At 38.1% G+C, this 135585-nt stretch overlaps 1 protein-coding gene and 1 pseudogene across 4 annotated transcripts; one reads left to right on the top strand and one right to left on the bottom strand.

Moving 5' to 3' along the window:
• Window positions 1-15168: 15168 nt before the first annotated feature.
• Window positions 15169-70421, bottom strand: Suco (SUN domain containing ossification factor). 4 transcript variants are annotated; one of them, XM_028759503.1, is made up of 24 exons: window positions 70187-70421; window positions 58510-58621; window positions 57008-57118; window positions 54467-54621; window positions 53352-53489; window positions 52816-52966; window positions 49825-49948; window positions 48922-49046; window positions 48398-48465; window positions 44573-44680; window positions 43807-43912; window positions 42117-42137; window positions 41854-41909; window positions 41293-41384; window positions 40577-40642; window positions 34937-35005; window positions 33892-33982; window positions 30227-31384; window positions 29632-29719; window positions 26099-26203; window positions 25033-25187; window positions 24508-24599; window positions 18733-18788; window positions 15169-17124 (listed from the first exon to the last, which is right to left on the bottom strand). In XM_028759503.1, exons 1-24 carry the CDS (start codon window positions 70246-70248, stop codon window positions 16681-16683), a joined length of 3753 nt encoding a protein of 1250 aa, XP_028615336.1. In that variant the 5' UTR covers window positions 70249-70421; the 3' UTR covers window positions 15169-16680. The 4 variants fall into 4 exon arrangements, with proteins under 4 accessions (XP_028615336.1, XP_028615326.1, XP_028615350.1 ...); XM_028759493.1 differs by having other exon boundaries at window positions 48922-49058; XM_028759517.1 differs by lacking the exon at window positions 42117-42137.
• LOC114614526 lies at window positions 70346-80095 on the top strand (annotated as a pseudogene).
• The last annotated feature ends 55490 nt before the right edge of the window (window positions 80096-135585 follow it).

Here is a 135585-nt window from a genome sequence, read left to right on the forward strand (position 1 = left end):
GAGAAGGAGAGAGAGAGAGAAAGAGAGAGAGAGAGAAAGGATCTCTGGTAAGTTCCTCAGAAAGTTGGCTCCATTAAAATGGGGTGGTTGTTCCTAAACAGGAGACCCCAGTAGCATAGCAGAGCTCTCCAAAGGAGGAGGGTTCACCTCCACTGACACCTAGTCCTACCTAATATTCCCCTGAGATTTAATGTGCAAGTATGGAACTCTTAATGAGGCTTTGCTTGCTTGACTCCCACCATGCTTTCTGGGTCCCTAGAATACAGCTTTTAATTTAGAGGCACTTTAAAATGCCTGAAATTGTAGTTCATCACCAGATATACTTTCTGTATCACTGAAACCTGAGTTTCCTCCATTTGTGAGGACAAGCCTGATCTGAAGGCCTTTCTTGCCATGTGGCTGCCTCCCTCCAGTGTTCACCCACCCACAAGCAGGGAAGACTCCAGCCCTTTAACCAAGGCACAGCATTGGACCCTCATGGATTATTATAATTAGATATTTTAATGCTGTATGCCATTTCCTGGGTGATTTGTGCTAACCATTTAGTCTATCCTAGCCAACTATGGTTGAGGGTGAGTGCTACAAACTACACATGGATCAACCTCTGCAAAGCCAAAATGCTCACTTAGTCATCTCACTAGCTATTCCTCAGCCCCGTGTGCCACTATGGAAATATAATGGAATGCAAAACAGCCTATCCTTAAGGAATTTATTCAGAAAACCATTACTGAATGTTGTGGTAATTATTTAAAATTAGCCTCTGGCTCAAGCGGACTATCTAAGCTGCAGCGGCTCTGCCTAGCCCAGCCACCATGTTTCTCCATCTGAGGCCACCTGCACGCTGCAGCTAGAACCAGTCCGCCAGAAACACCAGCCCTGCCACCCTCTACATGCCAGCATGAGAAATGGCTCTGCCAATCTTCCATGCTGTCTCGCCAAGGCAGGGCATTGCCCAGACCATCCCGCCATCCATGCCGGCCCAGTAAGAGAATGAGACTCTAATTCTTATAGATTAATCAAAAGCTTTATATGTTTGATAATGATTAATAACAAGATGCCCATACAAAGAGAGTTGTATCCCAATTAGCTAACCTAATTATAAGTTTATAAGTTGTTCCCCATGAGTGCTCTCCATACCTGTGTGGTTCTCCATCCTCCTACATCTCTGCCCTCTCTAGCTCCTCCTCTTCCTTTTTTCTCTTCTCCTCCTTACTCCTCCTCTTCCTCTTCCTCTCCTAACTCCTCCCACCTTAGCTCCTCCTACAACTGAAGTTTTATCTGAAGCTCCTTGATCATAAAATAGTTACAAAGATCATGGGCAGTCAAGACATCACACATTTCTGAAGTTTGTGTCCAACCATGTGCTCCATGCTTGAAATGTACAAGAAGAGCTGCTTGGCTTTTCCTTCCCAGCATATGACAAACATGGGACAACAGTCCCTGAGGAGACAAGAAGGCAGCCGCCAGAGGCTAAGTCTCATGGTTCTGTCATTGACCATTGAGTGCTTCTAAGATGTGCTCTACATCAGCCACTAGATGAGGCAAAAGGACAAACCTTTGGATTCAGGTCTTCCACAGCATTAAAGCTGGGAAGTAACCATGTGCCAGTAACTATTATTGTAAGACTAACTTAGAGTGAAAAAAAAAAAACAACACTCTAAGAAACCACCAGGCTAGTGTTAGGTTAGAGAGAAAAGAGCATATTTGTACTGAAGCCTGGAGGAATGGACAAAGTTGGGAGCTAACGAAACATTTCATGGAGGAGTTCACATGTGAGATGGTGCTTTTAAAACATAATCTCACCAGGTGTGGTGGACATGTCTTTAATCCTAGCACATGGAAAGCAAAGGACCTCTGAGTTTGAGGCCAGCCTGGTCTACGTAGCAAGTTTGAGGACAGCTAGGATCACATAGAGAGACCCTGTTTCCAAAACAGAAAATCATCATCTCTAATTGTTTAAACAACAACCACCACCACCACAACAAAAGCCTTTGACTCAATACATTGAAAAGACCATAGGAAGAAGAAGAAAAAAAAAAAACTTGAACAGAAGTTGTAAATCTGGTAAGTGATATTTGAGTAACCTTGCCAGCCTGGCTTGGCCTGCTCACTTGACTACCCTGTACTCCCTGCAACCCCTCTCTTCCAAGGAAAGGTACATAAAGATACCTTTTGGCCATTGATTCTTTCCCAGCCACTCTTTCAGGCCACAGACTTCCAGGCAGCTAGGCAATTGTAGCCTGAGGGAACTGCTGTCCTAGAACGGAGTTCAACCAACTCTGGCCACTTTCTTTTAGGGGGGCTCAAAGTAGCTTAAAAGTCAAGGTTTCCAGAGGTGAGAGAGATCAAAGGCATATCTTCCCACAGCACTCTGTGGTCTAGTTCAAAAGCTCAAGTGTTCCAGCATACAGTGGAACATGTGCGCACCCCACAAAACAACAGAAATTCAGCTTCATCTTGTTCCATGGAGTGGCAACACACAAGGCCACAGAGCCTCAGCCTCCAGTCTTCTAGAAAACGTAGCTAGTCTCCAGGTATCTCAGACTATTAGAAAGGCTTAACTTGTGGACATACAGGCAGCCAGAGTCAGACCAAGCCACACTGCACAGGCAGACACTGAACAAAGATAGAGCTGTACAGGGAGACGTTTTTTATACTTTCCTGTTGTGGTAAAAATGCATCCTGTTTGTCAAAGTATAAGTGCACATGATGAAGTCCCAATGTTTAGATGAACTGGCCACATGCTTAACATGTTTGTGTGCATGGTATATATATGATCATGCATTTGCTATCTCACAACCAGGTAACAGTACCGTAGGGTCCACTGATACACTAGAAGTAAGACAAGATTTCACTCTCCTGAAGAACCTTCCCTAAAATGAGGGTCATACACAATGGCTGTCAAGCTGGTTTCCCAAATCACCAAATGTGCAGTGTTGAAACAATAGAAGGAAGAACTTTCCTTTAGGGAGACAAGAAAGAAGAAAACAATTCAGCAGTTTCTCTCCAAGTTAAGTGGCTACCTTCCTGCCCATGTTTAGAAAGATGTCCTTCACATCAACAAAGACAGAAAAGGAAATTCAGATGCCTTTAAGTTACTCTCACTTAAATAGAATGTAAGCATTAACTTTTAAAAGTTACATCCATGGGAAATGTGTAGGAACAGACACTTGGAAGCAAGAAGAGAGGTCACCGGTTCTGCACTGGCAAAATGGAGGCTGAAGACAGAACACATTTCAGTGGATGGGACAGTCAAGCTACCGTGCAAAGGAAGAGTAGGAGGCAGTTAAGCCTTGGGGGAAAGGAGGGTCATTTAAAGTAGACAAAGAGCATGACAGAGCTGAAAGGAATGTTCTGCTATTCACACTGGAACCCAGCCATCCTTAATTTCTCTATGGTATTTGGTGTCATATGACACTGTAATTTTGTTTGCTGTCTCCCTAAGTAGAATATAAGCTCTCTGATGGCAAAGACTTTGTTTTATTCTATGCTGTATCTACACACCTAGGACACTGCCTGTCACATAGGAAGAATCCGTAATCACTTGCAAGAATACGTACACATGAAGAGTGACTGAACCTGGGTGAGTAGGGGAGGTAGCTGCCACAGGTCACCAGGGCTTTGTGTGCTGTATCGTGTGTCGGCGTAACTTTTAGCATGGAAAGCAGTGTTTATAAGCTGGCAACCCCTGTGTCAGTCATGGGGGTGTTTTGTTTGACCAATATCATGTTTCCAAACGAAAATATTTTATATAAAGACTAGATTGATGAGTTTCCCTTAAAATTTCATAGGATGCCATACTATGGAGCTGGTAGCCTTGAAGGTAAAGTCCTGGGATGAGATACCAGTGTCTCATGAATATAGTCTGTGCTCTCCAGGTCACCGTAGTCTGCCTTAGACCGGATCGTCTTGCTTCAGGTTGTCCTTATACACACACCACTTTCTCATTTCTAGTGGACAAAGAGAGCTTACAACTTCAGGCCTGGATTTAGAATGTGAGGTTGAAAATTCCACCATAATTACAAGTCTCTGAAGTTATCTCCTGATGAGCCATGCCTCCAGTATTTATGGAATCTAAAGGGTTCCTGTGCAACCGACAAGACTGCAAGACAAGCCCTTACCCATATACACTATCTGTATGCCTCTGTGCACATTTTTTCATACAAATGAGGATCAATCATAATAGCAGTGACTACAGAGATTATTAAAATTCACATTAGATCATGAATGGAAGTAGCCTTGAAGCCAGACCAAGTAGGGTCAATAAATCATAAATGCTCCACGATTACCGTTCTTTTATGTGATTCTCATTACTGTGGCTGCTGAAGTTTATAGGATTCAGGGAGAAAAAATGATAAAGACAGAAGATTCAGCGAGATTAGGTTTGAGAAAAGTGTTCTTCATATGGTATGTTTCTATATTTCACAGTCAGGTTCCAGGCAAGTGGCTACTCACCCCATTGGTATCCTGTACTAAGATGCCTCTACTAAATCATAATTTATGATTTGTGTCTCTACCAAATCATAATTTATTAACCCACAATTTATTTAAAACTATGTATGGAACACTGACACAACATGTAGTGTTCTCTATGCTGGAGATGTGGCAATAAATAAAGATACTCAGACCTTTCATGAAGCTTCCAATTTAGTGTTAGGGAACAGACAGAAAGGGAAATTACAAATGTAGAGTTTTGGTCCAAGGTGCTAGGTGTGCTGGGGAAACAAAAACGATGGTGGAAGTGAGCATGACTGGAGGGAAGCAGGCTGTAATTGTCAGGAGGTAAGCTGAGGAAGGCTCTCCCTGTTACACGAGGAAGAGAGGTGTGTCTGAGTAGAGAGAAAGCATCAGTTGTCCATCCTGAGGAGCCAAGACACAAAAGGCTGTGTCTTCTAGTGTCATATATAGGTCCCCGTCCACACAGTATGTTTCTCCCCATAACTCACTAAGGCAAACGTCATTATACTTATCCTTACTCATTTGTATTGTTGTCTTATGAAACCAGGTCTCACTGTGTAGCTAAGACCGGCCTGGGTCTTACATTTGAAACCCAATCTGGCATCAAACTTCTGAGTCTATGGTATCCACCTCTCAGTGTTGAGAGGTGTATATAACCCTGTCGGGGACTGATTCACTCTCTTATCCTATTGTGCTAAAACTTCATAGAGATTGTCTTGGGACATGGAAAGACAGTGTATTCATAAGCTTAAAGTAGGATAAAAAAGGATCAATCCCAAAACCTCACTGGCTTACCACAGTAACCGTGTAGTTTTGTTCCTACAAGGTCTACTGTAGGTAAACTACAGGGTCTTCATTGGGGTACCCTGAATAGCTGAGGGCCCACTATTTACATTGCTAGTTCCTGCAGAGAGAAGACAAGATAGAAGTACAGGTGATTTGCTTTTAAATGCTTCTACAAATCCAGAAGGTATCCCTTCTCCTTGTGATTCACTAGCTAGAGCAAGGGAAGGGCAAGTGTGTGTGTGAGCAACCTATGTGCCGAGAATTAAAATGCAGTACATGTTGATACATAGTTTAACATGGGCCACATACTGATAAGTAGAGTGGACGGGTAGATAATAACTAATCAATAAAGAGATTGATAAGTAGGTAGGTAAGTAGGTAGGTGGGAGGATGGATGGATGTACAGACAGACAGACAGACAGGCAGGCAGGCAGATGTATTCAAGAAACAGGGATTTATAAATAGCAACAACTTATCATTCAAGTAACCACATCTCAAAAATATTTGAAAACAAAAATGCCATGGAGTACCAAGCGTGTACAGATAATTTTCCTTTATGTTATCCCCAAACATTAGAATAGAATTCACACAGCATTTACATCGTACTGATATTACAAGTGACTGTAAGTATGAGGTGAGGCATAGGCTACCTGCAAACAATATGCTATTTTATATAAAGGTGTTAAGGATGCCAGGGGCCTTAGAACCAATTCTGTATGCATTCATTTCAGAAAGCCTCCTGCTGTACAGTACTTATAGGGCTCTTGGGAGCTGGGCTGTCACCCATTAATGACTTTCAGTATCTCACATCTTCTTCAAGGATGAGAGAGATGATATGGGTCCCTTTCCTCTGACTAGTGATTAGAGCCTAATTCTTATAGTTTGTTTGCTTTTCCAGCTGTGGGCTATAAAGGAAGGCTCTGACCACAGTACCATCTAAGGCTGCTCACTCCTGACTCATACCACAGGAGGATACAGTCCACATTATCTTTCAATAATTGTTCTAAAGAAAGCAACCTATAGAGATAAGTGATTTCTTTGTAGGAAACTCTTAATGAAATGTTAAAAACAGGAGCAAGTAACTGATAGAAGGTTTAAAACCAACATTGTATAAACATGGAAATGCCATAAACAAAGTGTCCAGTGACCTCTTGATATGAATCTTGAGCTTCTGGGTAAACTGTAATTGGTCATTCCAGATGTCTATGGTCAAAAGTTTAAGAAACCAAAGTTCACGTTCCAGGAAGCAGCTGGACTCTCCCAAGGCCTGCCTTTTGTCATGACCCTCTAGTTCCACTTTCAAAAGCTCTTTCAATATTATTTTTATCTCTTTTTTTTCTTGTCCTTTTCACAGCCTTTCTAAAAGGAAAGCCCTGAAGTGCATGGGACAGCATGGTATGAGTCAGGAACGGTGACCTACACTATCACCACCTATCCTGCTGACAAACATGTCCAGATAGTTCACATACTGAGCTAGCCTCTTGAATATATTCTAGATGAAACCTTACACCACCACTTTCTAAATCAGCACGATTCCTAACTACATTCTAAATGCTTAGCTTCATACCCAAAGGCAAGCTCAGCGCTTATTCCTCATCAAAGAAGTTTCTCTTTGCAGCAGACAGAGGCCATTATAGAAAACCACACTGGTCCGATCCCGAGAACAACTGATCCTGGAGCCCAAGCTCAGGGAGCATCACAGAAGAGGGGAAAGAATGCTTGTAAGAGCCAGCAGACCAGGAAGTCTGCTAAGATCATATCTCTTGGGAATGACAGGGGAACCATACCTATGACACCTCAACAATACGGCTGTTATCATCAAAGGAAGAAATCTCACAGGACCCGACCCTTAGTCAAAGAACTGTATCAAGTAATGATAGCCAAGAGAAGAATAATTAGTTGTGTTCAGGGATGAATCCCCTAATTGACTACCCAATTCCAAAAGGTCTGTCCTTAAATCACATACATACAAGCAACACTAAACAGATTCAACAGTTTATATTTATATATTTATACATATATGTAACGACAAAGAAAAGGATGCCATAAATATGAAAGGGAGTGAGTGAGGGGTGTAAGGTATATTTTCTGGGTTCGGGAGAAGGGGAGGGGAAAATGATATTATATTTTAATTTTAAAAAGTAAAAATAAATAGGTTTTTAAAGTTCCAATATCCAAAAAAATTAATGTATTTTTAAAAGTTCTTGAAACTCCAGGAAGACTCTTAAGTATGAATCCTTATAGTATCAAAAAGAACATTTTGCATTCCCAAGGTACAATAGCACAAAGGACAGTTCCATCCCTAAAGAGGATAAATCAAAAAAAAAAAAAAAAGGAAGGTTTGTTATTGGGTAGCATTCTCAGATTTTTTTTCGTATCAAAACTAAACATTCTTCTGACAACAAAAATGCCAATTCCACATAAGAGCTTTCTGGTAGGGGTTTATTGGCAGTTTAGTTGGGTGCTTTTCAATTACGCTGCCCAAAAGAACAGGGAAGGGCTAGAGGCAGTGTGTTTGTTATATTTGGCTGTTAACTGGATCTGGAATGAATTAAAAGGAAAGCTACCAGGGATTCTGTGATTCTTCATTTCTTAATTAGATTATGTGAAGTAGAAAGACCCATCCTAAATGTGAGTGACACCTTCCAGTGACAAATTGGATAGAAGCGAAATAGAAGATTGCTTTTTGCCTGCCTGCCTTCTCTCATTCTGGCAAGTTCATCTTTGCTGTTACTGCCACTGCTGCACTTCCTCCCAGCAGCTTCCCAGAAACCCCCTAAGGGTTTAGGATGATATTTGGACTACTGACATGTCCAGCCTCATGGACTACGCATCTATAGATAGGTTCTTGGCTTCTCCAGCATTAAGTCAGCCATTGTTGGACTACCCAGATCGTATCTGGTAAGGCAATCTAATAAATGACACTTTAATACATAGCTACTCTATTGGTTCTGTCCCCCCAGGGGAGCCTGACTGATACAGCAGTACTAGATCCTCGGAGCTGGACAGGAATAAGCTGATGGGCAAGATGTGTGTCACCAGTATCTTCCAGAAATGAAGTTTTTCTCAGAAAAATCTAGCTTGAGCTTCCTCCCAAAACTCAACAGTGTGCATGCTAATCTTATGTGCATCTTTATCAAATGCATGCCAGACCCAGAAGCCTGTCTTGCCACAGCACCAGGTAGAACTTCCTTGTTTTCTTCACCCTGCCCTCCCATTCCACTCTACAGATTTCTTCAACTCAACCAAAAGGAGAACCAATGGTCAAGAGACGCTGTGAGCCCTGCCATCCAGGTTCTAATCCATCTCAGCCCTGTCAAGGGAAGAGAGTAGCTCAATAAAATGGTATTTACCTTTTATCTAGATAGGACTGGATGCTCTACATGGTAGTTTTGAGACTGTTGTATAGCTTATGGTACCCATAACAACAGAGTTCTAACCATACATTAATACAGAAATACAGGCAGAACTAGTCCCAAGAGGCCAATGACTGCATTTCTAGCTCTTCTTGCTAAACATGCTAATTAAATTTATAACTTCACAAGAAACAGCAGACAAGATCTTTTCTACAGGTCCATACTTTCCTATGGATCACTTAAAGAGATCAGTTTATCATTTCTTCTAGAAAACTCCAAAGTATCCTTTTATGAAAGTTAGGGTTTAATTCTTTAACACTTATGGAGGTAAGTGGTTTCTGACAGGTAGCATCAGTGCGGCATTTCCCCAAAATATCTATAAAACTACAAATATAAAAATTTTATATATATATATATATATGTGTGTGTGTGTGTGTGTGTGTGTATATATATATATATGTGGGAGACATTTATACCCAAACCACAAATATAATTTTTATATGTGTGTACATATATATGCACCATTTCCCAAAAATAGCTATAAAATGACAAATATAAAAACTATACATAGTTTATATATCAACTATAAATATAAAAACCAAATATACATATATACTTATTTTATATATATACATGTATATACACATATAGTTTATAAAAGAACTATGAATATAAAAACTATATACATATATATACACATACACAGTTTATAAAACCAAAACAACAAATATAAAAACTATATACACCATTTCTATATACAGTTTATATATGTACATATATAGTTTATATAAAAACTACATATAAATATAGACATATATAGTTTATATATAAACTATAAACATAAAAACTATACATATCATTTGTAGTTTTAGAAATATTTTTGAGAAATGCTGTAGCCACACACACACACACATACACACACACACACACAGAGTTTGAGTTATGGGCGTAAGTAGTTTCTGACCAAGCATAATACAGAAGTAGTTATATATATTATACATATACAGATAGCTTTTATGTATATATAAATGTGTTTTGGGTCTAAAATGTCCCCCACAGGCTCATGTATTTAAAACCCTGGCCTCATGTGATAGTGCTGTTTAGAGAAACTGTAGAACCTTTATGACACAGATTCTGGCTAATGGAAATGGGTCACTAGGGGTGATCTTTGAGGAATATACCCTGAGAGATTCTGGTCCCACACTGTTTCCTGGTTCACAGCTGCTCTGTAAACAAGTCTTTGTCACATCCTTTCTGTGCTATAGAACTTCTCTGTGAAACTATGAGCCAAAACAAATTCTTCTTTCCCCAAGTTGCCTCTTTGGTCATATTAACAATAAAAATAACATACAAAAGCATTTTATTTTGGCTTACAGCTCAAGGCACAGTCCATCATGGTTGGGAAGTCAAAGCTAGCCAGAGCTTAAAGCAGCTGGTCACACTGCATCCATAGGGAAGAAGAGGAGAACAACAGATGTCTGCACTCAGCCCATTTTCTCCTTTTTAAATGGTTCAAGATCCTTCCTAAGGAGCAGCTCTTTTTACCTCATTTAACCTAGGATAATCCCCCAGAGAGTCCTGTCTTCCAGGATTCTAGATCTGATTCTAGATCTCATTAAGGTGAAAATGAAATTGAGATTAAGCATCACAACATACATATTATATATGTCATTGTATATGTTGATATATATACACATGTGTACATACATGTGTGTGTGTAGATATGGATATATAACTCTGAATTAATAAACTGTCAGAATCCAAAGACAGACAGACAGACAGACACACACACACACACACACACACACACATTTATGGAGAGAGAGAGAGGAGGAAATGCAAGATGGAGTCCTACTGCCATCTAGGTGAATAGGAACCATGAAACAAGATTATGTAAGGAAAGAACAAAGATTAAAATGTACCTTGTGAATCATGCATTATATGCCTCAGTGCTCAGACAGAATACTAGTCAGGAGATAGAATAGGCATCTTTGTCATGCAGGCTGCTTTTTGGGATTTTTCAAATACATTAGACAGAGCATGTCCCAGGAGATAAGTGGACATGAAGTACACGAGATACTGCATTCTGTAATATAAAGCCCCTACAGTTAATATAGACAAAAGCAGAGAAAGGAAGCCTGCAGTAATTCCTGAATAATCAAACTGAAAACAATTACATGTCCCATTGGTTCAGAGACATCAGTTAGCAAAGGCAGTAAAATAAAGACATGACTAGCTCGAAGGAAAATGGTAGGCAAGAATAGTGGCTAAGGCCTGAGAGCTAAACTAAGGCACAATCTTAAGAGAGACACATTGTAAACAGTGAAGCGAAGTGCCAAACACAATGAAAACATCCACAAGACCCAGTTCTGGACACACCTTCTCTTACACAGTGGAAATGAGAGATATATCTAACAACCCACAGAGAAAGAGCACAGTAAAGATGCAGATGCAAATGATGACCAGCGCAGCACCACAGTAAACTGCCATGGGCACAGCATGGAAGCGTTTATACAAATAGGAAGATAGATGATGGAAGCATTTCAGAGCCCGTAGCACAGACAGTTAAGAAGGTTGACCACAGTCCCTCCCACTGAATAGAATTTAGTAAGGTAAGTTGTTCAAAATGTTTAAAGCAAACCTCTTCCTTTTCCCCCTACTATTAAAAATTATGGTAAAAGATACTAGGCAGAGAAACAGAAAGACCTTCCAAGTCTCCTTAGCCTGAGGTAATGTCACTGGCTTCAGCACTGAAGTAAGAATACAAATAACATTTCATTCCACATCTGAGGTGTTCCAACAGGTGTGCTGTCTCTGTCATTTTTTTTTTTTTTGCCTAAGTTTTTGAGACCGTGTGTTCCAGACAGTCTAAGACAACAGACAAAGGCCAACAGGCTCTACCAGACATTACATAAGTGACAGTAGATTTCATGTGTTAACTTTCAGATTTGTTATGAAAAAAATATAGCTTACCCTAGCCAACTAATAGAGCCAATATATAATAACAGATTCAAAAGCAAAGTTGATTCCTCCAAATAATATGGAGGATTTAGTACAGAACAACCTATTATTAAATAATTCATTTCACAAGACAAATCACAGAAAAAGTGCTAATTCATTTGTTGCTGAAAATACTTTAATAAAATTTACTATTTTGTACTCCAAAATAAAAAAATAAAAACTTTCAGCAAAATAACTACTACGAAGATGTTTATTGCTTTGCTTTCTGATAGGGTCTCTATATAGTCCAGACTCACCTCACAGCAATTCTCTATCAGCCTACCAAGTGCTACAATTCTAGCATGAGCCACAACGGCCAAATCACAGCATCTATCTAGAACTAATCACTATTATTAATTATATCCATTGTATAATTTCTAACTTATGTAAAGGAAAATTATGCCTGTTAGCACCCTACCTGCTTAGTACTATTATTTAGGGAGTTCTGATAAATTCTAAATAAAGGCAAAAGGAATAGGAAATGAGATGTGGGTCAACTTCCTAGAAAAGCATCAACTGAGAAAAAAAATGGAATCCAGTAAGGTAAAATGATAAAATGTTTAAATAAAACATGTCTTTTATCATATTATCAGAAAGTTATTAGAAAATAGAAGTACTTCATTCATAATAGCAACAATACATAAAAGTACGAGAATTGCAAGTTACAGCAATCCTAAGAGAATTATTTTAATATTAAACATTTTGAATAAACATTTCACTACATATTGATTTTTACATTTTAATTAAAACAAAAGTCCAAAGGGAAGTCTTAGGAATTTGACAAAAGTAATTTCCTAATATAAATATATTTGTTGGATCTACAGACTATCACAAACATTTTTAGTTATAGTTACACACCAGTCATTAAGACAGTGAGCACAGGAGAATACATTCTGAGTCACACGGGCTTGAGGGGGTGGTTCAGCAGTTAAGAGCACTTGCAGCTCTGTCAGAGGACCTCTGTCAGGTTTGGTTCCAGCTCACACACTGCATGGCTCACAACTGCCTGTAACTCCAGCACCAGAGGATCCAATGCCTCTTCTGACCTTTGCATACTCTCATACAGTGTCTCACACACACACTCACTCTGACACACAAACACACACACACATGCAAAGTAAATCTTAAAACCAAAACAAAACCCAATAGATCCTATTCCTCATAAGAGAATGATCAAAACAAAACAGAAACCTAGGTGGGATTTTCTGTGCAAAGAACCATTTGGTACCTGAGACACACCACACTGGTCACACACCAGGTTGTGTCCAGATGTAGCTACTATAGAAGTACAATCATGGATACCATGAAAGCTAAAGAAATGGGTCTAGGCTGCATAAACCCAAGTTGTAGAGAAAGGTGGTTATAAATACTAACTAAGGCCATATGACCAGTTGTAGAAATGAGGCTTAAAATAGATTATTTCTGGTGTATTTTGTTAAGAATGTGTTGCAATAGATATTTCTTTCCTCAATTTATCATGTGATATAACATCAATTAGGAGAATATCAATGATTATCATTATCTAAGTTTTGAGATACTAAAAGAATTCAAGGGACACTGCTACCTAGTCTAAATTTATAATGCATTTATAGTTTTATGAGGACTAGTTATATCATGTTAGGTGTAATTATGAGTTGGTTAAATATATGTCAATGTCTGCAACTGTATTTGGGGTAGTTCTATCATGTTTAGCTGTAATAACGACCTAGTTATTGTTTTAATTTGGAAACTGATAATCATGACAAAAAGAGTTGACAAGGAGTGAACTTATGATAGCTTTTCTTTGTTGTCAACTTGACAACATCTGGAATTAACTATAACCCACAAAGGAAGGGGCACGTCTGTGAGGGATTTTTTTTTTTTTTTGTTGTTTAATCTGAAGTGGGAAAACTCAATTCTAATCTGGATCTTTAAGGTGGGAAGACACATTTTTAAACTAGATCATTTGTGCTAGGAAGACCTATCTCTAATTTGGGTCATGCCTTCTGCTGGAAACCTATGTCAGGGCATGGAAGAAGAAAGCTTTTGGTCTTTGCCTGTTTGCTTTTGTCTCACTAGCAAGTCATTCCTTCACTGGCATTAGAGCCTACTTCTTCAGGATTCCAGTGTATACTGAAGAGCAGTTAAGATATCCAGCTTTGTGGACTGAAGAACTGCTAGATTCTTGGACCTTTTGTTCATAGGCAGCCATTGTTAGATTAGCTGGTCTTTAGCCTGTAAGTCATTCTAAGAAATCCCCAAAATGCAGAGATTCATTTGGTTAACTTCTGTTACTCTAGAGAACCCTGACTAATATAGTCATATAAGGATGTAAGGTAAATATCTTTATTCTAGGAAAGTACAGAAATTTATTCAAGGTGGAAGGGTCATGATGTCCTAACATGTTCATCTACCAAATATCTTATATATGCACATACTCCTATATACCTATAATATATACTAGACATATGTGTGTATATATATACATGTATGTATATATGTATTTATGTATGTGTGTATATATATATATGTAAACATATATAAATAAACTAAAAATATTAACAACTGGTAAATACAGGTAATGGTGCATAAGTGTTCAACTTTTCCGTAATTCTGAATCTCTTCAGATTACCAGTTGAATAAAAGCATGTTTTATGTTTGTCTGTGTTCAAATTGGACATACATCTAAAACTAAAAATGTCAACATAAGGCACAAGTACAGTAACTTGAAATACAGAATTGAAAATGGATGTTGCTGGGATGAATTTATGGTGGACAGTGAAAGTTGAGGGAGAAAATATATCTGTGTACAGTCTTTATAGAAACTATTTAATTGCTCAAATCATATGCATATATAAACCTCCACAGATACATTAAGAATACAAAGAACTGACTTTGCTTGAGTTAAGTAAGTTTTATTTCATTCTGGCTGAATATCTTTCTTAACACTACAAATAAAATAAGGCTGGCTACCATGGACTGTTGAAAATCTTTAAGTCTTACATACAGGTTTGAGTATGTCTTACCTGAAACACCTGGGAAAAGTGTTTGAAGATTTTTGGATTCTGTTAATAATATTTGTTGGGTAGGCACCCTTAGTTCCAAAATCTAAAATCCAAAAATGCTATCCTCTAAAAATCCAAATCCTCTAAAAATTTGAGCAGTAATTCAAAAGTTTAGGATTTTACAGCCCTTGGGTTTTGATCATTACTTTTTAAAAACAAAAATCTGCTCCTGGCAAGAATCTTCACTCATTAGAGGTTTGAATTTTTGTTGCTTAGTTTTTTCCCCCTCTTACATGTAGTTATAATCTGGAAGAGAAATAAAACTCAAGACTAAAGCTACAACTCTCTAGGTAGATATACATTTTACTAACTGTTAGGTCTGTCTGTCTAAAGTCTGCAAAGGTTACTGACTACTAGTGAACATAACGCTCAGGTGAGAGAGCAGACAGTGGCTGCCTGACATGTGAGCAATGCTGACATACTCAGCCTGAAAGATGCCAAAAAAAAACAAAACACAAAACACCCTTACATTAGAAATTAGTAATACATTTTTGCAATCTTTGAAAGGACAGAAGAGCCAGTAATTAATAAAGACAAGTGTTCAGATTTATTTGGAAATTCACAGTTTCTAATGGTACTACAGCTCTGTAGTTACATATTTAAAACCCTCTTTTCACAACACACAGTGACTTCCCACTCTAGCTCTGCCCACATCTGGACTTCTCAAGGGCCTGCTGGACCATCAGGCCATATTGCTCTGAATGACTAATTGTGCAGACTGGAAGGGGGGAAATTCATTTCCTAAAACATACTGTTAACCTAAAGCAGCAACTTAAACAAAAAGGCCTTAAATAAATCACATTACAAACAATACCAAAAAAGGTATTAGACAAATTTAAAAACAATTATTAACAAAAGTGCTCAATAAGTTATAACTTAAATTTTACAACATAAAATGGTCAATTCTCTCTCAAAAACACATATCACTTTCACTCATCCCTGGACAATCACACATCAAGAAATCAATTTACTCAGACAGACACTGCCAATTACTTAAGGGGGAAAAACAAATGAAGACAGACGCTGACACCACATGTATACATATCTGCACATTGTAGCCAATAAAAGCAAACATGAAGGAATCATAATCCTACTAGACTTTGCCAATTAGACTGAATCAGGCCTGACAAGCTCACTGGCTGGTTCTGTGACTATGTACAAAGGCAGTGACTGGACCATGGAAAACCTGGTCTCGGTGACGTGAAAATTTGGAGGATTAGTGTTTACTGTGAACATTTAGAGCAATGTAAAGAAATTATCACAAATAGTAAAGTGTGTTTAAAGGTGAATTTATAATAAATTTGTTTCAAATACCTGTCATTTCCAAGAAAATATCTTACATTTTACTGAGTTGATAACTCGGGGGGTGGGGGTGGGGGATTAGCCCAATCCAACTAAATTAAATGAGACCAAGGGTGAAATCATCACCTTTTATCTGAAAGGCCTTTATAAAACTTCAGCAAGTGTTTGTTTCCAGTGAGACTCCTGAGTGGCTCTACGCTGGAAGTCTTTAGGATCTTTATGCAGATGACCCACACTGCTGAGCTTCGGGCATAGACCACCTTAAAACTTTGTAGTGTTTGCAGCTTCAAAAATCTAATAAAGTTACAAAACAAATCAAATGACAGAAAAAGTTCTCCCTCCTCTTCCAGTGGCATTATAAATAGACAAAAGGCACATAAATATGGGAAGGTGCAAGAAACAGGAACCAAGCTGAAGGAGGGGTTTAGGCTTTCATTCCTATCCACCCAAGGAACTGGGCTTCCAAATTACTTCTGTCCCAGTAATTATCTGTGAAAACACATCTCTATAAAATGTCTATCATCATCCTTATAGGACGAGATCAGCCGTGTAAAACTGTACTTCATCAGCCAAGATTGACACAATCCTGTCTACTTTTTCAAAAGGAAAAAAAAAAACCATAATTTCTGAATACTTTCCCCAGTATTTTATCCCTCCCCATGAACCCTTCAAATACCACAGGCTGTTCTTCAAAGAACAACAAAAAAGTTCTCAGTATAAATGGTCAGCTCCTTTTAGATACGTCCCGAGACTGCTGTAACCCCAAATGCTCCCACGGTGATCTCCTTGTTTCCTTTGATTATGTCATGCAGGCTCGGCAATGACCCCGACTTAGTCTGTATAAGAGCTTTTATTAACTTTCCTTGGTCTTGGACTTTAGATCGCCTTCGTTTTAAAGCCCTCTTCTCAGTTTTTGTCTTTTGGGTCTGTCCATTGCACAGACTTGTACAAGCTGAAATGCCACAAAAATAGGACTCTTCTGACTGTGATGAAGTTTCTGAGCTTCCCTCAGATGGAGGGCCTTTGTAAGAAGAGTGATAAACTTCTCCCATATTAGAAAAATCTCTCTGGTTCGTAAAGGGCTTTCTTCCTTTTATATCTCCATTTGCTATAGGTTGCAATGGATCTGCAGGCTTTATTGTCTCAATTTTTTCAGTTTTGTACTTGCAACGTTTCTTCTATAACAGAAATAAAAACAGAGAAATTACTCATTAGATATGAGATATATGAGGAAAGTAGCATTGTTTATGAGAAGTAAAACTAGTGCTTGTTTTCTCTCTCTCTCTCTCTCTCTCTCTCTCTCTCTCTCTCTCTCTCTCTCTCTCTCTCTCACACACACACACACACACACACACACACACACACACACACACGTTTCTGTGAATAGATAGTACCTCTGACAGCCCCCTTTGTAAATGGCTACTCAACTCAACAGCAACTTGTACACAGAGTTTAGGTAGAGACAGCTAATATCTGAATACCTCTATGTGTCAGATGTTATACTGTTTACTTTCATATATGTTAACCCTGACAAGTTTGCCCTTGGCTCCTACATGGAAAAAAAAAATCAAACTTCAGAGACTTGGCTCACTGCCTAAATTACAAAATAGTAAATATTGAAGTTAGGATTAAATCCAATGCTACTTTGCACTAATCTGAAATTTTACTACAGACAATTATTGTTAATCAAAGTAAATATTATATAATCTGAGAGGTAAAAAAGAAAATCAGACTTTATAGCGGGGGGGTCGGGGGGAGAATCCTAGGAAGATACAAAGCAGTGCTTATTATCTAATGGGACGTCTAAGTACAGCCTCTGTTTGTGTCCTCATTTTTTAAATGGAGCTATTACCACTGCTAGGTTACAGAGAGGATTATATAGACAGTGCTTGCACTGTGCCCGGCATGCATGAGCAGCTCGTAAATAATGACTATCATCCAAGGATCAGCACAGTTTTTTTCTTTAAAAGGTCGGATAATATTTAAGGCTTTGCAGGCCTCATGAGTTTCTCTTTAATGAATTCTTAGTTTTATTTTGTAAACCTTTAAAAATAGGAATATATTCTTGGTTCCTATTTCATACAAAATCACCACTGAAAATGAACGTATGGGACCTAAGAATACAATTCAGTTAGTAAAAGGCTTGTACCATAGGCATGAAGGCCCAGGTTTGACCCTGAGTACTGCATAAAACTGGATGGGGGATATCTGCCTACAATCCTAGTACCTATACTCAGAAGGTGCAAACAGAGGCTCAAAGTCTTCCTCAGGATGCAGCAAGTTTAGGCATCCTGGCATACATAAGACTTTATCTCAAACAAACAAAAACAAGAGGGGGGGTGGGGAGAAAATCAACACTCTGGTTGGATATGATGGCTCCCATCTATTATCCCAGCCCTTGGAAGATTGAGGCAGGAGGACTTCAGAGAGTTTGATGTCAGTCTGGGCTGCATACTGTAGTTCAGGCAAGCCTAAGCTACAGTGTATGTGCGACCTTGTCTCAAAAAAAGAAACACAAAAAGCAGGGCCAACAAGATGGCTTAGCAGGAAAAGACACTTGACGCTCAGAACTCACAGGGTAGAGTAGTAACTCCTACAAGTTACCCTTTTGGCAGTGACACATTAAATAAATGTAAAAATACCAACAACCACCCAAAACAACTAAAAAGAAAAACAAAAAATTAAAATAAACAAAATGCTAAGGAATAAACATTAACATTTCAATATTTGTTTTTCAATTATGACCATATAGTTTATAATAGGCTTGAAAAGAAAAAGAATATTACCTTTTTCTCTGGAGAGAACTTGAGGGGTTCTACGATGTACAAATCATTTGGATCTACTATAGGTTAAAAAAAAAGGGTGTAAAATGAAAAGTGGATTATGCTATGACTAAACACGCTAATAACAACATTAGTGATTATTAGTGAAATGGATGACAGGTATCAGGATAACTATTATTTCTACACTGAAAATTAGTAAGCCAGAATGGTGGGCTCTGAACTTGAATTTGGTCAAAGGTATTTGAAGATTGGTTATCAATTCTGAAGACAATGAACATTTACATAGTATATTTCCATTTTACATTTTGAATGAACAATTATCAATTGATACAGGAAGGGTCGTTCTCTGGGACCAGATTCATTCCCCATCTGATGAGAAAAATGGTATTATTGGGCAAACCAACACTAAGCCTACAGGTAATCCAAAAGATGAATGCTGTCAGACAGGCACATTATGATGTGTTGGAATCATAGATGTCGGTTAGAAGAGTATAAAGTGGGATTTAGGAATGGTTTTTTCCTAATCTTTTATAGCTCTGATTAAAACTATTAACTCTAAAATACAGAAATAGTTTGAACATGGTACATGTGACACAAACTCAGGAAAAACATTATGAGCTGATGAGGATCTATATAATCAGATCTATAGATTCACCTCTAAGTTTTAAAAACTCAGTTACTCAAAAGTACATTCAGAGCTCCTACCTTTCCCTCCAATGACAAGCACAGATCTCTAAACAGAGCTATTGAACTTCAGCCCTATACAACTTGTTAAAACAACTCGTATTCTGACACCGACTAATTTGTCATAAAGCGATACATACCAGAAACATATTGATAACATGACTCCAACAATTACAACTTATATTATTATTCTGATCTCAAACATGGGCAATAAAGACACTATATTTAAGTGTGTTTAAATATTAAAAAGCTAGAAAATATCTCAAGAAATACAAAACAAGACTTTAACAAAACACAAAGGTCTCCTAGGAACAAAAAAACGTGGTAAGTAAAATATAAAACTCAATAGATAAATTTAAGAACAGATTAGATATAGCTGTAGACTCTGTGGCTTAGGAAAAAACAAGCACTGAAAACTATATAAGGAAGCAAAAGCGGATTGGATTAACAGCATATGCTGCTCCTCCGGAGGGCTGAGTCTGCTTTATAGCACCCATGCCAGGCAGCTCAGAGATCACAGCTCCAGGGATGAGCTGGCTTCCAAAGGCACTTGCATTTGCATTCACACAACCACACACACAATTTTAAAAGAAAAATATAGAAACTTTACAAGATAAAGAGGACACAAGACAATAAATTAATACATTTATGAAATTTGAGACTTAAGAGATGGAGGAATCAAGATAGGTCATGTATCTAGGGGAAATTATCAGCTACAATTTCCCATTACTTAAAAGATACCTATCTAGAGATCTAAAGAGTTCACTAAATCTAACACAGGAATAAAGAAAAGTAAAAATAGTAGTTTAAGGAGCTGGTATGGTAGCATACACCTCTAATCCCAGCAAAGGCAGGTAGATCTCTGAATCATGAGACCAGCCTGATCTATACAGTGACACAGTGAGTTCTAGGACAGCCAGGGCCACAGAGAGAACTTGTCTCCAAAAAAAGAAGAAGAAAAACGGAATTCAGAGGTTTAGAGATATAATGACGAATGAAAGATCTTAGGAAAAAAGATTTAAGACATACCAAATAACTCAGTAAATATGTAGACAAATTTAAAGAAGCAATAAATATAATACCTTGATTTAGAATTAAGCAAAAAAAAAAAAAAACAACTACAATTGAGGCAACACAACATAAAAATGAATATAAAAAAACCATGTAAATTAAACAGGATAAGCAAAGGCTTTAATAAGATCATGGTACGCCGGGTGGTGGTGGCACACACCTTTAATCCCAGCACTTGGGAGGCAGAGGCAGGCGGATTTCTGAGTTCGAGGCTCAGCCTGGTCTACAGAGTGAGTTCCAGGACAGCCAGGGCTACACAGAGAAACCCTGTCTCGAAAAACCAAAAAAAAAAAAATCATTGTATTGTTTCTGAAAGAGGCAACAATGCCTCTTTAGATGAGTAAGTAATTGGTCTTTAAGTGACCAATAAAGACCAATGACTGTATATAACTCTCAGTCTAAGCATTGTAATAGGGAAATGAATATACCCTTCATCTAAACAAAAAGCCTCGAACTACACAATGAAGAAGGAGAGCACAGCAGACTGCTGTTACATCAAATGCAAAACTCTGCAAAAGTTCACATGACGGGCTAAGTGTTAATACACTCTACCATTTAAGGGAAAATGGGTAATTTTTGGAATTGCAATTAAACATTACCAGAAACCTTCATTCCTACAACTTATACTAAAGACTCTAAATTACTGTGACCAAGAAAACTCTATACCCATGTAGTTTTACTAATTCAAAAGAAAGCCCATGATCCATAGCTATGGTATATCTCAGTAGGATAAAACACAAACTTAACAAGAAAAACAAAAACAGAAACAAAACAAACAAAAAACAGGAGTGACATCTGAAACTGTAAGATGTAAACTTCTTAAAGTTTTGTTTTTTGAGGGGGAAAAATCAGATATAATTCTTATCTTGCTTATGGATTTTTCAAAAGAGAAGAAATAGACTTTCATAAATAAGCAAAATTGAGTGAATGCTATGTCCACAGACCTGCCTTGCAAAAAAATAGTAATTCAAAAAGAGATAAGAAAAAACAATTTTTTTCTTATCCTTAACTTGTTAACAGATAAGTATATTCAAATTAATATCCACATGGTTTTCTATGTGTGTATAAGCGATGTATGTATATGTATAAACAGAATAAATGATAGCAATATTGCACGTGTTGGGCAGGATTTAATATTAATTACTTTGTTGCTATAACCAAGCCTGGGGAAAGGTACGGCTTTATTTGAAAGTGGAGGTAGGTTCGTTGTTAATGTAAATGGTAAACAAGCAATAATTAGACTAACTCTATAAAGAATTATGCTGGATATGCTAACAAAAAATCAGATAAAATAATTATAATCAAAAAGAGTAAAAATAAGTAATATAGAGGACAAAAACAAACAAATAAAAAATTAACAAATAAAAAATAATAATATTGCAATATTCTAACTATATCAAAACAATTTTTAAAATCAGTAGTCTATTAAGGAGACTACAGTCAATCAGGTAATGAGATCCAACTATATATCACCTAAAAAAAAATTCATTTAAATGCAAAAGAAAGAACAGGTACACTCATTTGAGACAGAGGAGACTTTAAGACATGGAACAAAATGACATAATGACGACTGGACTACAATACTCCGAGAAAACGTAAGGATCCTAAATTCATATGCATTTAACATATTTAACAACAGGGCAATACAGTATGTAGAGATATGGTCAAGTGATTTTTTTTTCCTACAAGGATGCTTAGACTATTCTCAATGAGAAACAGATAATCTAGTCAAATTGTGCAGAGATAAATGGACTCTTATGTCATATACAAAAATTAACTCCAAATACAGTACAGATCTAAACCTATAAAACTAGGAGAAAAAAAAAAACATAAGTTTTAGGACTCTAGACTTCACAAAGACTTCCTAGATAGGACACAGAAAGTACAGACAACAAAACAAAATGGATAGTGAAAATGCTATATGCAGAAAGGAAGATCTGTCAATCATGCATTATATTTACTTTTATATGCTAGTGCATGCATATGTGTATTTATATGTACATGTATGTATCTATATGTATGTATGTACACTCACAAGTACACATGCACGCACGTGCACACACACACACACACAATGAATTAGAGAAATGCAAATCAAAGTCATAGTAGGTTATTCCACAGATATTAAAATAGCTATAATTAGAAGGAAAAGCATAAACTAACATACATGCGGATATGGGAACAATGGAACACTGTTGCTAGACTTGTAAAGCAGTACAGTAATGTGGAAAATATGGAGATTATACAAAGAGAAAAACAATACTGTTACATGACCTAGCTATCCCATTTTCGTTTATACGTGCAGAAAGACAGAGAGGGGACACTACTTAAATCTCATCAAAAGACGAACAGAAGGCTGATGAGATGGCTCATTGGGAAAAAGATACCTACTACCTTTTTTTTAATTTTAAGTTGTTGCTTAAAAAAAGAAAACAATCTAACATGGTTCCTTCCTTCTAAGTTAAGAACTGAAAATACCAACAAGATGGGAAATTTAAGGCAGACCAAGAACACTGCTCCAAGAAGCTCTTTAATTTTAAAAGGAAGGAAGGAAGGGAGGGAGGGAGGGAAGGAGGATAGAATCAGGACTGAAGTCAATTTCTTCCTACCTACTGTCCCCACCTATTGTTCTCAGCTTTCTTTAAAAGCAAGGTTAAGTCAAGATCACATCATTGTCTAAAACAGAAGCAATTCTATTATGGGGGGCGGCAGGGAGCCTATTCTATTTGCCTTTAAAGAGTTATAGAAAAAATAATAAAATATGTTAGTTCACTTAATTTAAAATAAGAGAACTGATCAACATATCTCACAACTGTATGAATATACCTCAAAGAAGAAATGCATATATACCAATCAGAATGACTACAAGACCCAAATTACTAAAATGTTTACTAGGATGTGGAACACCTGACGAAGCTGGGGGGGGGGGGACCGGGGGGCAGGGGGGAGGGAAAGCACCCAAAGAGGAAGGAGGCCATTCACAGAAAACCAGGTGCTGGTATTCGCTAAGGCTGCCATACATGCTATGACCCAGCACGCCCACTTCCACTCCTGTTGGCAGATGCACGCATATCTTATAGACATGTAATAGTCCACAGGCAAATGTGTTAATGTGCAGCATTTGTACAGTGGAATACTGTACTAGAATTCGGGTCAATGGCATGGTGACTCAAAATAATTAGATGTTAAAATACTGCCTACACTAGGAGAGGAAAACACAAAACAGTTTTTGAGGTGCTAGACTGCATTCTACTTTTTAATTAGGATGTGAGTTACAGACATATTTAGTTTATAAAAATTCTCTAAGCTTAGTAAAGGCACATGGAGTGAAAGCTCATATTAGCGAGACTCAGGAAAGACTATTTGAAGGACATAATAACAGAAATATGTGGCTTAATTACTAAAATCCTAAGGAAAGGGAAAACAGCTAGTTATATAGAAAGCACCCTTAAATGAAATATATAATTATTTTACTACTGCTAAAAGAATATTTTTTTAAGTTTCTTAATAAGCACTAATTACAAAGGAAGTAAAATAGGAAAATAGTCACTTAGCATACATCTGCTTATACAAATGTTAACATGTCTTGAATGGAACCCAATTATAAACTCTGGGGCTATGAAAGTGCCTCGAAAGTCCTAAACTAGAGATAAAAAAGGGTCCTACCTGCACAAGAAGAGGAGGCAGAAAAGCACAGGATGCTATGAGAGCACATTGAGCATTCAGGTTTCCATAGCTGCTGAACTTTCTCAAACATCCCTTTCTAAAAAGAAATACTTCTAAACAGGAGCATGTGCAAACAACACTACTCATTGCTAAGTAACACTACGTCCCCCTCCCCACCCTTTGGGCTTTCAAAGGAACGAAGAGCTTTAAAGCATGAAAATGATAAAGTGGCTTTGACTAGCACAAACACAAAGATAACTGATTCATTTTTTGGTTGCAGATGAAAACACAGCATGTACATTATACTTATTCGAGAAGCCAGTTTGTACACATAGGTCATATCCATAAAAAATCTACCTTCTTTGCCAGTAAACTGCAGAGATTTGGATCTGATGAGGGGAAATGATGTTCTTCTTTTCAAATTCATGTCATCATAGGAAGAGAAACACCTAATATGTTAAGAAAACAACAACACACAGGAGTGAGTATATGGGATCTAACTTACTGTGTAGCCTATTTAAATGGAGGATTTGAGACCTGCATAACATACAGAACAAGCCTAAATTAGCACAATTACTGCTAATATAAAACAAATCTTCTCCAAAGATCTTATCTTACAATGGTACTTCTCTTCCACCTTTGAATGCCACATTTGAACATCTTTCTCAACCAAAATAATTGAAAGGTTTGATGCATATTCCTCTTGATTATTCAATAGCACTATCTCCATGTATAGTTACCATCTTGCTATAAAGATGTTTTTAATATTTTGGTTTCATGTCCCTTTATCTGCTCAGCATTTCTTTGAGAAAAACAAAACAAAATAAAACAAAACAGTGGTAAAAAAAAGAAGAAAACTGTGAAGTATAAAGTTAACCTCACCTTTTAGGGCTTGGATACTGATTACTTTTAGGAAGTTTTGAAATGTAATCTCCATCGAATTGAGAAGTATTTCGACAACGTTGCATACAGAGCATCAGTCCCAAGACAACACATAAAACCAACGACATGACAAGGTAACTCTGACGATCTGAAACCTAAAAGATAAACATAATTACAAACTACTTTAAAGAATAGACAGTGGGACCTAAAATTCAAACAAGTGATTTTAAACAAAGTGCTCCAAAACCATAATAAATACAGAGCATGCTGCTTGAAAACAAACTATAGACATTTGTTCTTTTCCTGTTCTCTCCCCATCTAATTCTTTCCTGAAAGATAAAAGCCGTACAGTGAGCACATTTATGCCTTAGACTTGAGCTCACCACTGAACATTCATTCTGTTGATGTCTAGTCTGTCTTTCCATCTGCACTCTCTCCCTTAGGGATAGTATACTAACACATATCCTTTCTAACTATATACAAACTGAACTATTCAGTTATCAAACCCCTCAGACTCAACCTTAATTTCTTATCCTCACATACCTGATAGCTCATTAAGGCTTATCTTTCTACCTCTTTAAATATATACGTAATTTAACATCCTACTGTTTTCTACTTCTAAAATCTTAGTTAACTTCACGCAAGTTACTGCAACTGCCCCTCTCCTAAGAAGTTCCCTTCTTGTTTCTGCTCTTGTTCTTAAACAGATAATTCTCAGCAGGGTAGCAAATGAGGAATTTCTCAACATGCTAAACATCATTGAAATGATCCAAATAATTTCTTTGCTTAGTAATTTCCAATGACTTGCAATGTTCAGAATAAAAATCAAATTATATTGCTTTTTCCAAAAGACCTGACAGAATTAACATAATACCTGCCTTATAGGGTGGCCAAATCATGAAAGCCAAGCTTTTAATAAAATAATGCATTTTGGTGTTTTAAGAAAGTTCTACATAAGTAACAGTTTTGTTTGGTTTGAGCTTTGAACTATCATGTTCATATTTACAAGCTTGGCCTTCTGACAACCTTCCTAGGAGGACTGTCTTACAGGTAGTTGAACAATTACCTCCCGTTTTAATTCTGCTACAGTTGCTGACAAGTTTGAAACAAGCTGTGTCATGTTGGTCAGCTGTGCCTGGAGCAAGTGGATGGCTTCAGTTTGCCGCTGGTCCTATAACAAAAGATCACTTTTCTTTATATTACATCTGCATATTAACTAAATTATAAATTTAAGTAAAACATGTAATTTGGAAAAACCACTAAGTTCTTTCAAAATGTATTTTTTCAAAGATCTTAATAGAGAAATACAAACCTTGATTAAAAGTTTAAAAAAAAAATACATAGGAGTCTGGGATTGTGCTCAATCTTCCCCTCAGAAGGAACTATTCTGCCACTTCCTGCCAGAATGTAGAATGTCATGCTAATAGAACCTAATGAACAGCTTTTCAACTTACTATTGAACTAGTCTATCACTAGATACATACATGCTACTCTGACTGTTTTTAAAGCAAAACATTTGCCAGTAGAAAGACATGCTGAATTTTTTAAGTTAGTTTCTAGATATGAGATTTTAATATAAAAAATTATAATCTTTCCTTTCATAGCAAAATAAAATGGAATGCAGGAAGTCATACCTATGTCATCTAATTGATACTACACTACTACCAATAAAAAGAAGGCCACCAAAGTCACCTTCATTGGGTATTAAGTAAATATAGTACTAAAATTTGAGTCTATTAATAAATCTAAGAAGGAAGGAAGAAAAAAAAGGCAAGAAGAAGTTTATGAATTTGAAAACTCTAACTTAAGACCTGATAGAAACTACATAATCCTTTATTATTCTAGATCTAAGCGTTTCAAGCCTCAGTTGTGTGTGTTTCTCTAGAGTTTCTCACCTCCTGGTCTCTGGTACTTTCTAGATGGTCCCCCCATCTCCAACCCCCTAGGCTACATAATTTCATTCATTCTCCTGTCCCTCTGAGCTTCTCTTCAGCCCTCCCCCTCATACCTGATCTTATTCCCCTTTTCCCTTCCCTTTCCTCTCTCCCAGCCAGGGACCTCCCTCCCTTTGCCTCCTGTGATTATTTCTTCCCCCTTCTAGTGGGATTAAAGCATCCTCTCTTGGGCCTTCCGTCTTGTTTAGCTTCTTTGGGTCTGTGGAGTATAACATAGTACCTGTATTTTATAGCTAATATCTACTTTAAAGTGAGTACATATCATGCATGTCCTTTTGGGTCTGGGTTACTTCACTCAGGATGATATTTTCTAGTTCCATCCATTTGCCTGCAAAATTCATGATGTCCTTGTTCTTAATAGCTGAATAGTATACCATTGTGTAAATGAACTACATTTTCTGTATCCATTCTTGAGGGACATCTGGGTTGTTTCCAGCTTCTGGCTATTACGAATAAGACTGCTGTGAACATAGTGATATGGTGGAGCATCTTTTGGGTATATGCTCAAGAGTGGTAGGTATAGCTGGGTGTTCAGGTAGAACTATTCCCAGTTTTCTGAGCTACCACCAGATTGATTTTCAGAGTGGTTGTACCAGTTTGCAATCTCACCAGCATGGCAGAGTTTTAACTAGTAGTTTTCCACCGTATTAGAGAAGAAATAGAAACCATTTTTGCACTTTATTGTGGTGCCCTTTATTGAACTTCTTTTCATCCTTTCACCTTGCTGTCCTTCTACATAGATTGGCTTAATAGTTTTCTGCAAATGGGTGAAAATATACGGTCCAAGACTTTCTGCGTGTGGTTCATTTCACTTGAAGTATATCCTGTAATACTCTTGTTAATTATAGAAAAGAATGGCTTTATTTCGTTTCTTCCATCTGTTTCTATTTATTTATTGCTTGTCCAGATGTAGAGAATGATAACAGTATGACTAGTGATAAGTTCACTCCTCTGTCTTAATGAAAAAATTTTTCCAGTATTACACTTTTAAATATGACGTGTGTGCTGTTACAGTCAAGAAATATTTTGAGCTTTAATCTGATAGCTCCTTTATTTTCTCTATGCTTTATCTATAGTATCTGTATCTTATGTCTCAAAGACCTATACAAGTACTTTTCATGGTCTTGTAATCTGAACAAAAATAAATGTATTGATTAAAAGTGTCAGCTAGTTTAAGCTTGTCTTTAGTTGTTTGTAACTATCACAGGCAAATTAGTGTTGTATGTAAGTTGACTTTCAAAGAAAGTGATTCAATAAGTCATTAACTTAGTATTTTTAAAAGGTGAACTATATTAGAAAGAAGCAAAGGTTTTCAGTAATAAACTCCATTGTTCGTTTTATTCACCCTCAAGTGGAGGGATGGGGTTACTAAGCCAAAATTTCTGACCCAGAACTGTTTCTGTCTAAAAGAACTGCAGGGACAAAAATAGAGACTTTAGATAGGGGTCTAGCATGACTGACCTCTGAGAGGCTCTACCAGCAGCTGACTGACACAGATGCAGATACTTACATCCAACCATTGAACTGAAATCGTGGACCACTATGGTTGAATAAGGGGAAGGATTTAAGAAGCTGAAGAGGAGGCCAATCTCATAGGAAGACCAGCAGTCTCAACTAACTCAGACTCCAGGGAGCTACCAGACACTGAGCCACCAACCAGGCAGCATACAAAGAATGGTCCAAGGCCCCAGGCACATAAACAGCAGATGACTGCCCGGTCTAGCTTCAGTGGGAGAAGATGCACCTAATCCACGAATAGGGGTAGGGGGTACAGGGGGGAGAGCAAGAAGGGAGATCTAGTTTGGGGGCACCCTCTTGAAGGCAAAGTAGAGGAGAAGTGGAATGAGGAACTGTAGAAGGGGGGACTGGGAGGAGAGCAAAGGCTGGAATGTAAATAAATAATTTTTTTAAAAATCCAGTAACATCAAATTTCACACAAAGTGTCCAAACGGAGGTCCTGTAAGGGAATAATGACAGGCTGACAGAGGTTTTTTTAAATTATGTTGGAGTAGGAAGATACAGGTCGGCCATAGAAGTGACACCAGGGAAATGACAAGCTAGTTATGTTGTCAAAACACTAGGAAATGTATAGGCTAGCACTCTTTTCTGATGAGAAAACTAGAGAAAATTACCAATAATTACACAGAAATAGCAACTGTAGACATACTTCTGTAACTACAGAGAGAATATTTGTATTCCACAAAAGAATACATGTATACTCATGCATAAAAATACTTACATAGTTACCATAAACTAAATATTAAATATTCACATAAAACCAACCACCAGTCTATTTAAAATGTATGAAATGGGCATACGTGATACTGGAGAAGCTACATTTCAGCCACAGTACAGTCTAAAAAAATGTAACCTTAAATTACATTATCTAAGTAATACACTTCATTAAAAAAGAATTTTGTTGTAGTCCTCATTAACAAAATCAGAAATAAGAAGTAAAATAAAATTGATTTTTATTATCTAAAACAATCTATGATATAATTAAAATCAGAGTATCCTAACAATGGCTGAAATGACTTATTACCCTCTTACACACTGTACATGCACATTAATTACAATACACTCCACAAAATTGAGTATCGTGCTGCAGTGTGAAAAGTACATATACAATAAAGAAGAAACCAACCTGTTCTTCTGCTATCCGTGAAGTATTCTGAAGCTTAACGATTGTCTTATTGAAAGCCTTTTGCATTTCTTCCATTTGTTTTCGGTACCTACAAAGTAAGAATTACTTTAAATCCACTTTCTCATTCATTATGTACTGGAAAATAATTCTGATTTTAAGATTGGACAATCTGCTTTTTCTTAAAATGATCTATTCAGGACTGTGCAATGTAGTAACACATACAAAAGGTATAGCCAAATAGTTCCTGGACATCAAGAGAAATGAAGCTGAACATGTTAGCACAGGCCTACACTGCCAGTTAAGATGCTCACAAGGTCACGTTAAGCACAAGAGCTCAAGATTAATCTTAGCAACATGGTAAGAACACAAAGACTATAAAGGAGAAAACGAGACAACAGAAAATTTATTAGCCCAATAATTGCATGTCACTAAGTATTTACAAAAACAGAAAAGATTAACAATTCTGGGAAGCTTTGAACATCATTTAAATGGCTTTCCCTCTTTTTCAGTTAAAATTGGCTTCTTACATCATCACAATGTCTTTGTAGATCATACTCAGCTGCTAAATTTACGGTGTAAAATGAGTTGTACCTACCTTTGACTAAGTTCCTCCAGATAGCGACCACTGAGAGACATGTTAACTTCTAAGGCTTTAATACGATTATTAAGTCTCATAAATACTGACTCCTTCTGATTTGATCCATGCACAAGATTTCCATTACCGTATCCCAGATCTGTAGAATTTTGTAATTCAGCATAGAAATCTGTAGCTGTCCTCTGTAAGCCTCTTAAAAGGGCATCTTCTGGAGACTGTTCATCCTCTTTCACTTCAGGCAACGAAGGATCCATAACTGGAGTCACTGTATGCTTTAGTGTATCAGCTATACTAGGTTTGCTTTCCACACCTTCATTCTCTGGCACAGTGGCTGTGTTTATAGGTGGTGGTACTATTGTTTCAGGGAGCTTGGTGACAACTTCTGTGGAGAATATGTCTTCTTTCAGAGTATTGTCCATTACCTCATTAACTTTACTTGTTTCATAAATAACAGAGAGCTTCTCAACAGAACTCAAACTCTCAGGCTTTTTTTCCGTTTCATCATCGAATTCAACAGAACTCTCTTGGGGCATCACTTGTGATGACATATGTCCTCCCTCAGATTTAACAGACTCAGATCCTTCTACTCTAGACAGTGAATTGATTTCTGGAGTAACATCTAAGAGAAGAGACTGAGAAAGAGTTTGAGGGTAGCTTGGTTCAAGTTCAATTGTATCCACTGTGTGATTCGTCAAATGACCCTGGTGCACACTACTTAAATCATCCAGAACAACAGTTTCAGCTTCTCTTTCCATGTTCTCATTATCCACATCTCCACTGGGAGGCTGCAGTACTGAGACCTCTACTGATTCTACAGGAAGTAGTAATGATGGCTGAGGTGACTCATCATGTTTTCCTTTACTCACAGTCCTGCTGCGTTGTCGATAAAGAGCAACTCTAACTGAGCACCATTTATAGATATACTCCGAAAAACTAGAAATACAACAAATTGAAGTCAGTTCACTACAAAGTATTTGTGTCTCAGACTCAAACCAGGATGACGACTCATCCTCCTGTTCTCCGCTGCCCAAAAGGGTCACTGTAGATGGACTCGCTTCCTCTTCTTCCTCTTGAACCAGTTGTACAATCGGACTCTCTTTTAGAGGATCTGAGGTTGATGGTTTTGTATCATGTGTATGGACTTCCTTGATTACATATCTAGAAATACATATACATGATTACATATCACTTAAGGTAGAAATCTAATGTTAAAATAAGCTTAAGGAAAATGTATTAGACACAACGTAAAGATTGGGATTACAGAAGAAATGCTGAGTACAAAGCTATACACAAATATGTTTGATCAGTTTTCCCTATAGAACATTTTTCCATTTTATATAGAGAGTACTTAAGTCAGAAATGGCAGCACAAAGTCCACTTACCAAGTAGCCAACCAAATAGCTGAAACCACTGTATTTTACATCAAATTTGTGAATACTTCTCTCGCCTGTATATACATTGTACCTTTGTTTCCATAACATTTACTAACTCATTGCAAGTCTTACCATCACTCTTTCAGATTAGAAATTAAGGATAACCAAGAGCTTGAACTAGAACCCAGGATTCCTAGTATCATCTGCAGAAGGCAGCTAAAGTTCTAAAGCATATTTCTATAGATGCTGTGAGGAATTCCTACACAGCAGACTATCTACTTTTAAGGAAATACAACTTATCATCATCTGAGCTAGTTTTCTTATTAAAAGACAAATGCCTGACCACTTTAATAAAACGTACTGACGCATAATAAACCTGTCTGTCTCACCACTGGCTCTAGAGAAGATCTGTGTGGTAGGGCCTAGATTGGGGTGGAGTAGCAGAAACCGGGTTATAAATTACAATGTCTGTGGTTCTGTCTGAGATAAAGACAATTTCTGAATACAACCTCAAAGGACAAAGAAAAACCTGAATGAAAAACTCAGGTAATATGAATACCAAAATTGAACCATCTTTACATGCAAAATTTCCTTTAAAATTACTACCAGAAAATGTTTACAAGTAGAGACGTCTGCTACAATGACAAAAGCAAAGTCAAAGAGCATCTAAGCAGATTTTCATTTTTGCTGAAAAACAAAACAAAAGCCAATTAAGTCATGCATCTCTTAACAGAAAGCTATCTATAGTCACATAGATCAATTTAGAACCTAATTATTTTTCTTACATATTCTAGTGGCATGTCAACTATTAGTTACAGAACAAACTGACAGTAAATAGGATCAATGTATGAAGAAAGGAAGGAGAAGATAAAAATCTGGTAAATATGACGTTACATACTGTTATACATACTCTAGTCTGTTACAGTTAAAATACACTTAGGAAAAGAAAGTAACAGCTTTCTATAAATTTAGTAATTTTGAATATGGAGTCCTGCATTTTTGTTATCTTACCAAATGATTGCTATATAATCATTTTAAAAACTTACAAGTAAATAAATGAAGAAACTTTAAGTAAAAATTGTTAATGATTTTGGCAATGTGGTGGCATGTACCTGTAAATCCAGTACTTGGGAGAACGAGACAGGAAGATTGTAAGTTTAGGGCTAGACTAGGGAGATTCTGTCTCAAAGAAGTCCTCTTTCAAAATATTCACATTTGCATGTGTACATGTCTATGTGTGTATAAATAAAATTAGCTTGCTTAGTTTGCTTTTTAAAAATAAACAACTATGTTAACTGAAGCAGCCTAGTTATAAAAATCAAAAATAGTAATATAGTAATTACACATCAAGATAATTAGAAACACTAAGAATGTCTTTATCACTAATACATATTTTAAGTCCTTTTAAGAATCAGTAACATATATGCTATATTCCTCACTCTAACCACCCAATAAATATTACTTTCAGAATATAAATATCTCACTCTACTTTTGAACACAAAATTACTTTTTAATTAGTATGCTAGTTGGGAATTACAGTTTAAAGCAAACTTACTGTAATTTTGATTTCCTACTATTGTAAAATAGTTCAAATTCAAATATCCTCTCTATCAGAAGGTCATCAGAGACAAAAAAGATTTTAAAATTTTACACAATAACCATAGCACATCAGCCAAATCACTGAGTTTACTGTCTATTATAGATAACATATATCTATGATATAAATGCCTTTGGTAAGAAAACACTCACAAAATGAAGATACTTTATGTTATTTTATCTATATACAAAACACTGCCCAATGTGTGCTAATACAAAAAAAAAATCTATAGAAATCAGTTTGAGAACGGGAACAAGTTAGATTGCTGTGTGACAAACACAACTCAAGAACCACTGCACTAGGTATTTTGGGTACCCTCTGTGGCTTTCTAGGAACTTTATATATACATATGCAATGCTTTCAAACCTAAACTCAGTAAGAATTCTCTGAAATCTGACCTCAAACCTAGAGTAATCACTCTCTATAGGGAAATATTTTTCTTTAGAAAAGATTCAATGTGTGACAGTAATATATAAAAAAAACAAATGGCTGGTCTGGAATAGTGTGTTTTTAATACACATATACACAAAAGAGAAGAAGCAACTGAAAGGTATCCAGAGCAGCTGTAGGAATGTCTGTCCTTTGATTTGGGCTCTCATAAAGATGACTATATACAGATGGCAAGCTCTTTTCTTCCAATTTCTAATACACTCTGCTCTGTTTTAACAGAAATCTATTGTCGCAGCATAACTTACTCAGGTGATGGAACAGGAGTTGAAACACGAGTTGACTCAGGCATTTTAGGTTCAGTTGTGGCAGTGGCATTCTCAGATATACTTTTATTTCCTATTTTAAGAAAGATGCCCACATTGAGTTCAATGTTTAAAACCTGTACCATAAAGTATTTTACTATAACAAATAAAGAGTTTTAGTCTCTCAGGGCAGAAGGAAAAGGTCAAATACATTTGCTCATGAGGAGATTTTTTTCTTTTAAATCTAAGTTCTCTTAGAAAGACATGACTGCACATGATCACAACTATAAAGAATGAACATTATTCCTTATTTGGTATTATAAATTTTGCATAATATTACATGATTAATATGCTTCTAGACCAAAGTTATTGGAAAATGAGGAAGTAAAATAAATAACTCTGAAGCTTATACTTGGCTTAGTGGTTTTCAAAAACTAAAAGGCATCATTTGTTACTCTTTACTAATTGATATTTGCCATTCTCTAAAGAAAATAAAATGGCCTAATATATTGATATATCTGCTATACAAAAGGAAAGCTAATATAAAGCACCACTAGGACTTCAAATTCTCAATAAAAAGATAAGGGCATAGAATCATTACTGTCATGGCTAGGAAGAATCAAATATCTCAGTAGGGCAAGCGGGAGCACCTGGTCCCACCCAGATACTAACAAGACTAAGATAGGAGCACTGTTAAGTTCAAGGCCAGCATGGCAACTTCATGAGACCTTGAATGAAAATAAAAAAGAGCACTTATATAGCATATATGATATCCTGGGCTGAATCAATTCTAACAGGGCGGGTGAGGCATCTGGAGGGACAAGGATCAATTCATGAAATTTATGTAGATGAAGTTCTTTCATTTAAAAAAAAGTGTGAAATTCAATAAACAATAGCTAATACAAGATTGCTAAGTTATTTTCAATGGTCTCTTCATTTCTAAATGAAAAGTCTATTTTGTTAGGTTTTTTTCTCCCTTTTTCTAACTTAAAGGTTCCATCTATTTTAAAGACCAGCTATTTTAAAGACCCATAAAATGATTAGGTACCTTCTGTCAAGTCTTCAGTTTTTGCTCCCAGAATATTAGCAGCAATATTCACCATATTTAGAATGGCATCTAAAACAAAATTCAATCAGAAAACAATACCAATATACCTAAAGAGTCTCATTAAAATAATTAATGTAATTTTTAAAAGACCCATATAAAGGTCTTTTAGCCATTTTCTTTTGACTAGATATCTTTTATTTCCTATCAAAGTCTAATATAGGATATAGATTTTAGCCAGAGTAAGTTGAAATTCTAAAGTTCAGAGGGAATTTTGAATAGTTCTTTTTTTTTTTAAATAAAACTTCCTCCTACCTTTTACTAAATACTGTCTTTAACACATTACAAAATTCAATTATAGTTCAACATATAGCCTGGATTAGAATATGGAGGACATAAAATGATCAAAATTCGCATTTCAAATTTTTTTAAGAAGGTTCTATAGTTTAAAACAAAAAAAAATCAACTTATATTAGACAAAATAATTTTCTAAGTGAGTGGTTATAGATAAAAATAAAGTGGGGAGACTGGTATCCAAGGAAAAGTAGAAAAATTCTACTATTAATTAATTATATAGCATTATATTGTCATATAATATCTATCAGTCACATAAATTGGTAACACACATAATTAAATTTCCCTGATGATGTTTAAAACTAATTAGGCAAACATTAGTGTGGGTTATATAACGCCCAGTATCTTTTTGTGGTTAAGAGATTTTTAAAAGTCAAAGTCAAAACTGGGGTTAATAGGTAGAACAATTTGCAACTTGGTTGTTTTGAGTTTTCTGTTTGTTTTTGTTTGCTTGTTTTTTGCACCCAGTGGAGACATTTAACTAACAAAGGCACAAGCCTCCATTTCTATATAAAGACATCTCTGAATACATAAGAATCACAGAACGGCAGAAATCCATGAGAAATTGGTGATAGGAGTTGAGGGGGATATCCTAGTAATATATCATAATTTCAGAGAATTTCCTCAGTCTACCTTGAACTGTCATTTGACATCAATTTTTCATTATCACATATTTGTATTAAAGCACAAAGAATGGGCAGAGGCTGTACTGTAGGCCTCCCAAGTTCCTGTCTTAGTCTCCAGATAGAACTGTCTCATAGATTTTGCATGATACTTTCAATGAAAAAACAAAGATGTAAAATGCAAAGCTCTAAAGCATGGTCACACAGACCCAATTCTGTAAATGTGTATGTAGGGTAGGGGAAAATTTCACTGTTTGAAAGAGGATTCCAAGTACAGTAATTTTGAAATGCACATAACTGTGGCTTTATCTGAATATGAAAATTTCAGTACTTCGTTTAGAGTCATCAGAATAACACAAAAGCTGCCACTTTCAAACGTCTTGCCCTTAGATGTGTCAATCTGATGAACAGAAAAGTACAGCCCTGGATTTTTTCTCAGGCTAAGACGGTTCACCTGAGGTAATGACAGGAACAGTAACAGCAATCACTTCACAAACCTGCAAATCAGGAATGGAAACTGCTTCTTTATAAGCCTACTCTGAACGCCAATAATACTACTGGACATGAGCTTCTGCTTATACTACCGTCTAAATAAAGTTCAGGCAAAGCTGCTGCGTTACAAAACTCAAAACTTTTAATCTATAGTTTATATTCTCTTGTATTCAAAGTAAACTTGTACTTAAGATTTCCGATTTAAGTCATCATTATTCAATTAGTCAAAACCTATGTTAATCTGAATAAAGAACTTGTCTTTTGTGTTATTTGAAACTTAATTTTATCACTAACTCCACAGTAAGAAGACATAATATTCTATATCTTAAAATCCTATTTGTCATCATTTTAGGTGATGGTTTGGTAACAAAAGCAAAATTTGGAAGATTTCTATTTTCTTAGTTCATCTAATGAAAAGAAACAATTTCCTTAAGTTCATAGAAGATAATTTGTTTCTTTTTGGTCTTTTGAGACAAAGCAACTTTGTGAACAGTCTATTCTGACTGTTCTACATTCACAGAATCCCTTTAGAATGGGTAAATAGTAATGTCAAACACAACTCCACACTGGATTAAGTATTCCCTCATTTCTCTGAGTGGAGAAAGTTATTCATCTCACATTAATCCTTTGGAAAGAAAGACTCCTAGGGACCAAACATCTTTACATTATGGTTGAATCTTTCAGTACACCAATGGCACTTTGGCTACAGAAAACAAAAGTTGTCTAGGATGCAGAGATGGAGAAGTTTTTGTCTATTTTTCAATATGCCAAGATAAACCAACCAAAATACCACTCCTTCTATGTGCTCTCAGTTCCCTCTGGATAATCATTTCTACTTTCTATTTGTAGGACCACATGCTACACATATATTATTTTCCTAAAAATATGTTGATTTAAAAACTGCATTTGTCTTAAACATGTATCTAAAAGAAAAGACAAGCTTATAAGAATATCAAAGTAGATAGCCATCTGAAAATTCCACAAGACAAAATCCAAGTGAAGTAGAAGTGATAGGGAGAATTCCTATTGATGAAAAAGATTTACATGTTTTAGTTCAAGAAAGCAAGCAGGAGTTAGAAGACTGAATAGGCATGCATACATGCTGCTGTAAGACAGCTCTATCTCCTTTGGTGATAGTTAAATTACCTAGGAACAAGCATGTCTAGATATATAGTATTTAAGCATGTATGTATGTATGTATGTATGTACATACGTACGTATGTATGTATGTATGTATGTATCCATTCTGGTGATGTATACTTCCTGTGAATACTAACTATAGGTTAAGCTATAAAACTCAAAAAAAAACTATTCTATAAAGCTACATAACTCTAACACCTGACATGAAAGCCAAAATGCTTTAAAATATACTTTTTGAGCACTAACAGGTCCAAAAGTAGAAAATTTTAAATATGACCTCATATGATAGATTATAAATCAAAATTCAGGCACATTAAAAATACTGTATATAATTATCTTCAAGCATGCAAAGTCAGTAAGTAAAAAATTAAATTAAAAAATACCTTCAAGCTATGTGTATAAATTATGAAATAAGACTTTCATGTTTAAACTTGTATCTCATCCTCAAGATGTCTCACTATGCATATGCAAATATTCTGAAATATAAACTGTCAAATATTTCTGGCTCCAATAATATCAATTAAAAGATACTAAATACGCTCTCAATAGAAAAAGGGAAAAGAAGTTTTTATTAAGATTAAAATTACAGGGCTGGAGAGATGGCTCAGTGGTTAAGAGCACTGACTGCACTTCCAGAGGTCCTGAGTTCAAATCCCAGCATCCACATGGTGGCTCACAACCATCTGTAATGAGATCTGATGCCCTCTTCTGGTGTGTCTGAAGACAGCTACAGTGTATTCATATAATAAATAAATAAATATTTAAAAAAAAAAAAAGATTAAAATTACAAAATTCTGTCTTGTAGAGACTATGCACACAATTTTATAAAGGGCAACGTTTGTGTTGATATATACCTCTAATCACAACACTTAGGAAGTAGAGGCAAAAAGATGATAATTTGAAGCTACCTGGCCTACACAGATGTTTCAAACATCTAAAAAGCGGGAACAACAGTGCAGAGTGCAGTGCAGAGTGCTTGCCCTAGCTCTGCTTTCCAGTACCAAAGTGCTGGGTTCCAAAGGAGCCCAAAGTCAAGCTCATTTTGAACTGCCAAACTTGAGACATTCTATGGTCAGACATTGGTTATTTAGACTAATTCTATACATGTATGCATTCCTTACACTATTGGTTATCCTATCTCAGACAATGTGGCTAAGTCGGGTTCAAAAGCACCACTAATTTTTCAGGAGACTATATAGGTTAGATCAGTAAATTTCTTGACAGCAAAGTAATGCTTTCTTCTCACTACCTCTTGTTTTGAAACCTTAAGAAGCATATCAATAAATGAGTGAATGAATAAACGGAAAAAACCCATGTATCATAAAAAAGAGGTATATGTCATTTCAAAAGCTATTTTCCATACTACAGAGCAAGTAACATCTCCCTGTCCCGATCATTTCACTATGCAAATTCTTTCAACACACAGAACACTCAAAGGTAAATGGACTGCCCATCAAAACCCATAAAAGAAAAAAAGAAAAAGGTGTTAGCAAAAAAACACATTTCTCAAGGAGAAAGACAAAAAATACTTGGACCAAAGTAATCCTCTGTATATATTATGTAACAGTATACAGTCAGAAAAAAGACTACAAGTAGGGAAATGTCCTACACTGACATATAACTATGTTTTAATGGCATCTACAAACTAATCTCATAGGAAGAAAAAGTAAAATGCTGAATATTGATAGGACTTCCCCTTATCTAAATCTATGGTAAGAAATTACCTCCCTATTGTGTCCCCTCCTTTCTGGTAACCATCAGAAGCTAAAGACAGTTTAGTCTGGATCTAATTCCATGTTAAAAAAAAGAAAAGAAAAAGGTGTTTCCTTAGAAGTAGCTCAATGTCATTAAGAATAATGATTATTATATAACATATAAAAATATATACTTAAGAAAATAATAGCAAAATCCAGATATATAACACAAAAATCTCATTTTTTCACCACAGCACTAGTTTTATATCAGCAATAAAAATAACAACAGGTCCTAGTTGAAAGTAGTTGTCCAAATTTAAAAAGCCAAAAATTAGCACCAGGGGCTTGGGTTGTAGCTAAATGCTACAGTGCTTTCCTAACATGTGAAAGAAAACAAAACCAGTGACTATAAATGAAGTATAATGAACTATTAAGAAAGGAACATTAAGCCAGGCGGTGGTGGCGCACGCCTTTAATCCCAGCACTTAGGAGGCAGATGCAGGCGGATTTCTGAGTTCGAGGCCAGCCTGGTTGAGTTCCAGGACAGCCAGGACTACACAGAGAAACCTTGTCTCAAAAAATCAAAAAAAAAAAAGAAAGAAAGGAACATTACATAATGGCCTCTCCTCTAGCAGGTATTTTAACACTCTTATTCTCATTCCTAGGAGGCTGCTAAAACTTACAATCCTCCATGAAGAAAAGAGATGGAGAAAAGAGACAATAAAAAGAAAGTGACTCAATTCCACATACATGGTGACAGCTTGTATACACACTTGTATAATCTCTAGCTATTCAGTAATTAATGTATTAACAAAAAAATAATGTTCCAGTTGGGTAGTATTTTTCTAGAATTATCTTTAGCCAGCATACCCCTATATTCACACTAATTTGGAAGAACAACAAACTAAACCACCAAGTAGGTATTTTAGTCACTTTTTCACTGACAACAGTTTATTGTATTGGTACTATTAGCACTCTGGAAACAACTTTGATATTTTACCATTAAACAGAAAACTAGGCATATGCACAGATTACCAAGCCTTCATTCACAACGAATTTACGCATGTGATGCTTTCTTAATTTTTCTCCAAGAAATTCATAGGCCTATCTTTACTGTAGAGACTGATTATACTGTACAAATCTGATTCCATCCCATGCTTACATTTTCCTGCTTTTTACCTACTGTATTCCACTTCCACATAAGTACCTTTCAAAGCTAAAACAGGTCAATACTGGGAGTATAAGCATCCTAAACTATACTACAACAAATAGCCTGTTAGAAAGAGAACAAGAGAGACTGAGACTTTAACGGTATAAATAGGAAACCTCCAAATACTCACTTGTAGCAGAACCAAGAAGATTTTTTGAGGATTTATCCTCCACAGTATTATAATCCAGAGGATAATCTGTTTTAACAGAAGAAAAAAAAATGATTTCTAATAACAGCATTTAAAAGTTCCTGTATTTTATCAGTCAACTTACATATAAAACATTATATAGTAAATGATGAATATAAACCTAAGACACATTTACATAAGGAGGCTCAGAAGCCTTACAGGTATAAATCAAGGACAATATATTAATGCTAACCAAAAATATTAAACTATACACTTTCCCAAACTTTAGCAAATACCTATTTTGTATTTTTGCAAAAAGACAAAAAAAACCCTTTAATTCTTAAAGCTATGGTTTATACCATTTTGATCAAATAAAGAAGCCAGCATAAAACTTCCCCCCTCCCTTCTGACTCAAAAGAGCTTTTAAAAGACTCAGATCTTCATGTGCTTGCACCAAGGCTCAAGGCAAATGAATAGAATCAATATTTTCTTCTGTTGCTTCAGTATTTTCTGAGTTTAACAGATTCTTGGACCCAGAATTGAGATATATTCATAATTTATAGCATTGGTATTACAAAAGAAGAGTTCCAGTTGCAAAGAACTCACAGAACTCAAATGTAAAAAATACATTTTTAAAACAGGCTAAACCATCTATGACTCACCCATTACTATTAATTAAAAAAAAAAATCCTGCTAGTCATCTGTTTAAAATCACTTACCATAGTCCTCATCAAATAGTTCCTGACGTTCTGACTGATACTGGGAGTCAGCAATTTCTTCATATTCTTCCACCATGCTAGTACCGAAAACCCTAGTAACAATTTGATTACAGGTTTCATTAAAATATAAGTTACTAAGGCTCATCTCTTCACAATACATGAGCAAAATGTCACATTGATCAGGGTAACGTCTGATGGACCACTAGCTTTTGCCCTTCAAAATAAATATTTCTTACATTTATTTTTTCACTACTTCCATAAATATAATTAACTTAAAAGCATTTAGAAATATAATGACCAATTTTCTATCAATCTGTGCTTCTATGTATTATTAGTAAAATAAAACAGAAAGTAAGGTAAAAGAACATTAAAATATAAGGTTTATGTTTCAGATTATCTTGACTTTTTTTTTTCAAATCACATTCAATTTGGAGGCTTAATACCTTATATTTCTACAGCATTAACTTCACATAAGAGAAAATTATCTCTTCACTTTAAAAACATTAAGGTTTTCTATATCACTTGTAAAATAAACAGCAGGAAATACTCATTTTGCATTACCTTATTAGGCTTAACGGACAAAAGTGCTCTGATCCAAAATGTGATACCAGCTCCACCTAAAAAACAGAAGTACATGAACTGGAAGCCGGCAGGGCACCTATAAGGTTAGCATACTTAGTCTTCTCAGGATAGCATTTCTAAAAACACAATCATTGCCCCCAAAATCAATACTTATAAAGCTTTGGGACTATTTTTTTTATCTTTGCAGTGTATTAATATGCCATGGTCTGTTATTCAATATTGCAAAAGAGAAGGTTGCTAACCTTTATGTACTTGATGAACATCTGAAGCAGGAGAAAGGAAAAGAAAAAGGAATCAGTTGCAAAGTCTGGATCACATGCCATAAGTAACAAGTATCTGCAACCCACATGTATGAAGTGTAGAAGCAACACACTGTGGCAGATAAGATTGTAGTACTCCTAATTCTATGCAGAACCAAAAACCATAATTCCCATTTTTTTTACCATAACAACCGAAAAGCACAATCTAAATACATGTAATAGATTAGCTTTAAGCTAATAAAGTGGAATAATCTTTAAATGCATTTACTTTCCACCTGTTAGATAAAAAAAGATTCTAAAATGGTGGTTTCCAGAAACCATGTCTTGTGTTAAATATTACAGCCATGCAAAGTGTATTTATCTATAGATAAATGTATATATTAATAAACAAATTAGTTTATTAAGTTTTTCTGGTAGTTTTAAATTATTGTATCCAATGTGTTTCAGGGAAGGCATAAGTTCTGGTATTCTATTATTTCATATATAACTAATACAACTGCTTTACTTACAAAATGCAAGTTTTAAAAAGTAACTTGTATATTTATATTTAGTTACTTTAGGTGAGCAGATACCCAGGTAAGAATTTGTATGCATATATAGCATTCATTACTACAAGCAAGTGGCTTTTTGACATGTCTCTACTAAAGTGGGTTTTCCCAAATAAAGCAGTTCATAAACATTCTATGGCTTCTCTCCATAAAAGAAACAAGCGGGGAGTTTTACATGGCAATTTTTCCACTGAGAATATCAACTGCATTTTCAATATAGAATCCAGCACTTTCATACTGAAATTAGGAATACTACAAGTTTACCCATTTGTAGAAATCAATTTAATTCATGCTTTAAAAAGAGAGAGCAAAATCCCAGAAGACAAAATCAAGTAGCTATAAATTCTTACAACTTAAAGAAAGCACAGAAATTAGAAGTTCTGCAATTCCAAAAGGCCTTATTATTAACAGCATGGTATTTTAAGATGTGTCCATTATTTTCTATTAAAGAAAAAAGGGTTCAGGAAAGAGGCACAGAAACGTCCATAGATTATTCATAGAAATTCAACTTGAGTAACAGTTGGTGCAGTAAGCAATGGGAATATTTAAAGTGTCTAAAGTTTTATCTGAAACTGCTAAATGGGTGTAATGTTTCATTTAATTGTAAAAAGGGAGAATCCTAAGTAAATGGGTAACAAAATTGAATCAACTATCTAGGAATAAGATTTTAATGAACTTAAAAAAATCAGACCTACTTAAAAGATTCCAATGGCAGCAATGTTTTAAGTTTCAAAATAGAACACAATACCAGGTAGGTGACAATTTACAGTTCTAACGCATACTGAGCACAGTGGTGCATGACTACTTCACACACAGAGGCAGCGGTACCTGCTGAGTGAGGCCAGGGTGAGCTACATAAGACTCTGAGTCAAAAGAAAGAGCAAAACTCAAAAACAAGACTTGTAACTTGGGGTTTATTAGAGCCAAAAATAAATAGTTTGGTCTAGATTACCAAGAATATAAAAATGCCAGAAAAACAGCTGTCTATAAAATAAGATAGTCTAGTAAGAAGTATTTACTTAGTGTTATGCTAGGACTCTTTGTTTCTCTGATTCCTAAGTGAGCAGAGTGAATAACTAGAATAGTTTCATTACAGAACATAGTTTTATATGTATAAAGATTACCTTCACATATTTTGCATACATCTGTTCATCCAGAGGGAAACTTTGGACATTCCGCTCATCTCTACCATGGAAAGTACCCAGCTTAATCCATTTATTTGTGGGATATCTAGAAAACGTAAAAATAAATTTATCATGTACAGTTTTTCTTCTCATCTAAATACAACAGGCCTTGAGTTCCACTTCACTAGGAAAGAGTTACTTGAAAACTCACATTAACAAGCAGAAGACAAGGAAAGAGAAAAGTAGAAGCAAGGCAGCTTCAGGGTTTGAGGAACAAAAGTAGCCGCGAGACACGGGGGGGGGGGGAGACGAAGAGACTGTTACACACAAGCAGTGACAGGATGTGCTGAGGAGAGGCATGACTACAGTACTAGTAGAAAGCAGGTTAGAAAACACATGACCATATTTAAACAGACATCTTCCATAGTTAATTCCTTTAAAAGGAAATCTAGGATTCAATCATGCAAGTAAAAAAATATTTAAACACTTCACCAAAAACATACATTGTGATATAAAATGAAGCACTTATACATATATATGAACATTTTTAATATACTTAAAAGAACTGTTTGAAAGCAACAACCATGATTAAAATAACTGCGAAGTCATATAGTTCTAGACTGGAATCCTGCTTCTCCCAAACAATAAATCATGTGATATATACAAACTAATCCCCTAACTGTGTCTTCAGTTTATAAGAGAATAACATAGCATAGTTGTGATGTTTAAGTATCACAAGAGCTAAGATAAGAGTTTAAGAATTTACCTGTCACTGATAGAAACCAGGAAGTCTTTGGGAGTAGAAGAAAATAATTCATAATTTGCAATATCAAATTGTTTCACTTGAATTGGCTCACAAAGTTCAATAACAAACCTACAAAAAGAAAATAAGATATTTACATAAACCAACCAAAGCAGTTCATATCAAAACATCTGTATAAACTAGACATTCATAAGTTACTAAAATGTAACAAAGGAGTAGTATTTGTAATCTAATGTATCTACTGATAAAACGCTTTAATCAGGACAAACATTATCTAGTGGCAAGAAAAGAACATTGATAGTTGTTCCTATGATGTTCTTTTCTTTTCTTAATGAAATGATTTTACTAAAAACATCCTGTGATGTTATATACCAACAAAAATCTTTATACATAGCGACTATGAAAATATCTCTTTAAAATTATCTGACAACAACAACTGTCCCAAATGTTCACCCTTGTATTAACATTTTGCAAAGGTTACTAAGAAAAAGTAAAAATGTCAATTTATATATTCATCCAAAAGGATTAAAAATTGTCTTTCCAGACAATGAAACAACTAATGTCCATTAAGATTAAGGCCCATGGTTCAATTCCTATCATTTAAAGAAAAAGACAGACAGACAGACAGAATTATGTGAACCCTACTGATGGTAAGATGTTATCACATATGACCACTTAGTAAAAAATATTATAATAACAATATGTTTCCACAGACACAAAAACTGTATATAGCATCACATTTATGAAAAAAGAAACTCATGGACAGCATTCTAATCTGTTTTAAATAATTTTTTCATCAAATGTAATTTAATTTTCATTCACTGATTAATTCAGTGTGCATATGTGTGGACAGTTCGAAGGCAACTTGCAGGAAGGAGAGTTAGGTCTCCCCTTTGACCATGTTGGCTCCGGAGTCTGAACTCAAGTTACCATGCTTGTCAAGTGCTTTCCTGACATGCTGAGTGATACTGCCAGATCCAAATAAAATCAAAGATATTAAAAGTAACTGTCTAATTTTGGAGAAAAATAGGACAAACAAACAAAAAAACCAATCAGGCTTCAGAGAAAGGTGAAGAAGAGAGCCAAGTAACATTTATCAATGCTTACTCTGGCTCAGATACTTCATTAGACAATTACATCTGTCTTCATAAACTGCAAAGATATTATCTCTACAGAATCACTTAGCAGATACTAATTGAGTATTTCACATTTTTTTTCTTTTAATAACAGAACCTCCTAAGCTGTAGCTAGAATATGGTTTTCTATCACAGATTTTATGTTTTATGGTTTTAGATAATGGGTTATAACCACAACTGTCAACTATAACTTTCAGGTTAACTCCAGTTCCAGGAGATCTCTTCTGGCCTTACTTAGGACACTTAGCACATATGTGGTACACAGACATATATGCAGGCAAAACACTCCGAAGACATCAAAAACTTTAATAATGATAATAATAATAATAAAGGTGCAAAGTTAGCATCTTTAAAATATGTAATGAGTTGAAAATGTCATTCTTTTATTCGACAGTTTTCAAGGATGGATCACCATATTAATAAAAAGGTAAAATGTGATAAGGAAAATTAGAAACTTTTGAAGTATTATTTTATAGGAACACTATTAGCAATAAAAAATACAAAGAGGTAGTTATATATATATGTGCATTACATATATATAAATACATATAAATGTATAAGTCAAATGCATCTCTATATGTAACAGTTTGAAAGAAGTGCTTACAATAGTAATAAAAAACTGCTGAGGAATACATTTCAGAAAAGAAATACATTTCTCCCCTCTCCCATCTCCCCTCCATGGAAAAGGTTAAGTATGTTAAACAATAAGGATGAACCTTATTTTACTGGTAATAAAACATTCGTAATAAATAATAAGTATCTGTCATTTAAAGATTCTATACAATCTCAAATAAAATCTCCATATGGAAATCAGGAATGCAACAAGTCTAAAAATAATAGTAATCAGAGGCAAAAAAAAAAAATCAAAAAGTTCTAATGTACAAAAATTTGCCCTATTAGATACGAAGGTCTGTAAAACTAAATTGTGGCACTGACACAAATAATAATAAACTGACCAATGAAGAGCAGCATTGCAACAAAAGTGCGTGAAAGGGAACTTTATAATAAAGGTTTTTAAGTTAAGAAACAGAATGAATTACTGAATAAAAAATTACCCCAACAGGAAAACCACCAAACGGAGAATGAATTCTTCCTACATACAATGTAAAAAAAAAAAAAAAATCAAAGATACCAAAATCAAGTTAAAAGTTTTATTAAAAGACACTATAAAGAAGTTGGAGGATGGCTTAGTTGGTAAAATGCTTGCAACACAACCATGCATATAAGCCTACATATATGTATGTACACTACTTTTGCCTGTTTCCCACAGAGTCCAAAGAGGAGTTACAGATGTTTGTGACCTGTCATGTAGGTGCTGGAAACCAAACCTGGGTCTTCTAAAACACAGTAAGCACTCCTAACCTCTGAGCTAGCTAGCTCTCCAACTCCCTCAACTGGCTTTTAAACTTTTAAACATGAACTTTTTAAAAAATAAAACAGTGTAATAAGTGTATTAATTCCCCTATAAATTGTTCCTATGTCCACAGAATTCATTAGTCTAAGATTTATAAAGCAGTGAGACCAAAATAACACAGCATTTCTTAGATGGCTTTCTCTTCTACATTCCTAATTACTGAGCACTGTCGTTTTTACCTGTTTAAATCTCTTTCAGATATATTCCTCTCTTCCGTACCCAAACTGAAATTATTTATCTCAAGGTCATGATTTCAGACTGAAGCTATGACAACAGTCTTCCATCTCATTTCTCTGCTTCAACTGCATTTTCTTGTAGAGGTCATTCTTTGAAGACAAGCTTTCTTGAAATGCTAATGAGATAATGCCACTTCTTCATAAATGCTAGCCTACCTGTCTTTAAAATAAAACTTAAAAAACTGTAAAACTGGAGAATGTTCAACTGGAAAGTGCTTGCAAAAACTATTTAGATCCCCAGCACCAAGGCAAAAGCTGAGTGAGTGGAACAGCTGCCAGTAATCCCAGAAAATTCCTGGAGCAGGCCAGCTAATGAGACTAGTGGAATCAGCAAACTCTGGGTTCAACTGAGAAACCCTGCCTCAATATGGAAAATGGAGTGCTCAAAGAAGACATATCAGGCCTCCATCCACACAAGCAAACATGTACTCCACATACAAGTACATCATGCAAATGTGTGTGTGTGTCTGTGTCTCTGTGTGTGTGTGTGTGTGTGTGTGTGTGTGTGAGAGAGAGAGAGAGAGAGAGAGAGAGAGAGAGAGAGAGAGAGATGCATGCACATTGTCAAGCTGAGTACATACAGTATCAAATGGTCTTATTGTAGCTAGACAGCTAGATTAATGCTCCAGCCTTATCATCTCACTATTCTAATTGTACCTTCTTGTCACAACTAAACTGCTTCTACACAGTAATCCAGAAGAAATATGGTCCTTAAAACGCAGTGACTCCATTGTCTGCTACTTCCTATGTGTCCTTTAAGATTCAGCCCAGAAATAACCTCTTCTAAGAATTCTCCTTTATATCTAGCTCTTTGTAGACAACCTGTCCACCAGTATTTCTGACTAGACCTGTCACTGTTAGCACTTCTATCTCCTTAAAAGAAAAGGCATCTTGTTCTTAATTTGGGAGTACTATCAATATTCGGGAGTACTATCAATATTCATCAATCATAAAAGCTTATTAAATTACAGAAATATATCAACCTTACCCCAAAAAAGATGTTCACATATAAAATATACTTTGTAAAATTTTAATTACTTACCAAATTTTAGTGCTGCAAGGATTCAGCATATAAAGGTCCATATTTTCTATAAGAATAGCAGATGTGCTCTATTTCAAGTGGCAAAGAAAATAAAGAAAAGCAGTTTAAAAATATTTCAGTTCTAAAATGTTGTGGAATTCCTGCACATTGACTTTTAAGATGAGCCTAAGATTAGACTACTTGTGGGGAAAAAATAAAATTTACCAATTAAGGCTATAGCATTAAATTAGCCTTACATCAATTTGTCCTTTTAAAACTTACAATGCCATTATAAATTTTCATTAGCTATTTTTAAAGCTCCATACAGATTATTAAATTATTTTTTAAAGGTGTAATCTTATCAACTAATATAACAAAAAATTGACACTATAAAATATTTAAAAGCATAATCTTGTATTAATTAGTAAAGTTAAAAAATAATTCACAATGTAATATTTACTGTCATACCAATGTCTACTTTTAATAAAGTCACTAGTTTCTTAAATTTTCTTTAAAGAAAAACACAACACATATACTTTAAGTACCTTGGCTTCTGGATTAGCTGCCAAAATTTTGGCACCACATTCCACAGAGGCATAATTATTTCTATTTTTCTGGACCTTTTTGGTGGCATGTGGACCTCCATTAGAAGATGGATGCAACGACTGACCTGTAGACAAACCTTATTATAAACACATATATGATGATTATGATTGAAAGTACACCCTCGGCCCCTAGCAACACAATCATCTCAAAAGTAACAAGCTACTTTCCAGAAAGGAACAGGTTTTAATTCCTAAAACTATAGCTTTAAAATACATTGAGAAATCCAAGCCAGACATGGTGGCACATACTCATAATCCCAGCATTTGAGATGCCATGCATAGAGGATTGCATGAGTTTGAAGCCAGCCTGTATGCACAGGTCAAGGCCAACCAAAGTTACATAGAGAGATTCTATCTCAAAACCAACAAACTAAAAAATTCAAAATGCTTTAAAGTATCTAGAATAAAACTTCACATTTCCTGAGGTATGGAATAACAGAACATAAAGATTTTCCATGAGAATACAGCCTCATTGGTTTCATGTTTTATTTTTTCTACTTCTAACCCCAACATCAAGAATTCTTATCTCAGAATTTTTATGCAAAAGGTTTAAAGCTTTCTGACTGAACTTTCCATGTCCAAGTTTTTTCCCCATACACTGGGAGTGATATTAGTACTCTTTCTGATTTTACTATTAGTAGGTAATTTCTAACAATAAATTTTAATTAATATTAAAACTGTACACCACAAGATTACACTGGTAGTGTAATCAGCAGCAATGTGGTAAATCTCTGAAGAAATTTTTAGAAATGTTATTTTGTAATTAGAAAGAGAAAAATGCATCTTTAAACCACCCCCTCAAATAATTTTTTTAAAAAATTGAGAATCTCAATGCTTTCTTACTTTTTTCTTTTTCTACTTCCATAACTTTCTTCTTCCACTCATCAAATGTTGGTATATCTTCTGGATCTTTGGGACTTGTGACAGATGTAGGGTCAGTTTCTCCTGGTTTTGTATAATCAGAGCTCTGAAAGAAATGTCCCCCCACCAAAAAGAACAGATTTCAATCTTTGAAAAAACAATAATAATGAAGGTGAGCACAAATGCTTAACATTAAGTAAAAATTTAATTTTATAGTGAGTACTATTTAAAATGAAATATTGATTTAAGAATTCAAGATCACATAAAAGAACTGAAACTTTTAAGCACTACAAAATTGTTAGTAATATAAACATAACTTATTTTTAAAGCAAGCAAAATGCTATATTCTAATCAAATTCATTACTCAATCAGAGGAAGAGAAAGTGTGTGTGTAAATATACTTATGGCACAATTACCTTAAAATAAATCTAAGATATACTTACTTATCAAAATAATAATTTTAGATATAACATATTGTTTTTATAAAATTAGTAACAAATATCATATGCATAAAAATTTTTAAAGTAGATATTTAAAATGTCATTTTAAAAGCCCCAAGACTTTAAGCTTTAAAAGAATACAGAAATTGTGTTATATGGTAGCAAAAGGATCTACAACAAAAAAAGGATGCATGGAATCTACTTTTAAAACCTTGGTGCATTGGTTATATGAAATTTAAAAATAAAATGAAGACAGAAAGCTGGATGAAACAAACCTTGAGAGTGAAGTACTTACAGTGCATTCAACTAATGAATGAGTGAATGCAAATAACTGAAAATCAATAAGCAGCAACAGGAGTAGAAGCAATAAATTCAACAAAAAGAAAATGCAATCATAAAATAATCATGAGAAGCTATGAAAATCAGAGATACAAATAATAACAATTTGATAAAGGTTATAGTGTGACAGTCTGGGCAAAGTGTTACATATCTAATGCATCATGGGGAATCTATCAGATTGCTGAAGGAGTCTTATAATACAGTATTAGCAAGACGTACATACCCACTAATTCCATACCATGTGCAATATCAGTAAAAATGTGTATAACTGCATAGTGCCGCACTAATTCTAATACAGGGAAATCAGAAACTTCAATATTCTTCAAATGATTAATTGTAAGCACTAACAAAACAAATCTCTGAAGTCAACACTGAGTGAGTACAAAGCTAAATGAAGGCACAAATGTCATTATAGACTGTTTCAAAGTCCTAAAATAAACATTTTTTTTAAATCAGCAAATGCATCACAGCACTGTCTGAAGAGGAACTCCAACTAGTTACACTACTTTTTTTCTTAAGCAGAATAATTTACTTACCTATTCATTTCATGGTTCAATAATTTGTACATTATAAAAACAAAACAATAACTTAATATGTTTATTAATAAAGTTTATTTAAAGAACTAACTCTGGTAAATAATTTAGTAATTACAAAAGTTCACTTGGTTGAGATAATAAAAACCCCTCCCAAAACAAAAGAAAATAACATATAACTCTAAGATCCAGATAACAAAGTTTCACTCACCAATTAAGAAATCTAAACAAACCCATAAAACCCATTTCTACTGCACTGCTACAAATGGAAGTATTTTGAAAAGTACTGTGTACATGAACTTAACTGGGCAGAATTATTCTAAACTGGATACTCGTGTTATTTCTGACAACCTTTTTGGGATATTAATTTGTTCAGGAAGTAACTACACATTTAATTAAAGTTTCATTCTTCTACCTATTAGCACAGGCTCACAGTCTAAGGCCTTGTGTTCTGTAGTTGGCTAATAGTTGAAAGCAAGTAATTGAGCTGGCTGCCAAGCTTCAATTCACATTTGAGACTTAAAGAGCTTCAAAGGAGACATGTTTTAATGTTTGTCTACTTTTACTTACGGATGTGATATCGGACAATTGAACCTTAACAACTCTTGAGCTAGATAACTGATAAAATTAAAATGAGTCCTTTTAAAACACCAGACTACAAAACACTGAGTCCCTGTGTGTCTAGGAAGCCCACAGACGCATTAAAGCTAGTCTTATGAATAGTATAAAGCTCTGTAATACAACTTAGGAAGAAGAACAGAACATCCCAAACTAAAAGGAATAAATAAAAAGGTGTGCTTGGCATTTTAAATTACTCTTTCATTCTATTATTTTGCTTTCAAGTTGATGAAAAACCTTTTTCATTTAGTTATTTCTTACTAGAGGGGGATCCTAAATTACTGGGTAACAGTTCCTCAACAATTTTGTTTACTGAGCTCTTTTATGCAGTTTAAGTAGATTTTAGAAAGAGTAAAGACAACTTCACTATAATAAAATCCATCTTTATTTTAAGAATAGTTAAGACAGTTGTTTAGCATCCAGTTGTACCTTGCATGTAAGTAACGAAACCAAAAATATGCCCTTATAACATTCTAGTTGAGCAGCATATATTTGTTCTCACTGAATTAAATGTTATTCTTCAATTTAATGGTTGTGGCATCTATATAGATTAAAAACACTGCTTAAGCAGAATTTGACTTACATTGTCCCAAAGATCTGATGGTAGGCAGGAGGTCATATAATTATATATAAAACGCAAGATAATTCATTCCAGAACACCTTTATACATCAACACTAGTCAGAACATCATAAAGTAACTACTTAATATACATAGAAGCAGAGTTCATCAGTTTTGACTAATACCCCTAATTTTTTTTAAAGATTTATTTATTTATATGAGTTACACTGTAGCTGTCTTCAGACACACCAGAAGAGGGCATCAGATCCCGTTACAGATGGTTGTGAACCACCATGTGGTTGCTGGGAATTGAACTCAGGACTTCTGGAAGAGCAGTCGATGCTCTTAACCACTGAGCCATCTCTCGAGCCCAATACCCCTAATTTTTATAACAAATTATGTTTAGCAATTCTTTTCAAGATTGCACTACTAAAGTACGTTACATAACAGAGTACTAACTAGCCAGCCAAAGTCACATACTAACCTCATTTTTTAAAGTATCTGAACCGTTCAATGCAGACTTTGGATCACTGTCATCTTGTTCACTCACTGAAACTTTTGATTCAAATTCTGATTTTGTTACTTTTTCTTTGCCATGTGAAGATGACACATTCTCTATATGCTGGCCGACAAGGCTATTTAAAAGCAAAAGATATAGTAAACATATTTTAACTGGATAGCAAGTTTTTATACAATTGTTATGATTACCACATACAAGGAACACCTAAACAGAAACACAAAGAGATAAAATTCCAGTAATAAAAGTAGAATGAAGTTTGCACCAAGTACCTTTTTAAAAAAATTACACTGTGATTATGATAGAATCTTATCACTAATCAGATGTGGTAGTGAAGGCCTCTATTCCCAGCATTTGGAAGGCTGAGGCAGGAGGATCCTGTGATTGAGGCAAGCCTGGGTTACCCATAAAGTTGCAGGTTAGACTGGGTGATCTACACAAAAAGATACTACCATGATATAGAAGCCAAAAGAACTACAGCTAAAAGGACCATCCCTACCCACCTCTCCGGTGGATTGACAAAAGCAGGTTGTTCCACTGAAGCGCCTGCATCAGGAGACTCCCCAGCATCACAGTCAGCTTCAGACGGCTCTGTTTCACCCAACTTGGCTATAGACAAAGTACCAGATTTTTCGATTTCACTAAATGAGGAAACAAAAAATGATAATCCAGTGACTTAATATATGTTTAAATTCTTTTTTTTTTTGGTTTTTCGAGACAGGGTCTCTCTGTATAGCCCGGCTGTCCTAGAACTCACTCTGTAGACCAGGCTGGCCTCGAACTCAGAAATCAATAATTTTTAACAAAATGGGAGAATAAGAACATACTGTTCAGATAAGCAGTATTCTGATCTTAACTAGTTTCTGAAATACTATCTAGACTTTTCTCGACATGCTTTCTGTTCCCTTTTCCTTAACTGAGCAACATTCCCAAATGATACCATCTTTGTGCAAAACTCCATCAGCCCAGTCCCTTACATTCTGGAGGAATACAGATATTTAAACCTGACTATGCTGCAGTAAAAATATTTTTTAAAGTGGCAATAAGGTAGCACGTATTCTTACTCTGAGTCAAATACTCTTTTACATGCCTACTATCATTAATTTTCACAATAAAGTAAATTCTTAATGAGTATTAAGAGAGGGTGTTTGACTTTACTCTCTGCATTACAACTTAAGGAACTCAGAAGCACAGAACTGAGAGAACTAAGGATAACTTAAGTATTTCAAATGTTATTAAGTGACAAAAAGGAACCTAGTCACACAAAAACATGACTATTACTGGAATGCTAGTAACACTTGATGGAAAGAAAATGACATTTGATTTTTGAATAGCTATATAGATTATTCTTTTTAATGTACAATTTCTCCTAAGTAGAACCTATGCAATGCAGAGATTCACGGCTAGGCCATAATCTATTCTATCCATCTACTGAGCTGAATAAATAAGATCACTAGTAAGATTATATTCAACATACACAAATAAGACATTGATACAATGAATTATAACTATCAAGCCCAAATATCAAATATGAGTACATTAAGGTATTTTGTTAAGAAATGTTTCTAACTTGCTGTGTTTGCTTTTACTCCCACTTCATCCCTTCATAATGACTTACTCAAGCTTTGGGGCTGGAGTCGTTTCTGAGGTAGATGAACTGGAACTATTTTCGATGTTCTCACTGCCTACAACTACACTGGAAGAATCTTCATGCACATCAACTGTAGGAAGTGCTTCAACCACAGGTAGGCTTAACTTCGTTGTTTCCAAATTCTGTTTTATAAAAGTTTATATTAAAGGTTAAGATTAATAAGTTACTTCTTCTGAAGGGCAAAAGCTAAAAAATGACGTTATGTTCATAATCTGAGGGTATTTAGTTCAATGGCTAAGTGCTTAATATACATAGACTGCAGTCCTGGGTTTAATTCTCCAGCACTAAAGAAAGAAAATAACTTAAATACTTTTACACACACACACACAAAATCCTTTCTTCCAACATTACTACCCTTAGAATTTTATTTCATATTCTGATACAGAACCTGCACATTTTTCATACAAGGCAGACACAACTGTATCAGGTCCTACAAATATTTCCATTTCTATTTAGTACTATTAGTAACTAAGGATCCTATGTAAGTATATAAAATGGTATGATACAGTTCTTTTATCTCTACAACAAATAACAATGTAAGACATGTACAAGTATTACAACACAATAAAGAATTTGCTTTTCTTTCAATTCTCAATGTTCTAGGTCATTCACCCTGGCTCAGAAATCGACTGAACGCCTATTCAGATCTGAAAACTTTTATCAGTTCTGGCGATAACAGAATTCGCTTGCTCCCTTCCTTTCTGCTTCCACTATTCTCTATTCAGTCTCATCACAGCACCCACGATACTCAAGTGGTATTCTCTATCTTCCTCTTGTTTGCAATTATAATATAAATGTATTAAATAAAGAGAATGTTCTCTTGATTTTAATAGTCCCAGTATTTAGCACACAATGCACTTAAAAGTCTAACAAAGAATAACAAGTGAGAAAAGTTTACACCAAGTTCAAGGAAAAAAAAAAACTATGAACAATTATAGACTAGATAAAATGGGCCTTGAAAAATAGGTAAGCTGGTTTGGGACAAAAAGAAGACACACGACAATGTCAACAGTATTCAAAGAGTAATCATTTGAAGAACTAGTAGTAGTAAAATTTTTACAAATAACAATGGCTTGTTTTTAAAGGTAGAAAATCTTTAGGAAAGGACATTAGCAAATACTGTATTATTTCAGCATACATTCAAATTTTTAAAATGTAGTATTTTACATTCTTTTTAAAACCTAAGTCCTTAAAATTCAACATGTATTTTGTACCTAACAATAAATCTATGTCAAATACTCAATAACCAAAGAGCCTAATGACTATTATATGCTAAACAACATAGGAATAAGAGATTCCACAAAATTTCAAAACATTTGAGATAAAAGCTTATAGACCAGTGGTTCTCAATATTCCTAATGCTGCAACCCTTTAATACAGTTATTCATGTTTTGGTGACACTCCCAACCATAAAATTATTTTGCTACTACTTCATGACTGTAATATTGCTATTGCTATCAATCATAATAAATATCTGATATGCAGCCCCTGTGGGGATCAAACCCAAGGCTGAGAACCATTGTTCTAGACTTCAATTACATGAGCTTCAAGATAGTTGTGTAATTGGAAAGGCAACAGAGAGCAGTTTTTTAGTCTGTATCTAAATCTTTGGCAAATATTTTCCAAAAATATAGTAAAATGAAACTCCTTCATTCTGAGATGAACATTTTTTAAAGAATTATTTATTTTCTGTATATGAGTACACTGTAGTTGTCTTCAGACGCACCAGAAGAGGGCACTGGATCCCATTACAAATGGTTGTGAGCCACCACGGGGTTGCTGGGAATTGAACTCGGGACCTCTGGAAGAGCAGTCAATGATCTCAACCACTGAGCCATCTCTCCAGCCCCAAGATGAACATTTTTAATCTGTAAAATGTTTTGTTTTTCTTAGTCTTTCTGTCTCCATATCAAATATCCCTAGTTCTTTCAACCTCTTAGATTAAATAGTTTCCAGATGTATCAGCATTCTACTAGGTTTATAGTATTTATTCACGATTTTAATAACTGCCATATTTCAGGTGCATAAAATAGAAAACAATACTTAGAATGAAGAAAATGGGCAAACCATTTTAATGTATTCTTTTAACGTCATATCCTATGTAAATTTAAATACTGGTTTCAAAAATGCTTTATGTGCTATATACAACTACTTCTGTTGCAAAATAAAGCAGATCAAAAAAAGATATGGTACCTAAAAATCAAAAAACATATATTAGGATGAACCAAAAAACAAAAAAAAAACTCAGAATTTAGGAAGACATATTTGCACTCAAATTTTACCTCTAAGAAAATAGCCATATTTATTATTAAAGTTCTAATTTTGCATCTTCATAAATCTGTACTACTATTAACATGCAAATAATTTTACATTCCATTATATAGTACTTTATGGTGAAGAAAATATAACAACACATAACATGTTGACTAAAAAAGGCATCCAATACTGTGCAAAAAAAAAGAAAGTCATAAGGTATATTACTAAAAGCAAAGGCAGTATATAGCTTACTTGTATATCCACAGTGTAGTCATCTTTTAATTTATTTTCTTCTGGAGATACAGTTAAATAGGAATTTGATTTTCCTGATAGCTCAGCATTACTAGGTTCCTCTCTTTCATTCTACATGGTGATAAAGAAATGAATGGTAAAATTATTTTAAATAAATAAATGCAGTTAGCAAAACTATCTCCTTCTTTGCTATAAACTAGTCTTATATATATTTGATTCTCAACTTAATTTACATGCCTATTTTCATCTAATAGCTTAATAAGCAAATCCTATATGAAGTATTATGTACCAGACACCAAGTAAGACTTCCATGATTACTTGGAATATATGTTTTTGTTTCATCTATCTTTTGATACATACTCATTAATATTTTCTATACCTGTGTCTTTAATTGCATTTCCTACAGTATACATTTCACAAAAGCAAAGTTCACATTCACTTTTTTATAACCTGAGCTTATCTAGCACATACAAAATATTGAAATGTTTGCTGAAAGAATTTCCCCCACTTAATGTTTACTTAAAATGTTTTTGTAATATTTGGTATGAAAAGGAAGAGACAAATTTTACTGACTGGATAAAAGCATTACATTTTATGTTTTCTTTTTAAAGGAACATTTAAACAAATTTTCAAAAATTTGAATCTTCTATCCCAGATATAAATTCTATACAACTCAAAAATTAAATAATCCAGTCCAAATATTATATCTCAAACATCCAAACATGTAAATAAAAGTCTGTCATGATGCACATGCACACACAGGTGAGGAACAACACAAAAATCTCACAAGGGAAAAATACATCCTGCTGTATCTGTATAATATAATAAAGGTCTTGTGCATATGTCCTTGATGAAAAAAGGAAATCACTTTGTGGAACACTTTTATGTTACTGTAATGGAAATCAAAATATTAATTTGTGTTCCTATTTAAAAGTGTACCTATATCTACAGGAAAACATTTGAACACTCAGAAGAAGCAGTAAACATGGCTCCTTTGGGGATGAGAAAAGTATATACAAGAAAATTGTTTTATAGTCAGCCAAAGTTATTCCTGTAATTTAAAATACAGAATGTTGGAGACAAAAGACAAATACAAGTCAGCATATACCTTTATCATTTGTAGTAGTAAAATTATAAATGATTTCAAAACTATTGAGTGTTTATGTCTATTTACTATACCTAATTATATCTTAGGAACTACAAAGACTCCAGCTGCAAATCCTCCATGCAATCTTCATTGCTGATTGCTTTTAATTTATAAGATCAGATTTCTTTGCAGCAATAAAGGAGCAATTCTTATTGAATATACATTATACTTAGCACATAGTATTTGAAATACAAGCAACAAAAATATACAAATATCTGAATCATCTTAATATCAGAATTACATCATTACAATGAAACAGAAATCTCCACAAATTTGTAGCCTAGTATTTCTCTAGTTACTTTCACTCTAAATAAGACAGTCTTAGAAAGCAGGCTGTCAATTCCATTTAAGGTACCTTTTTTTGAAACTGTGTGTCTTCACTTCCTACTGCACAATTATCATCTTGAGAATAGTATGACGTTGAAGCTGAAGAGCTCTCTTTACAGCATACATGCCAACTTGGAAGCCTGCAGACACCCACCACCAGCAACAATGAACAAGAGAAGGAAAATTAAGTAAATATTCTTTTTATGGGCTACAACCTCAGGCAATAAAATGTAAATTCTTTTCCTAATATGCTCAATAACACAACTTTAGAGTATTGGTATCTTAGGAGGGGAAAAGTTGATAATCATTCTATTACTATCAATACCAAGTAATACATAAATTTCTGGAAGGTACAACAAAAACAACAGAAGCAGCATATGATAATTATAACAGAAGGTACAGAAAGCTGTCAGAGTTAGCCTCCTGAGAAAGTGTCCAGATGCCAAAGACATTTACAAATATTTAAAGATAATTCTAAAACCCACTGGAACTATTTCAAAGCATGGAAGTAAAGCTTGTAAGCTATTCTTACATAAAGGACACTGAAAGCCAGAAGTAACAAACCCTACAAGCACAAACACTCCAGGCAAATAGTACTCTAAAATAGAATGTAACTTTTCTAGGCCAAAAACCTCTCTGCAAATTTAACAAAGGAGGAACAGAATTCCTCATGAATGTTTAGCTCAAAACAACAAGCAACAAAAATAAATATACAAATATCTATGAACTATTTTAATGTCAAAATTACCTCAGCAGTTCCTCATAATATAACAAAACAGAAATCTCCACAAGTTTGTAGCCTAGTACTTCTCAAGTGTCTTTCATTCTAAACTAACAGTCTTAAAAAGCAGGCTATCGAAACTGGTTAGATATAAATCTATTTTATTTGTAACACATACCTTGAAACCAATTACCACACCTACTAAAGACATCTGGGTACATTACATAGCTATAAAGATTCATCTAATGAATAAAATATATTCAACACACACACAATGTGGAACATATGCTATATAATCCTAAAAATCTTTGTTGTTGTCGTTTTGAGACAGGATTTCTCTATCAATGTAGCCCTGGCTGCCCTGGAACTCATTTTGTAGACCAGGCTGGCCTCACACTCAGAGATCCATATGCCTCTGCATCCTTAGTGCTGCAATCAATAGATGTGTGCCACTCAGTTTAAAAAGTCAGTATGTTTCTTTAAAAATAACCCATGTAGTCCTGAAACTAGATCAGCATTACTAGTCTACTGTAAGTCCTATCCTATACTATGAGGATTAAGGACAAAAAAGGATTCCCACAACAGGAAAATGTGCAGAGTAGGAGATCGTGGAATACTATTCAGTCCTAAATGGGATGCTGCCTTCAAATCCCTCCCCTCAGAGCTCAGGGAACCCTACTGGAAGAGGAGTTGGAAGGATTCTAAGAGTCAGAAAGGGTGAAGAACACCAAGCAAACAAGGCCTTCTAAACACCAGCAGGACTGAAGCACATGTGAACTCAATAGACTGTGGTAGCACATACTGGGCCTACACTGATCTAAGCCAAGATGGGGGTCCCAGCACTGAGAGGGGAAGTGAATGCAAGCTGCCATCCCTAACCCAGAGGGTATCTCTGACTGATAACTGCTCATAAAGGAAAAATTTGTTTTCCCCAATGGAGTCTCAATAGTTAAACAAACTACTTTTGAGGACAGACTCTAGCCCAGCAGTAGATAGTCAACACAAAATTAACTCAATGGCTTTTTTGGAGGTTGTCTCATAATGCTTTGCATTATTATTTCCTTACAGGTCTTCTGTATACATATTACAGTTTCTGGTGTTATGTTTTTCTGGGATTTCTCTTGCATTCTCTCTCTCTCTCTCTCTCTCTCTCTGTCTCTCTCTCTCTCTCTCTCTCTCTGTGTGTGTGTGTGTGTGTGTGTGTGTGTGTGAACATGTGTGTCTCTGTATGTGCTTCTCTTTGTCTCTTCTGTTGATCTGCTTGCTTCATTATATTCTAGTTTGCTTGTTTTTTTTATTTTATCTTTATTATTTTTTTAGAAGTATGACTACATTCTAATGAGAAAGAGAAAAAAAGTGTGGATTAGGGTGGGTGGGGAGTTGAGAAGGAAAACAGGAAGGGGAAGGGGAAACGGTAATTAGAAATTGTGTGAAAAAATCTATTTTCAATTTAAAAAGATATCAAAGTGGAAAAGTAAAACAGTAAAATTATGTTAGAAATGAGTTTATCTGTGTTAAAGATAATTTATATAAGTGTAAAATACAAAGATATTAACTATTATAAGTTAGATATAAAAGTTGTATTCCTAAACCGGGCATGGTGGCACATGCCTTTTTAATCCCAGAATTCAGGAGGCAGACAGATCTTTGTGAGTTAGAAGCAGCCTGATCTATAAAGTGAGTCCAGGACAGCTAGGGCTCTGCTGCACAGAGAAATCATGTCTCGAAAAGCAAAACAAAACAAAACCAACAATTACATTCCTGGTTATAAAATGCTATATAAATCCTTATTTGTAATAAGAGATCCAAGCTTAACATAAAAACTATTTGAGACTGCCAATATTAGTCAATCACTTTGCATGAAAAAAAATGTCATTTAAACACAATTCAAGATATTGACGTGTAAGGAAAACTTGAAAATCATCTTTTGGTTTTTTAAAAAATAAAAGTAGAGCTGGGCAGTGGTGGCACAAGCCTTTTATTCTAGCACTTGAGAGACAGAGTTAGGCAGATCTCTGTAAGTTCGATGCCAGCCTGGTCTACATAGTAAGTTCCAGGACAGTCAAGGTTACACAGAAAAACCTGTCCAGAAATAAATAAATAAATGCAGGGAGGGAGAGAGGGAGGGAGGGAGACTAGGCTAGAGATAGTAAAGACGGTTCTAATGCATATGGGACCGATTAAAACTATATGAAGCTACAATTACAGCAATAATGAGATAGGAGGGTCAAACCAACAGCTAGAAACATGGACAACAGGGCAACCAACCTAGATGAAGGTTATCACAAATCCATGGGCCTGATAAAAGGTGAAACTTATAACATAAAACTGACCAGTCTTTGAAAGTCTGAAATATACATAACCGAAAAATTTTTGTACTTAAAGAAAAAATAAGCAAATTTAGTAAAATCAAGTCAATACTTCTGGAAAAACTATAGAGAAAAGGAAGCAAATTGTACAACATGATTTGGCTGTAAATACCATTAGCCATAGCAATATAAAAACTACCAATCTAAAGCAAACTATGACATGACTGTATTAGCAGCATGTAAAGGAATCTAATCATCTACAATAAGTAGAACAGTAGTTAACACAATAAGAAATTATTTCAGCAGTAAAGAATTCTTCTGATACCAATAATATATAGAGACAGAGACAGACATAGAGATAATTTCTTAACCTTATAGTTTGGAGCTTTTAAAAGCTGCTTTGCTTCTGATTGGTCTCTTAGTAAGAGCACAATGTGTCCTTTCAGTCTCGTTGAGAAAGCCCTATTGATTGCTAATAATCAAACCTCTCAATTTAGTAGTTCAGATCATTACTAGTCACTCACATAGGCTGGGTCTTGGACAGTCTCAGCCACCATATTCCACATAGCAAATTCTACTCAATGACTGATCACTAAAAACTGGCCAATAATTTCAATGATCCATCATGAAGGCAATCCTTTGGATCTTAATCTACCATTACTAATTTTGCCAATAAAATCTGTCCTTAAAGCTGCTGGAAATAATCATATACTACTAATCATACTTAAAATGGCATATTTTAAAAAATTGTGTAAGATGTATTTATCCTAAAAAACTCAGACCACAGTGCTTTTTCTATAGCAATTTTCAGTTCAAAATACAAATAAAGTTCTCAAATAAATTAGTGTAGGCTAACCATATAGTCTCGGTAAACAGAAATCCACATATTGAACAATGAAAAGTTATCCCTCAAAAGTAGGTTAGGGAGTAAGCCTTCAAATTTTTATCCTTAGCCAAGCAGGATCATCTAAAAGAATTTCATTAAGGGACTGACAAAAATCAAAAGTATGGGGCTGGAGAAATGGCTCAATGGTTAAGAGTACATACTACTTTTCAAGAGTACTAGAGTTCAGTTACCAGCATTTGAGTCAGGTAGCTTATAACAGATAGCCTCTAAATCCAGGGGACCCAAAGTTCTCTTCTGGTCTCTATAAGCATCTGCATTCAGATATACATATCCACACAGAGGCATGCAGACATATACAACTTTTAAGATAATAAATCTTTTTAAAAATTTAAAAGTATAAGGCCATTAACTTTCTTATTATAAGTTGCCAAACAACCATGCAAGGCTGCATGTCTGCCACCTCCCGAACATCTTCTATTTCAACTACAGTGACTTATCAACACTTCCCTCTAAAAATCATTACTTCTGTTTTCAAATGCTTCAACCCTATCAGACTCTCTAAACTGTTGACAAAGTAATCCTAAATATCTTTCCATCTTTATTGCCAGTTTCCTCCTTTCTATCGTTTTACTGGGTCTCATGTAGCTAAGACTGCCTTCTATGTAGCTGAGGCTGGCCTTGAATTCCTCTCCCTCCTGCCAAATGCTGGGATTACAGGAATGCAGTAACATACCAGGTCTTCAAAGCTTTCTTTCTTTGTCATCTTTCTTGATTACTAATATCTGCAGAAACTCAGTGCTCTGTCTCAAAAGTCAAACACTCTCCTTAAAAAATTCCCTCTGTGAAGAAAATTCCAGTCTTTTATCTCTCAAGCCCACACTTCTAAGTTCTATACAATCTATATAATTTTGGGCTTACATATTCCAATCCCCTCTAACTCTAAGATCATTCATCTTTCAATTTTTTTATAACTCTTCCATTTTTGTACACTATTAATACAAGATAAGAACACAGTTTTCTCTCTCTTTGAACCTATTTCACAAATTCATAATTTAATATACAAGGATTTATGGTCTCATCTGCAGTATGGTCTAAGGAAGTATCTACCTTTCCTTGTTTGGCAGAATCCTACAACAAAATGCACCACACAGCACAGGAGCCGTGCTAGATCTGTTGACATGAGATGAGTAAGAGAAGCACTGCTGACAAGAGCAGGCTGGAGACAAACTAAACAGCTCTTGGGAGTCCTAGCTCAATGCTGTACCTTTGCACTACAGCTGCACTACAGGCCAACTCCACAACCTATTATTATAAAACAAGATCACTTACTTCCATAAAGTCTGTGCTTAACGGTCATACTTTCTCCATTTCTAAAACCACATTCTTTTTGTGGCAAACTCAATTACTCTGTTTCCAAGTATTTGTCTCTGTAAGTCTGTCTCTCTTCTCAGAAACACATCTAGAACAATAATGTCAACATAACCTTCTCAAACAACTTCCCTTGCTGGATATTTATCATCTAGCTCTTTGGCTTCACTTATAAAATTCACCATAATCTCCTATCTGCTACTTCTTAAGTTGAACTACTTATTACCACTTCTATCTATTCATTATTAATGTACTCATACTCTTTCCTCTTGATAACCAAGTGCCATCTGCTCACTGCAGGCAGTGAGACACATACACACAGACACAGCCATCACTCATATTAGCAGCAACAGTGCATCTTATTTCAGCTCACGCAGCACCTGTTCCCACTGGAGAGTTCTTTCCTAGCAACTCCAGGCCAGTTTTTCTCCATTAATAAGTAGTATGAAACTCAGCTTTCTGAATGATTCATCAGCATTCTAATCATATTTCTAGAATGTTGGCTATATAAAAATAGTTGACTTCATCTAATCCAGTAACACTAAATTGAATACAAAAAAAATTTTAAATATCTAAAAATATAGTCTCTTTGAGGCAGGAATCCTTGAAAAGTGTACTTTAAAAAGAGCTTCAGGTTGTTAACTCTTGCTGTTAAATCCTTGCTTGGCTCATCTAGGCCCCACCATTTTCAAATGAGAAATCTAGCCCAAGGACATCAACTGGCATACAGGTAGAACACAGTGATTAAAAGAACACAAGCTCAGAAACTACCTAAGTTCTGGATCCATCCCTGTGAGAAAACTTGGCAAAGATGCTTAGTGTCTATGTGTCTTCCTTCTTTGTCTTTAAATGAAGGAATCTATATTAAAAGGGGTGTATATTTCACAAAAGTTATAATGATCATAAAATGACTATTGGACCCTTTCTAATACAGATATATCTATCTGTATTATGACAAAGAACTTGCACACAAGGCTCAAGTCCCACACTTACTCTGTTTCCTTCTCTGTATCAAATGCATTGTGGGTAACCGAGTAATATTAGAAATAAATTTATAAAAATAAATTGTGTATTTTTATAAACCCTTATAGCCTTTCCTATTTTACTCTATAAGCTGCCAAAGTACCCAGAGTGAATGAATCAAAATTTATATAATAGCACTTAACTATATTATAAGCTTAGTACCTACCTTGCCAATACTATAAAAGACTGAATACATTTATATACATTGAATACTTTTATATAAAATACAAAAATCACTTAACTAGCAATTCATTATAAAAACAAAGTTCTGAAGTCAGGTGGTGGTGGCATAAGCCTTTAATCCCAGCACTCGGAGGAAGAAGCAGGCGGATCTCTGTGAGTGCAAGGCCAGCCTAGTCTAAAGATAGAGTGCTAAGACATCCAGGGCTACACAAAGAAACCCAGTCTTGAAACAAAAAATGTTCTGAGTCTGGGGTATAGATCATAGTAGAATAAAGCCCTAGATTCTACATCCAACACTCAAAAAGGGCAGGAAGACAAGTCCTTCAAAAGCAAATGAATCTTAAAAAAAATTAAAAAGCACTCAATTTATGAAATAAGTATATCCCAAGGGATATTTTTATACTGTAAATACTCAAAAGCAATTTCTCATTCCCTTGTGACATATGAAATTATACTTGTGAAAACACTTTATAATATTATATGGTCTTGAAAAATAACAGAAGCTCTATGTGTTATATAGCTGGCACAAAAGAAAAATCTGAAATACATAAATCATTGTTCCAAGCAGGGTGTTTTACTTATTTCCATATATGCAAAAACTATTAAACTGGGATATATATAGCATTTATACATATATAATGTTCATAGCTGAAAATGACTTGAGAGACAAAAAGCAATTAAATACTTTTTAAAGTTTCTTTTCTCATTAGAAGTGTAAAGTTAACTATACATATTTATTTCTCTGCTCAGATTGAGAAGTGGAAGAATGATTTACTAGTCACAAATAACAAAATTATGAGATAACAGTGCCCAAAGAGAGTTAACTGTTAATGTCTTTGATTCTTTTTTTTTTTAATTGTCTGCCAAGTCTATTTTCACTTACATTCAAAAACATCTTGAAATAAATTAAACATTAAAGGACAACATGAGCCACATCTCCAGTTCCTAAAATAATTCAAAGAATATTATAAAGAATCATCCCTGCCTTTTGGTGTGTGGATACAGACACCACAGATTTTCGTAAATACAAGCCACCTTCTTTCAAGGATCTCTTCACACTAAAAACAACCTAGCTCACCAAGCTTATTTGAAGGGATCTGGCACTGTTCATAATGACCCTATACTCCTTCCAGGCACCACATGCTATCCTTTGAATAAACATCTCAGCAAATCTTAATTTTTTTCCAGTCTCTTCATATTAAATTCCAAAAACAACAAAAGTTATCAAATGATGTGGAAAGTATGATTATTTCATTATTTATTTTGAATATCATTTTATTCAGAAAATAAACTCAAATTTCCAAAGTCTTTACAGAAGCAATAAAGTCGTATATGTATATGTATATGTATATGTATATGTATATGTAAGTGTGTGTGTGTACACACACACACTTTCCAGGCAAAAGACAGAATAAGACTTTTTAACTCATAATTAAAAAGAAAGTTTTTATTTAGTTTGGCTTCTTGTTTTCTGCTCATATATTAGTTAACAAGAGAAGCTGGGAAGATTATCAGGAAAAAAACAAAGAATACAGAAATAAAATCACAACTCAAGGAGAGAAAGATCTATAAAAACTAGACTAAGGTCAGAAAAGGTCATCATCTTGACTTACACAGCTCCCAGTACTCTCCTACTGTATCTGCGTTTATGACCGACCACCTCCATAATCTGTCAGGCAAGCCATTCTATATTTATAGGCCTTGCCTCTTTCATTCTTATTTAAATTATTTCACTTGTTCATCTTCTATCTTGCTAAAATCAGAGTTCGCCTGGGCAATAATCTATTCTCTTTAAAACCCTATCCTTTTCATCTGTTCTCCATCCCTACTAAACACTCCAAATAACCCCACAAAAATGATCCCTCTGCTTGTAACACAAGTCCCACCTTGACTATTCACCCTAGAAACCACTAATAGATGAGAACTAATGTTCATAGAAATAGCTGACCCAAAGGCATATGATTGATGAATGGAGGACAGGAGAGACTCTAAAATACAAATCCTTCATTAGATGCATCTAATGTCCTTTTAAGTACCTTTACTGTATGTCAAGTAGATCAGAGTTGTTTAACGTCAAGTCTTTCTCATTAGTCTAAATATTAGCTCCTCTAAGCTCATCCTTTGAGTCACGGAAAGAAGTCTGTTACTATTTTTAAAAAATTAGCCTTTATTAAGATTAATGTAAGGATTTATTGTTCTTAAGGGTTAGCTGAAGACATATCAAAAACTTCAAGAACTAAAGCCAGATATGCAAAGGAAGAATAAAGTTCTCAAGCAGTGTGTTTACCTCCAGCATACCACGATCCACTGGGGTTTACACAGGTCCAGCTAAGAAGATGAAGGGATTATTTTGTTTTAACTAAACAAACCCTTACTACATGTATTTAAAAAAAAAAAAAGCTAACAAATATTACAAACACAAGCCAGTAACAAAATAGCAAGGCTAAGAAGAATAACCACTATAAACCAACCACTCATCCACATTTGATATAAAATAATCTCTTCAATTATACAGTTCTCACTGAAAATTACTACTTTAATGAAAACAAATGGTAATATTAACAAACTATTTTTTTATCTTTCCTAAACAACTAAGTTATGTAATTATATGTACTAATACTGATGCCATATTGGTCCATGTAGATAACTTACAAATAATTAGACACATTTTAAAGTTTTACTATTAGGGAACATATGCAGAATAACTGTTGAAAGGCATGGACCACATCGTCCACTTCAGTGTGATGATCAACTCCACACTGGCAATGACTGAGAGAGTTCTGCCCCTTCGCCCCTTCCGCTTCTGAATAGTGTACTTTATATTCTAAGACTTTGAAGACCTCAGCAAATTGGGAGTTTTAAGACATGGAGACTGACCAAGGGTAAACCCACTAGAATAAGTCCTTGAAGAAAAAAGAGAAAGGCAGGCATAAGAAGATGTTGAGGGCCAAAGAGAGGTTGAAGTGATGTGAGGCAGGAGAAAATACATGCAACACCTAGAAGCTGGAAAAGTCAAAGAACTAGAGTCTCTCCTCAGGCCTCCAGAATGAAGCAGCCATGCCACCTTAATACTTTGGCCCAGTCAGACTGATTCTGGACTCCTGCACACACACTCTACAACTATGTTTAAGCCACTGGATTGCTGGTAATTTGTTACAGCAGCAGTAGGAACTCACAAGGGAGCTTCTTAGTCACAACAGTTTCAATACTAAAAACAAGAGAGGCTGCCCACTCAAGTTTTCAAGAATCACAATGTTCAATACACAGTAAACTAAGAATAACACCTTTGCATGTTTCTATAATGAAAGCATAGATAGCATGCTCTTCCTGTTTTATGAAGCATAGTCTATGTGTTATCTCATTTGCTTCTAATAACTTTGATATGAATGGATCAATTTTATCATATTGAGGCTCTAAGAACTAAAGTTCAAAAGAGTTATATAACATATCCAAGAAGACATATCTAGTAAGTAATGGTTCTGTATCTAATAACATAGGCCTTATTTAACCCATAATCAAAGGACCTCTGTAGTGAGGAGCCTATATTACAAAGTGCTTAGGTTCAAATCTAAACTCCAGAAAGCAGTTGCTGCTTAACCTTAGCTATGCTACTGTTACAAGCCTAACTTTAGCCTCTCTACTTATTCATCTGTAAAATACAAAATGCAATTAATAATACCTACCTAAGAGGGCCTTGCTGACAAAGATGCTAAAACGTACACATGCCACATGCTTGCCACAGATGACAATAAATATTAGCTACCACTGCTGTTCTGTAGCTATGCTACAATTACACCTAGAATACACTGTACTACTTAACTAAGAATTGTGATTAGCAGTGTGCAAAAAAATAATAATGATAGCACTCAGAATGAATGAGATGGATAGGATGCATTTTGTTTTTCTGTTAAGGTAAATCTATATAGCACTAGGCAGGAAAGACAAAAGCAGAAAGGCTTTATCACAATTTATCAACTATGACAGCATAAGATCAAACTAAACTGCAGTAATATTAATAGGGTAAGGGGGTAAACCCTAGAAACTGATTATAGTATGAACACAGAACACTCAATCTACAAAACAGAAGTGGGTAGCAAAATCTGGAGATAATTTCTGAATGAGGGGAAGAAAGAAAAGGCCAGTAAAAGAAGCTGACCAACTCTAAGAAATTGCCGTCTAATCCTACACTGGTCTCAGGTACCCATTTCCGTTAAGGAGTATTTAAAAGATTCAGAATGACATGAGACCAAGCATTTTGTTCTCCAAAATACAGTCCTTCCAGTCAGATTTGCGCAGACAAGTGTTTTCTTTCGCCCATATTAATATATTACTCTATGTGAGCAACAACTCTACAACTTAGCGCCTCTGGATTCCATTACACATCCACAAAAATGGGAATTATTATTGGCACTTTGAAGACATAAGCCAAATAAGAAAGTCTGTTTACATTTTAATATAAGAAGCAAAATCAGAATTCCTTCAGAAAGAATGGCTTTTCCAAGTACATCTTTAGCAATCCTTTGGCTAACAAGCTATTTCTGCTCCTCAAAAACCAGAGATGTGCTTAAAATCAACTTGAACTCCATAAAATTTCACCGAAAAGGATAAAGTGGGTCACAAAATAGTTTACTTTCCAGTACCAAAGAACATGCCCAAAAACTATGGTTGACAGTACATCTGGGATAACCCTCTCCATCAAGAGAACCGAAAAAGGACTTCATAAGGGATCCCTCTGCCCCACGCCGCTGTGTTTCAAGAACAGCAGCCCCAAAAGTACTATTGGTTAAGATTGTGCAAGAACTGACCAGAAGAACAACTGTTTATACATTACTCTTACCCTCGTGACGACTCACGTTTTCAAAATCACAGGTCCGGAACACATCACACCTGACTCGCCCATGCCCTTACCTCATAACGAAAGCAAAGGAACTGACAGTAAAACTGAGTAACTCACTCTCCAGCTTTCTGAACACTACCCAAACTGCCCCAACTGCGGTGATGATGGAGTGAGTACCTGGGTACAAAGGCAAAAAGTGATCCCCAATATTCCCTTTTCTCCCTCCCTGCTGAGCTCTGCAAATTCCAAAACACAACTCGGTAAACCTGAAGAGGAAGAGTTGGGTGGCCGCCGTGTCCCTTGCTTGGGGGCAGGAGCACCAGCAACCCAAAAAGCCGAGACGATTTGGGGGTGTGACCCGACCTACTCCCTCTTACATCCCCACTGGAAAGTCCCCAGAGGCCGGCCCCTACTCACCAGACTAGAGAGCAGAGAGAGAGGCAGGAGACCAGGGCCAAGGCCCGCCGGTACTTCTTCATCTTCTCCTCCTTCTTCCCCCTGCCAGGAGGCGGCACATCCTCCCCGTAGCAGCTACTACCGAGGCCAAGATGGAGGAGCCGGAGCAGGAACGCGAGGATGGGACCGAGAGTCCGAAGGGCTGTAGGGCTGGGGGAGCGGCTCCGCAGCGGCTCGCGTCCCGGACGGCCTCCTCGAGAGGCCCACGGCAGCGGGAATAGGGACGCTTCACAGGAGCGCTCCAGGGACTGCCGCCGCCGCTGTGTCCGCCCGCTCGCCCGCGCCCGCCTCCTCCGGCCTTCGCCGCCACTGCCTCCCCATCCCCGCCCCGCCCGCCCGGGCCCTCGCTCCGTGCTGCCAGCGACCAACGGCCGCCGCGTACTCGCCTCTCAACAGCCAATCGCCGGCCGGGCCAGGGCACCTCACACTCCACTGAGCTGGGTGGAAGGAGACGCGTCACCCACGTCCCTCTCGGCTCGCACTCCACCAGTCTCAGCCCGGGCCACGCCCCCTCCGCTGACAAAGCTCCAAAACGCCACAACCGCCGCCCAGCCTGTGAGGTCCCACCCACTTGCTGGCGCTCGAACAGGAAGTCCTGTAACCCTCGGCCTTCCACCTTTCAATAGCCCGCCCCCTCTCGCTGGCGAGCGCTGCCTCCACGCACGGCTATATGGGGCTTGTAGTCCTCCTACCGGAACCCGCCTTTTTTTTTCTCTCTCTCTCTCTCCTTAGAACCTGCAGGTTTGGTTCTAGAATTTTATAGTTTCACTTCTCACATCCGGACTGACTGGCTTTGCCATTTGTCATTGTTACGTCCAAATTTCTTCCTTGGAGCACAGTCATGGAATGGCTGGGGAGGATCAGAATAAATCATGCTAATATAATTTATAAGTCGGTTTACTCGAGGCAGTGGGTCGGGCTTGTTGGGGTATATGCTGATTGGAACATAGAAAGAGGCGTGTCAACGTTTCCTCTCATATGATTGGCTGGGATTGAGAGACTGGGCTTTTCTTTCACTGAAGTGAGAATTCCTATCTGCCCGCCGGATTCCTGAGATAGAGTTTTAAGGGTCCTTTTTTGTTCTTTTAATTTCTGCCTGTAGGTTTGCTGCTGCAAGAAAGAAAGGACACTAGGGACTCTCCTCTTCCGAAAGCAAGGAAAGTGACCTCCTACACACACTTGCTGTGCACAGGAAAAAAAAATTTGGTGTTCACAGCATGGAGACCCCCAAATCTGTAAAAAACCGAGGCCCAGAATCCTAATTTAGGGAGCGTTGGTGTGAACCTCAGAATGCTTTGTGGCTACTTCCAGACATTTCTTCAAGTAGCTTACTGATCCTAAAAGACAGCAGTTGGAAGAGACAAGACATTTGGCCTTTAGTATAGCCCTTCATTCCTCTGGTCTCAAGTGGCAGACTCTTAACACTTACAGAAACTAGTTGTTACTGAGAGATATTTTACTGGATACAAAATATAAAAATGCAACTCAATTGTGCTGTTCTTATTGCCTTTTCCTCCTATGAGCCTGAAAACAACTTTCTCAAGAAAGTTGTTCAACAAAGTGTGTGTTTGGGGGTGGTGGAGGGGGGTAAAGCGCGAAAAAAACAAAACAAGGAAACTGCTTAGAAAAAACCAGGGTTTGAGACGTGGTGTTTTCCTGAAGAACATAAGTTGAATGAGTTGTTAAGTTCATGGGGAACAAAATAACCTACAGAGTAATTCTTGGAAATAATACAATCAAATATTACAAATTCTACAGAAGATACTAATGTGTTTCTCAGAAGAGTTCGCCCTAAACTTTTATCTGCCAATTAAACAGTTAACAGTTCAAATCATCTGATACCATTTTTTTTTTTAGTTATATGACAATAAAAACCTTTTGTCTACTCCCCACTGCAGACCAGCATTTACCTGAAGAACATAACCAAATGATTATGTTTTGGTTTGAGATGTAGCACAGGCTAGCCTTGAATTCCACTTTCTCTCTACCTTAACCTCCTGAGTACTGAGATCCCAGACATGTGCCACCACTTGCTCCTTGTTGTCTTAGTCAAGGAGCTATGCTAGTCAGGATAGGGAACTGTTATGCCTCTGCTAATCCTCAAAAGATTGCTGCCAAGGAAGGTTCCTTAGTGTGCACAAGCATGTCCAGCCTTGGAAAATATCAATTTTACTGTCCTACCATCTAACTGCCTACTCCCAAAATAGCAAGTCAGTCCATTTTTTAAAAAATTATTTCTATTTGGCACATAGTAATTATGCATATTTATGGGATACACTATGAAATTTCAATACAAGTATACAAATATAATGATCATGTGGAGTAACTAACATACCTATCACCTAAAAGATATATCATTTCTTTGTGTGGAGTACATTTTAAACCCTCTGTACTTGGGGGAAAAAATCAAGTATATTGAAGAGTCTGGTGCTGGAGAAACGGTTTGGCAGTTAAAAGTACTTATCATCCAGAGGACCAGGGTTCAGTTGCCAGCACCTACATGGGGCTCACAAGCATCAGTTCCAAGGGACCCTATACCCTTATCGATTACTACAAAATGTAGACACATACATATATGTTCAGGCAAAAGACAGACGTTTGAAACAAATCATCTTTTTAAAATAAATAAAGATCAATCAATTGTTGTTAGCTATAGTTTTCCTAAAGAGCCACAAATAGAGGTAGTTCCTGTTAGGTGTCAACCCCAGGACAAATGGCTAACTGATGTGCCTATTTAACATATCAAAGCAGACCTGGCTGCCAGGTTCTCCCACATTCTTCAGTCTCTACCTGTACCCTAAACTTCTCCAGCCCAGGGACTGGACTGCCCTTCCCTCATGCACCCTTCCCTGTATAATCCAGCCATTTTGGTTACCTGGCCCTTTTGGTCTGCCCTTTACCCTCCTGGCCTCTTGATCTCCTGGTCTCCTGCTTCTCCCACCTCCACTTTCCTCACATGGCCCGTGCTCAGGTTCATGTTCACTCTGGACTCTCCTAGGTGGCCCTGCCTTTGGCTATGTCTCCCTTGTATCTAAAATAAACTTTCTCCCCCACCACGCCCAGGAGCAGTCATGCCCTCCTCCTTTTTTTTTTTTCTCAGTTCCTCTCATCCATCTGCACCCTCATATCCATTAACCCATTAGCCATTCTTTCTCCACTCCTCCCACACTCAACTCCTGAGATCTGTGAACACTATTCTGTCCTCGTCTTTAAAATTGTCTTACCTTTCATGTATAAATGAGAATATACGGTATTTGTATCTCTACCTCTGATTTTACACCACATTCTCCAATTCCATCTGTGTTACAACTATCGACAAGATTTCATTCTTTTTAAGGTCAAATGTGTACATACACTATATTTTCTTTATTATCAATGGATTCCTAGGTTGCCTCCATATTTTGGCTATTGTGCAATTCCTCTTGACATTTACCCAGGCAGCAGGATTGTTAAATTGTTCAGCAGTTTTGCTTTTTTGGTTTTTTTTTTTGTTTTGTTTTTTTGTTTTTTGGTTTTTGGTTTTTTTTTTTTTTGGTCTTGTGTGACTCTTCTCAGAGGATTGTAGGGTGATATTGGCCCATGAAGGAAAATGGAGCAGAGACTTCGGGTGGGGTGGGGGATGGTCAGAAGCCCTGTGAGTATATCAGGTAATAATGACACACCAGGGCCAGCTTCTGGGGAAACAGATCAACTTGGGGTGATGAAAGGCTTGTATGCTTTCGGGAATAGGGGTGGGGTAGGAATATCTAGGATGGGCAAAGGCCACTGGATAAAGGCTTAAGGTACCATGATGCATTGTGAACATGGATAGGCATTCCTGAAGTCTCAGGTGCTAGCCGAACAGGTTCATATTGGGAGAAAGAAAGTTGGACCTGTAATCTTAACCAAGGTGATGTGATATTCCGCAGGTAGAGGTATGTGGAAGGCTAAGGTTAGAGAAGGGGAAGCCCTGCTAGTAAAGGGAGTCCTCCATTTTGTACTAAGTCCAGAAGGCCTTCCGGGCAACAGTAGACTTCGACCTTAATTAGCAGGGTTTTCCCATAGTTTTGGTTTGGTGTTGTGTGTTTTTTTGTTTTTTTGTTTTGTTTTTTGTTTTTAAGAAAACTTCATACTGTTTTCCATGTGCCTTAGTTAGAGTTTCTACTGCTGTGATAAAAAAAAAAAATCATGACTAACAGCAATCTGGTGAGGAAAGGAGTTTTATTTGGCTTTCAGTCAGTCTATCATAGAAAGAAGTCAGTGCAGAAGTATCAACACAGGAATCTGCAGGCAGGCACTGAAGCAAATACTGCAGAAGAACACTACTTACTGGCTTTCTCCCTATAGCTTTCCCAGCCTAATTTCTCTTCTAGATATATTTATTTTGTTATTTTGTATATATAGACTGCTTTCCCTGCATGTATATCTGTATACCAACATATATGTGCCTGGTGCCCAGGGAGGTGGAGAGCTGCTATCTGAGTGTTAGAAATTGAACCCAAGTTCTTTGCAAGAATAGCAAATGCTCTTAACCACTGAACCAATTCATCAGTCCATCAGTCGGCTTTCTCAGGACTACCAGGCCAGGACTAGCACCCCATACAATGAGCTGAGCACTCCCTCCTCAATCATTAAGAAAATGCCCTGCAGACTTCCCTATATGCAATCTGATGGAGATATTTTCTTCACTGAGCTTCCTCTGCGCAGATAACTCTAGTGTATGTCAAGCTGACAAAAAAACAGGACAATTGATTTCTTGCCATTTTGACACATAAACACACCACTAGTCAACCGAAACTTTTCTTGTTTATCTTCAAGATCTCATTTGAAGACCTTTATAACAATATAAAACATTGCAACTTTGTATAGTCCCACAATCTTTCTCTAAGACAGCACGTAACTGTATTAACTTAGATTCCCTTAAAAAGCATAGAAGAGTTCCCATTTTTCTCTACTTTAGCCAGATTTTTTTTGGGGGGGGTCTTTTTTATAGTAGACATTCTAACTGGAGTAAGATTACAGAATTTTTTTTTTAATCTGCATTTCCCTAAGAAATTGTGATGGCAATTTTTCATATAGTTATTGTATATCTTCTTTTGAGAAATGTCGATTAGGTCTTCGATTGTCTCTTAATTGAATTGCCTATTGTTTAGTTTGTTTTTGAAAGAGAATCTGCTATAACAGAAATCTCTCAATTCTATAAAATCTCCAACCTCTAGCCACACACCTACACAAGGTAACTGATGTTCCCTGCAGGTATTTGGGTTATTCTGGAAGTTACAAAGGGACATCATGTACAGCGACCAAAACCTCAGCCACTCCTAAGAGGTTAACTGCACAGAAACTATGTAGGGGCAGGCCCCAGCCCTGATAAAGATCAGAAAGCCTTTACTGCTGGTAAGAAAGAACAGGCCGATCTCAGAAAGGCAGCCAGCACCTCTAGCCATCTCTTTTGTCCTTTATCTCCCATATAAATGGTACCTAAGAAACTCAAGAAGAGAACTATTTGTCTAATTTAAGGAGGTGTTTTTTTGATTAGCAGACTTTGACGTATTTAGATTTAACTGAAATTGTACCTGCTTCTTTTATTGTTAACAAAATGTTGAGAGAGTTTGAGTCAGTGCAACTGAATTTACTGTTTGTCCCCACCTAATTTTTTCCTTTATGTACCTTTTTTTATTTAGCTACTCCTTTGCTATTAAAAAAGAAAAAAGAAAATTACTTTGCAAGTCTACCTTAGTATCATGTATAATTTGGCTATTTGGGGAGGAAGAGGTAGAACTGAGAAGGGGATAAGACAAGCAGTTCTATTTCTAGCTAGCTGGGAATTCATTTCATTTTTTTCATTGGGTAGGAGAACACTGTCTTGTAGAGTCCTGTTTATATTTCAAATAACAAAAACACTCCTAGCTTTAAAAAATGATCTTGCAATTGTGGCGCATGTTTATAAATGCTAAAACCCAGGAAACTGAGGCAGGGGGAATTATGAGTATCAAATCAGCCAGAACCACATAGCAACATCCTACCTCAAATCTATACTTTTGTTCTGTGATCCCAAATTTATAAGTTTATCACAAGTTTAACATGGGAGTGTTTTTTTTTTTTTTTAGATGACTAGGTTTAGTAAGCTCATAGTGGAAGTAGCCAGAGGAAACGTGGGGGATGGGGAAGGAGAAATCGATGCCTAACTTCTAGGCGGATATGGATCATTACATGGATGCAAAAGTCAGAAATTTCCATTTATCTGCATTAATTTTTGGCTTCTCTAATAGGACACTTTATACTTAATATTTTTTACTTAAATTGAAGATATTTGTTTGTTGGGGATTGGTCTTGTGCACTGTGTACTCAGATGCTGACTTGTATGCTCGGACATCTGTCTACGATCCTGAAGATTGCATGATCAAGCATCTCTGGCCTCAATGTTATGTAAAAATTGTTTTCCATCATCTCTGGTCAATAAAGAGCTGATTCGGCCTATGACTAGGCAGAGGAGATAGGAAGGCTGGACTTCAGATCCCAGCCAGGGGTCCCAGGTACAAAGAAAAGTAAGAGAAGGACCATGAGGAAAGCAGGTAAAGAGACCATGTGGAGAAAGCATGAGGCAGAGGGTCTAGGAGGAGTCATGATGAGCAGGTCACCAAGGGATTCGCTATGAGGTCACAGTGAGAGAACAGACATGAGGACACAAATAGATAGAGCAACAGGGTAAGACTCAGATTGAAGATAACCACATGGATGAGAAATAGATAATTTAGAAGGTTAGAATAGATGTTTATCTGCCCAGTCATAGTGCTTAAAACTTATTAATAAATTTACTAGATCTTTGTGTCAATTATTTGGAAGCTAGAATGGGAACACATAAGGCTATCATCCTTAAATTACTATCTACACTTGTTTTTGTTTTTGTTTTGTTTTTTGTTTTAAACAGATTTCTAGGTTGAGAAGTCTAAGATTCATCTGCTAAGGAGGACCCAATATCAATCGATGACTCTAGGGAGGATCCAAGAGCAAATGATGACTCTAGGGAGGATCAAGGATCAATTGATGGCTCTAGGAAGAATCCAGGAACAATTGATGACTCTAAGGAGGACCAAAGATCAATCGATGATTATAGGGAGGATCCAAGGATCAATCGATGACTCTAGAGAAGATCCAAGATCAATTAAGGCCTCTAGGGTGGATCCAAGATCAATTGAGGGGTGACTCTAGGAGGCACCAAGGAAAATCCGTGACTCTAGGGAGGATCCAGTGAGGTCTTTCTTGCTGTGTGCTACTCTGGCAGAGAACAAAGTGGGGAGAAAGGCAAACATCGAGGCAGGAAGAGGAATGAACGTGAGAGACAATGAGTAGAGAGGACACGGAGACAGAAGAGGAAGAGGAGAGGAAGGGAGGGAGGGAAGGAGAGCCCATGATCAGAAACCTGACTGTGCAGTAATGACATGAAACCACTCATGAGTGCAAGGTCTTCCTGACAATCATTGTGTTTCTTTGTTTGTTTAGATTAGTTTGGTTTTGGAAGCGCAGTATTGGGTTTAAGCCTCTGGTGAAAATATCTAGCAACAACTTTGAAGGATAAGATTAGGAGTAAGTGGAAATGTTGTGTCTCTCCTGTACAACACTGTCAGGTAATAGCTTCCTAAAACACTGCCTCCATCCTGCTCTGGCTTTGATTTAAAAAAAAAAAACTCATATAGGCCTTAAATGCTTCTTTAATCAAGGGTTCCTTGGCCTGGCACTCAAAGCTTTCTTTGATACAGCGTATCTGATGGTTCAAGATTTATCTACCCTTTTTTTTCCTTTCACAATTCAATTTCTCACCAAAGCAAACTGCTTTCTGTGTCATGAAATACTTGGCCCTTATTTCAAGTTCATTTGTTTGTGTTCTGACTTCATAAACACTGCATTAATTTATGAGATCATGCATTTTATAATGCAATAACTTTTTTAATAATGGTACAAGAAGTCATTTTTTTTATTTAACTGCTTCATTGCTCTAATCATACTGAATTAGTATAATCTTCTCTCTTGCTAAAATTCTTAGAAGTAGTAACATGTTGCTAATTCCTAGAGACTCTACCTAGCCAGCTATCTCTTTTACTACTAATGACCACAGGACGTTTCATTGTATAATATTACTTGTATCTGACTTGATTGTTCTGAGTTCCAGTCACTCTTGTGTAACATGGAAAAGTAAGTTGTTTAAAAAAATAATTACTGATTTTTTTTCTTATGTAAAATGTACTGAGACAGATAGCTACTCATAGAGAGTCTTAACATATTTCTGGACAGTGATGTTAAATCTCAGAAAGTTTATAAAGACATTAAAATGTATAGCTTAACAGAGAAGTCAATTATGGAACAAAAGCATCAAAACATGAGTCCATAATATACTAGTTATGCTTTTGGACTAATTATCACTTACATTCATATAATTAAAATGAAATTGTAAATTTTAGTAAGAATTTACTGAAAATAAAGGTGTAATTGTGTTTTCACCCAAGTTTTTAGACTAGTAAATGAAGTTTATATGAACCAAATAAAGACGCTTTTCAATAGAGCAACATGTTAGGTCACAATTCATTAGAGGGTTGAGTCAATTTTGAAGGAGAACAGCAGTATTTTTTAGAAAGTAAAAGATGCCAGGCTTGGTGGCTGGTGTCACAACATGTACTACCAAAAGTGAGGCACAAGGATCACCCAAGAGCCGAGACTGCTTGAGCTCCATGATGAATTCTAGACCAGCTGGAATTACAGAATGAGGCTCTCAAAACACAAAACAATTTTTAAAAAGAAAAATAATCCCAGTATATCCAGTACACGCCATCCCAGCAAGCAAAAACATTCAATTCAGGAGCTAAACAGAGAGCTATTCAGATTGTTGAAAGGCAGAAGGACCCAATGGAGCCTCCAAAATTCAGGATCAATAAGAAAATTCCCCCGAGGACCCCATCTCCTCCCGTACCTGTAATGCACTCTCCTCCTCGGAAGATTAGTGTAGAAGCACAGAAGGAGTGGAAGATCCCGCCACGTGTATCCAAGGTGAAGAACTCGAAGGGTTACACAATTACACTGGATAAATGGGAGGCTGCTGATGGAAGAGGACTTCAGACTGTCCAAGCAAATGAAAATCTTGCCAAATTATCTCAAGCTGAACGGAAGGCTCGAGAAGCGGTGGAAACGTGAGCCCAACTAGAGAGAAAGATGGCTCAAAAAGAAAAGGAGTAACATGAAGAGAAACTTAGAGAAATGGCCCAGAGAACCAGAGAAAGGAGAGCTGGGATCAAAACCCATGTGGAAAAAGAGGATGGAGAGGCCCATGAAAGAGATGAAATCCATCATGACAGGCGCAAAGAGAAGCAGCACGAACTGAACCTTTCCAGGGCAGCTCCTGTAGTTCAAAACTACAGAGAAATGAAAATCGAGATATCAGTGAAGTCATTGCTCTTGGTGTGCCCAATCCTCGCACTTCCAATGAAGTTCAGTATGACCAAAGGCTCTTCAACCAATCCAAGGGTATGCACAGTGGATTTTCAGGCAGAGAAGCTAAAATTTACAATGTTTATGATCAGGCCTGGAGGGCTGGCAAAGATATGGCTTAGAGTATATACAAGCCCAGTAAAAATCTGGACAAGGACATGTATGGTGATGACCTTGAAACCAGGATAAAGACCAACAGATTTGTTCCTGAGAAGGAGTATTCTGGTACAGACCATAGACAGAGGAGCTGAGAAGGACCAGTTCAGTTTGAGGAAGATCCTTTTGGTTTGGACAAAGTTTAGGAAGAAGCAAAACAGCACCATGGCTCTAAAAGATGCTCTGACAGCAGTCACTCCAAGGAACATGATCGTGAAGGCAAGAAGCAGAGGAAGCAGTAGAGGGGCCTCTTAAAACTACATCTGACATGTACAGCTGAGGACTGGGTGGTCTGGCCTCAGTGAGGGAAGATGTACCTAACCCTTGAGACACTTGAGACCTCAGGGAGTGAGGACATCCTCTTGAAGCAGGGGGAAGAAGAATGGAATGAGGAACTGTCAGAGGGATGACCTGGAGGGGAATAAAGACTGGACTGTAAATAAAAAGATGAAAGTTAAAAAACAAAACAAAACAAAAAAAAAGAAAAGAAAAAGAATCATGTTAAAAAATATATCAGAGTATGTCTCAGTAATGGGGATGATTTTTCTTGGCACTCCTATTTCAGTTGTGTGTGTGCATGTGTGTGATCTGTTATATATATATGAATATATATATATATATATATATATATGTATATATATATTCATGAAATTGGGTTGCAGTGTAAGAATGTGTCTAAATATGGGTTGCACTAAAATAACGTGAAAGCATCTTCAGTAGGAGAAAGGAGATGTGCAAGACATATTGAATAAGACCAAATGATATTAATAGCGAGTACCACAAGATTAAGGGGAAAATGAAGTCACTTTTTATTTGAGAGGAAAAGTAGATATACATTTGAGATAGTCCTTACGAGATGATGAAAGGCTGAAGATACAGGAAGTCAGTAATGTGCTTGCCTTCAAGCATGAAGATGAATTTGCCCCCAGAACCCATGTTTAACCATGTTAAAGTAACTAGTTGTAAGGCATGGCTTACTTACTGGAAAAGCACAGGCAATGTGTTATTAGAGGCCACTGGCTAGCCAGCCTGGACTACTTGTCTTCAGACCAGTGAGAAGTTCTATTGCTTTTTCGTTTTGGTTTTGGTTTTGTTTTGCTTAATGGTTATGGAACCAAATTAAGTACATTCAAAATTGTTCTTTGGCCTCTGCGCACATACACACATACACAGACACAGACACAGACACAGATACAGACACACACACACACACACACACAGACACACACACACACCACACACACACACACACACACACACACACACGCACACGCACACACAATGGTTGGGAGAGAGAGAGGATTTTCAAAGAGATAAGAACACAGTGTTACCAGGTGGTGGTGGCACACGCCTTTACTCCCAGCACTTGGTAGGCAGAGGCAGGTGGATTTCTGAGTTTGAGGCCAGCCTGGTCTACAGAGTGAGTTCCAGGATAGCTAGGGCTACACAGAGAAACCCTGCCTCGAAAAACCAAAAAAAAAGAAAAGAAAAGAAAAGAAAAGAAAAGAAAAGAAAAGAAAAGAAAAGAAAAGAAAAGAAAAGAACAGAACACAGTGTCTTAGACACTGGAGACAGTAGTCAGCCCTAAAATCTACTAAAAAGTAACATCAATAATCTAGATCACATGACTTAATTCTAGTTTCCCTGTTACTTATTTGGTACTTTATGTTTGGGAAAACTTAGTGCTGGTGAACTCTAATTAACTATTTGTTGTGTACCTTGTATGAAGCACTTTAGGTCATGGGAAGATTTTAAAAATGTCATCTTCTAGTAGACTAGACAAGAACATTTAAATTTTTAAAAAATGCAGGAGTTAGGAAGAAATCAAAGTAAGTTAAAGACAATTAAGCTTGGAAAACTGCCTTAACTGAACCTGTGCAATTATGTTTACTCACAAGCTCCACGAAACTATGGGAGATAGGTTTTGCTTTTTAATCCATGAGGTTCCAAGGCTGGAAGATCAAGTGAAGGGACCGGAAAAATAAAGCCTTGAATCAGGAAGATAACTAGGAAATGGAGATTCCCTAAACTGCTCATCTACTGCTCTGGCAACCCTGCTTCACTCCATTAATAATTCTGATATAATTAGAAACAATGCCAACTTTTACTTTCAAATAAGCTCTGGCTTGCACAATAAATAATATAGTCATCTCCAACACAGCAGACACCCAAAAGCAGAACTCCAAGTTAGCTATAGCAGACAACAAAATTTGATCCAATATGTGGTATGAAATCTTCTCAAAGTCAGTTCAGGAAATAGCAGGATTAAAATCAGCAAGTGGGAGATTAAAGGGGTGTGTGTGCATGTGTGTGTGTGTGTGTGTGTGTGTGTGTGTGTGTGTGTGTAATTAGTAGATCTCCTCATCTTAGTAGCTGTTGGGGTTGGGAGATGGCTGAGCAGCTAAAGATGCTTGCTATGCAAGTCTGAGGACCTGAATTTAAAGCCCATATAAAGGCATAAAGAGAAACATTGTCCTCTGGCCTCTACATGTCCATCATGTTCATGGACATCACCATCTTTCATCATTAGTCAGACTCATGGAATACGTTGGAAATTGAAAGAGTCTTATCTGGGAAAGATTTGTCATTGGTAGAAAAAGAGAGTCGTGGAGATCTGATGCTATTCACTCTCCAGAGGAGCTCATATTCAAATATCACATTTACTCAAAGTGATATCCATGAGCATTTTTAGTGATTTTTGGGTTCACAAGGGCTCTCCCTTCCCAAGCAAATATAAGCAGTAAGTAAGTACCACTGACACTCCTGGAGGAGCCCAGCTGACTAGAGTTTCAGACCTGCTGAACTACCAACAAGAGTCTCTGACTGGTAGAACTGCCTGGGCAGGACACTCTCCAACCATGGAGCTGTCTGACAACTCTTCACTTCTCTCCAAGATTCCATGTTTTATGGTGGGTGGGCTTTTGGTGACACCATTGTCATTAGGTCATTTCTGCTCCTGTGAGTAACTCCTCACTGATACCACTCCGTAAGTAACTCTAATAAAACCCATTGGCTAACCATGTTGGACTCTGGTGATCTCCTTTCTTAGGCATGTCATTGGCTTCTTTTCTTGGGTCAATAGATATTTGCTCACCTCTTCTCATGAATAGTGGCAACACAACACTCATGAAAAGAGATCTCCCTCCTCCCCCAAAGGCAACAAACAGATCTAATCACTTTCTATGGAAACATCTACAAATACTATCATCTTGAAGACTAGGATTTCAAAATCTAAGCATGGAATGGGAAACCAAACATTCAGATCACTGAGGCAGCTATTTAGAAAACAGACATAATCTCAAAAGCAGCTATGTATGAAAGGTTTGTCTGTGAAAAGCAGTAACATACTTGTTTTAGTTGGGGTTTTATTGCTGTGAACAGACACCAGGACCATGGCAAGTCTTATCAAGGACAACATTTAATTGGGGGCTGGCTTACAGGTTCAGAGGTTCAGTCCATTATCATCAAGGTGGGAACACGGCAGCATTAATGCAGACATGGTGCAGGAAGAGCTGAGAGTTCTACATCTTCATCTTAGGGCTGCCAGCAGAATACTGGCTTCCAGACAGCTAGAATGAGGGAGGGTCTTAAAGCCCATTCCCACAGTGACACACCTACTCCAACAGAGCCACACCTTCTAATAGTGCCACTCGCTGGACCAAGCATATACATTCCACTCCCTGGCCCCCATTGGCTTGTTCAAACATGTGAGTCTATGAGAGCCATACTTAAACATAGCATAATGCAAAATACATTTAGTCCAACTTCAAAAGTCCCCATAGTCTATTACAGTCTGAACAACGTTAAAAGTACAAAGTCTCTTCTGAGAATTATTCTTAACTTCCAATCACTTAACTATAATATCCAAAGCAAGACAGGAAACCAGCTGGGCAAACTCCAAACTCTGCAACACAATATAAACACTGAAAATGCATCAAAAGTGTGATATAACTACATCAAGAAAGCAGGGGACAGAGAAGAGTGTAGACGGACTTACAAGTCCATGAAGGAAAAAGCAAATCCTTAGCCTCCATTGAAGTACCTACAATTCAAAACATAAACAAGAAGTGATAAGTACGCTGTGTAAGACGAGGAGTAAATACCACAGAATTATTGGCTGTAAGAGATGGAAGCAGTTCAACAGGGAGACGTGGGGGGAGGGTCTGAAACTTATTTTTATAATTTAACCAAAAAGATTTGATTCTTGTGTGTATATATAACTGAATTTAGGAAAATGCCTGAAGTTACAGTCATCAGGTACTTACTATTTATGGTACAATAAGCTCATATGTTAAACCACACACACACACACTCATTCATATATATGTGTATATATATACACATATATATACACACGTATATACATATGCATATACATATACATCATATACATATGAAGAAGAGATGTGAAGTAAATAAAAAACATTTCCCGAAGGATTCCTTTATATTTTAGGACATAGAATTCTCACTGCTGTGTGCACTTTCCGAACTTTAAAAATGTCACTTTTGCTGCTCACCTCAAGTTTCCTTACTTGCTTAGTATCTGTGAGACCATCTCAGGTAGTCTTCCTAACGCATAAGTACTTAGCTAGCGATTGAGGAGAACTCACTCAGCTCTAGTCATTTTGTCATTATCACAGTTTGAGGCCTGAGTTGTGAACATCATTACATGGATCGAGTTATTTCATCTCATCTTTTTTCACGGGAAGAGAATGTGGTATTAAAGCATGCCCATCTGTAAATCGTCCCCACGTCTGTGTGAAAGGATATTCACGGCCAACTGATATTGAGTTACTTTGCAATTTCCCTCCACTGTACAGCCATCCTTTACTCACACATAAATGACTCAAACAACGTAAGTGATTTCATTGGGTAGGCCTGTTCCATAGGAAAGGATTGCACACTAATTATCTCTCATCACTGAATAATTGGCCAAGAGTAAGAGAGACGCTCCCAAGCAAGGTTGGCGGCTGTTGATAATACAGCATTTTTATAGGATGTATTTGCAAGCCAGCTCAATGGCCACTCTCTCCAGAAGGGCTTCTTTTCTGACAGAGCTCTCCTTTACAGTCCCTCTACTTTGGGAGCTTCCATGACATGAGTCGTCATCACATTCACTAGAATGGCAGTGATCATAGAGCCACCTCTATATCCCCCACAGTGCTTTGCATTATCCCTGCCTTAAAGGAGCAGTCAACCAAGCCTATAAGGAGCATGCCAATGATAGCAATCTAGGAAGTGGCATGTTGCTGTGTCTTAAGCATGTGCTATATAACATCAGAGCTTTGTGTACTAAAAGTGAGAAACTCAGCTAAGCAATATGATCTCCATTGTATTGTTTGTGAGCAGGAACAGCAAAATCAAACTTTTCAGAAACATGTGGCTTGTCTTATGATTGCCAGTACTTAGTTTCATCTTCCAAGGTAATATTGGACAGCAAATTACAGTCTAAGAGGTTTTCAAGTTCCAAGTACTTGATGGAGATGGAGGCAGGAAGATGGCCATAAGTTCAGAACCAGCCTTAGCTGCATCCCGAGTTCCAGACCAGTGTAAGCAACAGTGTGAGACTTGTGCAAGGACAAAAAAAAAAAAAAAGAAAACAGAGAAAAATTAAATGCTTTTTACTGAAGCATAAGGATGAGAATGAGACTTAGTAACACTAAACAGGACTTAACTATATTTTAATTACCATGCATAGTACTATATTTTGTTGTGACACTTTATTTATTTATTTATTTATTTATTTGGTTTTTTCGAGACTGGGTTTCCCTGTATAGCCCTGGCTGTCCTGGAACTCACTCTGTAGACCAGGCTGGCCTCGAACTCAGAAACCCACCTGCCTCTGCCTCCCAAGTGCTGGGATTAAAGGAGTGCACCACCACGGCCTGGTTTTGTTGTGACACTTTCAAGTGAATGTGAATGTGCGTTTCTTGCTTCTCCTCCAAGCCCTCCCCTCCTCCTTTCTACTCTCCTGTCACCATGTGCACCCCACTTCTGCTTCCTCAGCACTCCATTCTCCCTTTCATAATAGCTTCCTTTCTAAGTCATAACTTAAAGATTTCTTTCAATTCCATGTATGTATATGTGTCTGTGTACATGCATACCACATGAGTGAGGGATCTCCCAGAAGCCAGGAGAAGGTATCAGATCCCCCTGAATGGGAGTTACAGGTTAATTGTGCCTACCTCCAGCCATGCGGGTGCTTCGACCCACACTCAGCTCCTCTGGAAAAGCAGGAAATGTCCTCAGCCGTCTCTCCAGCCCTCTCTAGTTGAAATGTAATTTTTAGCCCTTATTTGTCTTTTAGATCGTGGTGGATAATTTTAAACCTTGGGTGTGTTTTTAATTTCACCACTTTCTGGGTCTACTTATACGCTGAGAAATTAAATGTGATATATGTACTTGTGTAACTGTAATTCACTGTGTCTGCTTTGAAGTCAAACACAGCTGCTGGAAATATTTTCCTAAGTAGGCAGGATATTTTAAAATTTTTTAAATCATACTTCTCTGGAACGCTGCCAACATGGCGTGGATTGTGAAAGGAACACAAAGCATCGTATTGTCTTTCATCTTCACATATAGTGTTCTTTGTAGTTTCACCTCCCCATGATCACAGAGCACTTCTCCTAAATACATCTTTCCCAAAATTTCCCTTAAGGTCAAATCCATCGTCACATGCAGATTCTTACTATTACACTGTAACCACAGAATGAGCAGCTCCAGAAAGAGTTCTGAGATCCATACCTTTTGTTGTTGTTGGATATGTTTAGGAACTGTTCTAGAACATTCTTCCCTGGCTCCTTGATGCATTATTCTTACAAGAGGAAATAAAATATTTCTACTGCACTTCATTCAAGCCCGTGACTGTAAGAAACTTGGTAAAAAATATTTATATTCTAATCCTAGTTGATGTTTAAGCTCTGTCACCACCATGAATGTGGATGTTTGTATTTCCATTCTGATGTGAAAAGGTAGAACATAGTGTATGCCACTGTGGAAATTATAACATCTGGTGTAACTGTGATAATACATAGTACATATCATGATATAGATTTTACATAATTACATATTAGATGATGCTGTCTTGTAATACTTATACCAACTAGCTATTCTACTGGGTCTATTCCCCCATCAAGTAAAGTCCTAGGCCAGATACTCATTTTCTGGTTCACCTATGCTTCTCACAGGTGCATAATAGATGCAAACTACATGGTACTGAGTGTAAATAAATTAAAATGTAAGAAGCCTAGAGTAATGATACAGACACAGCCTTTCCTTGTGTGATTGCCTGGATTGTCTTCAGTCCACTCAGAAGCAGAGAGCAATGCTCATGTTCCTCACTTAGCAGATGTCAATGGGTGACATTCTCAGGAAGCCCCTCCCACCACGCCCCTCTCCCTATAGTCTTATGTCTCTTCTCTTTTTTCCTAACTCCTTCTGTGGACCCTGAACTGTGTTTCCGCTCTTTTGTATGCAAAAGCTTTCTGTCTGTGCTTATAATATACACCCTAGAATGTAAACTTCAGTGAGGCAGAGACTCCCGCGGAGCTTTCTGATGCTGGTCATAACATTAATAAAATAAACAGTAGGCCCTGGGCTATAAACTGGCCTATTTAAAAAATAAACCTGGACTTCTCTTTAGTAGGAGAGCCATTTATGCCATACATGGTGTCGCTGAGCCTAGGTGCCTTTCCATGTACCAGGACACAGCTCTGGGACTGTGGACCACCAGACACCTACACAATCAAATATACATGCACATGTATATTATGATTTTCAGATGATATTTTTTGAAAGGCAGCTAATTGAAGAAGAAAGAGAAAAGGAAGAGGGGAGAAATGAACAGAGAGAAGGAAGGAAGGCTTAACTTCCTATACTTCCTGGGTTTATTTCAAATTCCTATCATCTAAAAACCACAAGTTATCAGATATCATAAGTGTGATGTGCATCTGGCCAGAAATATATAAAAATGTGTATATATATTTTTGTTATATGAATGTATTATAAATAAATATGTATAAAAATGTAAAAAATAAGTATAAATATCCTTAGGGTTTTGTCTGGAAAAGGTATTGAAAGGCCTACATTTTTTTTTTGTGATCCCAAATCTGTCTATTAGGGAAGAAAAATTAGATACTCAAATCTGTTTTTCAGACACACATTTTATTTATAGGTTGTACCATTACTCTGCTGTGAGACCATATGTATATATACACGACAAGAAAACAGAGGCTAAATAAAAATAAGTATTTGGGGATTTGGTTGGCGTTTGTGTGTTGCCGTCTACACATGGAAATGGGGCTTGTGTGAGTGGGTTGGAGACCAGAACATACATTCAGGGTAAGCTATTCTGATTATCGTTTTACCCAGAAGTCTGTAAATAGAAATGAAAACAGCATCATTTATATGGTTGAAGGCATGTTAGTCGACACTGTGGCTTAGGTCCTCCAGGGTTAATGTTGTTGAAGATGGTAGAGGCTTTTTAAAAGACGAGGCCTCCATGGAAGGAGTTTTGATGGTCTTGGGCCTTCCTATTCCTTTTTCTTTGCCATTGTCTGAAGGAGAGCAGCTGGCTACATCATGAATTCCCAGCCATAGTGTTCTGCCTTACCAGAGACCCATCAGCAACAGAGCCTGCCTGCCACGGACTAGGACATCTGAAACCCTGAGACAAAAGGAACCTTTCCTCTTTTGTGTTGATTGCCTCAGGTATTTTGTTATAATAATTGAAAGCTGACCAAAACTTAGCCAGTTGGGCCTCTCTCTCTCTCTCTCTTATTTTCCCTCCCTCCCTCCCTCCCTCTCTCCCTCCCTCCCTCCCTCCCTCCCTCCTTTCCTATCTCTCTTTCTCTCTTATCTTTCTCCTCACTTTTCGTCTTTGTGCCTTTTCTTTCTGTCTCCTACTCTCCCTGTAGTTCTCTGTCTCTCTGTCTCTCTCTCTCTCTCTTTGTATAGGGGGTTGGTCTCTTCTAAAACACACTATTTCAAAACTGCTGAGGTGAAATTTGAGGTCTTGACAAATTTCTAAGATCAGTTAATAGCTGGAAGCTGAGGGCCAAATACTATGTGATAATCATCACGGGAAGGAGCCAGTAAAAACGGACTTTTCTGAAATAAGGGGTCATCCCCAGAAGGTAACATCTTACTTCCATCTGTTTTCTCTAACGGTTTTCTCTGTTTGTCAACTTTTCTCAAGACCCTTTCTGCTATCCAGATCATCTACTTTCTGCTTCCGGACACATACACGTACAAACAGGCTATTCTTCCAAGCCTGGAGAATGTTACCTTCTGCATCATATCCATTTTAACAGAGTAGATTAACTCTTGTCTGACAGTGTATATGCTACAAATCTCAGAAGAGAGAGGGGGGACAGAGGAAGCTGAACTCTAAAAAAGGCTGAGGAAGAGGAAGGCCTACAACTGAGTCTTTCCTCTCTTTTGTTAAAAATAGGTATTTTTTTCTCACATAATATATGCTGGTTACAGTATCCCCTCCCTCTACCCCTACCAGTTCTTCCCCACCCCCTCCCCTTCAGATCCACCCCTTTCTGTCTTTCATACATAGTCTCAATGGCTAGGTGCATTTCCGTGACAGAGACAGCATATATGTGCATTGTGAGTTGAGAAGAACACACACACCAAGACATGGGGACAGAACCCCATTTACTAAAGGGAAGGAAAGAAAATCTATTTACCTTGAGCTATGAGTTTGAGAAAAGATTACTCATGTGCCAGCGGGTTGTAGAGGGCATGGCTGAAAAAAAAAATCATTTGGGGTTATTTTTACAAAAGGCCCCCAAACCCGTTACCCTCTCTCCATGTCACCTCACCACCCCCACTAATTCTGCTCTCCTCCTCATCCTGGGATGACACCCCCATGCTCTAGCAAGGAACCAATCCAGATTTTCAGCTTTAATCCTGCCAAATATACCTAATGCCAGCTCCTGACGTCTGATGGATGCTCACCATTCTAGAGAAGAGCCACGTCGCCTGACCGATGAACACTTCGTTTTGCAGAGGAAATTAATCATCCAAAAACCCAAAGAAATCCTCCTAGGAGGATCATCAGAATGCTCAGATGTTATTTCTTAATATCTGTACAACACCAGAAATCTGTTGAGATGAAAGAGAGTGGGAAGGGGGGAATATGAATAGGAGATAAATACAAGAGATGGCCGAGCTGTGGAAATGAACACGGCAAGCCTCCAGCTTTGTGTTTAACAGGGACCTGGGAGCCATTTCCCTGTCTTTATACATGTACTCAGATGAATGGTCCTTGAAGAGTAGCAGAAGGAAGCCCAGTGAACAACGGAAGAGCTACCTATGTTTTCTGTCACCATGGATTTGGCAGGCAGCAATCAATAGACAGTTTTGTGTGGACATATTTATTTATTTATTTATTTATTTACATTTATTTATTTATATTTATGTATGTATTTACTTATTTACCTTTTATTTTAAAGGGGTGCCTAGGAAGGAGTTGGGAGACAGAAAATTGTAATTGTAATATCTCATATGAAAAAAAATCTATTTTCAATTAGAAAAAACCAAAACACCTAAACAAGAATGAAACTGAATTATGACAAGAATAATTAGCAGATAGAAGCCAAGTAACACATCCTAGGAAATAAAGTGTGGTCTCAGGCCTTCCTATTACAGTTGCTTGAGACACTGAAAACGCAGGGTCAGGAAGCAACATCTCCCTTCTTCCTTTTGCACCAAAACTGACTGGGTAGCACAGAGGTAGAGAAGTGCTCCTTTGGTCTATGTGTGCTTGTTTGAATTTGCTATCCGGGGCTGCAAAAGACAGTCATGCTACTGAGTGCCACTGTCCTAAAAATAAAGTGGAAGGCCAGGCAGGCCAACCCTTATGGTCACTTATCAGAAGAGACTTAAGTGATGGACTCCAGGCAGTGATGACTCTGGGAAGGAACTATACATAAGTGACATTAGCCAAGCAATGAGTTCAGATATAGTTGATTTTTGGTTTCTCCTTCACAACCCCTATTTATTTCAATTTTGGGTTGCAATTCTCACGTTTTCTACCCTGTTTCTTTCAAAGAACTTCATGTTTGCCAAAAGGATATTTCACATGAAGTTAACGACTCTTGGTTTCAACCAGCTTTACAAAGAAACACTTATCTCTAGGTCCCACATGGCTACAGGACTCTCTGACGTCACTGGTATGAGTGCTTCTTCCAAGATAAATCTGCTTTCAGACACATGTCACATGAAGCTTTCAGTGAGTAAATAAAGTTCCAAGGGCTGAGAGCTCAGCTGCCCCTGCACATCCCGCAATTAGAACTAGTGTGTTTTACTGTTCATGTTTTTCTGCAGTGAGCCTGCTTGTACTACCAAACACACACACACACACACACACACACACACACACACACACACCCCAGAGGGAACAGAAAATTTTATATCTTGTCTCATGGCAACTTCAATTATGGATTCCTCATTCTCTATTATTTCTAGGCACATTATATAATTTTTCCATTTATAAAATCAAAACAATGAAAAAACACTATTCTTTCCACTCTCCACTCTATTGTCATTCATCATTGAATGCTGGTGCAGCTCTTTGATTGACAAATGGCAAGAGCAGGGTTAGTGGAAGGAACTCAGATCATGCTATCAGAAAAGAAAGACAGCACACATTAGACACATACATACATACATACATACATACATACATACATACATACATGCAATCACAGTAACAAGACTTTTAAATGACAGACTAGCATTTCCAGAACCAGGGCTGACTACTCACCACTTCTGTGATCTTGGGGAAATACTTAGATTCTCTAGGACTGTCAAAGGAGACTAGTGAGACGGTGATGGGGTTAAAGGAAGAATCGAGGGAGGGAATAGCAGTATCTAGAACACAGGACAGAACGGAGCAGGCCAATGAATGAAGGGCTCATTCCAAATCCATGGGGAGGAAGAGAACATGGCTGCCTGGGAAAATGAACATGGGACTAGTTTTGTCAAATAATCAATTCTCATTGAGGTGAGTGCCTAGAAGCTGTGCCCATCACTCGGATGTTAAGTTAAGTTCTCATTTAGGAGTTTTTCTCAATCAGAAATCCACTCAGTACCTTAGGTTAAGATCTGCATGTATATAATAAAATGTATGTTATTATTTATATTTCTTTCCTTGCATCTATACACATAGCCAAGACCCCTGTCTGTGATGAAATCCATAATTCTGCTTTACATCCAAGCATTCAGTAATTACTTTTTCGAACTCCATTAACAAAGAGAAAATCGCGCTTACATTATGTCAGCTATGTGACTACTCTTCTTGTATGCTTTTGCTTTGTCATTTTTGAGACATAGTTTCTCACTGTAGTCCAGGCTGGACTGGAACTCAACAGCAGTCCTCCTACCTCAATCTCCGTAAGTTCTGAGTTTCCAGATGTTGGCCATCATACTCCCAGCAAAGCCTTTACAATATTTAAAGCTGAGAGATGCAGAGCAAAAGCAAGATCTCTTTATCTGTTAATGTGCAGCAATGTCTATATTCTTCCTCCTGGCTACAGAGGAAGCAGGTCCTTTGTTTAATCAAGCATGGAAGGGGAAATGATAGAGCAGAGGTTTGTGTCAGCGATTTCTTCCACTTCTCCTCACTCATTATGACACTGCAGGAGGGGTTTTCACTGAGATCACCATGAAGAATCCAGGTGAAGACGGATTGGTGGCAAGCAGAGACTTGCTGGCCCAAGGCGTATTTGCTATGAGTTTTACCTATTGCTTTATATGAGAAGAGGGAAGTTGGCTCTTAAACATATAGTCAGAGCTGCCCGGACGGTTCCTTGAGGGTATAATCAGCAATGAACTTGTAATCAGATGCCTCTGTTTACAGGGAAGCCAAACTGGAAACCAGTAACAATTACAACTGAATCCCGTTTTTAATGTAGAACGTTTAACATAGAGCATTAGAACTATTTAGGCCTGAAGTTAAAAAAAAAAAATCTGAGACTATTATTGGTCTGACTAAAAGTCTCTATGAGGTAATTTTCTTTAAGAAAGAAAGACAGACAGAGAGAAAGAAAGAAAGGAAGGAAGAAAAAGTCTTTATATTTATTTATTGTGTGTCTGTGTGTGAAGACATACAATGATGTGCATCTGAAGGTGGGAACAATTTATGAGGGTTGGTTCTATCCTTCCATCTTGTAGGTTCCAGAGATTGGACTAAGGTCCTTGGGTTTGGTATCGAGTGCATTTACCCCATGGAGCCAACTCACAGCCTATGTATTAACTTTCTAACATCCCCATGCTTCACTTTCTCCATCTGAAAAATCAGTTAACTATGCTTGTGTGTGCAGTGGTTAAGTATTTGTCTCACCATTTCCCCAAGACTAGCCAACCTGGGGATCTGCTGTGTGTCCCCTTTTGCTTGAGTTAGCTCAAGTTCATATTCTGACCCTTATATAAAGAGTTATCAGTTATATAACTATACATAGGTAATCATTTCCTCATCAAAAGAGAGCATGCTTCATTTTTTGTCCATAATAGGGGCAGACTGGTTTTCATTGTTAGATCACTCTCTATAAAATAACCAGAAATGACAAGTGCGTGCTGCTGACTCCATCTGACAGGGCGAGTAAGAAACTCGTGAGAAGAACAATGGAGCATTTGTTAATAACTGACTTCCTTTTCAAACAATATTATGTCCTAATCATCAAGTCCAGGGACATTTTCTTCCTCCTTTTGTGTTACAAGTTAACTTTCTGTGGCAGCAACGGAAGTCTTTTCCGTTCCTTGGGAAATTCTATCTCCCCAATCAGACGTTTCCATCAAACCAGAACTGATCTTCTCATATCTGCAACCTCCTTTGCCACCACTGCATTCTCATCTGCTCACATGCATCCTCTTATCTTCTTTGTCTTAAGAGAAAAGAAACTGCCTCTAACAGCATTCTCCTTATGAAATAAAGATAAACTTATTTTTTTTCTGTTGCCCAGATAAGCATCTTCCAAAAAGAATAAGCAATCTACTGATTTGTTGAACAGATCCAACTCAGAACCCAACTCTTATCAATTCTAGTTGTGTAATATAGTAAACTACTGGCTAGTGTGGATTGAAATTCACAAATCTGTAAACTAATAATTATCAGTACAAAGATATTATTAAATATAAAATTATTATTATTGAACATACTTAGTGGGATCCCTATAAAATAATATGCTTGTCAGTGTTTATTGGAATATTAGACAAACAACTAATCTCAATAAATACCCTTAGCCATCACTGCTACTATGAATACCCTCAGCTGCCATTCCTACTATAACTCTATCTTCCTCTTTGACTGCTCTTTTCTTTAGCATGCTACCCTATCTCTCTTCTTACCCCATTCTTCCTAGATCATCAACTTTTCTCAGTTGTTCAAGTGCAATCTTTATCATTTGGCCTCACAACTCAGCATCAACTCTGTGAGCCTTACTCTTTTCCTTTGGCTTTCCTTCTTCTCTTCTCTCTGTTGTTCTCTATCTCTCATCTAACTCTTCTTGGTCTATTCCTCTAGGGGCACTTGGGTACCACATTGGTTCTCTACTTCAGTGGAAAGTAGGGTCTGAAATCAGTTGTATCCAGAACCAAGTAAGGAAGCCAACTTTTTTTCAAGGCTCAAAGACAGATGGAATAAAGGGCTAAAGGAGTTTATCCATTTAACAGTCAATATTATTAGATGAAATTATAGTAAGGCATTATAAAAGAAGATTTACATTTGATAATATATTGACCAAAACTTGATATGCATCCCAATGTTAGCTTCTTGCAAGATTTTCTTAAGGTCATGTTCACAATCTAGTAGCTGGCTATCTTCTTCCACTATTTGGATTTCAGTGATTGGACTCAGGTTGCTGGGGCTGGGGGTGGTAAGTGCCTGTACCATGTAATCAGAGATTGTAGGCATAATGTTATTGTAGACTGTGTAAAGATTATCCTTGTATTAGTCACATACTGATTTCTGTGCCCCAATGTCTGGTTGCAATCCGGACATAGCATTGTAATGCTTATTCTAGAAACTTCCTGTCTTAATGTTGTATAAATATTGCTCCTCAATTATTCCCTGATTGTAAAGATTCCCTAATCAGTAAAGAGTTGATAAGCCAATGACTGAGCAGAGGATAAATTAGGCTGGACTTCCAATCCCAGAAAGGGGAAAGGGAAAGAGAGAGGAAGAGAGGATTTGCCAAGAGAAGAGGGTCCAGGAGACATCATGAGACCAGGCATGGAGCACAGAGAGCCGGATCAATACTAAAATCCAAGTGTCTAGAGGATTTTAGCCAGATTAGTTTAGAGGATTAGAATAGATCAATAGCTGCTCAGTTATTGTGCCATCAGGCTTATTAAATAAATCTAATAATCTGTCTCATTTATTTGGGAGCTAGCCAGGATAAAGAAAAAAACTGTCACTTTTAAAACTGCATTAAGAAGAGATGAACAGTTCCTGATTGAAAAAGAGAACTACACGTTTTTCCCATACTAGAGGTAGACAGTTTTTGCACCTCAGTGAGTTTATATCATATTTTTTAGTTTCTATGGTCACCTATCATGTCTCTTTGATTATAAACTACCCTGATTTCATATTAATATGTTTTTATTTTTTCCAGTTATCACTACAATCTTATTTTTATTTATATCTCAATGTAATCTCGGTTATTCACACCCTAAATCTTGAAGTCACAATAACAAAAACCTCACATATGAGAAAGTTTGGCAAGAAAAATTTCAGACGTCTCCAAAGTAGCCAAGGGACTCTACCACACTAGGTGGTCTGGTTTTTCCACCTATAGGAAATGTCACCTGATACCTCTTGCTGGGTGTTAGGATAACAATTCTGCCTTGGCTCACACATGACTTCTAATGTTCTTGATTTATGTTGGTCTTGATACAAGTAACCAATAAAGCTCTCCTTTATTTCATGGTATATCTGTTCTTTCCTGAACCATCTTACAGACATAAACTATGCCTTTTCATCTTTGACATCCAGTGTCTTTCATGAAGTAGACAATGAATGTTTTATGTTCTAGGCAGAAGTGGGGAAATATGTTTTAGAGATTCTGAGAATAACCTGCTTCCATTGTAACAAAGGTGAGAGAGCCACTTCGATGCAGAGGGACTATGAGCTGATGAAACCAGTGCTGACCTCACCTTCCTCTTTCTTCACAGCAGTTCTCCTGAGCAGAGAAGCCTCCTTCCTGTCACTTCATGTTCTCTGAGCATGTGCTTTGTGAAATGGGATCCTGGTAGTGGTTTTGCAATGTTGGGATAGGATGAAAAGAGTGACTATTTTCAATTCTCATTATCTCGTGTGATACGTTATACCAGGTCTTCTTAAATTTGTTCCACTTCTGATACCTTTGACTGTGTATCTGTGTATGCATATATGCACATGTATGAATACAGATGCACATGAGTATGAGCACATGCATTGAAAACAACCTTGAGGGCCATGCCTCAAGCACCATCCACCTTTTCTCTTTTTCTCTTTTTTTTGTTTGAGACTGCGTTGGGGTAGGGTGGGGAAAGAGTTTTATTCAGCTTACACTTTCACATTGCTGTTCCTCACCAAAGGAAGTCAGGACTGGAACTCACACAGGGCAGAAACTTGGAGGCAGGAGTTGATGCAGAGGCCATGGAGGAATGTTACTTACTAGCTTGCTTCCCCTAGCTTGCTCAGCTTGCTTTCTTATAGAATCCAGAACTACCAGCCTAGGGATGGCACCACTCACAATGGGCCTTTATCTAATTGAGAAAGTGCCTTACAGCTGGATCTCATGGAGGCATCTCCTCAACTGAAGCTCCTTTCTCTGTGATAACTCCAGCTTGTGTTAAGTTGACACACAAAACCAGCCAGTACACCAAGTACTCTAGACTAGCCCCAAAGTATCTTACCACACACTCCAATAAGACCCAGAGGATCTGCTTGTCTCTTCTTCTCAGGTGCTGGGATTAGAAACATATGCCATAATACCTGGCTTATTTTTTATGAATTCTAGCAATTGGATCATGTCCTTGTTCTGGGAAAGAAAATACTTTACCAACTATACTATCTCCCCAGCCTTGTAACCCCTTCAACCCAATGATTTTTATACAGTACCAATTATCTAAAATAGGGATACAAATCAAAAATTTTCTGAAAATGGACCTAAATAAATTTATTCTAAAATAATTGTTTGGTATACATTTCATTCTACAGTTTATTAAAATGAAATCAAATTTGTACAACAAATAACATGAATGTGCCTGTTTATTTTTACATGAAGAATTAAATCTTGACTGGATATATGACACTCTAAGAACAACATTTTTTCAGAGTTGATGAAGATTTCAATTTTATTATCATCAACACTGAGAATGCTGTGATTTTACATGATGCATCATGCAAACTGTCAGAAATAGTTTTATGGCTACTTCAGAAATTCTTGGAAATTATATCTTAAATTTAACCCAATTTTTATTTAACTATTATTATTATTATTATTATTATTATTATTGTTTTGTTTTGTCTTTTGAGACAGGGTTTCTCTGTGTGTCTCTGGCTGTCCTGGAACTCACTCTGAAGACCAGGCTGGCCTCGAACTCAGAAATCCACCTGCCTCTGCCTCCCAAGTGCTGGGATTAAAGGCATGTGCTACCACTGCCCGGCCTAATTATTATTTTTTTTTAAGCTAAGCTTTTTAACAACTCCAACAGAAAATTTAAGAACCCACATACATGATACAGTCCAAATTTTCTGATACATATATACAGGTGAATGACAGAAAATATTAACTCATTTTATGTCATTAATAATGTTTATTAAAACATTATAAACAATAAAAATTGTGATTCATAACTATCAGAGTCTTAAATCTGAGCCGATGAACCTAACTATTGTATAGCATGTTAAAATGCACAGGACATGGTGCTCAAGGTGTGTGTTCAGAACCAAGGCTGGAGTGACAGCACTCGCGGCAACAGAGGTGAGTGCCACCAAAGGCACCTTAGACTCATTACATGCTTGACTTCATTTTTAGTTTCCTCAAATTCAGAGACCTTTTCTTATTGCCAGATTCTTAGTAACTCCCACAATCAGTCATCCGGCAGGTTAAGAAGCTGACCTTTATGCCACTCTGTGAGGTAAGTGCATTAGATACAACATATTTTATTAACAGAGAAACCTAAAGCTTAAAAGATCAAGAGAATTCTGCAAGGTATTTCTGATAGTGGCTGAAAAAAAAAATCTTAGCAAAATAGTGGCTGAAAAAAATCTTAGCAGTCAGGGCTCCTGGCTCATACTCTGTTGTAGATATCTGGAGTTGCCACGGTCAGAGTGTTTAGAGTAAAGCAGCTCTCTTTAGGTCCATGAGTAACAACAGATAGAAAGGAACTTTCTCTTACATTATCCACCTTCAGCACAGAAAAGAACCACCAGGTTACCAGCTCTGCCTCTCAGCAAGCAATCTTCCCCATAAATAGATATGCTTGCCTGACAGTATTCAGTCTACACCTCAGTAATTGATGTGTAATTTCCCTGAAATTCAGAGCAGAGTTGGTTTATTAATGTAAAACCCTTTGTGTGCAAACCCCACACCAGCAATTGGATCCCACAAGTAGACAACCACTATGGTTAGACCTATTCTGATTTCGAAGCCTCATTTTAAAACTACAAACTTCTCGGACTGACAATTGCCTCCCTTGATAGATACATCTTATGTATCTAGTCTTAGTTTCCCTAAACTCTGTCTAGTACATCCTGCAGACTTAGTAAATACTGAGCAAAGAAGTGAGCGATTTTAATCATCTACAGACACCCGCTTCCCACAGACTACTTTAGCAACTTCAAGCCAAGTTCTACTATTGCCTGTCATCCTGGAACCCATATATAAGTCTACGGTAATGTAATGCAGAAAAGCTGAGAGATCCAATATCAGGCCTGGTAGTTTGGGGTTAGAACATCCAGAAGGGTAAACCTGCTAAAGACAATGACACAGGTACATGTAGGCCCAGTTCTGATAAGAAAACGTAAAGAATGCTTCAGTTAAACAGAGAAGTGTCCACTGAAAGAGAAGAGAAAGAGGGCAGGTACTGTGGCAGTTAGAGAGAGCTGTGAGATTATTAGTATGTGGTTTCTGCCCTTGAAGACTGTGACCATTCTAGTTGTCCTCCTGCTTTACAAGGGGGCTAGGGGGATGACACTTTTATGAGTTGGGTTAGGCTCTATTTGCACTTAGATGTTTATAGAAGTTGGTGTTGAAAATGAGACTTGCCCCTAGCCATCATAGGAAATACAAATTTCATGCAAACCAACACAAGGTTATTTCTTTTTTTGTAACAGAAATTTGCCCCAGGAGCAAAAGGAAGCATCTCTTATTCGATTGCTCACAAAAGAGGCCTAGAGAAGAACCTAGGTCCTCGTAGTCTGCTCCGTACAGCTGAGGACAGCCCCCAGGAAGGTGAGGAGAACACTTGAGAAGCTGGCTGCTTCTAGCATGGATTGTGCCTTCCTGAGCCTATGGCCCAGGGATGGGTTAATAACTTCTCCCTGGCCTTATCTTTGCCATCAAAAGCAGCCTGTTCTTCCCACCCACCTCCACAGAGAAACTGTTTCCAACTTGTTCTGAGTCCAGACTTGCTTTCTAAGCAAGCCCTGCCTGGCAAGGAAGTTCACACTGGAATCATTTGTTTACTTTGTAAACAGATCAACCTATTTGTCCAAACAGACTCCAGTGGAATATTAAACTACTGTTAAGGCCTTAGTGGGAGTCCCGAGGAGTAAAAACAATTTGTCTATTTGTTCCAGTGTGTGTAAGACCTGATGTTGAATGGCTGTTCTTTGAAGAGTGCAGTAATTTAGCCCAATCTAATCATGTCTGCTATGGTCACAGGCAAGTTACAGGATATTCACTTGCTGGCGTCTTGGAATTATCTTTCCATTTCAGGTTTAATCAATCCTCCCAAATAGACGTCAAAGCCAACAATGATCCATTGAGCGTCTTATGATTACTTGTGGCAATTCATTACCATTACCTCTTAAAAAATAATTCTATTATTTTTAGATGTATATATGTGCACCATGTGTGTGTCTGATGCCTCATGGAGGAGTTCAGAAGTGGATGTCAGATCCCCTGGAACTGGAGTAATATAGATGGTTATGGGATCCCATGTGGATGAGTACCAATGGAACTCAGGGCATCTGTAAGAGTAACCATTGCTCTTAACCCCTGAACCTCTCCAGCTCCACTTATTTATTTCTTATCCTCAAGCACAACGCTGTATACCTACGAACCAATGCATTCCAGGCACAATGCTGGACTCTGAAATACAGAAATAAAAGATGTCATTTCTATCTTTGAGCTGCACACACAGCATAATTGGAGGAAAGAAAAGTTCTATGACATGTCCGCAAGAATCACAGACTTAAAGTCAGATCTAAACTCTAATTTTGAACCTGACTTTTATTCATTATAAGCCTATACAAATCCTTTCTAAGCTTCCTTTATCACATATATAAAGTGGGAATAATAGCACTCCTTTACAATGTTGATATAAAAACTAATGCTCTAAGTATCATACCTGGAATGTGGTAAGAACTCATCATCACTGTCATCATGTGGTGGGGGAGGGAGAGTGAGGACATCACAATATCACATGTTGCGTCTAAGGATGGAGGTCGGCCTTATGTGTGATCATGAAGAGGAAGAAGACTTAAACAAGATAGGAGATTGATACCCAGCTGAGACCAGAAGGGCTGAGAGTAGAGATGGCAAAGACATTCCAGAAAGATAAAATAACAGCGTGTACAAAAGAAATAATGAGCATGCTGAGGGCACATGATAAAGACATTGGCATGTCTGTATCTTGGGATGAATGTAGGGAAGAGTTAGGAGAACAAGAGAGGAAGGGGGAGGTTGTGCCACTGTCTTTGCAGTGGCCACAGAGCCTGCATAGTTGTATCTCTACCATGTCCTCTCTGTCTAAGTAACCGGGTGGTCCATAGCCCTTAGGGACCATCTCCATCAGTTTTCCATTCCTTCTCATACTGCTGTAGCTATGAGAGAGAACAAGATTCTGATAAGCTCTTTCGGCATTTCCCCTGAGAAATGTTACCTAGCATCTACTACCAGACAAGGCTATAGCATCATTCAACTACAGAGAGGATGCCATGAGACAGAAAGAGGCTCTTGTGTTTAGTAGAAGCTGAAGAAAGAAAGACATTAGACTTTAGTAGGTCATATATACACTAGTAGCCATTATACTGTAGGTTATATTTCTATGGCTGGGATCGCTTCTTAATAGTCTTGACCTACCTATAGCTTGAAAGAGAAGCATTGAACTTACTGCTGCATTTTATGTTTCCATGAACTCAAAGTTTGTAGGTACTAATCGAACATCTTTTTTCTGTTCACAATGAGAAACTCAGGTCCAGAGACTGTGCCTTTTTGTGATATTGTATATCTGTATATCACAGCTTGTTGACTTAATGTGAATGACCTGGACACAAAGGAGGTCTTCATCCAGTCAATTAGAGTCAATATTAGCTTTGCCAAGGAGGGATTATGACCATCTTAGCTGTTCCTCAAGGGATCAGCTCTTGTCTGCCCTTCAACACTGTTCTGGCATGTCAGGAGAAACCAGGAAAGAGTCTTGAGTCTTCCCTTAGACTAAGTTCAGAGGTAGGAGGTTCCATCTGCCCAAACAGACTATGAAGTAAAGAGGCAATTGCTAGAAGCTAATCAAACAACCTCTCTCTCTCTCTCTCTCTCTCTCTCTCTCTCTCTCTCTCTCTCTCTCTCTCTCTCTCTCTCTGTGTGTGTGTGTGTGTGTGCATGAGGATGCAGGACAGCTTCTAAAAGCTGACTCTCTCCTTCCACCTTTATCTTGGTTCTAATGGTTAAACACAGGTTGTCAAGCTTGCAGAGCAAGCAACTATAATCACAAGCCGTCTTGCCCAGCTACCTTTGACAGATGAGATAATCAGTGTCTTATATTAGTGTAACTCACCAGGCAGTGGTGGCGCACACCTTTAATCCCAGCATTTGGGAGACAGAGGCAGGCAGATTACTGAGTTCGAGGCCAGCCTGGTCTACAGAGTGAGTTCCAGGACAGCCAGGGCTACACAGAGAAACCCTGTCTCGAAAAACCAAAAAAAAAAAAAACCCAAACAAACAAACAAACAAAAACAAAAAAGATTAGTATAACTCAAAGTCAGAAAACTTCAGTAAGTAATAAATCTGTATTGTAATAGAAATCCACTTTAATGTGTAGGTATCATTTGGCTCTGTCTTCATTGTTAAACAGTTCTTAAGAATTAAACTTTTTTTAAGTTTAGGCATCATGAGAAACACTCAAGACTAAAAAAGAACATATAACCAGTCTACCTTCCGAAGGGACGAGATAATGACTTGACTGAATCTATCACACTTAATTGCCCACAAGAGACAAACACTTAGAGGTCAAGAGGATGGCTCAATGTGTCAAAGCATCTGCCATCAACCTTGTGGTATGAAATCAGACTCTGGTGCCCACATGTTGGAAGAGAAGTGACTCCAAGAGTGACTCCCAGAAGTTGTCTTCTGATTGCCACTCAGGAACAGTGGCACTTGAGCCACTCCTATATAGAATAATTAAAAAAATAAAATACAACTTAAAAGTGCTTTTAAAAAGATAAACACCTATAGTTATACTGAATAAGAATTGGGACCCTCTGTTCATGTTTACAAGAATAACTGACTCTAGAAGAAGCATAAATAGAGTAACTTCATTTGAAACCAAGTGCCCAATTTGACTCACTATGGGGAAGTCGAATTAAGAAATTTCACCTGAAGATACTGCTGCCTCTCTGTTACTGCCTCACAAAATGTCTGAGATGAAAAGTATATAACAAAAATATGGACTGAAGGCCAGGAGAGATGGCTTAGCAGTTAAGAGTACTTGCTGCTCTTGTAGAGGACCCAAGTTCAATGCACAGCACCCATATAGTGGCTCACAACACTCCATACCTCCAGTTCTAGGGGAATCCAGTACCCTGTTCTGAGTTCCAAAGTCACTGCATGCATGTGGTGCACTTACTACATACATGAAGGCAAAATACTCATAGACATAAAAATGAAGATTTTTAAAATCTGGATTGAGACCCTTAAACTAAATGAAACTCTCCCAACCCCCCAACACACACACACTATGCAAGTATACGATTTTGACATTATTACTTGATAACCTTATCATAAAAAACTCATGTTTGGATAATCTTGCTGGTCATTTTGACATTAACTTCTGGCCAACATCTCCTTCCTTAATTTCTCTCTGTACTAACATTAGTTAATCTAGAGATCCACCAACTCACGGAACCTCCAGTTCACTCTAAGACCAGAGTATCCTGACCTTTGATTCTGTGATTATGTCAGAGCCCTGGCACAGTCTTCCTCTTTCTCTTCCTCCACTTTCCCTATTCTTAAAGAGATAGATGACTTTTCACATTCCTTATTCAGAAAACATCATCAACAAATAACTGTTGAAGACCTACATGTATTCAGACACTGCTGGGATACAGCTGTTGAAAAGATTACTGCTCATGCTTTTAAGAAGGACATGGGCTAATTCTTCATTCAATTCCTAGTCTTTTGATGGTGACATACAAGCACATTTTAAAATAAAATCTGCTGTCCACATATAATTGTGTCAATGTTTAAACATACGCATATATAAAAATTTCATACTAATATTAAAATGATATACTGTCTTCTGGTATCTTCTCTTTCATTTTAAATGATGCAGCATGTAACTCACTGCTGTCACTTCACAGTCAAGTAATGTGTCCTGATTTAGGGTTTGGAAAACTTCAGTCTTGCTGAGATACAAGCAGTCATGTAAATGAGTAATTACAGGACACTGTTAGAAGCACGTCCTGTACTTTCTATTGTTCATCGAGGTATCTATGGGATTCACATTACCTAGTCAGTGAAAGGCTTTGTGATGGTAGAAACTATGATCTGTGTCTCTCAGTATTCTTTTTCTACTCCTCACCCCTGGTGTAATATCTTGTAAGAAAATATAATTAGAAGATTATTGTTCATGATAACTGTATATTGTTGTCATTGAATATGTTAATTGAGGGCTCTGAGAAGTTGATCTTAGGGCTAGTGTTTTGGGAGATTTATTAGTGTCAAAGCCAGTGAGAGAAAAAGAGGGATGGAACACAGGGAAAGGCAGAAAGAGTATGCAGACTACGACTGCAGGTTTAACAACCGGGAAGGGCAGAGGAAGAGAAAGAGAAAGAAGTGAGAAAGATCTTTGAACTGGAACACAGTTATGATAAAGCCCCAGTCTAACTGATATGATAGGCTGCTCTCAAGCTAGACTCTTATGAGGCAAGTCCTTCATTTTACTTGGAATGCATCTGCCTTAATAGTCTCTGCATGGTTCATCAATGGCTGAGAACTGCCTGCAAGCCTGAACATGCACATGCAAGGGGATCCTGAGAGCAACAGAGAGTTAAAATCTCTGCAGAGGTCTTGGTGGTATGTGTTCAGAACCACCACATCTTAATGGTGCTGTTCTTACAGGCTAGGTTTCCTTTTAAAGTTAGAACAAGTGGTTTAAAAATAAACAAATAACAAGACGTGGATGCATCATGTTCCTGCTTGACCTTGTTCTGCACACACACACACACACACACACACACACACACACACACACACACACACCAACCCCTGTATCTCTCTTAGGCTGTAGAATCAAGGCTTCTTTGTCTTTTATGCCCCAGGAGAAGCTTTAGGATACTACTATTCCAGTTAGTGTCCCATAGGGATGAAATAAGGGTGAATGTTCTAGAAAACAGGTAAAGGTTGACCCATGAACAAAGCTGCTGACGGCAGCAAGTGTCCATGAAGAGTGTACTGTAGTGTCAATTGTAAATGCCCCATGGAGGCCTGTTTGTTAAAGGACTGGTCTCCAGAGTAGGAGTGGTTGTGAGACATTGAAAACTGAGGTCTAATGAGAGGCCTCCAGGTCACTGAGGGATGTGCCCCTGGGCAGGATAAAGGACTCCCGACCCTTCCACCACACTTTTGCTTCCTGGCAATAAGATGAGTACTTTTGCTTTGATGTGTGTTCTAGCCCATGTTATATTCCTTCACCAGAGGCCCAGAAGCAACAGGGGCCAATCAACTACAGAACCGTCAAGACAACTTTTCACCCTGATTATTTCAGGCGTCTGCTCTAGTAATGAAAAGACGACTAATATACGAGTTTGAATCTTAACAGTCCCACACCCAGAAACTTATAAGTCATTCCCTATTAGCAACTCAGTTCTTTCCTTCCCCTCCCCCACATTGAAATTCACTGAAGTCCACAAGGCAAATTTTGACACGAGGAGCTTCAACTCATTCTTTAATCCAAATGCCATAATCAATTTTTTTAAAAAAACCTTTTTTATTTTTAACAATCTGTGAAGCTAATGAAATAAACTGGGATCAAATTCATTCCTTATGTTCTTTTTGTCTAACCTCTGAGGGGTAGAACATCCCATTGGGTCATTGTCGGAACACTCTGTGATGGGCACTCAGGTAGAGAAGGGAGGATCCCAACCTACTGGTAACCAGACCTCTTAATGAGATCACTAACTGTACTTAGCTAACCATAACTGCAGTGAGCTGTGGCTGAGGCTGCTTGGTAGTTAGAGGAGTCCCTTTGCTTTTTGTGGCTGGAGAGTTCACAGCCCTATCTGGTTCAAAACTAGTTCTTTTCACCATTCACAAGGAACTGTTCAAAGGACTTGTCAGTTAGGTTGATAACAACATTGTTCAACGTTTTCCTTAGCAGGAGGTCAAAGCCTTACTCAAGTGTTCTCTTAGGAACTCTCAGAGTAGGCATTAGAAAGACTAGCCAAATACATCTGTTCAGCTACTGTTGAGGAATATGTCTGTGTTCACCAGCTGTCTGTTGCTGTGACAAAACACCCTGAGAAATACCTGCTTTAACACAGGGATACCAGAAGCTCTGGGCCTAAAGTGAGGTAGGATGCCATGGCAGAAACATATAAGGTCAGAGTCTGAGGTGGTTTGAATATGCTTGTCCCAGGGAGTGACACTATTAGGAGGTCTGGCCTTGTTGGAGGAAGTGTGGGTAGGCTTTGAGACCCTCCTCCTAGCTGCCTGGAGACAGTCTGCTTCTAGCTTTCTTTGGATGAAGATAGTAGAACTCTCAGCTCCTCCAGCACTGAATGCTGCCATCCATCCTGTCATGATGATAATGGACTGAACCTCTGAACCTGTAAGCCAAGCCCAATTAAATGTTGTCCTTTATAAGAGTTGTCTTGGTCATAGTGTCTCTTCACAGTAATGGAACACTCATGATCTAGCTACTTTCCAAAGGCCCTATCTCTGAACACTGCTGTGTTGGAGACCATACCTTTAAGATATAAGCTGTAGGAATCACTTAAGGTCTCAACACAAGAGTCTTACAAATAAACAACTCAACCACTCAATGTTCTGCCGGTGTTGAGACTGTTCCTCCATCTCCAGTTCCCTAAATGCAGCAGTCTCCAGCTGCATTGTGTTCAGCCTCAGAAATGTTGGCCAGTGCTAGGCTTTGCCTCAGGTCATTTTGAAGCTGTCAACCTGAAAGAGAACCCATACTTCAAGTTGATTTTGATAGAGAATGACTCACACTCTCTTGCTACCTCAGTTCAAGAGTCAGAATTGAAAGGAGGCATACCACATGCATCACTGCTCTTGTAATAGAGTATCTTTGTGGACCTTAGACTTCAGAAGAAAAGCTGATCTTTGAGATAGAGGTACAGCTCCTACAGAGTGGAAAGATTATCTAAAACAACTCTTTTCCACCTACTATTTTTCCCCTTGAAGTTAGACAAGACCCTGTTTCACAGTAACTCAGGAACTCTATAAGAATCTGTTTTAGTGTGGTACAACTAAATCTCTCAACTAAAAATCACCTAAGATTTACAGAAAATAAAATGACTTATCATTATGTTAAAGGGCGCTCTTCTACTCTCTCCTAAAGTTAACTTTCCAACTAGTAGTCATTAACTTCCCCCTAAATAGTTCCAGATTTCCATTAGACTGTTTCCATATTACACAGATAGATTCTCTAACACTTTGCTCCAAAGACTTGACTTGTGCTTTTTGTCATCATATTATTCTGTTCAGAATTTGTCTTTGGTCTGGTTTCATGACTTAGGGATACTTCCCTGCACTTCTGTAGTCTCTCCTCCTTCTTGCTTGCTTATTACCTAGCTTTTACTATACACATAGCAGGTAGGTATGAGTTTTACTACATAGTGTATACGGTTTTTTTATTCAGTAAGAAGGAATATTTTGCTTAGTGGTGGTTAGGGTCTGGGCCCAGTGTTTCTAGATTCTTGGCATTTTATTCAAGAATTAAATAAAGGCACATATGGATTTCAAGGTATCAGGAAATCCTTATTCAGGGTGAAGTAATAGTACAGATTAGTTAAATTAACAGTAAGCCATGTGAGTGAAGGTACTGCGATTATAGTTGAGGATTTCCTTTGATGGAGTTTAAGGGAAGGTAGAATTTTGTTGCATGAGGTGAGGCATAGTGCTGGCAGTTCACTAATTTGATTGGCAGATTGTTATGTAATGTTTTTTACTGTGCATATTCCTTTCTACAATGCATGCCATTTTAACCACACAAATGCCCAATTATACATAGGGATAGTAAAGTAAATGGGGATTTTCCTTAAACGTTTACTATGAGAACACAGTTTATCTTACTGTGCATAATTTCAAAATCAGTTCAGGGGGTGGAGAGATGGTTCAGTGATTAAGAGAACTAATTTCTCTTCCAGAGAACCTGAGTTTGATTCCAATACCCACATGGTGGCGGTAACTTAGAGGATCCCAATGTCGTCTTCTGGCCTCTGTGGGCACTGTACAAAAGTGATGCACAGACATACATTCAGGCAAAATAGCCACACACATAAAATTAAAATAAATAAATCTCAAAAAAACTAACCAACCAAGCAAACAAACAAAAAGGAAAAACCACAGTTAAGGCCGATTGGCTTGATATAAACAGTATGATTGAATAGAATCTAAGTTTGATGGTCATTAAGGGCAAGAGGACCTTATTCCATTGTTCAGAGTAAGGTATGCATGCAGCTGATACAGGTGGGGGTTCTAGGTTGCTAACAGGTAACGAGACACATTGTTTGGAGTGAATTGTGTACACATAGTACACATAGGTAAGAGTCTCAGGCCTCTAAGTACATTAAGAGGGATGCTTGTATAGCCCAAATCAAGTGGTAGTTCTTAGGGTTCTAAACTATCCCCTTTGCTTATGTCTCTCATATTGAAATTATATGTTTGTGACTGGAGTCTTATATTTCTCTATCACAATTAGAGGAAACCTCTAGTCATCTCCCGGAAGTGCAAAGAAAGGATCCTTTGAGTCTACTTCCTGTCAAGGGCAGGGACAAGTGTTCCTGCACCACAGAGCATCAAGATGTTGGTAGAGCCTTTTGGGGCACCATCTTCACTGGTACTCCTAGATATCTGCAAAGGTGGATTAACTTTTGCCCCTATGGACATGCAGAAGCCTTGGTTTTCTGAAACACTAAGTCACCAACAGAGAACACAGATTTGGCATCTAGGGTTTTTTGTATGCTGATTAACTCCCCCTGAAATACATGGAAAGCATAGCTCAAAGGCCAAAGAAGCTAATTCTAAAAATAACCAAATGGATCGTGCCCTTAGAGGTGTATCTATGGGAGTGTGCTGGGTAGTGGCAAGCGTGAGGCCTCCAAAGCTCACCCACTGGGGAGGTGAGGTAGCCACAATGTTCGGAAACAATTCTGAGATTTTGTAAAGATATTTACAAAAGTGACACAATCTCTTTATGACTGAGAGGGGCAAGATGGAGCCGTGGATGGGAGTAGGAACCAGTTAAATAGCTTCCTTCAGCACCTTGCTCTTACCATAGTGTTTCTTCCTCTTCAGTCTGCAACATGCACATTCCGAGGACTGTAAGAAGTGTTACTGTCATTAATACTGCTGTATACCTACCACAAACCTCACACCAGGAATGATCCATTCGCCTGTGTTAATTGTCGTAATTCCCATAGATTATTTGCATCCCATTAAAGATGGATGTAAGGCAACTGAGACACTGAGTAGTTCATTGACTAAGTTTTCCCAAGGGATCAGATGCTCTCAAGTGTTAGAGCTGGATGATGTCCACAATTGGTGGGGCTGGTAGATGTTCACATATATCCAGGGAAAAGAGAGAGTGGCTGCCGGGAGCAATTGATCAGCAACACACGGTGATTCTTCATTCTATGACCAGACACTTTGCACCACTGACTCAGCCAAACACTGCCACATCGGTCTTCTAGATGGAGTTTGGCACCTACTGCTTTCCCATCCATCAGGTGACAATGACACATGCAGTCATTACAGTCATGCAAGGGAACATCCAGAGAGACAGGTGGCAAAGTCCAGTCTCCCAGCACTGTTACATGCTAACCCAGACAGAGGCTAAGGGCTCAGGACTGAACAGAGACTCCATTATTAATAACAACCCCCCCCCCCCGCTAAAAATAAAGGAAAGAAAAGAGAAAGAACAAAAGAAGGAAGGAGCGAGCAAGAAACTGGGAGGGCGATAAGGTAAAGGCACTAGGTAGTAGTGGATAGATGGATCAACATGTTATGTATAAATGTACAAATTTCGAAGAAGAAAACAAGGCCACATCCAGTCATTGCAGAGCCTTACTCGTCCTGGGGATTTGACTCAGGCTCTGGCTGCCTTCCTTCTCAAGAGGAAATGGACACCAAACATGACCTAGTGGCTTCAGGGAGGAATATTTCATTTTCTGGCTGACATTTCATCTGTGGAGGCTGGGTAGGCAGGTATAACCTGCTCCACCCTTTCCTGGCATGCAATCAGAGGCTACCCACCAAGTCTTTCCTTTTGGGCATTTTACAAAAGGAAGGAGGATTCTGGTTTTCCCTGGGAAGAAGTGTATCAGAGCCATTATGTTTCTCCCTGGGAGACTTGAAGGCAAATGTCAAAGTTTCCAGAAAGCTGCCAGCTCACCTCCCCTGACAAGTGGAAGTACTACTGATTAGAGGCAAATTGCCTAAGAGCAAATAGTTCTTAGGTGACATCAGATCTCCTTGCCTCAGCAAGGTGTGTGTCTATGGAGAACAAGGAACGACTCTCATACTCACTTTACAGAATAAGAACTTTGCTTCAGTGCTTCATAAAGGAGGCAGACTATGCATATGACCTTGATCTCAGGGTACCTCGTGGTGTACAGGGGATCCATGACCCATGATCACCCTGGTTGCTCTCTGAATAGTCACAATACCAACCATGGGTCACTTGTATCCCTGGGCAATGAAACTCCTCCTCATCGCTCAGCACTAAGCCATTTTTAAAACTAAATATGTGAAGGAAAAAGTCATGTATTTCCCTGTTTGATAGTCTAATAAAACTGGTAAGGACACAAAGGACTCTTGTAGCCTGGACCAAGGTCTGAAGAAAACAGCTCCTTACTCGTGTTCACATAAATGGTTCCTTTTACCAGGGCGGACACAGCCCTGGTGAGGTCTCTGGGAAAGGGCTAATAAAATTGAAGGTTCCTACCCGGAGGGGATATGGACTCCACAAGAATACCAACAGAGTCAACTAACCTGGACCCTTAGGGACTCTCAAAGACTGAAGCACCAACCAAAAAAAGCATACAAAGGCTGGACCTAGGCCCCTCACACATATGTAGCAGATGTGTAGCTTTGTCTTCATTCAGATCCCCCAACAACTGGAGTGGGGACTTACTCTGATTCTGACTCTGTTGCCTGCCTGTGGATCCTGTTCCCCTAAGTGGGCTGTCTTGTCTGGCCTCAGAGGGAAAGAATTAGCCTAGTCCTGCAGTGACTTGAGTTACCAGGTGGCTTGATACCCAGGGAAGACCTCCCCACTCTAAGAGATGGAGGGTGAGGAGGGGTGGAAGGAGGAGCCCTGTGAAGGGGAGGGCTGGGATCGGGATGTAAAGCGAGTAAATAAATACATTAATGGAAAACAAACAAACAAAAACTGAGGGTCCTAAGAGCCAATGGGCGATGGGGCTTCCCAAAGCAAGACTCAGAGCAGTAGAGGTCAGCCCTGTATTCAGCCCTTTTGATACCTTTACCAAAGTAAAGGGAGGATGGGTTGAAGGCAGTAATAAAGCAGTGGATACAAACCTGAGAGCCACATCCACCTGCGGAGTCTCATGCGAGGTCAGCAGGAGGAATAGAGAGTGCCAAGCCTGGACCAGGGCTTTCTGGCAATTACTGCTCCTCAGACTCACCTGGTGGCTCATTAATCCACGGTAGATTGAATCATGGAGGAACCTGTGTCGCTGGGTCCAGGCACAAACATTTCTAACTAGCTCCTGGAATGTTACTAGGGGACACATTTGGAGAACTGGTGGTTACACGAGCTACAGGGCTTCCCAAGCCCGAGGGATTCCCAGGTGTCCCTCTAGCAACCCAAACTCATTGGTTCCTTGTTCCTCTCTGGTTTCTCTTGTAGAGTAGTGCAGGTGTATGGGGAAAAGCTGCTATTAGAAAAGTCAATTCTGAGATCCAAATACCTAAATTCAGTCTTGGCCTCATTTTACCTGCTGTGTAACGCTGGCCAGATTCCTTTTCCTTTCCTTTCTTTTCTTTCTTCTTTTTTCTTTTTCCCCCCTTTTAAATCTTTTTTTTTAGGTTTTCTTTCTTTTTTTGTTTTGTTTTGTTTTTTTTTTTTTTTTTGATTTTTTGAGACAGGGTTTCTCGGTGTAGCCCTGGCTGTCCTGGAGTTGGATCTATAGGCCAGGCTGGCCTTGAACTCAGAATTGCCTGCGTCGGCCTCCAGAATGCTGGGGTTATATGTGAGCACCATCACTGCCTGTTAATTGTAGTTTTGTATTTTATTTTGTTTTGCTGGCAAAACTTCCTAACTTTTGGATAAAAAAATTATAACCTTTTCTCAGACCTTAATATGGGCGACCCACAGTACCAGTATATCCGTTGTTTACTTGTTGATCTACATGACTGTTAGGTGCTTCAGTGAGGAAACTCAAGAGAGGGAGAGAGGAACAATAATGAACTCTAAGTCTGATGTGTGAATTAGATGATATCATCTGTGCTAAACGTTAACTTGAATGTCTAAGACTCTCATTTACTTTCTATGTGAACAAGGATCTGAAAGTCTCTTCTCTTAAGTGGAAACTTTTCAAGGAATTACCTAAAATGATGAACTATCTTTTTCCTTCTAAAGCTTATGAGGAAAAGAAATCTCTCAGTCTTTCCCCCCAACCCCCACCCTTCCACCTCAGAGATGGGCTCCCTTCTGGCAGACTTTCTGTCTCCAAAGAACTGTGCAGTTCTAAGGGCCTTGGGGCATCATGGGTGGGGCAGAGAGACTGTACTGGGGAGGAAGTCGTGTGGAAGCGGAGCTCTGCTTGCGCTTGGTTAAGCTGGGAGTTGGGTATGAGACCTGACATCTCAAGAGAAAGCAGGCAGTGTGGGAATTCACTAGACCAAAAAAAAGAAGAGAGCTGGGAGACTGCCCAGCCCTAGAGCTGCACCAGCACATTCCTGCATGATTGACACTTGCTGGTGGCCTTTGTTTTTCCATCTGAGCTAGAGAGCCAGGGGTAGAGCCTTGGCTAGTACTCTTTCTGACCTTGACACATTTGAAGCTTTTTTTGTATGGTTGGTATGGTTTTTTGTTTTGTTTTGTTTTGTTTTGTTTTAAGACTAGGACAGAGGGCTAACAGTAAATGTCCCTTAAACTAATTGATATTTAGTAACCAACAGTAAATTGAGTGAAAAGCTGATGATTCCAGCTTCAGAGCATTCTATCTGAAAGTAAAATATTCTGATACAGGGATTATTATTCAGTTCCAACCATTTATGAACAAGCTTCATATTCTTTTCCAATTTCCCACTGTCAAACACAGTGCCTCATGGACAAGCCATCGCTAAATTTGATTAGTATTTTATGCATACCCAACCTGCCTTGGCTACTCTGTTGATTGCCTATGGCCTCTGCATGTGGAAGAACTGATTCCTGAGGCAAAGGAAAAAATAGAAAACATGGACCAGTCAGCAGTTATGGTAAACACTGGATGGAGACTATGTTTGACATACTCCCACTTAAACTAGATCTTTATTTCTGGTTGTGTCTTGCCTTTTCCATATTTCTTGAATGCTTCTGAAGTCCATTTTCAGAGAGCCTAAAGCATAGCCTTGTCCTCTGAAGTGTGGGGAAAAACATAAACGGGACATCATTCCTGGCATCTTGAAAGCGTCAAAGTCTTTTTTTTTTTTTTTTTTTTGGTTTTTCGAGACAGGGTTTCTCTGTGTAGCCCTGCCTGTCCTGGAATTCACTCTGTAGACCAGGCTGGCCTAGAACTCAGAAATCCACCTGCCTCTGCCTCCCAAGTGCTGTGATTAAAGGCATGTGCCACCACTGCAAAGTAATTTTTTTGACCTTGAAAGTAAACTTAAACCTTTGATCTTGACAAATGAGTCTGTCTGCATTCTTAAAGGACACCTAGATATGAAATATATGAGTGGCATTTACCCTATTTTAGGAGTTTGGTTATTTCCCTAGCATATATGGAGAAAAATGAGAAATGCAGTGTTCAAGGATTCCAGGCTGATCTTCAATTATAAGAGGTGCAAAAGGCCATCTTACCAGTCTCTGGATTAGCTCCTTAGAGGGAAAATAAACTATAAAGCAATTTTATTAACATCACAATTTCTATGGCTATTATTCATTTTAATTGATAACTACCAAATATAAATGGAAAAGATGCATATTTTCTATATGTATCTCCATGTCAGCAAGAATAACAAAACATACTGTAAGGAAAATTTTAAAAACAGCATTAGAGCCAGGCAATGGGGAGGCATGCCTGGAACACTAGCACTGAGGAGGCAAAGGCAGGAGGATCATGAATTCCAGATGATACATAGAAATACCTGTCTCAAACAGGTAAAGAAAACAAATCATTGAAGATTTTTTTAACTAAGGCAAACTTCTAGGATATCTCAAGGAACAAGGAAAAATTATTGCATAGTTCTATTTTCTAGGAGGCAGGTTTAAAAGTATTTTCTTCAGAATCTTGTTATATATTATGCTTTATTAAGGGACCTTAACTGCGGGATCATAGGAGGTACAGATGGGCCAGGGCTAGAGTTGTCCAATCACCCAAGTTCCTTGATATAAAATTGTGCCACAGGAGCTCCACTTCTATTGATACTGATAATAATATCGACGACAAAAATAGCATTGTAGAAAGCTAATATATTAAAGTGTCTATCATAGAGACATTGGCCAAGAACATGTTATTTTCAAATACTTGCAGGCTAGGTACTCATAGCAACCTCATTTTGTAGACGTAGAAGGTGAGGTTAGAGAGGTCAGTTTGAAGAGGTCAGCTAGAAACTGTGGAAAGGCCATGGAACACTGGCCCCTATGGAAGGGAGAGGCTAATTAACATTCCTCAGACCACAGTGGGGGAACCAACCTGCAGGTGGGGACACATTCTTCAGAACTATCCCAATGCATTGGAACAATAAATTCCTCTTGCTTTTTGCATCCATTCCTGGCTTCCCATAGTTCACTCAGGGGGTCCCCGGTAAGCTAAGGCTTGCCAGAGTCTTATAAGTTCACTTTCTAAATGTCATATAGCCAGCAATGGGATTCAAGGCACAAAGCTAGACCACCTGACTTACCAGATGATGTTGTCAACTCTTCCCCTTAACTGTATAAGGCCAATGCAAGGCAGGGAGGGAAAGCAAACACGGTTGGGGAACTCCAACGAATAAGCTTAAAAAACGAGTGGGGGACCATTAGCAAAGGGAACGTTAGGAAAAGCATGGGCCAAGGACATGTGAACAGCAGAATGAGTGGTACAGAAGTGTATCAATGGAAGAAGAGGCTGAGCCCGCCGCCTCTATACCAGTCCTGTCAGTGCAGTAGAGTAGGCGCTGGCCTAGTTACGATCTCCTCCCCCTAACTCCTCCCTAAGCAAAACTCCTACCTTTCAGAGATGGCATTACCAGAGAAGGAACAACACATGCTTGAGGAGGGATCTAGGCTCCAGTGTGGTCTTGACATCTACAGCCAGCATAACAGGCTGTCGGGCTCTGGGTTTATCCAGGATGTACTGGCATAAAGGAATCATACTACACTGAAAGGTATCTCACAAGAACACATGGCACAGAATACATTCTTCCTGAACAGTCCAGAGCAGGAGCCTGATTCCTTTAGCAGCATGATGAATGGACACATTTTTTTTTCTTTTCTTAAACTAATGGCTGCTGTAAAACTGCAGGAGGGTAGAAATAATGATCTTATGTTTATAGCCCCCGTCCAGGCCAAAAAAAAGTGTTCCTGGTATGACATAAATAAGTGCTCAGGAAATATAATCCTCTCTGCTTGCATATATATGGGTACCAGTCTGTGAGTGAGCGTGTGTGTGTGTGCGTGTGCGTGCGTGTAATGGTCTATCTGCTTGTCTCTACATCTTCAGTGTTAGGACTGCAGGTATACACTACCTTGCTTTTCGTGTGGCTATAGAGATCTAAACTCAGGTCCTTGTGTTTGTGGGACAAGCAGTTTACAGACTGAGACACCCTCCTAACATCTTTTTGGATTTTTGTCTTCATCTTTTTATCCTAATATTAATTCTGGACTTTTTAAGGGGGCTTTCAAATGTCAAGGAAAGAAACAGGGATTCCCTTGGGTTACTTGAGGCATCTGGTTGTGCTAAATGATTGGCAGTTTGTAGAAACATGCTCACAAAGATTTTATGAAGGTCACTCATGACTTCTTTATTGGCCAATCTCATTCAGATATGTGATTTCTATTTTTCACTGGCTTATTGATTCACTTTTGATTTTCAGCCTGTGGTCAGAATGCAAAACACACACAAAGAGGAGGAGGAGGAGAAAGAAGAAAAGAGGAAGAAGAGGAGGAGGAGGAGGAAGAAGAAAAGAGGAGGAAGAGGAAGAGGAGACAACTGCTCTTCAGCAGCTTGTTAGCATCTGTGACCCCAGCACCCCATTAGGCTGGAGCTCTGGAGTTCCTAATTCTGCCCTTGAGGTGCATACTGACCTTGAACTATCTTGTTTCCAGTCAGTGTGTAGCATATTGGTGTTTCCACCCATGCAGGTACTTAAAAGGATTATCTGGGGCCCTGTGGGACACTGAGGGATGGGAAAGACATTGGGCATAGTAATTCCAGCCTGCTAGTCTGACAGACAGGCTTTGTATTGTCAAGATCATCAAAACCCTGGGATCACTTTCCTCTGAGAATCCTAAACCGCTTAGGACCAGAAATCTTGAGTACTCAGAATTTCCTGTTGCAGATCAGACTCTGTGGGTGCTCTGTGGGTGCGGTAAGATCAGGTAACAGCCTCAAAACCAAGGTCACCACAGTCTTTTACTGTCTGCAGAAGAGCTCAGCAGGGGTGGGCGGTGGGGGAGAAAAGTTGAAAGGAAGTGAGACCAAGGCCCTTGCTTGGGGGAGGGACTCCAGAGAGGGTCAAGCCAGGACACAAAGCCCAGAATGTTTTTATTTGGGACTCATTTCCTCACTTTTACTGATCCTTATAAAATATTTCGTTTTTAAGACCTTTCAGTTTTAAAAAACGATTGTTAAATTTGTGTGTGTGTGTGTGTGTGTGTGTGTGTGTGCATATGGTGTGTGTTAGTATTCTGTCTAAACTCCACCTCCACAGTTACCTGGCAACAGCCATGTATGGTCCTCCCCATAGTTACCTGGCAACAGTCAGGTAGGCCTGCCCACTATAAAAGGGGCTGCTTGCCCCCTCCTCGCTCTCTTACCCTCTTACTCTCTTAATCTCTTGCTCTCTTACCTCTAGCTTCCCTCTGTCCCCTCACCCTTCTCCCCATCCCCCTCTCTCCACGTGGTCATGGCTAGTCTCTACTCCTCTACCTCTCTTTCTCTGTCTCTGTCTCTCTCCCTCTCCCTCTCCCTCTCCCTCTCCCATCCCCCTCCCGTCCCCCTCCCCTCTCCCCTCTCTCTCCCACCCTCCTGGCTCCCCTCCCCATGCCCTGAATAATAAACTCTATTCTATGTTATACCGTCGTCGTGTGGCTGGTCCCTCAGGGGGAAGAGATGCCTTGGCATGGGCCCGCTGAGACATCCCCTTCCCCCATACCTCTCCACATACCCACAGAACATCACTGTGCTCACCTGTGTGCAAGTACATGTGTGTATGTAAGAGAGTTTATGCTACATGTGTGCCCATAGGTGTGGAGGCATGAGGGCAACATCCAGTGTCTTCATCAAAAGCTTTATTTATCTAGGCATAGTCTCTTAGTTAAACCCAGAGTTCACTAATGAGGTAGCCTAGCCAGCCAGCTTGCTTCAGGGATTCCCCTGAATCCTGTCTCTTAAATGTTGGGCTTACAGGTGGCTGCCATGCCTATGCAGCTTTTTTTTTTAATTTATTCTTTGTTTCAGATCATGCACTCCAATTCCGTCCTGTCCCCATCTCTTCAGATCTGCTCTCTGCCCTTCCAACCTCCCCTCCAACAACAACAACAAAAAAAAAAAAAAAAAAAGCTACGGTGTGTCACAGTGTGTCCCACAGTATATACCCTTTAGTCCTTTACTTCTTTACTTGCAAATGTTCATTGCGATGTGTCATTGATCTGTTTCAAGGCCTCTGGCTCCTGCTACGCCATCAGTACTGGATCCTCACCGGACTTCTCTCAGACAACCTATGTTGCCCTGTGTCATTCGGATCTGCAGCCTTGGATCTGAAGGACCAGCAGTTCATAGATGAGGTATGTTGAGGTAGGCCAACCCAAAGCCCTGGGTCTGGGTCTGGGTCATAGCTGAGTTGGTCAGCCCTCCAGCACCCACATCGCCAGGCTGACACAGTTTTTATGTGGAGATTTGAACTCTAGTATTCATGCTTTCCAGGCAAGTGCTTTATCCACTAAGCCATCTCTCCAGCCCTGTCCTCGAATTCTAAAGCCTCATTTTTAAGCTTTCATTTTAAGTTTCTAAAAGCCCAAGAATTTGTTTTTACATCATGTCTCTTGATGTTTACTGAAGATGTACTGAAGAAAAGAAGGATGACATAGGGATGAAAGAGAAGGAAAGCATGTGGGCAGAGTTAAATAAGGAACACAGCAGGTAAGAGCCTGTGGAGAGGGTCCCTGTCTTAGGTTTTGTTTTTTTTTTTTAACTTTTTTTTAAAGATTTATTTATTTTATTTATGAGTACACTGTCACTGTCTTCAGACACACCAGAAGAGGGCATCAAATCTCATTACAGATGGTTGTGAGCCACCATGTGGTTGCTGGGATTTGAACTCAGGACCTCTGGAAGAGCAGTCAGTGCTCTTAACCACTGAGCCATCTCTCCAGCCCCCATCTTAGGGTTTTATTACTGTGAATAGACACCATGACCAAGGCAACTCTTATAAGGACAGCATTTAATTGGGGCTGGCTTACAGGTTCAGAGGTTCAGTCCATTATCATAAAGGCAGGAACATGGTAGAATCTAGGCAGGCTTGGTGCAGGAGTTGCTGAGAGTTCTACATCTTCATCTGAAGGCTGCTAGTGGAAGACTGACTTCCAGGCAGCTAGGATGAGGGTCTTTAAGCCCATGCATGCCCACAGTGATACACCTATTCCAACAGGGCCACAACTTCTAATAGTGCCACTCTTGGGGCAAACATATTCAAATCATGACAGCCCCTAAGCCAAGCTGGTCATTTTAGGGGAGACTTTGGGGAGAGATGATATCTGAGCTGGTCCATGGACTAGTAGCTATTATCCAGGTAAATGGAGGAAAGGATATTTCCCTCTAAAGGAAGAGAATGTGTTCAGTGAGAGAAGGTACTGCAAAGAACACTAAATGAAACTGGAACTTGATCAGAGAAGGAATTTGATCAGGGTGATATGGTGATCAGGGGACAGACTGGAATCCCCCTGTGGGCTGTGTTAGTATAAATCTAAACCCAGTGACGTCATATTCAGGGGCTGGCGACTCCTACCTCATTACTGAGACAACCACTCCCAGAATTCACCTGCCTCGCTCACCTACACCTGGAAAGTTACACATCATCACCCACTTAAATGGTTGAGACCGCCCCAACCTCCCTCTCTCTTCTCTTCGCTCTCCATCTTCCCGCTCCTCTCTCCCACTCCCTTCCCCAAATAAACCCCTTCCCGTGGAACCGGACTGGCTTTGCATTGTCTGTCCAAACCGCGCCAGAATTCTAACAGGCTGTGCTAAGGAACTTGAAGTTCTTGGGGCTGGTGTGCAAATGAGGAACTACTGAAGTCTTTTAAGCAAATATTAGCCCTGTTAGAACTTGAGAGGACATTCAAAATAGTAGTAACAGAAACTGCTATTAATTGTGCACTTCTCACATACCAGGCAATGTTTTAGACATTTTTCCTATTGTAAGATGTGCTGGTGTCACAGAAGCCTTCTCCATAGTAGTACTGAGGTATGAGAGCAAGCAAGGTACAAATCACATCAGACTTCCACCACCAACCTTGCTCTCAACCACTAAGCTATAAACATCCCCAGTATCCATCTGCATGTCTTCCGTTGTGCTTTCTCACAAACAAATGCTAATTCCCAGTGGTGACCTCTTTCCTATTGTCTTTCAGTTTTAGCCTACTTTGTTTAGAAGCTCTCATGCCTAAACTAGAGCCATGACTTTGCAATCGCCTTCTCCCTCAGGTTTCAAGTCTCTGGGTCTGGAAGGCATAGAAAATTCCGTATGAGCTGAATTCGTTTGTGTCCTTCAGTGACAGTCGTGTGGTCCCTTGAGGAGGCTAATTCTGCAAGGTACTTCCCTTTGCTTCAACATCAAACTTTGTTTGGGATCAGCTAGGGTCCCAAGGTAGGCTTAGTGTTAGTATCCTGTCTAAATTCCACCTCCACAGTTAACTGGCAATAGCCAGGTATGCTCCTCCCCACAGTTACCTGGCAACAGCCAGGTGGCCTACTATAAAAGGGGCTCCTTGCTCCCTCCTCTCTCTCTTGATCTCTGGCCTCTAGCTTCTCTCTGGCCCCTTGCCCCTCCCCCCTTCCCTTCACTCTCTCTCCATGTGGTCATGGCTGGCCTCTACTTCCTCTTCTCTTCTCTTCTCTTCTCTTCTCTTCTCTTCTCTTCTCTTCTCTTCTCTTCTCTTCTCTTCTCTTCTCTTCTCTTCTTCTCTTCTCTCTTTCTTCTCTCCTCTCCACTCCCTCCCCCCCATCTCTGCCTCTACTACCCTCCTGGTTCCCCTCCCCATGCCCTGAATAAACTCTATTCTATGCAAAACGGTGTGTGGCTGGTCCCTCAGGGGGAAGAGATGCCTCTGCATGGGCCCGCTGAGACATCCCCTTCCTCTATACCTCTCCACACACCCACAGAATATATTCTCTTTAACTCTTTTTATCTTTTTATAAACACATTACTTAGTCTCCAAATCCCAGAATAAACCCTTTTTCCTTTAGAGGGCAATGAAATGGAAAAATAATATTATCTCACTTGGAGCAAGTTGTTTTGAAGTAAATTTCCAGGTAATGCAGAACATAACTCAGACAAATCAAATCGTGGTTAAAATGAGAGCTCATTAAAAAGTAAATAAGGATTTGTATTCCTGGAGGGCACATTCCATACCATTAGGAAGCACAAAGATATTCTTAGCTCCTGAGATACAGTCACACATTTCAAAGGTTTTTATTCAATCACTCAATGATAATTTGCCCGAACACCTGCTAGATGCCAAGTGCCTTGCTAGTTAGGGACAGAGGCATGATCAAGCCTTAGGAGCTCCATTTCAGCCAATGGAGAAGCTAATGTCACTGGGATTCTTACAATGCAGGTGTGTAATGATTTTATCTCTCTGATCATTTCCATTTTCCCACGGTTGTCAACTTACAGGTAATTTTCTATACTACATTTGTGTGTGTATGTGTGTGTGTGTGTGTGTTCATGTCTACTCATCTGTGCCCACGAATAATGTGTGAGTTGGGAGGTGGGGCTATTAGTGGGCACACATGTGGAAGTCATAGGACAGCTTTCAGGAATCAATTCCACATGTAGATTCCAAAGATCGAACTCAGGTCATCAGGCTTGGAGGCAAGTACCTTTACCAGCTAAGCCATTTTGCCAGTCTAACTTGTAGGCAACCTAAAAACACCGTTTCCCTTGAAATCCTCCAGTGCCAGCTAGCCAGCTACTTTCGTTCTGAGAAAAGAGATGTGGTTCTTAGGTTACCTGGCTGGGGCAATTTGTCCCCACTTTATCACTTCCTCCTACTCCCCCTTTGACTAACAAATGACTAGGCTTTCTCTGGCCCATATTGTTACAGATCTATTTGGGAATTATAGAACTGTGGAAATTTTCTTCATCGAAAGGGAAACAGCTTTGCTTCTCACGATCTCAAAAGAATTATATTGTTTAAACAACCAGGAACAGAAATATTTCGAAAACAAATGTCAGAGATTCTCTGAAAAATCTATTATTTGTTCATGACCCAGTGCCATCTATTCTGCACACCTAAAAGTTTCTCTTAGGATTTTACACATTCAGGGCTCAGATAACACACCTGAGAATAAGTTGTGGAAATAAAGTGAGGGGGTAAGTCCCTCACTCAGTCAGGTACTCATTTCCAAACAGGCATTTTTTATAAATAAAATGAGACCACACTTCCAAAATGATGATTATAAAAGAGAAAAGTGAGTGGACACGGCCAGTGGAAATGGAAGAAGCTGTGACCAGTGTCAGACACCAAGGGGTCTGTTCTCTCTCAATGTCAGAGCCTGGCTTTCTCATTCCTAGGTGGAGGAGTACGAGGAGAGTCACAAGGGAGTGAGATTTGCAGTTAATTTCCCACAGACTCCATTGACTAGATCCTTCTTCTGTTCTCTATCTTCTTTTTCCTCTTCTCTCTACTTATGCACTCACCTGCTTTCCTACTTCCTTCTGCTCATCTCCAAGAGTGTAATACTGACCTCTTTTCCATAATCCCAAGAGTCAGTAAACCAGTTCCTTGACTGTCACTTGCACCACAGTCATTACTAACCCCTAAGTAACAGGTCACCCCAAACTGGAAAGACAGGATGTGCCTTTTACAAAGGAAACGAGGGCAGTCTTTACAAAGGGAGACGCCAATCTCAGCTGCTCTTAAACTAGAATCCTTTGGACTTTCTGAAGATACCATTTACACCAGTTTTGCATAGGGCAGCAGCCATGACACCTTTGTTTTACAGAACAAAGTTTTAGTCATCTTTGTCTCATCCGTTTCCAAACAAGTGCCAGGCCATGATGTAGTCTTAACCGCTCAGCGGTACACAGTTCAATCCCAAACTGTGTGTCTCCCTTCCTGCCACTTCACCCATCAGAGCTTTGGAAGGTCAAAGCTGATTGCTTGGTGGTAGGTGCATTTTCAAATCATAGCAGCTATCTTCTAGTGCTTGAGGTCTGGTGCCACAAGTGGCCCCAAACAGTGGTAATAGTGCACTTCCCCCTTCTCACTTAGAGAAATATTGTCTTAAATCATTAATCTCTTTTATTTCTCACTCTTTCTCTTTAGTTTTTGAATAATAACTACACAGGTCTTCTAATGATAGCACATCACTTTCCCCAGAGTGGAAGATTATAAAGGGACATAAAAGGCACAGTGACATCCCCAGAGTGCACAAGTGTACTGAGAGCTGTGTCTACAGTAGGCAGAAGGATGAGAGCTATGCCACTAGAGCATCTGCACCTGTTCCTTGGAGAAAAAGAATTACCCAAGAAAGCACGGTTGTAAACGTCACATCATGAGATTTGGATTCTCTGAAATTAAAATAATTAAGGTTCCCATTCTTGTGTCATTCGTTGGGGTCAGGCACTATTTTGACTAGGTTCATAGAGCTGAGTAAGGCCCTTGTCTGTTAGCAAGGTAAAGGCGAGAAGCAAGTTAACAATTAGCTGGTGACTTCAGGCAGCTTGAGGGATAAACGCTATGACTAAAAGAAGTTGAATACAGGATGAAGCATTTGAGGTGGGTGGGCTATTATAAACAAAGCTGACAGTTGGCTTCTCTGAGGAGATGGTAACTGGTACCTGAGTTATGCAAGGGGATGAGCTATGTTCACATCAAAAGAGTTCATAGTCCTTTCAGACAGTCCCCAGAACTTCCCCGGATAGTCCTTGGGGTTCCTATATAAAAATATCTAGAATTTTATACTTCCCATCTAGGTCTCAAAATCTTCAGCAACATTTAATTTTTTAATTTAATTTGTTAGCTTTTTGGAGACAGAATCTCACTATATAGCACTGGCTGCCCTGGAACTCCCTATATAGGCAAGGCAGGCTGGCTTCAAACTCACAGAAAGCCTCTTGCCTTTGTTTCCCAATTGCTATTAAAGATGTGCACTGTCATGCCCAGTCAATTTGTAAATGCCAGTTACAAAGCCCAGATCTAGCCTAGGCACTCTCAGATGGTTCTGCCTGGATTCAAGGCTCATCTCTCCAGCAGTTTATGACAATATCTGTAGATGCCAGGATGGCATTTACTGAATGCTACCATCCAGGAAGGGTGATCCTAACCTGCCAGTCAAGAATTCTGACCTGTCAGGGAATTAGAGATGGCTCTGGGGAGCACTAAACCAGCATCCCAGTGTTCTGGTTGATTTGTTAATCTCTAAACCTCCATTCTTTGATCTTTAGAGCTTTGGAATGCTCATCCTAGACAATGTTTTGTTCTCATAATTTAAACACGCAAAAGAGAGATTATAGTCTAAACCTCTCCACAATGAAGTGTTGCGGATGGCTGGTATCGTTGGCTGTTAGATATGAAAGGCTTTGCCTATAGCTCATGGAAGGAGTTTATTTATGGTTTGGGTAATGCAAATCTTTGTTTTGAAGACTTGATTTTGTGTCTGCCCATCATTCTGAGACCACTTCAAATCAACCTGGAGATGTGTAGCCTAGACTAGCAATCAACTTTACCATCCAAATGAATGTCCAGATGTTTTTTACTCTTCTTTTGGTTTTGCTAGGCCAGCGGTCAGACCTAGGGCCTTGAACCCACTAGGTAGGCACTCTACTACTGAGCTCCATCTTTATCCCATGAGTGACAGCTTGTAACGTAAATGCTCAAATGATTTTTTTCCCCTCTTTCTCTCCTAGTGCCAAGATGGAGACATACAAAATGTTCTTTTCTGTCCCCTGTTGAGTTTCTCTCTGGGATTATATCCATATATAGCTATATATTATGTGCAGACTTCTGATTTTTTTTTTTTTTTTAGCTTTACTTAGGATCTTTTGTTAGATTTCTCATCTTGGACATTGGATACATAGGAAGAGAGCCACTGTAAGGGAGGAGAACTCACTCACTGAAAAGAGAAACATGGAAGAAGACCATCTTAGAAAGGAAGGAGAATCTGATTCGACTGATACACATGCCAATGATTATTGGCTGATTTATCGACTGAATTGGGACTAGTCCAAGCCTCTGGAGATACTAGAAGCAGAAGCCAAGTCAGCAGAGCTGCCAAGTGGGTCAGGAAGGAGGGAAGCTGATGAGTAAGGCACAGGAGCTGGAATGACAAGAGCTAAAAGGGCAGGCTTGGCTTCATTCCTTCCTGGTTCTTGAAACCTATCTATGGGTGTGCTAAAGACTAAGGAGAGAAGCCTGCATGCAGTGAGCAGAGGTTTCAGATTGAAGCTGGGGATACACTTCAAAAATGCTATGAATGAGATTCTTAAGTCAGAAAAAAAAGTCTTTACAAAACTAAATCAAACCAGTCTCTGTGCCTTTTGCCCTGAATATATTGTTCTTGATGAGTACTTCTGGTCTTTATGTAAACAGCCTCCTCTTTCTGGAGTTTTCCCACCCTACTGGTGACAGCTTAGGAATTTTTTCCCTAAGGCTTAGCTAGAAGGCTATCTTAATAAAACCTTGCCAGTTTCATAGTCAGTGTTAATCATATCTGGGAGGGTTCTCAAAGTATTTAAGCACTCATATGGTATCTATGTTGTAATACATCATATGTCTCTCATTAGGCTGTCAGCTGCGAAGGAAAAACATGATGTGAAGATCATCTTTGTAGGCCCACCATGAAGCATAGTGTCTGTATATCTGAGGAACTCAAATGCTGACTGAATGAGTAAATGAATGAATGAGAGCACAGGCTAGAAGGTTCTCTTAGCGCCCTGTACTGCCTTGATCACAGCGCTTACATTTCACTGTGGCAATCTGTTAACCTACAGTGGTTCCATTAGAACATAACTTCTGAAGTACACAACATGGTTGTGTTCTTTATTGTACAATCCCAACAGCAGCCCGTTGTTTAATAGGTTTTTGGTGAAAGCTAGAGATTCTTCAAAACACACACATCCCAAAACAAACTTGTAGCTAGGCATAGTGGTTCATGTTCATAATCTAAGCCCTCTGGAGACTGAGGAAGGATTGTCATGAGTTTGAGGTTAGCTTGAACTTCATAGTAAACTCCAGGCTAGCCTAGATTAAAGAGTGAGACTCTATATCTGCAGTTGATACCCACTGGCAAAGAAAAATCCACTTTCTCTAACTGAGTTATATCGGGTACATAAGGGTGGGCCCCATGCCCAGGAATAGTTGGCCAAAACAAAACTCAGTGGTACTTTTGTAGACTTTTGGTCTCATTTTGCTTTTGGGGGGCATTTGTCTTATTGATCTTTTGCTTAAGTTTTGTGGGTTTGTGTGTACGTGTATGTATATGTATTTTTTTAAGAAAAAGGAAAAAAACATAAAGCTGAATGCGCAGGGAGGTGAAGAAGATTTCAGAGGAGAAAATCATGATCAAAATATATCATGCAGGTTTTATTTTTCAATTAAAAAAAGGAAGACATGTTACCAGACAAATTTTGAAAACATCACCTGTTGTCTAGTAGCATATAGATGAAGAGATTAACAGCCTTCCAACCCAGGAAGGGAATTTCTAAGCAGAGGGAACATCGTAATTAAGTTCCCTCCAAATACAATTTCAGATACATCAGGAAAAAGAATATTTAAAGTGAATAATTTATATTAATTTAGAGTTATGTACTAAAGTCCCGTATAGCTTGGATCTAGAACTTCTCCCAGATATCTGTGGATTAAGTGAAGGCTTTTCTCTAGGCTGCTGGGATCTAGCAGAAACCTTTAGCATACAGAGTCTGCTTGGAGGAAGTAAGGTTATTGAGGACATGACTCTGGCTACCATGAGGTGGACAGTTTTTATCCACTTTGATCCTTTGTCTCACCACAGGAAGGAGGACCAAGTGACCATAGAAACTTCTGAAATCATAAGCCAAAGTGAATTTTTCTTTTGTTATGTTAGAGTCAAGGTATTGGTCATGACAATGGAAACTTAACTCGAAGGTACTTTAAATACTCATTCTGTTTAATCCTCACAGTAATCCTGTGAGCTAGGTATTATATTGCCATCTTGATGTTATGGATGAAGGCATTATATGTGTTGTTGGCCTAAGAGTAAACTAGACAAAACTTTAGCTAGCATGAGGCCAGAGCCCAAACTTATAGCCAGTGTGGCTCACCAGCCCTGAGTAGCTTGCTCATTTGAGCCAGATCCGAAACAAGTACTCTTTAAAATTTGTTTATGGATTTCCAGGAAATCTGTTCTGCTTTCCCTAATCCTTGCACATGCTTTCTAGGGCCCTACACTGCCTTGATTATAACACTTCTTATATTAATATGACTCTCTGCTAAAACACCTTTACTGTCCAATTAAACCATATACTTCTTTTATTATTATTATTATTATTTGAACATGAAATACTTTTTTATAGCATGTTTTACAAGGGGAGGGGGTAAGAGGGGCCAGGTGGTGGAAAAGTACAGAATCTTCTTGGCCTGTGCCTTGAAACATGTCATAAACCATACACTTCTCAAGGGTAGATGTTTGCGTTCATCATTATCCAATGGCAACAGTACAATGCCTCTTGTTTAGTGGGTTTTCCGTTGATGCTGAATTAATTAAGATGGAGAAAATCTCTAGACTAAAGTCTTTTGTGACAACTATGTCAGCTTTCCTTTATTTTCACCAAAGGTTTCTAAATATTGCAACTGAATGAGTTATTTTAAAATATTCACAGGTCATTTAAAAATACTAGTATGCAAAAATAATTAAGAGTTTTCAGCTCAGCCAGGCAGTGGTGGTGCATGCCTTTAATCCCAGCACTTAGGAGGCAGAGGCAGGTGGATTTCTGAGTTCGAGGCCAGCCTGGTCTACAGAGTGAGTTCCAGGACAGCCCAGGCTATAAAAGAGAAACCCTGTCTCGAAAAACCAAAAAAAAAAAAAGAAAAATAAAAAGAAAAAAAAGAAAAAGGAAAAAAAAAAAAAGAAAAAGAAAGAAAAGAAAAAAAAGAAAAAAAAGAAAAAAAAGAAAAAAAAAGAAAAAAAAGAGTTTTCAGCTCTAATTCAATTCTGTACATCTTACTAGCTAAAACTTATTTGTTGAGATTTACTTTCATTATTATTATTATTATTATTATTTTGGTTTTCTGAGACAGGGTTTCTCTGTGTAGCCCTGAGTGTCCTGGAACTCACTCTGTAGACCAGGCTAGCCTCGAACTCAGAAATCTGCCTGCCTCTGCCTCCCAAGTTCTGAGATTAAAGGTATGTGCCACCACTGCCTGGCTACATTATTTTATATGACAAACATGAGAACTAAATTTTAAGTATGTATGTAAATATTTTTACATTGAACATAACACCTGTGTGTATGTGGTCCTTCCCTAAAGATCATGACATGGTCCCACTAAGAACCCCTCGGCTTCCTATTTACCCTTAGCAGATTCCTCACCCTAAGCAGCATCCACCTTTTTGAAGCCAGTCCAGACACTGGGCTATACTACAGGTAAATATATATATAATCACACTGAACAATTTGAATATGGATCAAGGAGAGATAACACAGGCTGGTTTATAATTCTGAAGACAAGGGTGTTATGTGCTAAAGGAATTTGTTTTGGAGCTTTGGGTTGTACCACTCAGTGTAAACTGTCAGTGTCTTTAACATGGTAGCAAGCACTGCAATTGGAATAGATGTAAAAAAATACACACACACACACACACACACACACACACACATATACTCCTGCTCTTCATGCTTTCATGTGTACATGTAGATAGTTGTCACATGTTCCTTCCACTCTGTTTGGGTTCTGAAGCTAAGCTGACTGACTGGCAAAAGACATGATAGCCAACTCTGGCATTTTATTGGCCATCTTAGTCCCTATTTCCCCTCTCAAGGCTTGTCTAACCTAATGGCAATTACCATGCCAATGGCTTCCTTTAACCCCTCCCTGCCTTCCCATTGCAAAAACGTGAGATATTCCAATAATCCTGAGTATCTAACAGGCTGAGCAAACAGGGAGGTTTCTACCTGCAGCAAGCATGTGGTGTTTCCCACCCAGGGGAAAACCAATAAGATAAGACTTGGCTTGCTTTGGTGTGTGGCCAGTTTTATCTCACAGAAGGAAGGGGAGTCACAACTGTGGTGTTATCCTTGTGACTGTGTTAACTCATGATCAGAATGTTATTTCATACACTGTGGAAGTTCTAATTGATAGTTATATATAACTTTATAGTCACATGAAGAAGGGTACTATTTAAAGAGGTCTTTAGTATTATTTATTTGTGTGTATATGCACACACACATGTGCACATACACATGCAGGTAGGAGCATGCCATAGTATGTATGTGGAGGACAGAGGACAACTTTAGGGAGCTATTTCTCTTTCTATTGTTGGTTCCAGGTATCGAACTTGGGCAGTCAGGCTAGAGGGACAAGCACTTGTACTCAATGACCCATCTCTCTCATAAGCATTTTACAGAACAATTGTCTTGATCTCTTCTACAAGTCAATATCATGGAAAGGAAAGTTAGGGGTACAGTTCTAGATTAAATGAGGCAAATACACTATGTATCATCTTCAATTTGAACTGACTTTAAAGAAGATAACAGTTATAAAGGACTATCTTTCATGTTAGATATTTAACATCTTCAGGAGTTTAGCTGGAAAGGTCATCAAAGCCCAGTTTGATGACAACTGATGCTCCCTCATGGGGAAGGGCAGTGAGGGTTATGGGACCCTCAGCTGAGTATCTAGCCACTCCTTCCACCCAGGTATCTGTAATTCTACCTAAGTGCACATGGGGCTAGAAGACTAGGCCACCAAGGCCCAGAGAGTGGCCTCCTTCTGTAGTCATGGGAGATCAGCATCGAGACTTGGTGCAGATCTTCCAGTGTGGTTGCTTCAAGGGCACCCAAGTCCTGTCCAAAACCCCTCACTCACTGCTCAGAAGGAAGCCTAATAAACTAACTCATTGCTTCTCCAGAATGAATTTTGTGGACCCATACCTAAGTTTGAGGTTTGGGGCCTTAAGAAGAGTAGATACTGTTTATACTTCCCCAAGAAAAGGAAATTTAACAACTCATAAAAATCACATGAAAGAATTTGAATATGGATCAAGGAGAAGATAACAGGCTGGTTTATAATTCTTAAGACAAGGGTGTTATGTGCTAAAGGAAGTTGTTTTGGAGCCTTGAGTTGTACCACTCAGTGTAAACTGTCAGTGTCTTTAACATGGTCGCAAGCACTGCAGTCAGAGTAGATGTAACAAAGTGTAGACGAGTGTGGGTTCCAGTGGGGAAATAGACCAGTGCTCATGTGCTATTTCTGCTTCTCTGTATATGTAAATTATTCTATAATTAAATGTGGGTTAAGTACAAAGCCTTTGGGATCCTTGATCTAACAGGAGTGCTGTGAAGTGAGTCATAGGGTTTAGTTTCTGATTCTATTCTTTTCCATGAATGTAACACAGAGAGAAAGAAGATCAAGTAATCAAACATGGACCAGTGAGTGACAAAGTTCAGATTCGGAATGACAGATATTGTCTGGAATCTAGCTAAAGAAGAATACAAGCCCATGGCTAGGCCTTCCAAAAGTATAGTACACTGGTTATGATGTTGCATACCTTTGATCCCTGCACATGGGGAGAAAAAAAGGCAGGTAGATGATCTCTTTTGATTTCCAGACCAGCCAGTGCTGCGCAGCGAGACCCTGTCTCAAAGCACACATGTAGCTGCAGAGGAAAACTGTAAGAACCAAAGTTTTCACTAGAATGACAGATGTCTTCCATTGGTGGCAAGGTTACAGCAGAGACTGAATTGGAGATTTGACCATTGTGAGGAAAAAAATGCAATTTCATCCTGTATTTCAGGGAGTAGGATGTCTAGAATGAGGGTGTCTTGTTTTCACAGCCACAGGCTGAGATTTAGATTTCACCCTGAATGGCACTGTGGGCTGAGTGCATATGGGATGTCTGAAGTCATATCACTAGCCTAACCATGTAGCCAACAGCAGTGAAAAAAAAGCAAAACACCTATGTCAGTGAATCAAGAATTTTTGTAAAGTGTCCTAGGGAAGGATGAATGAATAACTCCTGTTTAATGTTAAGAGAGCAAGATGCAGAGCTGATGCAGAGAGAGAGAGAGAGAGAGAGAGAGAGAGAGAGAGAGAGAAGCAACTATAAAATGCTGCATTAGCATGAACCATTTATTGCTTGGTGCCAGGACTTGCCTTTCAATGGCAAAACTTCCTGAAGGCCAGAGATAAAATGTATTCTTTGGACTGGACACTTGCCTGAACTTGATAGAACTCAAGGTTTACATCCGCAGGAGTGTCAGCAAGACAATTATGCAGATAGTTTATTGGGTTTCCAATGTCAAAGCTAGATTAGCTTCTTGGCACTTTCAAAAAGGCCTTTTGTTTCACCAGGTTCTGATTTTGAGTCAGTGAAACGCTGAAGTAGTTCACAGTCCAAAAGGAAAGTCAAAGTGGAGTTTGCAGAAACCTCTCTGCCATTTTCTGCCCTCCAGCCACTCCACTCTGTTTGCCTTTTCAGAGCTAACCAATGTTACTGTGATCTTTTTCTTGATTTTACACATTTTGTACTCTTTATGCATTTTTCTCGAATCTAGGGAATATGGTTTCTAGCTTTTTTTTCCAGCTTAGAATCCCCACTGGATGGCTCTTTTTTTTTTTTTTTTTTTTTTTTTTGTTTTTTTAGACAGAGTTTCTCTGTATAGCTCTGGCTGTCCTGGAACTCACTCTGTAGACCAGCCAACCTGTCCTGGAACTCAGAAATCCACCTGCCTCTGCCTCCCAAGTGCTGGGATTAAAGGGGTGCACCACCACTGCCTGGCTGGATGGCTCTTACTAGCTGATGAACCCAGTTAACTTTCCCTGAAAAAGCCATTATCCACCCATGCCTCACCTGGCTTTTCTGCACTTTGCTGACCAGGTGACAAAATGTCTTGCCAAAGACTTGACAAAGAACAAGCGATAACACACAGCTATTTCTCTCCCATCAGCCTTGCTGATGAGGTTCAATAATTGCTTCTTTGTTTCGGTTCAGACAGCAGGGTAGCTGGTGATATGGAGAGTGTTATTGCAGAAGTTGCTGGGTGTTCCTTTTTTTTTTTTTCCCCCAGAGCTGAGGACAGAACCCAGGGCCTTGTGCTTGCTAGGCAAGCAAGTGCTCTACCACTGAGCTAAATCCCCAACCCACAAGGGTGTTCCTTTTTGTAACTCCTGTTTCATACATTCTGTGCATGTGTATGTGTGTGTGTGGTAAGTAAACGCCTGTGTATATTTCTCTAAATGAAATGATAACTCCTTCAAAGGCAGCATCCCAATACCTAACCAAGTCTGCTTTCAAACCCCCAAATTTATGGATCTTAGTTTGTGGTTTTACAGATTAGTTAGTAAACCTAGGGATAGACTTGCCTTTATTTGAAATATATCTCAAATAGCTGAGTTGCTCCTGCAGGGATACAGTGCAGCATGAGATGTTGTTATCCTTATTAGGTTACACATAAAAAAGAAAGAAAGAAAGAAAAAGAACAAATTTACAATTACAATTATAAGAGAGCTGTGTAATCTAATGCTGAATTAAGTTGGTTTTAAGTAGAATACGGTTGAAGATGTGCTTGATCACCCCAATTTTCTCTAGGGGTTAGTTTATCCTTTCTTTCACTGTCTTCCTTCTCCCCAACCTCAAGATTGAACCCATGGCCTCCTGTATGACAGCCAAGCAGCACATTTTTACTTAAATCATGATCATTTTCTCTCCTTCCTCTGCCTCTCTGTTGTGTATGTGTAGGTGCATATACAGGTGGCATCTGCCTTGTTTTGTGAGAGTGTTTCTCACTGGTCTCACTGATTAGGTTAGACTGACTAGCCAACAACCGCCAATCTGCTTGTCTTCACCTTCCCAGCATTAGGAAGTTCTAGAACAGTACCAGGATAGCTTCATGTTGCCACAGCAAGCTTTTTATGTGGGTTTTGAAAAGATTTGGGGGGCTGGAGAGATGGCTCAGCGGTTAAGAGCACTGACAGCTCTTCCAGAGGTCCTGAGTTCAATTCCCAGCAATCACATGGTGGCTTACAACCATCTGTAATGGGGTCTGATGCCCTCTTCTGGTGTGGCTGAAGATAGCTACAGTATGCTCATATAAACAAAATAAATAAAATTTAAAAAAAGAAAAAGAAAAGAAAAGATTTGGGGCCACCCCAATCTTTTCAAGTCAAGCACTTTACTGGCTTCCCAACCCCCTGAATTTTGATTCTTAGTAGTTTTGTTCTTAGGCTTATTTAGAGATAGCAATCCCATGGTTCTTCCTTTGTTGGGCAGTACCAATTCTGAACAACTGTACCAGGTGAAAGCTAAACAGAACAACTTTGAGACTACCTGGTGTTACGCACATTTAAAATAATGAACAGAAGCTGGCCCATGTGGAGGACCATTAGGCCAGGGAGACAGCAACTCGCTAACAGTTTCAGCCACTGGCGCCCTCTCCTTCTCCCTCTCCTTATCCAATAGTTATGATCAAGAGAAAAATACAGTGACCTTGACAAGAGAACATGGCAATGGTAAGCCTGTCCAACTTCCCAGAATTAATATTGGGACCAGGCGTGACCATGGCCGTGCATTACAATAAAACACAACAGGATAGAAAGCATAGCACAGTTTTTGCCAAATCTGGAATTTCTTTCCATTCTTTTTTTTATATAATTTATTTTTTCTCAAATCGTAATTCATTCACACAGGGGTTATAAACACAGAAAGGCAGGATGTGGGGAAGGGGATGACACTGGAGTGTGGGTGTTCAGAGGGAATACAGATATCTTCAGAACCGGGTATCGGCTGGGTGAAGGTTCAGGGGACAAGTCACTATGACTCTGCCTATGACTTGCTTGTTCTTGGTATTGTCTGCCAAGGCTACCTATTTACAAGGTCTATGACTACTCAGGCTTGTAGATTTCCACAAAAGCTGCCTGTTTACATTAGCTTATAGCCATCTGTTTCAATCTTTTTCCACTGAGACCCAAGACTTGGTGTTAGTATACATGTATGACAGGCCTATTGCTGATTTTAGGCCTATGGTTGATTTTAGGCCTTCAGTGTATTTCTTTCCATTCTTAACATAAGGGAATTATGCAGATTGATTGGTTTTTAAATTCCCTGTTGGGGTGAGAGAAGGTAAGAGAGGAGAAGTGGTTATGACCAACATCTGTAGATTTTTTAACTTAATTGAGTTTTTTTTCTTTAAAGCAAAATCAGGCTTTTGCTCTGAAATAAAAACATCTGCCCAAGATTATCCATTTTTCAAATTTAATCTGAACTGCACACAACTTTGGCATAGGAATAACATTACTTCAAGTGAAGACATTGCTCGGCCTCTTCATGACAGCTTTTTGGATGACACTTTAGAATTGTCAGGAGGTGAAATGACAACAGGCTCAGTTTACTGCTCCCAAGGGAGAGCAACTGAGCCAATAGGGACGCTGTCCGCCATTTGCCTCCCGCAATACAGTGGAAGCAAAGTATGATACAGGTAAGATGATTTATTTTAAATAAGTTTACTACTGATATAGAAAAGCCACCACAAAGTATATCTGCAGATCTCTTTGCAGGTTTAAATTAAAATGGCAGCAGTGGGTTAGTCATGCATGGAGATGTGTTAGAGGTGGAATCCCAATTTGGGGCATTCTGCCCTCAGTGCCGTTACTCTCTGGGATTTGATTGTAGGAACAAAGTAACAAGGAAACTCTTCTTGGTTGGCTACTTAGCAATACCACTGAGGTTATCACTAGTGTGCTGAGGCCTAAGAAGTCAGGTTAGGCCCCTAGGTCCCAGGAAATTTCCTACAAACTAAAATGTAAATCAGCTAACACTCATATTCAAATTGAAACATGACAGTGCTGTGGGAGCCAGACTTGGGTTCTCACTGGGACACTAGCTGAGAAAAATGACAAAGGTCATATGTAGTAAAGGGAAGCTGATGCTAAAAGTTAACCTAGCATTGCCTTCTCTCTAAACCATCTACCAAGGAACCATATTACTTTGGGCATGAGTTAAATATAATCCCTTTCCTGGAGATCTGGAGATTCAAGGATATATTGCAGACTTGAAGTCTTAAAATGTAGACTTGAAATCCTTCAGCCTTTGAAGTCCTTTTGAACTCTCAACTTCATAATTACACATACATACACACACTCACACACACACACACACTTATTCTTCTTCCTGATATATGGTAGGAATTTCCCCAAGACTAAATGACATGTAATAATTTAAATATTCTGACATCAAATGTATGTACTTCAAACATTATTTTTAAAAGTTTTAAAAATTATTTAATTTCTAATGTGGTAGATATCAATAAATATACTTCCATTTAAATATTCTTTGGGGTTCTTCATTATTAAAGAGTGTAAAATGTTCCCAAGAACAAACAGTGTAAGAAGCATGCAGAGAAGGAGAAAGAGGGGGGGGGAAGAAAGGGATAGGGAGAGGAAGGGAGAACAGGACAGAGTCCCATTGTCCCACTCAAGGCAAGTCCCCAAATGATATAACTTTCCACAGTACAGTGGAATGGAAGCAAAGTATGATATAGGTGAGATGAGTCACCTATCACCTAACCTTGGCTCCATTTCTTAAAGATTATCCTACCTCTTGCTGGTGTCATAAGCTAGAGATCAAGCCTTTACTCTGTGGCCATTATGAGGATTGAAGATCTAAACCATAACACCCACTGTCGAAATACTGGAAATACGAAAACGGTATTCTTAATGATGTAGTTTTGGGGTGTTCTAGATAAGGCCATCTTAATGAGATTTCAAAAGCACTTTATCTCCTAAGCTATATAATATTCATATTACCAAATAACTGTGCATGAGGGAAGTAGTTCCTCTAATTCAGGAGTGTAGGCACTCCCAAGTCCTTTCACTGAAGTATGCATAAACAACAATAAAAGAAAGCTTGTCTATGCTAGTCAATTGTGGGAAATGATAGAAGTCATGGGAACTATTTTTGAGGTTCTGGAACTCCAATTGTAGTGAAAACAAGAATCATAGCCGACCACAAACATAAGATGACAAAACAGGTTTTGTCTGTTATTTCTTTGTTTTTGTGGAGTTAAATTTGGACAGTGGTTCATTGTCATTGATCTGATATTTCTTAACTCCATTCTTTAAAAAACAGTTGCCACAGAGGCCGTCTTATAGGTTGATCTAGCATCTACTTAGGGTCTGGGGTTCCACTAGGCAGTTGCTTCCTAAGAAACAGAAGGGCATTTGTTTGTTTGTTTTATTTGTTTGTTTGTTTGTTTTTACAAAGCCTCTTGAAATTTGTC

Source organism: Grammomys surdaster, unplaced genomic scaffold (assembly GCF_004785775.1).
Source record: "Grammomys surdaster isolate TR1022 unplaced genomic scaffold, NIH_TR_1.0 130, whole genome shotgun sequence".
Taxonomy (NCBI): Eukaryota; Metazoa; Chordata; class Mammalia; order Rodentia; family Muridae; genus Grammomys; species Grammomys surdaster.

What these genes read in the sequence shown, in the direction of transcription:
- Suco (XM_028759493.1), bottom strand. Translation starts at nt 70,248, where the DNA reads ATGAAGAAGTACCGGCGGGCCTTGGCCCTGGTCTCCTGCCTCTCTCTC. An exon ending in GGAAGTAGAAAAAGAAAAAA is followed by an intron (nt 49,059 to 49,824) that starts GTAAGAAAGCAT and finishes GTTTATAATAAG; the next exon opens with GTTTGTCTACAGGTCAGTCG. An exon ending in CAGCTAATCCAGAAGCCAAG is followed by an intron (nt 48,466 to 48,921) that starts GTACTTAAAGTA and finishes CACTTGAAATAG; the next exon opens with AGCACATCTGCTATTCTTAT.